The sequence below is a fragment of the Caretta caretta genome, chromosome 7 (genome assembly GCF_965140235.1).
Source record: "Caretta caretta isolate rCarCar2 chromosome 7, rCarCar1.hap1, whole genome shotgun sequence".
NCBI classification, from domain to species: domain Eukaryota; kingdom Metazoa; phylum Chordata; order Testudines; family Cheloniidae; genus Caretta; species Caretta caretta.
The window spans coordinates 82,517,138-82,652,252 of NC_134212.1; the positions used below are offsets into that span (position 1 = coordinate 82,517,138).

The following is a 135,115-nucleotide window of genomic DNA, read 5'->3' on the forward strand; positions in this document are numbered from 1 at the left end:
GACTGAGGCAAAGTATTTGTTTAGATATTGGGCCATGCCTAGATTATCCTTGACCTCCACTCCATCCTCAGTTTTTAGTGGTCCCACTTCCTCTTTCTTTGTTTTCTTCCTATTTATATGACTATAGAACCTTTTACTATTGGTTTTGATTCTCTTTGCAAGGTCCAACTCTACTTGACTTTTAGCCTGTCTCACTTTATCCCTACATGTTCTGACCTCAATAAGGTAGCTTTCCTTGCTAATCCCTCCCTTCTTCCACTCCCTATATGCTTTCTGCTTTTTCTTAATTACCTCTCTAAGATGCTTGCTCATCCACCTTGGTCTACAACTCCTGCCTATGAATTTTTTCCCCTTTCTTGGGATGCAGGTTTCCGATAGCTTCTGCAGCTTTAATTTAAAATAATCCCAGGCCTCCTCTACCTTTAGATCCATAAATTCTTCAGTACAATCCACTTCCCTAACTAATTTCCTTAATTTTTGAAAGTCAGCCCTTTTAAAATAAAAAACCCTAGCTGCAGATTTATTTTTATGAATCCTTCTGTTCAGTTTGAACTGAATTAGCTCATGATCACTTGAGCCAAGATTATCCCCTACAACCATTTCTTCTATGAGGTCCTCATTACTCACCAAGACCAAATCTAAAATGGCATCCCCTCTAGTCAGTTCAGCAACTACTTGCTGAAGGAATCCATCAGCTATCGCATCTAGGAAAATCTGAGCCCTATTATTATTACTAGCACTCGTCCTCCAGTCTATATCTGGAAAGTTAAAGTCTCCCATGATCACACAGTTTCCATTAGTATTTACTTTATTAAAAACATGAAAAAGGGCTCTATCCATATCCAAATTAGATCCTGGTGATCTATAGCACACCCCAATCACTATCCCAGGGGAGGCTCTAATAGTTTTCTTCCCCATTTTAATTTTTGCCCAGACGGACTCAGTCATATCCATTTCATCGCTTCTTATTTCTTTACATTCTATCTCATCATTGATATACAGTGCTACTCCACCACCTTTACCTTTATTTCGGTCTTTCCTAAACAGCACATACCCTTCAATACCTGTAGCCCAGTCATGACTACTATTCCACCAGGTTTCTGTTATACCTATAATATCTGGTTTCACTTCCTGCACCAGTAACTCTAATTCCTCCATTTTGTTACCTAGGCTCCTCGCATTAGTATACAAACATCTTAATTTTTGCTGTTTGGCCTCACTCACATTCTGTACCCAGTAGGCACGGTTATTTTACTACCAGTATAACCTATTAGACTTGTATCTACAATGCCCTTCCTCCTACCTACGGCTGTATCCACTCTTACTTAATTTTCTTTCCACTCAATGCTAAATTCTGGCGTGGAGATTACCTGAACATCTCCCAACCATCTCCCCCAAATTCCTAGTTTAAAGCTCTCTTAATCAGTTGTGCCAGCCTCCATCCTAGAAGTCTATTTCCTTCCCTACTCAGATGAAGTCCATCCCGAGAGAACTGGCCTCTATCCATGAACGCCTCCCAGTGGCCATACATCCCAAAGCCCTCCTTATAGCACCACTGCCTAAGCCATCTGTTGATAGTCATAATCTTGTCACACCTTTGTTGCCCTTCTCTAGGAACAGGCAGAATCCCACTAAAGATCACCTGAGCCTCAATTTCCTTAAGCGTCTTCCCCAGCCTAGCATAGTCTCCCTTAATACTTTCCAGCGAGAATCTAGCCGTATCATTTGTTCCCACATGAAGGATAATTAGGGGATTTTTTTCCCGCTCCCTTTAGAATCCTTTTCAACCTCAGGTCTACATCCCGTATCTTAGCACCTGGAAGACAGCACACCCTCCTATTTTCTGGATCAGCTCTAGTTACAGGCCTATCTATTCTTCTCAGTAAAGAGTCCCCAATCACATAGACCTGCCTTTTCCTAGTGACGGTGCTATTCTCCAGTCGATCCCCTGTTCCCTCTGACTGCAAGTTCTTTCCATTCCCATTCTCCCTTGTAATCCTTTTTAACCCATCCTGTATCCTCCTGGGGCTCATATTTGGTGTAATCTCCATTAACTCTTCCCCTTTTCCTGTAGGACTAGCCACTCTTCTATTCTTCCTTGCCCCTCCACCTTCAGTGACTACCTGTTGAGCCCCTTCTTCATTTTCCAACTCTGCAAACCTATTCTTAAGCTCTATTTCTCCTTCACTAGCCCGTCTTTTTCTCTGCCTAGTTATTTTAGTCACATGCTTCCACTGACCACTTTCCTCACCCAGTCTCCCCTCAGAATTCCCCAGTCCTGCTTCTTCCATCTGTTCGTCTAAATGTAAAATGTAGCCTTATTCATGATTTTATAGGTCTTTATCATTTCTTCCTTAATTGTCTCTTTTCCAGGGTGAACAGTCCTAGTCTTTTTAATCTTTCCTCATATGGAAGCTGTTCCATACCCTTAGTCATTTTTGTTGTCCTCCTTTTCTAATATATCTTTTATTGAGATGGGATGACTAGAACTGCAAGCAATATTCAAGGTGTGGGTATACTATAGATTTATATAGTGGTATTATATTTACTGTCCTAGCATCTATCCCTTTCCTAATGATTCCTAACATTGTTAGCTATTTTTTGACTACCATTGCACATTGAGTGGATGTTTTCAGAGAACAATCCACAGTGACTTCAAGATCTTTCTTAAATGGTAAGAGCTAATTTAGATGCCATCATCTTGTATGTATAGTTGGGACTGTTTTCCAAAATGCATTACTTTTCCTTTATCAATATTTAATTTCCTCTGCCATTTTGTTGTCCAGTGCAACCAGTTTTGTGAAATCCTTTTTTAATTCTTCACAGTCTGCTTTGGACTCAACTATCTTAAGTAATTTTGTAACATCTGCAAACTTTGCCACCTCGCTGTTTACCCCTTTTCCCAGATAATTTATGAATATGTTGAACAGCACTGGTCCCAAAACAAATCTATGGGGACACACCACATTTACCTCTCTCCCTTCTGAAAACTGACCATTTTTTCCTACCCTTTGTTTCCTGTTTTTTTAACCAGTTATTGATCCATGAGTTCCCCTACCATCATGTTCCATGATTCCTTACTTTATTTAAGAGCCTTAGGTGAGGGAGACTTGTCAAAGGCTTTCTGAAAGTCCAAGTACACTATATCTTACTTATAAGCTTATGCTCAAATAAATTGGTTAGTCTCTAAGGGGCCACAAGTACTCCTTTTCTTTTTGCGAATACAGACTAACACGGCTGTTACTCTGAAATATATCTTACTGGATCACCTTGTCCACATGTTTGTTGATCCCCTCAAAGAATACTAATTGATCAGTGAGGCGTGATTTCCCTTTACAGAAGCCATGTTGACTCTTCCCCAACAAATCATGTTCATATATGTACCTGTAATTTTGTTCTTTACTATACAGTAGAACCTCAGAGTTATGAACGTCTTGGGAAAGGAAGTTCGTAACTGAAATGTTTGTAACTCAGAAGAGAATGTTCTTTCAAAAGTTTATAACTGAACATTGACATAATACAGCTTTGAAACTTTATGCAGAAGAAAAATGCTTTTTCCTTTTTTTTAGTAATTAACATTTAACACAATACTGTACTATATTTGCTCCCCCCCCCCCCGTCTCTGCTGCTGCCTGATTGTGTACTTCTGGTTCCAAATGAGGTGTGTGGTTGACTGGTCTGTTTGTAACTCTGAGGTTCTACTGTAGTTGAAATTTGCCTGGAACTGAAGTTAGGCTTACTGGCCTGTAATTGCCAGGATTGCCTCTGAAGCCTTTTAAAAAAAATTGTCATCACAGTAGCTATTCTCCAGTCATCTGGTACAAAAGCTGATTTAAGTGATAGGTTACATACTGCAGTTTCATATAGGAGTTCCTTAGAACTCCTGGATGAATACCATCTGGTCCTGGTGACTTATTACTGTTTAATTTATCCCCAACCTCCTCTACTGACATCACCATCTGGGATGGTTCCTCACATGTCAACTTAATAGGGATACCTAATACCTAATACCTAATAGGGAGGGGTGGTGCTAATGATTTTCCTTCATTATTGGCCTTTGAAGCCACGCTCCCTGCAGAGCTATGCATATGCTAGTTCAAAGTGGATTCTCCAGAGACCAACCGACAAAAAAGCCTTTTGGATAAAAGCCTGGGGTTTAAACTGACTCCTTCCTGATCCATCTAACAGATAGGCCCCTTATCCACAGAAGGCCCCAATCCTTTGAGGAGGAGTGGAAGGACCTGGCCTACTGAGGCCCCACAAGACTGCTTATTCTGAGCTGAAGCTTTGATGAACTTGTTACCACAAAAAAACCAAACAAAAACACCTACGTGGGATGATGAATGGAAGTTCTTTTATTGCTTTTAATACATTTTCTCTGTAAGGCTCTTTACCTTAAGAACAAAGTAGGCATGCTTAGAATTGTGTATCAGTAGCAATCACTCTGTTATTAGTCTCTGAAGAGAAAGCAAGCAGGTCACCCTAGGTAGACTGTCTTTGCTGGGAAGTACACAATGAAGACTGGGAACTGTGCAGCCTGGGAATATTCCAGTCCGAAAGGAGTGAATGCCAGAGAGAATTCCAACCAGAAAGGCAACAGCTGGGGAGCTGGAAGCCTGAGCAAAGGTGTCCTTGCTGGAACACTGGAGAAATACAGGTGCAGGTGCCTTAAACTGTGGCACTGTCAATAAACCTGCAATCCTTGTACCTGTAACATAACCTAAATTTCAAAGGCTTGTGTTGAAATTATTGTGTGCAGTGTATTACTATAATGCTAATTTAACCAGAAATTCCTTTATTAAATCCAAAGGCCAACTGGTATTTATACAATTGCTCTAAACATGCCCCAAAAGCCTAACTAATAAGAAATTTACTACATCCAAACAGTAAGAAAACATTTAGAAGCATTTGATCCAAGATACTTACAAATGGGCTAAACCCAGGAGTGCTTAGACCCATATTAGTCAGCTCTAACTTGGTCAGGCAGGTATTAGCAATATACCCTTTAACAAACATGTCATTGCTAATTACTGACTTCAGCTAAAAACCAATCTAAGACCGTCTTAATCCAGTTAAAATTTACAACCTCCTTTCTCCCCAAGACCTTTCTTTTCCTCTTCCTTGCTGACCAACAGTTTTTCTGTTGCACATGGCTTCACATAGGTTTACTGTTAAGATAACTGGTATGCAGGGTGAGAAGATTCATGCTGGCTCCTTTTAAGACAGATTTTTTTGACTTACTTAAAACCATTTGCAGTCACCCCTTATCGCTTAGAAGCCTTTTTTTTTTTTTTTTAAGAAACTTTTCTTTATCTTATTTTTTTGAATCAGCCATCCTCCCATCTCCATTCCATCTGGACTTAAAACTTGTTATTTTCAAGGCCTTCTTTTTAATTGCTAGTTGGGGCGTTTCTTTACAACACATATTCCTTAACGTAAAATAACTAATTTTTAAAATTTCATATTTATTTTACCGCTTGTATCTGTTAACAGCTGTCTCAATTGCTCTTACATGTCAAAAATCTGAATTAACTATACAAGAAGCCTTGATACTTTCATGTGTTAGTATATTCAGTCTGACCCTTGGAACAGACGTGTGGTGAGCTGTCAGCTGAAGTTGCTTCCATGTAGTAGATGCAAGCTAAAAAAAGGCACCTATAAACATTCAATAAAGTTCAGTTGAAGCCGACCAGATTAGCAGTGCAGCCTAAATCTTATCCTAACCCAATCCTTTGTCCTTGAATATTTTGCTGACCATGCTCCACTCCTACTCTGACTTATGTGAAATATTAAAATATGTATTGTAAATCTCACAGAAACTTCCCAATGCAGTATCTGCATTTATAATTCCCCTCTAATTCATCATCCATGTGCCTGCATTTGATTAATTACTGGGATATAAGGCCTAGTTTTCGTTAGCACTTTTTACTTGATAATCTTAATGTTGTACAATGTTGATTACAGCTGCATATACAAAAAACGCTTTAGTATTTGAGATTTTTAAATTCCTGTAATTTGGGTGTAATCCATTTATTCATAACAAAACCTCTAAAAGATATGAATTTTACTATTGTTGGCCTTCAAACTCAAAGCTTTTCCAAGTGGATCACAGACAATGCATTGTTCCAAATGATTGTTAAGAAAGTTGTGTGAAATCTGACTGAAAGAGAAAACAAGGCTATAAAATTGGCAGCCTTTGGAGAGGAAGGTTTGTCTTTCACCTAGGGAGGAGTTTCAAAAGATTGTCTCAAGTTTTTTTACACAGTGAGTGAGTGGTGTTTAAATGGGGTTATTTTCTACAGGAAAGGTTGGAAGTTATCAGGTTGTTTATTAGTAACAATCCAGGCTGAAATATAGCCAGCAGCTGGCATAACTAAACATTTTTGTGGGCACAAAATGCATTTATTGTGGCTCAGGCTTATGTTTTCCATCAATGAAAAGCCTGAGTTGCTGAGATGCAAGTCGAGGTGAGAAGGAACACCCAGCTCAGGATGGATATAGAGTTGCCAGCTCTGTTTGGCTCTATTCCGGAAGGTTTCATCATATGATGTAATAGCAGTAATGGCTGACCTTCTGTACTCAAACTCATTCACTGCAGAGCCATCCTTTTGCCCTCGGTGGAAATAAGGAGCATCATATGAATCAATTTCACATTTTAAGCATAGTGTATAAAAAAACAATATTACAAAATCTCCAGTTGTAATGTGAATCTTATTTTTAAATAGCAAGATCGGGTTTAGGTTACTTTGCTTGTTAACGCATGCTTAAATGTTTGTGTGTATATGTGCGTTAGTTAATTCCATTATTTAAAAATACAGAAAATAAAATACCAAACCATTAGAAAATGACAGGTACAGCAAAAACTCATTGATTAGACTTATAATCAAGTATTACTGTATTTACATTATAGAAGTTGGGTCTTCTGTAGCAGAGTGCCTTTGCTCAGAGTTTTTCTTCTTAAATCTGTACTTCAGCTGGCTTCTTGCTGCTTTGAGCAACTCTGGGGACTTTTTGACATATTCATAAAAGTCCGCACATGACATACTATAATTCAGTTGCACCTGTAACTCTGCTTTCACAACACTTTCACTCAGTCTGTTTCTTTCTTTGCTCCAAAGCTGAGTCATTAAGCTGAAGACCCTTTCACAGTATGCATTTGAGACTGGAATTGAAAGTGTGAAAGATACAAGTTTAAACATTTGGCTGTTTCCACTTTCTGGAATTTGTTTGAAAACTTCTACCCATCTTTGATCTACTTTTTGCTCCTTTGAAATTATTTCTCTTCTTATTTGCTGTAAAACGCAGTAATCATCAAACAGCTTGTCAAAATCAATCTCAATGCGAAGAACTTCAGCCAACTTCTCAAGATCAGACCATTTTACTTCACTGTCCAGTGAGAGGACTGACATTTGTTTGAAAACAGATGTCTTGAAATCATACCATTTCTCAAGGTATGTAATGCATCTTGAAAATGCCTTATCTGCTTCCTCCTTAAATTTCCTCTTATTAGATGGAGAGACATTGCACAAAATAGCTTGAACTGATCTTCCATAAAAGTTATCCTCTTTCCTTCTCTTTAGTTTAGAGTGAAGACTTTCCATGACACAATCTAATTCTGTACAGCTGGCATTATTGCATTCTAGCTTTTTGAGTGCTTCATAAAATACTCCCATCAAGTTATGCAGAAAGTAAACATAACAAAGAGGGAGAGACTCCTGCTCATTCTCACTGAATGCTTCCCATATAATCTTGACACATTCTTCTTCCCCCTCTGATATGAAATATGCCTTTAATGCAGGCCAGCACTGTAGGACTTGTTCTATCGCAGGCAGAAGGGACAGCCACCTAGTTGGTACATGATGCAGAAGTTCCTTGTACTCAATTTCTACAAATTCAAAAAATGAACTGAGAGATTCTGCCTTTTTAGCAGAGGAAGAGAACTCACTATATACTTTCAGGACAAGACTTTCAACGTCAAAACTCAAAGCTTTCATGCCATTTTTAATACAGTTATGAATTACATGGCATTTGCATCCAACCTCAATAATTCTATCATTCAATTGTTTAAGCTTCTGACAAACTGACCTGTGTTTCTGAAAATTAACAGATGCATTATCAGCCACATAAGATGATACGCAGTTTATACTGAGGCCGTTTTCTTCTATAATATTTGAAATGCGTGCAGCAATGGCCTCACTTGTCTCATCATTATCGTGGTAAAAATCAAGCAAGCCATGTTTAATCCCTTCTGTCTTGGAAAAATAACGAACAGTTATTGGGAAAAACTTCCTACTTCCCTTATTAGAGGCGTCTGATCCAACTGAAAAAAACCCTGCTAATTCAAGATCATTTAGCAAAAGTTCTTGCGATTTTGGTGCCAAAACATTCTCAGTAATGCTAGTTGCTTTTGTCCGTCCACAAGACATTTTTCTTGCAATTTCTGAATCCGGTAGAAACCGTGGAAGCATATTGTTACCGCACTGACTAGCATAACTTAAATGATGAACCACACCATGGTAAATTTCTCCAATTTCTGCTGCCGTCACTAGATTTACTTGAGGTGCGTCCTTTTTTGTAAAAAATGATGCAATCTGAGGAGTTCGTTTCTGATTTTTCACAGCTTCCTTGTGTTTTGTACATTCTGCATGGATGTTAACAGCTCGTCTCCCTTCATATTTAATGGAAAATGTTTGACGACACAAAATGCATTCTGCTGTAAATTCATCGACTTTGCGAAGCCAGTTTTTATAGTCTGGGTCTTTACACCAGTTGTCATTGTAACAACAATAGTATTTTTTCTTCTTTACGATACCTTCAGAGCTGCTGTGTTTCGAGGAGCCCTCACCCTCATCCATTTCTGTTCTCTTTTTCGGAAAGTGCGAGGCAGTTGCAGTGGAGCGTAGACTAAAGTGACCCAGACAACGCAAACGTGCCTGCGTGCGTGCATGTATCAGTTACGCTGCACAGACTGCACGTCATGACAAAACACAATCACACAAGATGAAGAAATGCACGCACAGTGCACCTGTGGGGCAGGCAAATGCACATTCCCATGGCACTTAAAACCCCGGCGGGACCACTGTATCAACTGGATTCACCATTCAATATGCATTTTCGAAGTGCCCTGGGACTTCTGGCCCCGGCTGCTCTCAGCAGTCTCCTGGCGATTTAGATTTAAGTCCTGGAGACTCAAAGGCAATCCTGGAGTCCTGGCAAGCCTGAGCGGATCCCGGGCACGCCGCCCCAGCCCGTCGCTACCAGGCATCTCACGAGCCAGCACGGGGCAGTTCGAGGGGTAGCAGGCCGCCCCTGCCCGCGAGCGCTCCCCCTGCCGCCAGCCTGGCGCCGCTGCTGCTGGGGCTCGCTGTTGACACCCAGGCAAGTCCCCGCCCTGGGCCCTTCTACCCTAATCTCGTCATCGCTAATCGCCGGCGGCAGACCTGCCTGCCTGGCCGTCCCCGTGTTAGAGACCAAGGAGGGTTTCGGGCCGGGTATTGGCGGAAGGGGCGCCGCCGGGTTCAGCATTTCCTCTCCCTCTGGATGCATAGCAAGCCTGGCGGGGCTGTTGCCATCTTTGTTAATATTTTCCCCATTCAGGCACCTTACCGGGCAGCCCTGATCGGGGGCCTGTGTCACTCTGTGATGACGCAGTCGGGCCGCGCCGCCAGTTGCCGGCGGAGCGGAGGGTGTTGCGTCTATGTATCGCTGCGTATGGCTACTGTCCCGGCTGCCGCCCCACCTGGGACTCTCGCCCCGCTATGCCGGCGCCGCCTCTGCCGCCTTCCGGGGCCTGGGGGGCCTGCGGTACCCGAGCCGGGCCGCTGCCGCTTCCTCCTCCTCCTCGTCCGAGGGGAACGGCGGCAGAGCCCTGGACACCTCCTTGTTCGTGCCCCTGCACGTGCAGCCCCTGGGGCCGAGCCCGGAGGGGGACATCGGGGCCGAGCTCACCCAGCCGCTCAACAAGAGTAAGTGGTGCTGGGCCGTCCGGGACGTGGAGGGACCGTGCGTCAGGTAGCAGGTGAACAGCGTTTGGCGTAGTCCCGAATTGTAACTATACCAGGAAGTAGTCAAAACAACGTATCTGAAGGGATCAGTCTTGGCATTGTTACAATTCAGGCCTATGCTAAACTCTCTTTACCTCCTACCTGGTGCAGAAGTCCCTCTGTCATGCTGTAGCAAGTAGCTGTTTGAATATTATCTATTTATGGAGAACTGTAGTCTCTTATTAGAAAAGTAGAGAAATGTGATGTTACAAGAACAGAAATATATAAGAAATCTTCTTTCCTTTACAGTGTCTTCATCATTAGCGTAGGACATATCTACCCTTATATTACTGAATTATTTACCTGTTATCATTTCCTTTTAACAGACCTGGGGCAAGGACCTCTGAATTGTTCAGATATGGTGATTGTTCCTTAAGCATAGTGATAAGACAAATGTAACCAAGAAACTACAAATCTTAATTTGTTAGGATTGGCAACATATTTTGTTGAAGACCTACAAGGTGTGTTATATTTGGAGGAAGAACCTGTGATTTTGTTTTCTTTGCTCCTTATTATGGAAAATGTTGGATTACCATAGTGGGCTCTTCACTGGCTAGGTTGAAATCTTGTGGGCAGTCACTTTTATATGTGGTAGCTTCATAACTTCACTATCACAAATCCTAACCAGACTGCATCTGAAAAAGTTTCCTCAAATTTCACTTTGTGGAGTGCAGGTGGTAATGCTGCCAAATGGCTGAATTTTCTCCAGATCAAAATCAAACATACCTGCTCATGAGCATTTCTAGTAAATGCCCATCTATGTTAGAAACTTATTACACACACCACTGTATCTTGGAGGATCATCTTCAGGCACCAGTGTGATGACTTGGGGAATCTGTCTATGTACAACACATGAATTCTGGACGGTGTTACAAAGCTGTTGTTATGGATTATTGTATTATGGCAAGTGTATCCTCAGTGAATGGTGAATTCACCATTTGCTGAGAGGGACTGTAGCACATTTATCCCAGTCCAGTTACTGTGGTGGTTTATTAGATCATTAAATGGTCGCCTGTTCAGGTAGAACCATCTTGGGACAATGGATATGCAAAGGAGGATGTCTAAGCAAAGTAAGCTAGTCCCTCCATCTTCTCTGCAGGGGGAATGGAAAATCCCCAAGAAGAGAACCAAGGGCCCAGGTGTTGGTATGGGGGTAGATAAACTCAGGAGACTATCGGATAAACAGGAAGCTTTGTCAGGAGAGAGGAAGAGATGGGTAGGCTTTTGTGGCAGGTGGTCTGTTCTGGGTGACCAGCCAAGGTCAGAGATGGTCAGCTCAGATAGAAAGGTTCCAGGAGCCTGAAGAAAAACCATGAGCTGCAAGGGAAAGATCGTGGACAGCTCAGCCCAAGCCAAAGGAATTCTTCAGAGTAGGGAGGAATCTGAAGCATGTGTATAGATCTGTGTATTTCTCATGTTAACTTAGTAAAGAACAGTTGTGTTTAGAATCCTGTACAGAGTCTGTCTGTTTGCTTTCACTGTCATGTACCCTTAAAGAGAGAACTTGTAAACCAGAAGGTTCATTCTCTGGTGAGATTCTGGGGAATGTGATAGAGCTGCTGGGGAGGCGGCACGAATTTTAAGGCCTAGATAATTGGTCTGCAGGGTCCCCTGCCAAGAGTAGTCCATCTCCCTCTGCTCCACAATGTACAAGCTCTATGCCAGCTGCCTGGCGTCGAGGATCATGGAGTGGTCGGTGAGCGGGGGAGCCATCAGCTCCACCCAGAAAGGCTTCATGTCCTGCGAGGGCTGCTATGAACACAACTTTGTTCTCCAAACCATCATTGAAACGGCCAGAAGGGCGCGGAGGCAGTGCACGGTAGCATGGCTCGACCTGGCTAAGGCCTTTGGGTCCATGCCCCACCACCACATCTTTGCCACACTCTAGGAGTTTGGGATGCCAGAGAACTTCCTCCGTGTGATCCGAGAGGTGTACGAGGGATGCAGCACCACCATTTGCTTGGTCGAAGGGGAGACCGCTGAGATCCCGATCCAGAGCGGAGTTAAGCAGGGCTGTCCCCTCAGCCCCATCATCTTTAACCTTGCCATGGAGCCGTTGCTGCAAGCAATCTCCAATGGCGCAGATGGCTTCAACCTCCATGGTGAGAGGATGAGCTTCCTGGCTTACGCGGATGACCTGGTCCTGACCGCGGATGACCCAGAGAACCTCCAACGTATGCTAGATGCCACCAGTCGAGCTGCCGATTGGATGGGGCTTCGCTTCAATGCAAAGAAGCGCGCATCTCTCCACATCAACGGCAGCAAAAGGGACTCGGTGCAGACGACAGGGTTCCAGATCCAGGGCGAGCCCGTCATTCCCCTGGCAGAGGGGCAGGCGTACCGGCACCTCGGCACGCCGACGGGTTTCCGTGTTCGGCAGACACCCGAGGACACCATCCAGGAGATCTTGCAGGATGCTGCCAAGATCGACGCCTCCCTGCTAGCACCGTGGCAGAAGATAAAAGCCCTGAACACCTTCCTGATCCCCCGCATCTCGTTCGCCCGAAGGGGATCCACCGTGGCGAAGGTACCCCTCAACAAGGCAGGCAAGATCGTCTGGCAGCTGGTGAAGAAGTGGCTGTTCCTTCCCCAGAGAGCCAGCAACAATCTGGTCTATATCGCCCACAGGCATGGTGGTGCCAATGTCCCCCGCATGGGTGACCTGTGTGACATCGCGGTGATCACCCACACCTTCCTCCTGCTGACGTGTCCCGATGCCATGGTAAGGAACATCGCAGCAAACGCCCTCCATGATGCAACAAAGAAGCGGATCGGCAGAGCCCCCTCCAACCAAGACACCGCCAGCTTCCTGAGCGGTTCCCTGGATGGTGAATTCGGACGGGACGGGCGCGACATCGCTTCATTATGGTCCTGTGCTCGCAATGCCACGTGTCGCCTGGGGAAGCGCATCAGCTGCTGCTGGGAGTGGTGCGAGGAGTGCCAGGAGCTGGGAGTCAGAGTGCCGCAGATCAGGTCTGAGGACAACACCATCATCACCCCGAGCGCCAGTGGCATGCTGGAGAGGACCCTGAAGGCAGCCATCCACTCGCTGTACATGGAAGCCCTGAAGCGTAAACCGGACCAGGGTGTAAAGCCTTTGAACTGACTAGCAAGTGGGACGCCAGCAACCACTTCCTGGCCGGGGGTGGCTTCACCCGTTTCGCTGACTGGTGGTTCATCCACTGCACCGGCTCAACTGTGTCCCGCTCAACAGAGCCGTCCGCCACGGGAACCGAGACAAGCATTACAGGAAGTGCGGCTACTCCAACGAGACCCTGCCCCACGTCCTGTGCAGCTGCAAGCCCTACTCCAGACCCTGGCAGCTGTGCCCCAACGCCATCCAGAACCGCTTAGTGAAAGCCATCGCACCACGCCTGGGGGAGGTCGCCGTGAACTGCGCCATCCCTGGTACTGACAGCCAGTTGCGACCTGACGTGGTAGTCACCGACAAGGCCCAGAAAAAGATCATCCTCGTCGACATCACGGTCTCCTTCGAGAACAGGACCCCGGCCTTCTGGGAAGCCCGAGCTCATAAGCTGGAAAAATACGCCCCTCTGGCCGACACCCTGAGAGCGAAGGACTACGAGGTGCAGATGAATGCCCTGATCATCGGAGCCCTGGGCGCTTGGGACCCCTGCAATGAGCGTGTGCTGCGGACCTGTGGGATCGGTCGACGCTACGCACGGCTCATGCAGCACCTCATGGTCTCGGACACCATCCGATGGTCCAGGGACATCTACATCGAACATGTCACCGGCCACCGACAGTACCAGGAGGTGTGAGCTGGTACGACATCGTGCATCAACTATGGGAAAGGGACTGAGAGACTTTTTCCATTGGAACATATGAACTGGAACCATAAACTCACTGAACATTAAATCCCACCAAATGAGGGTAGATCCATCCCCATCATCGTATCCACTTATTATACTCCACACCTGAACATAGCCATTATATGGACAACATACCCCCATATCTCAATGTCTGTACTTTGACCGGTTAAACTTTTACCCCCAATCGGGGAGATTGCACATTATGTATCCCTTACGCCACCCGTTCCTAAACCAAATTTCGCACCCCTTGATAATCTGTACCTTATTTCCTGATAACCAGAAACTTTTATGCTTAAACTCTGTACCGTTTTCTTTTTATTTCAACATTATCTTAATAAAATTATTAAATCTGAGACACAGGTCTGGGTCTGTGCATGCCTAGAGGGCCAAAGCTAGGATGATGCCTAAAGTCTTACCAGTCCCAGCAAGCTAAGGGCACATGGGAGTCAACATTTGGTGCCCTTCACAGCAGTCTGATCAGCGTCCAGCAGGGGGAGCTTGACCAGACCTGTCATAACCATAATGTTCTTTAACAGCTGTTTGTCAAAGACTGAGATTTTTTCTTCTTGGTTTCATTTTTAAAGATGAGCAGAAACACTTTCTAGCTGGAACATAAGTGCAGGATTCTGGGTGTGTTTCAGTGGTTAACATCATTAACAACTAAAGCCTTATAGGGAATTGTATTCACTTTAATGCATTCTGTGCTACTGAAGCTGTTGAGTGTTGTAGGAGCATTATGGAATATTGAACTCTGGCATTGGAAGAAAATAAAAGAATCTCTTGCTCTAGTTTATTTTAGAAGTCATGTACAGTAGTTGTAATTCTTGTCATCTTGCATGATCCTTTAGTTTATGTGGAGTTTAAATTAAAACAAAATAGGAAATGCCTTGTGCCCTTTCAAACATTTTGTTTGTTTTCATGTCCCCATATATGTGATCAATATTTCCCTAGAACTTCAAAGCTTTCTTTCGAGATGCTAGGTGTAATCCAGTTTTTCTTTTTAAAGTTTTTTTAAAAATCATTCACTTATTAATTCTGAATTTATTTGTCCTCTTCCACTCAGGAGCAATGTAATTTTGTCAACACGTGCCATAAAAACCTTAGGACTTCCTAAACGAGGCAATTTTGTTGAGCTCTTGGTGCTGTATAAAGCTGAAAATGACACTGGTGCTCTAAAGAGTGCAGGATCTAAATTAAAACAGTTTTAGATAATACATTAGATTATTAGATGCTGTCCTAATCTAATGTTAGTTTGGACAGTAAATGGTCTGTGCAAAACGTATTGGTGGGAAGTGGGAAACCTATCAAAATAATATGAGCATAAGAGCTGCTATACTGGGTCAGACCAAAGGTCCATCTAGCCCAGTATCTTGTCTTCCGACAGTGATGAATGCTAGGTGCTCCAGAGGGAATGAACAGAACAGGGAATCATCAAGTGATCCATCCCTTGTCGCCCATTCCCAGCTTCTGGGAAACGGAGGCTAGGGACACCATCCCTGCCCATCCTGGCTAATAGTCATTGATGGACCTATCATCCATGAATTTATCTAGCTCTTTTTTGAACCCTATTAAAGTCTTGGTCTTCACAACATCCTCTGACAAAGAGTTCCAGACTGACTGTGTGTTGTATGAAAAAATATTTTCTTAATCTTACTTTGTTTGGTATTACTTTATAGCAAGCTAAGTGGTTAGGGGAGACTTTCGAGGAAGAGACTGCATGGGCTTGGCAAATAAATAAATAACAAAACAAAACATGATTATTGCCACACAGAGTGTTAAGTGGAAATCCTGAACTGTCGTGCCTTCCTAAGTCTGAGGTGTGTGAAGACTCCTCCTTGAGTAGCAGCTGGAGCCTGGAATTGGCAGTGATTGAGAATTCAAATACCAGTAAACCAGAGAATTAGTATCTTTGTTACATCTTCTAGCTTCCTTCACATGCTTTTAAAGGGCAAAGAGTGTCTGCATACAGTAGAACTAGACTGAAAGATGATAGCAAGTCGAGCCAGATAACCAGCTAAGTGGGCTGTATCAGTGGTCTTTATTTGATGTGTATTAGAAATGCATTTCAGTATTTTTTGTTCAAAATTATAACTTTGAGAAATGGTTTAGGAAACACACACATAGAATCTGTTTGATCTCTAGTAACCTATGGGCAGAGAACAAGGCCTGTCTTGACAGATTAGTTAAATTCTTCACCTTTCCACAAATAATCGATTACTTTAAAATGGCTAAAAGAACTGATGTTTTCATGCTCTAAGTTTGTGAGGAATGCAATGCAAGAGCCCTCCAAGCAAATGTCTGTCCTCTAGCTTTCTCTGTTCTGCTCCCAGTAGGTTCTGTACTTTGAAGTGCAGCAGTAATAGTAAGGAAAAGATCTAACATTTATCTTTTCAAATATTCATCCTTCTCTTAAAAAAACAAGAAACCCTCAAACCTTTAAAGCTCTCTATGGATATGCTGAACGTGTACTGTGTGATTCCTTTCATTGTTAGCAATTTTGAACAAAGATTCTATAAAATTGCATTCTCAAAGTAAAACTCAGGAAAGAGTTATAAGTGGATTAAAAGATGTAATAACTGATCCTGTAAATAATGAGGCTGACCATTTTCCACAGTATGCGTAATTCTGCAATGAATCACTTGTTAATTTTAATGAGTAACCGTTTGTAGTAGCCAAAAATTCCAGAACACTCAAATGAACATTGGCAGCTTAACAATTAAGGTTATGAAGACTTTGATAATGGATATGCTGCTTAACTTTTTAAACTCTAAATTCCACACATCATGCAGACTCAAAGATGCACACTATTAAATTTTGTGCATAATATAATTCCACAGGACCTGTAGGTGCCATAGGGTTTTTATGCAAGAGTGGGTTAAAATTGGAAAGGCTATAGATTCTGAAGTCTCCTTACATAGATTTGTTTTAAGTTTTTTCAAACAACAAAACTGAAGTTTGAAATATCTTCCTGGTAGTTTAACTAAATACACTTTAAACATAGAATGTCTTGCAATCTGCCTATAACTAACTGGAAATCCTGAGTTTCTTTATCAAGTTCACTAGAGGAGGTGTACTTTTAAAATGTCTGTCCTCTCTGAGTTAGTTTTAGCACGGTTAATTGATATTTTACAGACAAGCCTGTATTAGTAACTTGGTCTTGTAGCCATTTTAAAATTTTGTTAAAGTACAAATAAATTAATGTTATAAGAATACAAATGTAATAGGATTCTACTGGTGGCATCCTGATCAGGAAAAGGATGTTGAATGTACAATGTGCTGGGAAGTCAGAGGCAGCTAAGTATAATAAAACAATAAGAAAGGGTGATTTCAACTACTTGTATATAAACTGGTCAAATGTCAGCGTGGGAAAAGGTTCAGAGAAGCAATTTCCACACATCTTAAAATGGTTGCTTCTTGGAACAATTATTCTTAACTTAGTTCTAAAGAACTTATGAAGTGATTAAAAAAGTAATTATAGCTGAGCAACTAACTCATAAGTGACCATAATGTAATTAGCTCAACATCCTTGGGGAAGAAATCATACGAAAAACTGGCACTGTGACATTAAACTTTAAAAAGGAGGTTTTAAAAATAAGAAGAAGCTAGTCAAAAAGACCCTATGTTAAAGGTGAGTGAATTTAAATCCTTTGGCTCAGCATGCAGTTCATTTAAGCACACTGTAATAGTCACACTTCTACACAAAAAGGAATCAGGAAGGGAAAGGAGAAAAAAGGGTTGTTTAATGGCAAGGTTCAAGAGGCTGTTTGAGTGAAGCAGGTAACCTTCAGAAAATGAAATTTCAATTCTAATAAAGGAAATGGAAAGGACCAAACTGTGTCAAGTAAAATATAACATGAAAAGAAAAGGAGTACTTGTGGCACCTTAGAGACTAACCAATTTATTTGAGCATGAGCTTTCGTGAGCTACAGCTCACTTCATCGGATGCATACTGTGGAAACTGCAGAAGACATTATATACACAGAGACCATGGAACAATACCTCGTCCCACCCCACTCTCCTGCTGGTAATAGCTTATCTAAAGTGATCACTCTCCTTACAATGTGTATGATAATCAAGTTGGGCCATTTCCAGCACAAATCCAGGTATTGTTTCATGGTCTCTGTGTATATAATGTCTTCTGCAGTTTCCACAGTATGCATCCGATGAAGTGAGCTGTAGCTCACGAAAGCTTATGCTCAAATAAATTGGTTAGTCTCTAAAGTGCCACAAGTACTCCTTTTCTTTTTGCGAATACAGACTAACACGGCTGTTACTCTGAAATATAACATGAAAGTTAATTGTTGAAGGGGTTTTGAAGAATAAATAGCCAAAGACATAAAATAAATGACAGGAAATATTTTAAGTATATCAGGAAACCTGAGAGAGAGTCAGTTGGTTCATTGGTCTACCAGGGCATAAAAAAGATACAGACATACCAGAGAAGCTGAGTGATCTTATCTTTATCTGCCTTCAGCACAGGAAGTGATGAAGAGATTCTGCCTTTGGACCTACACTTCTCAGGTAATAAAGTTGAGGTGCTGTTAGAGTTCAAAGTATCAGAATAGGAATTGCTAGAACAAATTTGATTTAAAATTAAGAGCAAGAAATCACTAGGATTTACTTGATGGTATATGTGCAAGGGTTCTGAAGGAGTTTAAGAATAAGGCAGTTGAGCTTCTAGCAAAAATATCCAATCTGTCATTGAAATTGGCTACTCTTCAATAAGACTAGAGTGTGAAATGTTGAACCTGTCTTTGGAAGAAAAAAAATGCTAACACTGATGCTAGGAATTGCAGTCTTGTGAGCTTTACTTCAGATTTAGGATAAAGGTTTAAAAATAGAACTAAAAGCACCTAGATGAATATGACATGTTGGGGACAAACCTGCAAAGCTTCTGTAACTTACTTGGAATGTCAAAAAGCCTGTGACAAAGTACCTCACAAAATGCTCTTAAAGAAGCAAAGTAGTCAAGGAATGAGAGCTAAAGTGCTGTCCTCTGACTAGAGATTGGCTAAGAGAGACAAAGTGAAGAATAGGAGTAAATAGTCAAATTTTCAACTATGCTAGATTGCTCAGAAGGGGAAAGGTCAGAGGTAAATATGGGGATCATCTATATAAAGTGCATATATACAGAGAGAGAGAGACGAGATGAAACCAGAGGATAGATCCCTGTGGGGATTCACCCATGAAAGCTTATGCTCCAAGACGTCTGTTAGTCTATAAGGTGCCACAGGACTCTTTACCGCTTTTAATAGATAGGAAGATGAGGAGCCCCTAAAGGTGATGCTGAAAAAACAATTAGAAAGACAGAATAATAATCAAGAGAACAGAGATTCATGTAGGTGTAGAACGTAAATGGTGAGTGCTCAGTTGTGTGAAAGACAACAGAAAGATCAAGAATAATTAGAGAGATGCTCTTTGACTTAGCTGGGAGGAGGTAATATTGTTTTATTATGTAGCATACTATCTAGAGGTCTCAGTTAGGGATCAGGGCTCTGCTGTCCCTAGGTGGTGTACAGACATTAAGGCTAGATCTGTGCTGTGGACTTTTACTGGCACTGCTGTATTGGTCAGCGATATGAAGAGTTGTGATCCCTGACTGTCAGAGTTGTGCAACAGAAGTCCCTAGTGTAGATGCAGCTATACCAGCAAAAGTGCAGCTTTGTTGGTATATCTTGTTTCATGTGTGGGGGGTGGTTTTACCACACTGGTAGAAACTGCAGCTTTGCTGATGTAGCTGTGCCCACCGTAGGAGCACTTCGCCAGTATAGTAGGTCAGTATTCCTTTAATAGTAAAGTTCTCCTAGTGAAGACATGGCCTTAGGCATGAGATTCTAATTGTGAGAGGAAGTAGAATAGTTTAGGCCAGGTCTACGGCACAAAGTTTTGCTGGCATAGCTGCATTGGCTAGGAGCGAGCATGGGAGAAAAGAAATTACACCGCCTAGCTGACATGGCTATGCCAGTAAAACCTCCAGGGTAGATGTGACTGTGGTGACAGAGTTCTTCTTTGGCTTAGCTAGCAACCTCAGGGAGGTGGTGTTACTGTGCAGGCAGACAAACTTATTTTGCTGGCTTATGCTGCATCTACACTTGGGCTCTGCTGGCATCATTGTATTGGCCAAAGCTCTGTAATGTAGACAAGCCCTTAGAAAGGAAGAGAGTGTGCTTAAAGTCAAGAGGTATGGTGTAGTCCCAATGCCTTACTGCTTAGGATAATAAATAACACTGACCTGTAAGTTTTGTAACTGAGTTTAGATTCATGGACATGTACTCAGTGTCAAACATTAAGTATCTCCTGCTCTCCCCACTCTTCTCAAAGCTAGTTCTGGAAAGTCCAAAGAGGAATTTAGGGGTTTCATTTTTTATTTTTTTTTTTTTTTGAGAGAGAGAGAGAGAGAGCTCTAGCGAATAAAATATTCTCACCATGCATTCATAATTGTTTGAGTGCAGTTCTAGTTCTAGTTCGCTCAGGGCTTGGGGATTGAACAGAAAATGCAATACAGTGGTGCCAAAGTCCCCCCTGCACTGTTCTGCTGGTACTCTGCCTTTGTTAGCTGATGCTGCAGGGTGCAAGTTAAGGCATTCAACTGTTGCAGTCTGTGCTGGCACCATGAGATACAAAATAAATTAAAAAAAAAAAAAAGGCTGGCAAAAACGTGGCGGATGGGAATGTGTACAGATCTAGACCAATTGTACTTCGTGGCCAGGTCAGCTATTTCATAAAATATATTTTTTTTTTTTGTGAGCTCAGAAATGAGGCCCAGTTGACGTGTAGCTTGTAAGGGGAATCTTGAAAGTAAAATTTACCCTGAAGTTGCTCAGAATGCTTAGCTTTTTCTCTTGATTAGTCATGTTAACTTTTACAATAATATTTAGTTCTTCATGTTTTCAGAGCTTTAGGAATATTAGGTATGAGTAGAAGTAATTAAAGGATAGATCATGAATGTCTGGATAATGGACAAAGCATGTCTAGTAGAATGAGTGCAATCTTCTATTCAGTTGCAGATGGAAGTACACTATTTTTGCCACCTGGGCTCTTAATTTTTAATAAGTGCTAAATTCATACCTGACATAAACAGATGCAACTCTGATGTAACCCTGCATCTGCCTTGCAGAGTTAAGGGTTATTACACTGTTCTTAGCTTGCTTTCTGATGTTTCAGTATTCTTAGAACATATATATCTTTTGCACTGTACCATGTGCTACAATAGCCAAGTGTATTGGGTAAGTTGGAGTGACTGCTCCAACTCTAGATATATTAGCTTATATTGTCTGACCATTTTTATTTGGATACTTCTGAAATGGGTGAACTGCCTGTTCAAGAAAGACCTAACGCGTAGCTTTTGTTATTAGATGTTTAAAGGTAGTGACCCTTTATTTTAAAGGTAAATGAGGTTTTAATTTGTAATGGTTTTAAAATTATAGTACTGCCAGGGCTGGTAGAATTAAGATTAAAACCAGATTTCCATTTAAATTTATTTAGGTTTATATCCTATAGCATGGGGTCTAATCTGGTTGGAATTTGGGATTTGTCATTTTATACACCGAAAAGTTTTCTGGCGGGTATCTTGGTTCTAAGTGTTAATCTTCTTAAAACAACTCGTTCTTTCCTTTTCCCCCTAAACACTCAAATTCAAATATTGATCTGTGAATTCTCGATTTTTTTTCTCTTTTTTTAAACTAAGGCTAGGGGGTTGAAGTGATGGGATGCAATGGTTATTATTTATGTTTAGACTTCCGTTACTTGAAGTATTTGCAGTCATGTTTAGCAAACTGTAAAGGGGTGACTGCAGAGAAGGGAGAAATGCAGAACAGTAGAGAAGAAACTGTTGCCTGAGTGAATATGTAGTCAGGTTTTCATAAACCACTCAATTTGCCACATAGGCAATTAACATTTTAGTCTTCCTTTCTGTTAAGTTAAAGGGAAGCTGTCAAGACTGGTGCCTAAAATTAGTCTGATAATTTCTGTTTAGGTTTGTAAGGATCAACATTGTTGCGCATGTGTGCACTATTCTTACATAGTTCATATTCTGACTACACAGTACTGCTTTTTTAAAGGACTTCTTATATGCTATCAATACTCTACTTGCTCAAAATAATCTGATGGGCAGAGTGAAAGGATAACATGATGTACGTGCTACTGAGCAACTGGAGGGGAAATCTGCTAATAGTACCACAACTCCTGTAGGACCCATATTGCCTGGTGGGGAGAATGGTCAGAGCAGTAACACACAGCTCCTTGCAGCATATCTCTTCTGATCTAGGTGCTGTCTTTCCTATAGACGTGTGGGGTTGGAAGCCTTCATCTCCCCTGGTTCCTCTTTGATTCTTGGTGCAGTCATCTTGAGGGGTATTTTCCAGGAAACTTTTTGGTGTGAAATTTGTAGAATTTTCTGTCTTCTGCCCACTACCAGCTGCAGGGGAGGCTCCAGCCTTGTCTTAAATATATTTCATTATTATATATTTAAAAAATTATTTAGCAGTTTAGAAAGTGGCATATTCTCTTTGATTGGGCTAACATAATGTTAGTGTTATTATGTTGTGATCAAAGAAGAAATAAGTGATTTGAACAAGCCTTTGACAGAATCTCCAGATTAATAGGAAACTAAGTGGTCATGGTTGTGTGTGAGTGTGTGTATGTATGGGATGTAAACCATTATGCTTTGGGTCACAGCCTACCATTAACTAACAAGAGTAGTAACTGTGCACTACATGTTTTCTTGCACCTTCCTATAAAGTATCTGAGATAGGCTTCTGTCAGAGACAGGATACTGAACTAAATGGGTCACTGGTCTGATCCAGTATGGAAATTCCTCTGGAATCACTTGAGATGATGGCCATCCCCAGTACAAGGCTCAATGTCAGTTATAATTAAACTTAACGAAAATAAGAGTGTGTTCATGACGACAAGCGCTCGTTTTTTTACAAACATTTAGACGCACATTTTTTTAAGGTATTTAGGTGTTGTGCTCAGTGTGGCAAGGCCTAAATAGACCACTTTCAAAAATGACTTAGGAGCTCAAGTACCACTGACTTTCGGTGAGATCTAGGCTGCCAAGTCAAGTTAGGCAATGCCTAAATACTTTTTAAAATCTGGACCTTAGACTGAGTTGAACAAAATAATTGTAGTCTTTCTTAATTATATTTTGAGCAAAGGTTAATCTGACACGTCAATTAAGTTAAGAAATTCTAAATTTTTATCTTACAGGTGAAGTCCTGAAAATCTTAAATAAGTTTTACAAGCGGAAAGAAATGCAGAGACTGGGAGGAGAAAATGGGCTGGATGGTAAGAAAAATGTAATTTGTGGCACCAACTATATTTTAAAATGAAGTTATGACCTGGATGTTTTTTCTTGTGTTTTTTCCTTTCTAGTAGAATAACTCACACACATCGTACATCAAACAAATATGTCCTCTTGGGTTTTGCCTTATTTTTTAGCTGCTTTTAGCAAAACTGTTACAGGCAAACCCTATTGTCTGAGCAGCTTGCTTTTCTTTTGTAATCTGAATGTTTGTATACAAAAGATCTGAACAAGATATATTGTGAAAAATATATTATTTCTAGTTAAGTAACTTGATTTAAATTGACATTTTGCTTGTTCTATTAGGTATTTCAAAGTGAAACTTTGTATGTAACAGTGAAATTTTTTCCCCTCCTTCCACAGCTCGTCTTTTTCACCAAGCATTTATAAGCTTTAGAAAGTACGTTATGGAGTCCAGTTTCCTGAGTGCTGATGTACACATTATTCTAAATGATATATGTTGTGGTGCAGGCAAGTATATAGAACATCTTTTCAAATAAAACTTAGTTCGTTAATAGTTTTACTTCCTACTCTGGCTTGTATAAGGATAAAGAAAACTGAGTCTGAATCTATGAGGTGCTCAATGCCCTTGAAGCCCACTGAAGAGGGAATGGAAGGAGTGGAGGCGTACTACACTTTGTGGGATCTGGCCCTTTAGCACTTATTGCTCTCCAGACCACCATGAAGCTGCATATCTGAAGTACATCCCTTCCACAAAAGTATCTATTCCTTGCAAGTTACAAATTTTAAAGAAAAAGACTTGATGGCCATGTTTACTTTTTCCATTCCATATATTTTTCTGTTACGGCTTTACAACTTCTATGATCTTTAAGGGGCTGTTGGAGAATATTCTGATGGATTACTGGTTTTAATATTGCTTACTTTCTCTTGATTTTTTGTAGACGCTGGAGAGTATACTTTTGATCCTTTGCTTTGTTTCTTTGGTGTGTTTTGTTGTTGTCGTCAGTACTGACACTGCCATTCATGTTCTGGTAATTCCATTCTGTAACATAATTAATAATGTCTGTGCCTATGAAGAGGAGATGCTAGCTGATGGCTATAGAAGCAGCACAGGAGTGCACACAGCTCTACTTTTAGAATATGTTCTACAAAAACAGTAGTGTTTTATTTTTAAATGGCAGTTCTAAAGTGTTAAATGTGACAAAAATTCTCTATACTTGAAATATAGTTTAACCTACTGTACTTTAAATTATGGACCCAACATATTTGTTAGCATCCTTTTAAAATTTTCATAAGCTTCTAAAATAGTATACAGTGGCACATAAAATATTTGTCAAAGCAAGTTGAGGAATGAGCTTCACCCCCGAACAAACCTATACATGAAAGTTTCAAACTCATCTTAATTTTAATACAAAATACTCAGTGATGGGAGTCATACCATACTAATTGAAGAGCATCAAAAATAAATTAAAATTTTTATTTGGTTTAGCCTAAACAAATCATCCTAAAAATCTGCCTATTTTGGAAATCTTCTGTAACAAGTTCAGTAAGATGCTGTGGAATAGCCAAAGTCACTGTACTGAAGTTAGATTTTGTTTTCTTGTGTGTTTTTTTTTTTTTTTAATACTAGATTGTATTGCATTATAGGCTTAATGAGTCCATATTATTGTTATACTTTTTTCAAAAAACCCATCTCATGAACCCATATTCGTTAGAAGTAGCAAACTTTGTTAAAAGTGTTTGTCTTCCAGGTCACGTTGATGATCTCTTCCCGTTTTTTCTGAGACATGCTAAGCAGATCTTTCCTATGCTGGACTGTATGGATGATCTGCGCAAGATCAGTGACTTAAGATTGCCACCCAACTGGTTAGTGTTTTTAAGTGTCAGACTTTCATATTATTGCTGTTAGTGACAGCAGTTTTCATGCTAAAGACTATACTAATTTCATTGTCTGGAAGATGTTGTTATAGCTAGTTATCAGAATTGATACTGTGCGTACCTGGCTACTAGTATCAATACAAATTGGAAATAATGTATAGCTAAGAGTAACAGGTTTTGATTAGTCCAGTACGGTTTAGTAGTTAACGCTTTGTTATGTAATATCTAAACCTAAGATGGAGCTCAGGCTCATGCCTGTGGTTGTCCAATCTTTGGTGGGTAATGATTTCAGAAAAACGTGCAGAACCTTGAAATCAAGGGTCATAGTGACATAGAATCATAGAAGTACAAGGCCCAAAGGGACCTTGAAAACTCCAGTGCAGCCTCCTGCACTGTGGCAGAATCAAATAAGCCTAGACTGTCCCTGACAGGTATTTGCTGAACCTTTTCTTAGAAACTTCCAATGATAGGGATTCCACAACCTTCCTTGGAAGACTATTCCTGAGTTTAACTATCGTTTATAGTTAGAAAATTTTTACTAATACCTAACCTAAATCTCCTTGCTGCAGCTTAAACACATTACTTCTTGTCCTGTCTTCAGTAGCTGTGGAGAACAATTGATCACCATGCTCTTTATAGCAGCCCTGAACATATTTGAAAACTGTTCCCCCCCGTGCCCGGTTTTTTAAATGTTTCCTCATATATCCAGTTTTCCAAACCTTTTTATTATATTTTTTTTGCTCTCTTCTTGACTCTCCCCAACTTGTCCACATCTTTGCTAAAGTGTGGTGCCCAGAATGGGGCAGCAGCGCCGAGTAGAGTGGAACAGTTACTTCCTGTGTCTTACATACAACACTCCCGTTAATACACCGTGGAATGATATTCGCCTTTTTCGCAGCAGCACTGCGTTTTTTACTTTTAATCAATTTGTGATTTGCTATAACTCCCAGATCCTTTTCAGCCGTATTACCACCTAGCCCAGGGGTTCTCAAACTGGGGGTCAGGACCCCTCAGCGGGTTGCGAGATTATTACTTGGGGGGTGGCGAGCTGTCAACATCCACCCCAAACCCCGCTTTGCCTCCAGCATTTATAATGGTGTTAAATATATAAAAAAATGTTTTTAATTTATAAGGGGGGTTGCACTCAGAGGCTTGCTATGTGAAAGGGGTCACCAGTAAAAAAGTTTGAGAGCCACTGACCTAGCCAGTCATTCCCTATTTTGTAGTTGTGCATTTGATTTTCCTTCCTAAGTGAAGTACTTTGCCCTTGTCTTTATTGAATTTCCTCTTGTTGAATTCAGGCCAGTTCTCTAATTAGTCAAGTTTGTTTTGAATTCTAATCCCATTCTCCAAAGTGCTTGCAACCCCTTCAAGCTTGGTGTCATTTGCGAGTTTTATAAGCACACTCTCTGCTCCATTATCCAGGTGATTAATGAAATGACACATTTGCTGGAGAGTCAGGTATTGGCTATTTTTTCTAAGAATAACCAGTTTTGCAGATGCTTTGGACCTGGGCTTTATGACATAAAAGTTCAACCGTGGCTATCAGATCACTTTTACAATCCTCTTGTGCCAGGAGGCAGACTTATTTGATGTGATGTCTGTTGCTATCGGTGTTCTTTGCCAAAGAATTACAATTAAAATGAGAGGGCTTCAGTTATGAGATTGCTGTTCCATTATCCGACATTCTTTCTTTCTCCTCCCCTGTTAAACAATTTTAGCTTGTTGATAGAAACTACCTCTACACAAAGCTGTCTTTTACTCATATTCTATTCAATAGACAGTAAGTCAAAACTCTAAAAAGTAAATAAAAAGAATGCAGTAGTAAGACAATAATAGTAAGAATATTATTTGTTGACAACGGTATTCACATATTTGACTAAACTTTCTGAAATGGTCAAGAGGTCGACTAATATTTGGGGATTATATTGAAACCTCTTTGTACTTGATTGAGTTTAAGAACTATCTCCTCCCAGTCTTTTGTTTTATTAAATGACAATTTAAAATAAATGGGCAAATAGCACAAATTCACTTGGGATTTCACCCAAATCTGTATCTGGATGATAGATTATAATTATTTTTGTCTTTGTTTTGTGTTTTAGGTATCCAGAAGCCAGGGCTATTCAAAGGAAGATAGTCTTTCATGCTGGCCCTACAAATAGTGGAAAAACTCATCATGCTATCCAAAGATACTTGGCAGCAAAATCAGGAATATACTGTGGTCCATTAAAACTGCTGGCCCATGAGATTTTCCAAAAGAGTAATGATGCTGTCAGTATGTTACTTAAGCAATTTCTCTTCAACTGTACATGCATTCATGTCATAATACAAAATATTTTCTTTTAATAAATGTAAGTTTTTAGGGTAGTCTTTGAAATAATCTCTGCTAAAATGTAGTCTTGAATTATGATACTGTCAGTGTGCATTAATACTAGTGATGCACAGAAAGAGAAGAAATGGTGTCCAAAGAACTTCATGCATGTAGCAGTCTATTGCCCTTCAGTCACTGGTTCACCCCTGTGCTTACATTGGCTTTTGCTAGCTTTCTTGTAGGACTGTCTGGGGAGTGGAGATGACTGCCTCTGTTCCCCTTGACCTTGCATTAAGGCAGCTGTCCGTGGACTGTGACCTTGGGAAAACAAGGGCAGTGTTAGGTTGGGATGATCACCGATTGACATATCAGAAAAAAACACTTAATTCAGGTTACGTAAAATAAAATAATTTTTTTCATTAGCAAATTACAGAAATAGAAACATGAAAGAAAAGTTGATTTTTTATATAAATCACTTTCTTGGGTCACTATGTAAAGAGGTGTTAGATTTAATTGGAGAAGTGTTTTTAAACCATGAAAACCAAAAGTAGTAGCAAGTTCATTTCTTGCCTTCCAGCTGCCACATTATGTCCATCTCCCTGCTAAAAGCCCTCCAGATTGGTGGACCAGTCCCAGGAGCTTGTTGCATGTATTTTCAAGGAAGTACTTGTGTCAAGGGACACCATGTCTATAGAATTTCCTTTCTTTTTGGTGTGGAGTTTTATCCATCTCAGAACATCAATAGGGGAGGGCATTGTTCTCTAGTCAATACATAATATAGAATTATTTATTCCTGTTGTACAACATCTTGCTAAGCTAGTTTCATTTCTATTCAAAGTAGCTACCCTGGCGTATACTAACTTCTCTCTTCCTGTTTTAATGTTTATATTAGTACTAGTGGGCATTGAATAAAATGTTTTACCCACTTGCAGCAAATGCTTTGATTTAAAGGGCATTGCTATGGTGTTGCTTTAGGTGGCTTGAATAAGATTTCATTAGCCCCGCTGATTGCCTTCAAAATCTGTGTAGGTCTTTTTCTCTAGTCTGTTTCCAGCTGCATAGAAGTTGCAGAGAGGCAAATAGAAATGGTATTACAAAGTATTAATTTAAAAGACTAAGTATTAAAATCACCAATATTTATATAGTAATTACATATAAATCTGTAGTAGTGATCTGTCAGTAAAACATGCTGAGTTTTGGTTAATTCTTTAACAGTAGTGATTTTGTAAGTCTCACCATTTTAATTTCTAATATATTTTACATTAATACGAAATTCTAATCCCTAGGACCAAACATCTGCCTTTGAATAAGTAATCTGAAACCATATATTGTGTATGTATGTAGGAATGTGTGCATGTGCACCCCTTGTTAGTGGAGTTTTCATGAAAAATTTCTTTAATCTATTGAGGATTCTTTGTGCTCAGCATATTGTATGTTGTTGCTAATATGATTAAAGCATATACTTCCTGGGGCTGGAGAAATACAAAGTTAAAGCATAATGATACTACATTGCAGGAACTGGGGAATGGGTTCAGGGGAAGAGCTTCTGATTACAGAAATTAGTAGTCTCTAAATGTTGCCTTCCACATATTAGAATGTAATTGAACATAGAACAAAATATTTACTGTACTCCATTGTCTATCTTCTGTAAATTACTTTTGGCAGGGATATCTCAAGGATAAATCTATCCCTACTCTAAAAGAAATCAAACCAGAGATGGTAATCCACTAGATCACAAGGGTGGGTCGGAGGGAGAAAGATAACTTATTTTATTTAGATTTTGTTTTAGAGGAAACTATACCAAAAGGCACTTAATCAAAGTGACCAAAACTTTGGATCACTTTTAAAAACACAGCACCACAGGAACTGCAACAAAATTGAGCAGAAAGACACATTACACCGCTCCCTTGTCCTACCACATCTCATTTAATCAATAGACAATGATCGATACAATTTAAAACCACCCATCAGAGAGAAATTGTATCCTCAACTTCCTCCCCTCCATGTCTAGAAGGTCAACAAAATTGGGCTCTATCTGACCACATATGTAGGAATGTAGTATACTTGGGTTTATTTCTGTGACATACCAGCGAACAATTCAGATATGAACAAAGGTCTGTCACCCCTGCCAGACAACCTTTGTTAACTTATAAAGCCTTGCAAAAGTAGCTCCCACCTGGGCCGCTCGCAGTTGTCCAGCATGCAAACCACACTGCATGTCACCGTGTAAGTGCAACCAGCCAGCCACACTTGGGTTACGCTCTGGCTTTCACCAGCCTTGGTCATACGCATGGTGACCCCAACATGCCTCCAATCCCAGATTTCCCCCCAGAAATGTGTGTCCAGTACTGCTCAGCCCTCTCCTGGACAGTACAAAGTATTTTAAATCTGTTATTCTTTAAAAGGAACAATGTGCCATCTTATTATCTCAAATAGTATTCAGACACTTTAAATTAAACACACTGGATTAGATAACAGTAAAACAAGTTTATTAACTACAAAACGATTTTAAGTGAGTACAAGTAATGAGGCATAAAAGTCAGAAATGGTTACAGGAAAAATATAGGTAAGATATTTACCAAACTTCACTTCAATCTGATATAGTTTAAGTTTCTCACCACGTGGTTTCAGCAGTGTTACTGACCAAACCCTGTAGATCAGGATCCCACCCTAGAGTCCAACGAATGCTTTCTTTATTGTGTGAGGTGCTGTGAATGCAATGGGCAGGGAGAGAGGGGGTGGTGCTTTAGGGCATTTGTCCCTTATTTTTACGGTTTCAGTCCCTCTCTTGAAAAACGTTTCCAGCTGGGCATGAGGAGGCAAAGAATCTATGTGAAAGGATGTTCCCTGTTGGATTTTTCTCACCTGTTTGAGCTTTCTTTGTTTCCCTTCCTGCTTTGACTCTGTTTACTGCTTCAATGTAAATTAAGCAGAGCATGCATTCCTTTGTCTAGGACAGATCTGTGGCCCAGACTGAGGTTTTCAAATGCTACCTTACAAGATATGCCCTTTGCAAAGATTATTACATTAGTTTGTAGGGTGTAAATACAGGGGTATATTCTGTTCCAATTTCCAATTTTTTTTCCCCCTTTGGGAAATATTCTAATTCTGTTTTTAAGAGAGTAATTTAACTTCAACTTTCTTAATTTTTTTAGAGTGTGCCATGTGACTTGGTAACAGGAGAAGAGCGTGTTCTTGTTGATCCAGAAGGCAGACAAGCAACCCATGTTGCTTGCACTATTGAGATGTGCAGTGTTACTACGCCTTGTATGTATACATGGTTATTTTCTTCATATACATGCGGTTTTTTTTATGCAATGATGCTTACACCCCTGTGTTGAAATTATTAATAATATTTGAAATTATTAATATGGAAAACTATGAAACACTAATTTACCATAAATTCCTTTATTAAATCCAAAGGCCAAACTTATACAATTGCTCTAAACATGCTTATTAGTTAGGCTTTTTAGCCAATTTACTACATCCAAAAAGTAACAAAACGTTTATAAGAATTTGATCAAGATACTTACAAACAGGCTGTTAAATCCAGGGGTGCTTAGACCAAAATACATCAGTTCCAGTGTGGTCAGGCAGGTATTAGCAATGAACCCTTTAAGAGTTTACCTTTTATATCCTTTAATAAGTAAGTGATGCCAATTATTGACTTCAGGTAAAAAGCAATTTGAGACAATTCACCCTTATTTCCAGTCTTAATCCAGATAAGATTTACAACCTCCTTACTTCTCAAGGCCTTTCCTCCCCTCCTTGCTGTCCAACAATTTTCCCGTTGCACCTGAGTTCACACAGTCTTTAAACACTGGTTTGTGGGCTGGCGAAGGGTCGTGTTGGCTCATTTAAAGACAGTTTGTCTGTGTTTTATTTAAAACCACCTGCAGTCACCCCTGTTGGTCAGAGGCATTCTTTTTAGAAATGTCCTGTTATCTCATTAGTTATTCTTTAAACAGACATCTTCCCTACTTTATTCCTTCTGGCCTTACCGCTTATTATTTTCAAGGCCTTCCTTCTACTTGCTAGGCAGGGTGTTTCTTTACAGTACACACACATTTTCTTAACCAAACATAAGCTAACTCTAATTCTTTAATTTCATATTTATCTTACACCCTGTAAGAGGTTAAACTTAAGCAATTCATTCTAGTCTTGCAAGTGCTGTATGTATTCTTATTTTTAATTTATCAATTTCTGACCTCTGCTAAGCACTGTCATCTGAGAGTTATTAAATCTGGATACTCTCGGAGCAATCTTGGAATGCAGAAGAGATTGAATTTGAATAATTCTTGTAGTAAATAACTTCAGTTATTTTGTATTGTGCTTCTTGGAAATGTTCCTTCATATGTAGTCGTGCCATCTAGGTGCTGCTCTTCACCTAGTATCTTAATTTTCTTGTTTTTAAGATGAAGTGGCTGTCATTGATGAAATTCAGATGATCAAAGATCCGGCTAGAGGATGGGCCTGGACCAGAGCACTTTTAGGTATACCCATCAATGTTGAAACTGAGCCATTTTACATTTAATAACCAAGTGTGTTAAACTTACCACTAATTATGTTGAATGCATTTGTTATTTGTTTACCTGCTTGATTAGTAGAGAAGCATCATTTTATCATATAACCTACTTATTATACTTTTGTAGGTTGAAACATTGTAATTATAGGTAATCCAGCAGAATTATAATTTAAATTTAGTGTTAAATGTGTGCTAACTTGGCAAATAATACACATTTCTATAATCTTTTTAATTTTAGACTTGGCTGATTATTTCTCCCCCCCTCCCAAAAAAAAAAAAAAGTGGGTTTAATTATAAACCAAATTTCTTGCAGGCAAGTGTTTTCAATTTTATATTTTTTTCAGTTGGAAAGTTTGAATTTTTTTTTGTCTTCAAAAACTGGAAATCTCAGTTTTTGGGGTTTTTCTCTCCCCTTTCTTTCACCACTGAATTTAGCAAAATGATTAAAAAAACAAAACATTCCTCTCCCTTCTCCCCCCTCCCCAATTTAGAGTTAGAGTGTAAAAAGGAAACTGTAACTTTTCCATATTTGAGGAAATTTTGAGAAGTTAGAGTAGAAGAGTTAGTTTCATTTTTCTTTTTACAAGTGAAGCAGTCAAACCTTAGATATGTGTTCCCACGTTGGGCAAATACGAAGATGATGGCAAGGCACCAAGAGGGTGTAAGCAGAATATTAACTTTTAAGATAGTTATCAGATGGATGATTTGACATTATATAATAGTTGGTAAGGTCAAGAATTGCTCCATTGAAACTTAGCAGTGTATATAGTGGTGGTTTAGGCAAAGGCACAAGCAAAAGCTACAGTGACTATAAATATGTAGGAAGGAAAAATGAACAAGGAAAGAAATCCCATCCTTTATTGACATCTTCAGTAGGCAGGATATTTTTTTTTTTTTTTTTGTTGTAACCACCTCTGTCAGCTCTCAGTATTGCTGGTTTGTGTGAACATGTATATTTTAACACTTTATCTCACTGCATTTTTTTTCAGGACTCAGTGCAGAAGAAGTTCACATTTGTGGAGAAGCTGCTGCTATTGACTTGGTGACAGAGCTCATGTATTCTACAGGAGAGGAAGTGGAGGTAGATCTTATACTGTCTCCTTTTTTCTCCCCTGTCCAGTGGCTATAAAGTTGTTTACACTTTACTATCTAAATATTGCAGGTGTCTACTATATCCCTCATTTGAGAAAATACTGATCAAATCTACAGGAGTCAGAGCTTGTGTTTGACATGTTGGCTATGTAAGCCTACTGAATCAAAAGGGGGTTTCTTAAAGATGTTGCAAAATCAACCTTTTTTAGCAAAAATATTATTGCCCTTACCAAGAGAACAATGGATCTTAAAATTTCTACTGACTTATCCAGAGGGAGTGCTAGATCTATGCTGAGGCCTCCTTTACATGTCCATTTTTCCTAGAGGTCATGATGCCCACCTTTTTGCTCAGGTCACTTTATTATTAGTTAGTTCTTAAAAAATCTAAAATCAGTGGAAGAGTTTTTAAAATGCTAAAAGGGTTAACATATGCCAAGGAAAAAAGCTATACAAAGAAAAACAGAACTCAGGTTAGCTACAGACATGTGCTCATCTGCAAGGGACATTTTACAAATGTAGGTCCTGATTCTGAAAGCATTCTGCCTGCAGGACTCCCATATTGGAGAGCACAGTGTTTTCTCCCTAGTATTAATATAGTTTTACTTACATTGTATATGTCTGCAGTGGAATCGAATTTAGAAATAGAAGTGGTTCCTTTTCTGTCTCCTGAAAAGGTCAGTTTGGAAATGCTCGTAAGAATGTTCATTATTGTTTGGAAGGCAGAAGGGGATGACACATTTTCTCCTAGTACTTCTCTCGTTGGGATTGTGAGGCACAGTATAATCTTAAAGCTTTGATTGACTTGTCATATGAAGTTAAATTTTCATAGTAATTATAAATTTTGCAAAGGATTTTTGTGTTTTGCCTTGACAAAACTGCTGTTTAATCCTAGGTCAGAAACTACAAGAGGCTTACCCCTATTACCGTGCTGGATTATGCACTAGAATCTTTAGATAACCTCCGTCCTGGTGACTGCATTGTCTGTTTCAATAAGAACGATATTTATTCTGTGAGTCGGCAGATTGAAGCCCGAGGATTAGAATGTGCTGTCATATATGGCAGTCTCCCACCTGGTAAGATACTAGCTTTATCTCTCTTTTAAAGAGAAGGCTCTGTTTATTGCTGCTACCATATGAAAAGTATTTAATCAAGAGACTTTACATTTTTCAAGTTCTGTATCTAGATATTGAATTAAGACAACACTGAGCAAATTTTCTTTGTCTTGTATTGTAATGTTGGAGTTAAATCTTTATCAGCTGTGTAATCTTACTTTTGTTCCTCCAACAGTAACTTTTATTTTATTTTGATTTATTTAAAATGACACCCATCCATCTTTCTGGGAACACTTGCAAAAATTAACATTCCTGTTTCTTCAACTGTTATGCTTTTGTTCAGTGACATGTAAGAGCACGCAATCTTTTTTGTATAACAACTTTTGGTGGGTAAAGTCTGTTACAGAAAATGTACTTACGATTGATTCTGTTCTAGGGACAAAGCTTACCCAGGCAAAGAAATTCAATGACCCTGATGATCCATGTAAAATTCTAGTTGCTACAGATGCCATTGGAATGGGGCTTAATTTGTAAGTACTCTGAAAAGGCTAAGGCTTATTTTTCAGTGAGACAAGTGTGCTGGTTTTCCTCAGTCTTTCACAGTTTGCTTAACGTGGATAAAAACCCTTTATGTACAGTACCCAGTATGTGTGTGTATATGTGTCCTCACTGGAATTAAGTGGTGGCTGACCTGACTGGGAAGAGCTATACTTTCTAGATACTGAAAATGATCACAACAGTTAAACTGCTCATTTAGACTGCATCCTTTGTGGCACTGAGCATCTTCAATTCAGTGGCATTTGAGAATGCTCAGCTCCACACAGGATTAGGTTCTTGCTCTCTGATGAGAAATCTTAGTGGTCTTAGTCAGGTCCCAGATGTTGCCATATCTTTTTGTGACATGGTCACCATTGGACTCTGCTGAGATTGCAAAGGACTGAATCAGTGGATATCTAATTACTCTGGGTATTCCTTCTTAAACAGGACTGATAAGCCTAAAGAAAGGCCTTCTGTTTCCAATGTCTTCAGTCTGGCAACTTTGAACAGTAAATCCATATTAAAATAACATCTATAGTCTGAAGACCTACCTGCTTTGTGAAGAGAAGGGACCTTGATAGGAAAAAGGAACTCCTTCCTCTGCAGCAGTTAGCTCTATGGAAATAACTTGCATGACTGAAGAGAGAGAATGCAGTGTAGTTGTAGCTGTGTCAGCACCAGGGTATTAGAGACACAAGATGGGTGAAGTGGACCAACTCTTTCACCCCCAGAAGCTGGTCCAATAAAAGATATTACCTCACCTACTTTTTCTCTCTAAGAGAAAGTAGTCCATGATTTTTTGTCTGTCTTTGTTTAAATGTTTCAGGAGTATAAAGAGAATCATTTTTAATTCTCTAATAAAGCCAAGTATCAATGAAAAGGGAGAGAAGGAAATGGATGCAATTACAACGTCTCAGGCTCTACAGATTTCAGGCAGAGCTGGAAGATTTAGCTCTGTGTTCAAGGAAGGGGAAGTCACTGCAATGTATCGTGATGACCTCGTACTGCTGAAAGAAATTTTGAATAGGTCTGTGCCTCCTATAGAGGTAAGAGTTTTAAATGTTCTGATCTCACCAGAGTGTGCTGGAGCTGCCTTGGTATTTTGTGATCCAGTATTCTTCACTGTACACTGTTGAATCTGAGTAAGAAAATTGAATTGTACAGTGCCATCATTCTGAATACGTGGGGCATTTGCAGGTTTCGTAAAACTCGTGAAGTCTCTCACTCACGTACTGCAGCTGCTCTTCTAGACTTTCTCTTCTTGAGCTTTGTTTTCATTTTGGTTCTTAAAAGTTCAGGATGGTTGTTCATTGTGGTGGATTCCATGGGGTACAGTGATTTCTTGACAGGTTTCAGAGTAACAGCCGTGTTAGTCTGTATTCGCAAAAAGAAAAGGAGTACTTGTGGCACCTTAGAGACTAACCAATTTATTTGAGCATAAGCTTTCGTGAGCTACAGCTCACTTCATTGGATGCATACTGTGGAAACTGCAGAAAACGGTGATTTCTTGCATGTTATTCTGCTGGATGTTGCTTTTCAGATACAGTTATTTTCAAAGGTTTTCTTTGTTAAAAAGCAATGTTCATTAGTTCTTCTTTTTCTTTAGACAGCTGGCCTGCATCCTACTGCTGAGCAGATAGAAATGTTTGCATACCATCTCCCTGATGCTACTCTATCAAATCTAATGGTAAGAATGATTAAATCTATAGAAACATGAGCTTTCATTTTTAAAATCACATAAATGTTACCTTATAATTACTACTTTACTGCAATGCAATGTAATTAAAAAGCCAAGATGCTGCTTTGTGGGTTTTTTATTAAGCAATTAGACATTTTGGGTTACCAGTATAGTGACAACTGATGCACTCAGAATGCTCATTGTAACCTTTTGTGTCACTAATGACCTGGAAGTCTCCAGGTAATCTTGTTTTGTTTTTAAGAGCATTTGTTGCTGCAGCCACTGCTGTTCACTTGTTTTGGTATTTTGAAAGTATATTTTTTGGTCTGAAGTTGGAGACATGCACTCAGATATTGAAGCAAAAATAATAGTTTTGGAAACTGCTTCTTGTGAAATTGTTCAAAACTAAGCTAGTCGTCTAGAATTTTGCTTTTTTTATGTCACTTTTTAGATTTTTCTTCTTCTGATCTTGTGTACTGTCTGAGGCAGTGTCTTCATTAAAGTTTGGACATCTGGATTCTGTAGCAGCCACTCAATCCCATCATTACTTGCTTTTTTGGATTTGTTCCATCTTACTAGTGAATTCACTGTAGTGCTTATAGAAGTTTATTTAGGAATAAACTTTTAATCCTGTGTTTTAAAACAACCAAACAAAAAAAGGACCATGGAGATTTAATCTTCTAAATAGATTACCAGAATTTTACAACCGTTCACACAGATTTCCTGAGTGTCTTGAGAGTCCACTAAAGTTATTAACAGCGAATACTAAGTTAGCTAACCAAAATGTACAAAGTTAACCTATTATGAAAAAGAGAGTTTCGTGCTGTCCAAATGGAGGCCTCATGTAAAACTCATGCTGATAGAATAGCAGCAAGTGTTTAAGCTTCTGCTTTCTTAAACCTCAAAGCTAGTATCCAAGTATACAAATAATCTTTTAACTATTTTTTTCCTTTCAAAGTCTATTTAAAATTTTGCTGTATGATACATATCCAGCCAAGCACACAGATCTGTGATTAAATGTATCTTTACTGATAATGTCCATACCGGTAAGAACTAATGCTGTGGACACTTATATTCAAGATTAGACGTTTTGTTTGTTTGTTTCAAGCACAAGTGGGGAGGAATAGCTGTTTGTCTTTATACTCTTCGATCTCAACTACTGCACCATTTTAGTTTATCTGTTTTCTCACTACTTTTTCCTGCAATCTCAAAAATCCTAAAGCCAACTTTATAATAATTTAATGGTTGAATTATCTACTGAAATAAAAAGAAATCTACCTTGTGTTATGCTGGTGACACAAATTTACAACATTTTAATGTAGAAATAACTGACTTCATGAGATCATACTATGTGGCTTATTATGTATGCTCCTATCCCACTATATTATATATTTAAGAAGTTGTTTTACTTTTTTGTCACATACCCTCTGTACTGCTACGGAATCTGCATTACAGATGTAATTTTTAAAGGAAATCATGTAGGGAGAGAACAAACACAACCTATACAAAAATGATTTGTTTTTTAGCATGTCAGTATGAAAGTTGGCAACCATCATTTGTGATAATCTTAAGCTGAACTTCAACTATTAACAGCATTTTAACTTTTTCTGAACAGGATATCTTTGTGAGCCTCTCACAGGTGGATGGGCTCTATTTTGTCTGCAATGTTGATGACTTTAAATTTCTAGCAGATATGATTCAGCACATTCCGCTAAATTTAAGGGTAAGGTATGTGTTCTGCACAGCACCCATCAACAAAAAACAGCCTTTTGTCTGCACCTCTTTGCTAAAGGTAAGTTCTTCAAATGTACAGTATTTATAATTGACTAGATCAGTCTTAAGCAAATATGTGTGCAGTTTCCAAATTGGCAGTTTCCAAGTGCATTTTAAAAAGCTCACGTGGAAGTAGAAATACAAACTAGCTGTTGAATTTGTAAAGAATACAACTTCTATTAACTGTTCAGATAAAGTTTTGCAAATACATTCTTTTCACGTTTGAAACCCAGCTTCCACTTTAGGATGTAAATTAAAAAAAAAAAGTTGTCTAAACTTTCCCTTTATTCACATCCCCAAATCCCATAACTTGCCCCCTGGGAATTTCTTAACTAGCAGAGGTCAGGAATGATGTACATATTCAGAGTTATGTGGCATTAAGCCTTGCACAGCACCTTCTAGCAGTAGCTTGCCTACAACCAGTTGGTGCCATTATTAGTTACTCATTTTTCTCAGCATCCATCTGTGAATAAAATAGAAGTAAACAAAAACATTTTTGCTGCATATCGGTGCAATGAGAAGTCTCTTATTTGTGTGAAAATACAGATCTGTATTTTACAAAATGGCTAGTGATTTTACTTTTCTCAAATTCTGAGTGCCTCATTTAAGCTACTAAAAAGGGCCAGATCTTCAGCTCTCCCCCTCTGAAAATCAGACTCCTGCCCAATGTCTGAAATTGGGCACCTAAAATCACTAATCACTTTTGAAAATTTAGGCCATAACTTTTGTGATTGAATTGTCTGCTAGCAAAACAGCTAAGATTCCCAAGTGTCCATGGTTAATTTCTATTTAAAAAAACAACAAAAATCTTTTTTTTTTTTTTTAATTTAAAGCTGACAATAGTGTCCTTGTTACATCAGGGAATGGGTATCCAACATCACTTCCTCAACCTAGAAAAAATAATCTGAAATAAGAGAAGCATCGTTAGGATTCAACAAAACGAGCTGGCTGCTGATAGATCAAAGACAATGGGCAAAGCCCAGCTGACCATGCTAGGGAGGAGATCATCAAGCCATAAAAGTCTGCTCTCATTTTCTGGATAGCCCCATACTACTTAGTTGTGTGCATGGCCCTTAACAAATTGTTTTAATGAGGCACAGGAGGGGAGAGATGGCTCTTGGGTTGAATAGTTATGTAAAAAATGTGCGGTAGTTGAAGAAAATTCTGAGCTGCATAAAGTAAAACGTTTGAAATATGTGCATACAAACTTTAGATCACTTATTAAAATACAATAGCTGTGAAACCCTCACACTTAGTTGTTCTGATACTTCTGTTCCTTAGTCTCTAATAACAGATGCTTGTTCTTAACTCAATGAATAGACTGAGATCACAAAAGCAGTATTACCTGGCTAGTCAGACTTCATTCGACATGGTACTCTGTCATAGACGGAACGTTAGTTCTTCGAGGAATTGCACCTGTCCATTCCACTTTGGGTGTGTGAACACCCAATGCACTAGTGTCAGAGATTTTTCCCTCAGCGCTACCTGTCAGGGCAGCTTATGTGCCCTTTTCTTCCTCATGCTCCTGTGCGATGATATAAAGGGCAGAGCTGCCCCAGCCCCCGTAAGTTCCTTCTTCTATCTGTGATGGCTGTCGGAGCATGCTGCCTTGTTACTGCAAGTGTTTCCTCTTTCTAAATGTTTTCGATTGTATATAGCTAGTACTTGTTGTTCTTAGTGTAGTATTCTAGTGGTAGTTCTCTTTTTTTCCTTTTACTAGCATGCTTGGTTTATGCTTCAGTTCCCACTGGTTCTGCATACAGATACCTGGTGCTGGGGCAGGTCTTGGTCCCCGGGCTTCAGACCTTGCCATGAATGCAAAAAGCCGAGGCTGGTCAGTGACCTGCACTTCCATGTGCCTAAAGTGCTTCGGAGAAGCTCACGTCAGTGGCAGGTGCCAAATCTTTAGGGACTTTAAGCCCAGAACTAAAACAGACGGGGAGGTCAGACTAAAGCATCTTGTGGAGGCAGCCTTCTCCCCACCCTTGGAAACTTCCCACTTGAAGTGAGATCTGAGCATCTTTACTTTGGTTGGGAGTGCTCCTCCTATCATGACAGAGTGTCGATGCTGATCTACTTCTCTGATACTAAAGAAGAAACACTGCCAAATGTCATTGAGGAGATCCCTGGCACTGATGTTCAGCAGTCAAGCTGTGAAGCAAGATAGAGCATGCTCAGTGCCGAGGTGCTGTCCGGTGCATATGGAGGCTCAGGCATGGTCGTTGACTCGGCACTGGTACCGGTGAAATTGAGATCAACATCTACGGAAGCACCATCCTGTGGTGCCATTCTCTTTGGCTCAGCAGCAGCAAAAGACTCTCCTGATGCCATCAGCACCTGAGGCATATGCTGCGGCATGCAATCTGCTAAGTCCGTCAGTGCTGGCTTTGCTGGAGGTTCAATTGACACTTCCCCCAGTACTGGCAGTCTCCAAGGAGCACTTGCCCGCCTCTAGAGTTTAGCACCTGATACCACAGGCACCTCTTGACGCTCTGGTACCACCTCGTACAGTGCTGTTAAAGGGTAAACAGGCTATGATTTCTCTGGTGCCATCCTTTTCAGTCTCCGGGCACTGCTCCCTGGCACCAAGAGGTACTGCACCTTCCTGCTCGAACTGCACGGGTTCATTCTCTGAATTGGAAGTTGGATCTTGTGTGTCAACTGCATTACATAAGCCATCACTCTTCTCCAAGGGGTTTTCATCTCTGGTGTCCAGCAGATGCTCCACATTGGTTGTTCGGTAGGGAGCCTTGGCAGGGGAAAAATTGGGCTCTGGTGCCATATCAACCGCCATATTGAAACCTGTGGCGGTTTCTGCCTACCTCCAGATCCTCTCCTCGCTCACCCTCCTCTACATCCTCCAGTAAGCATTATGAAGCTTCACATCAAGAACTGCAAGAAGTCTCTCCCAGTAATGAGCTCCCAAACATGAGCAATCTGCCCCAGTTAATCTCCCTTTAGAGAAATTTCAGGAAGTAACACCTCAGCCAGCCTTAGGTTCTTCCTCATCACCACCAGCTGAGGCAGCAGTGGTCAGTGTTTCCTCATATCCTCCTGACAATTACATCAGGACATCCTCGAGAGGATGGCTTCCACCACAGGCATACAGGTGGAAGTAGAGCTCACATAGATTGGCTGGCTGATATTTTGGGATCTGTGGGGTCTTGTCAAGTGGCATTTCTCATAAATGAGACTATTTTGGAGCCCACAAAAATAGCGTGACAAACACTATATTCCCTGTCTCCCACTGCTAAAAGGACTGAATGGAGGTATTGCGTCTCCCTCGCGCCAGGGTCAGTAGGAGTCTACCTCAAAATCAAAGGATGTGAAGAAACTCTTTTTAGGAGAGAAGTTTATTCTACAGCTGGCCTGCAACTCCGGATTTCTAATCAATGAATATTGCTGGGGCATTGGTTTTCTCCCTCTGGGACATATATTTAAAATTTATAGACAAGTTGCCAGAGCTGGCTGGACAAGAGTTTTTTGCAATAGTGGACAAGGTAGCCAGGGCCTTGCTTCAGGTTGCATAGACTGCTCCAGATTCTACTGCTAGAATTCATCTACTGCTAGATCATAATAATGCATTAAATGTTCATGGATCTAGTCATCAGGCCTTCCTCAGGAGGGACCAGCACTCTCTTCGCAGCAAGGAGATGACAAGTTTCACAGTCTTAAAGGCTCTAGGGCTATGCTGAAGCCTTTGGATATTTACACTCCTCTTCCAAAAGAAGCAGCAGTTTCCCCCGCAGCAGTCCTACCGTTATACTTTCTTTATGCCTTGTCAGCACCAGACTAGGAGAAAAGGGAAAAGTTACAGGTGGAGAACACCACCACCTCTTCTTTTCTCATCCACTGCGAGCTTGTCCAGACAACCTGGGAACACCAAACAGTCAGTTTGACAATCTTGGGAAGCACAGCGTACAAGGAGTTTTGCTATATTCTCAAACCCCGTTTATTTTTCCAACAGGCTATCCCACTTCCTAAGTGCTTGGACCTATATCACTACAGACTAGTGGATCTTAAACAAGATAGAATTGGGATCCATCCTTCACTTTATTTCTACCTCGTTCCCCGCCTCATTCCCCATCCCTTTTCAGGGACCTCTCTCAAGAGAAAGTTCTCCTTTGGGAGGTACAGTCTCTCCTCCAGTCAGGAGTCATAGAGGAAGTTCCTCCTTTACACAGAGGAAAGGGATTTTATTCATGCTGCTTTCTGATTCCAAAGGAAAAAGGAGGTCTCAGGTCCATGCTAGACCTGTGAGAGCTGATGAAATACATAAGGAAAATCAATTTTCACATGGTCACTTCGGCTTCCATTATCCCCTGTCTGGATCTTGGCGACTGGTACGCTGCCCTTGACTTAAAGAGTGTATTTCAGTGTGGCAATATATCAAAGCCCCAGGAGATTCCTCAGATTTATGGTCAAGCAATCCCACTATCAGCTTGCAGTCCCTGCCATTTGGTCTGACTTTGGCCCCACCTGTCTTTACAAAGCATGGCATGGCAATGATGGCTGCATTCCACAGGAAATCAGGAGTACAAGTGTTTCCATATCTGGATGACTAGCTGGTGACAGGCTGATCCAAGAGTGAGGTGGTGCTAATAAATGAGGAAAAGTCAGTCCTTTGACCTGTTCAGAGAATAGAATTTATAGGAGCAGTCTTGGATTCTCCAGAAGCCAGGGTGTTCCTCTTGCAAAGCAGATTCCAGACAATGTTTGCATTTTCTTAGATCTGAAAGCCCATTCTGCCATGGCAGCATGGAACTGTCTCACGCTTCTGGGACACATGGCTTCTTGTATTTACGTGGTTTGGCATGCTAGACTTCCTCTCAGGAAGGTGCAGGGCTGACTGAGCTTGGTGTACTTCCCAATTTGTCATCCACTGGACATGTTAGTTCAAGTGTTCAAAGAAGTCTTACTCTTTGGACTGATGGATGGACCAACCAATGTATGTGTGGGAGTTCCTTTTGTTCCCTACAACCTACTTTGACTCTGGTTACAGATGCTTCTGCTTTAGGTTGGGGACTCCACCTGGGAACTCTGCAGACACAAGGTTGATCTGTCCAGGATTTAGCTCTCCATATAAATGTTAAGATAGTTCAGAGCTATTCATCTAGCTTGTCACGCTATTCTCCCCACATTAAGGGAAGGATTTTGCTAGTTCTTGTGGACAACACAGCAGGAATGCTCTACGTGAACAGACACATAAGGACCAACTTGACACTTCTACGCCAAGAGGCAATGCTGTTTTGGGAGTTTTGTATTGCCAGCTTGATCCGCATCAAACTCTCTGACCTTCAAGGTGTCCAGAACAGTCTGGCAGATCAGCTGAGCAGATCTTTCACCAGTCACCAGAGTAGTCTCTTTGTCTGGGGAGTTCTCCACATAGAGTTGTTTGCAATCTGATACAACAGGAAGTGTCATCAGTTTTGTTCAAGAACAGGTCACAGTCCAGGGTTTCTGACAGATTCTTTCCTGTTGCCTTGGAAAGACAACCTCATGTATGCTTACCCTCTGGTTCCACTCTTTCCTAGAGTGGTGTTAAAAAATCAGATAGGATCATGCTCACGTGACCCTTGTTGCACCGGCGCGATCTCCAGCATTGCTTTTCCACTCTACTGTCCCTTTCAACTAGGGCTCCATTGACACAAAAAACAGATCCAGATTTGATTTCCCAGGATCCTGGTCTCCTTCACCCCAAACCCAAGGCTCTTCATCTTACAGTTTGGATGCTCCATGGTTAAACGCCTCAGGAGTTTAACCTTCAGATTGAATTAGTTGAGAGTCACCTGAAGTGGAATGGACAAGTGCAATCACTTTAAGAAAAAACTAACCTGGTGTTCTTTGAAATGTGTTACACATGTTCATTCTATGACCCACCCTCCTGCCCTTTTATCTCAGAGTCTGTCCAGTAAGAAGGAATTGGGAAGGTTTGGGGGGCAGCTCTACCCTTTTGTCATTGCTCAGCACCACAAGGCAGCAGAGGGTGCATGCGGCACCCCAAAGGGTACCACCAAGGGAAAAATCTGTGACAGAGCCTGGTCATCGGCGGGCGGGATCGAACCTGGGACCTCTGGAGCTTAGTGCATGGGCCTCTACCGCACAAGCTAAAAGCAGACTCATTTAACTCTCTCTCTTTAAGCGGTCTCGGTGCCATTAGATGGGACAGAACACCACACCTAGAAGGTGTGGGGGTTACACACACCCACCCACCCCCTAAAGTGCAGTGGACATGTACAACATATCTCAAAGAACTACTACAGAGCAGGTTAATAATTTTTTTTTTATTTGCCAGTATTATGACTTTCCGTTATTACACTATATCCTCTCTACAATATAAAAACACCTATACAGAGGGTATAGTTTAACAAAAAGTTGTTGCACTTGTAACTCATGCTAATAGTCTGTTTCTGAGGCTTTGGGATGGACATTTGAAACGGTTTAATGAATTAATATGTTGTAAAAATACTCAGTTCTTGCTAACAGACTTGTACAAGACCTTGTTGAATCTGTTTATTTTCCAGTTTGCGAGGCAGTTTAGTAGAAATGAGCCTCTGACATTTGACTGGATATGCCGGCACAGTAACTGGCCACTGGTCCCACCCAAGAACATCAAGGATCTTGTACACCTTGAGGCTGTTCATGATGTGTTTGACCTCTATCTGTGGTTAAGGTATTGAAACTTAAGCTTTATTTTGGTTTTCTAGTATATTTGCAGCTCATGGACAAATGGAAGCCATGTTTTTATGTTGGTGCAAATTTAGCACTAGATGGGAGAATGCCACATAGACAGTTAAAAAGATCTCTGTGGAACCTACTGATTGTACAACCTGAGCAGATGCAACAGTTGTACTATCAAGATCTGCTCTGATGATGAGGCAATGTGTAATATGATACACAAAGAAGAGGCATATGGGTGGGAGCGGATAGGTGGTCTCTTATATACCACATAATAGTAAGACAGCAACTTGATCTCTGCTTACTCCATTGACCTACAGCAGTTCTTGTATTGGCAAATTTAAAACATTTTTTTCTTTTAGTTACCGATTTATGGACATGTTCCCAGATGCCAGCCTCGTACGGGACATCCAGAAAGAACTAGACAACATTATACAAATTGGCGTGCGCAACATTACAAGGCTTATCAGAGCTTCAGAAGCTACTTCTGTTTCTGGTGCTATCGCTGTGCCAGATGACTTTCCTCTTCAGAGAACTGAAGTTAATGACAGGATGTTGAACTTGGAAGATCTTCCAGCAGCAAACCAAGATCAATTTTCAAATGCCACAAAGGTCCCAGGACAGAAGAGAATAAGACGATCTAAAGCTTTGGGCTATAAACCTGCTGAAGTACAGTCGAATATGAAAAGTCACGGACAAGGATCTCTTGCTGCCAGACTAGTGCGTGAAGGACTCCTTACCCAAGAAATGCTGAAACAACTAGAAAGGGAGTGGCAGGTTCACCACAATAACAATGGAAATTTCCCAACTGAAAAAAGAGATAATCAGAATGGTTCAAAAGGGACAGGAAAAAAGAAGAAGTGAAATAATGACCTAATTCCATTTAATTTTTGTTCACAGAATAAATACTATTTTACTAACCTCTTCTGGCATCTCTGGATTACACTGGTGCTGTTGCATTTTTTTTTTTCTTGTGGCTAGTTTTATGAAGCAAATATTCAGAGATGGAGTCTTGTAAACTGAAAGGTTATTTTATTAATTCTGCTTTTGTTGACTTGTTATGCACTTTCTCACAACCATGACATTCAGCATAAAAAATACTGTGTTTTCCTACATGAAAGTTTGACCCTAAAACTTCCTTACAAAATGCACACTTAAACTGTTTTTACCATAATGGTCAGGTATATTTCCTTAGTAATGAATTAGCTAATCATTCCACACCTTTGTATTGTACATAGTTCAACAGATAAGTGCTATAAATGGTAATATACAACTTCACAGGAAATGAGATTAGAATCTCATGCCTTTCAACCTTTGCCTTCCCTGAAAATCTGAAGTAATCAGGTGGAAAGCATTTATCTATTAATGTCCTAGATCTGGGAAATTTACAGTATTTCTCTCTTACAGACGAAAAGGTCATAGCCCTTTTAAGTTCTTTCTATCTGATGGCTTTTAGGGGAAAAAATTGAAACATTTAAAAAAATTATTCTTTCCCTGCGGGAAAGCTAGACATGATCTTATTCAGGCAAAGCCAAAAATGTTATCCTGTTAAAATACTACATTGTGAATGGGTAGTTTTGTGGTGCTAGCTGTAAATTCCCTGAATTGCTTTCTTAATGCTGTGTCTTCACTTTGAGTACAATCAAAAGTCTGTATAGTTGCTCTGACTTTTTTACATTCCCTTCAAGAAAGGCAATGTCTATGCTTGGAGCCAGGGCTGTGGTTCCTAACTCATGGAGATATACCGATGCTAGCTCCCATTGAGTTCATGCGCTAAAAATAATAGTGTAGCCATGGTAGCATGGGCTGCTGCGAGTTGCCCTCTCTGCAAACCTGCTGGGGCCCTGTGGGTACCTATTCAGGGGCGATAGTCCCTGCCGCCAATGCTTGTGCTACTGTGTACAGTATTTAAATACTGTAAATACAGCAACTGTTTTGGCACACTATCAGTGAGAGCTAATGTGAGTGTGTCTACATGAGCTAGGAATCCTACCCCCAAGTGTAGAAGTCGCCAAAGTGACTCTGTTCTTCTGTGTGTGATGTATTTTATTTCTTGTTTAATTTCAAGATCATCCTTCATAATTCTTAATTGTTGGGGGAGGAAGTAAAATACATAATTCCAGATCAACTAAAAATGGAGACCGTGCAATGTACAGTGCAGTGCACTTTGACATCCATGATCTCGGTATATCTGATACGCCGTTAAGAGACGTTTACCCAGCTAGCTTAAAATTGGAAAGTTGGCTGTTTAGTTTGACCTTTCTTCAGCTTGTTATCTGGCTAAGCTCTCCACCAACCCTGTTTTGACAGGTTTGTTTGTTTGTTTTAACATGGAGTTAATCACTACGTGATATTTCAAGCAATTTGTAAAGGGAGGGGAATGCTCTAGTCCTATTGCACATGTTCCTTGGCATTCTAGCCCTGATAACTAAATTAGTTTGATCTGGATAATTTTAAGGTGACACTCTTGTTGGTGTATTTGAAGAAAGGCCAGAGATCAAGTGTGCTTAGAGGCTGAAATGACTTTTTTGTCCAAAGAAGTGACCTTCAGCACTGGGGCATGTTGTAATGGCCATGGGAAGGAAGCTACCCTGCTTCTGCTATGTGCTTGTTTTGTGGAGAGGAGTTGTGGCCCTTTGGATGTTAGAGCTCTTCCCATCAGTTTTTGCAAACTTGAAAGGAAGTTTTAACTTTCTTTTGACTGATTTCTGACTTTCTAAAATGGTATGCTGTTGTGGAGTTCTCTGACCACTTGCAAATCTATGCTTTAAGTTTTAGGCTACAGACTTCAGTCCGAATCTTAAACTTCAGTTCAGAACAATGTGTTGTATAATGTCAACGCTCCCCTCCCTGATCTCAGCCATCATGGGTATGGCACACAGAAAACCCACATTCCTTCTATACTCCCTGCTTCCATTATGTTTTGATAACCAGTTTATCCATTAATTGTTCACAAAGCTGCTTTTTAATGTATATTTTTAGCAAGGAAAGGCTTCATTTGGGTACTTAGAGGCGTAAACTGAAATCTTGTGTTTGAGCAACAGCCCCTCTAATGAGAAAAAAGCTAAGTAACTCTACAACATTCTTTTGGTATTTTGCTGAGATTAGCACTTCAGCTTAATTCATTGCTTGTTCCCATAGTGACTCCATAGTAACTGTTGTAAGAGCTCTGAAATTTATTCAGGCATTTCGAGGGCTGATTTTCATAAAAGAAAGTTTTCTTTTCTTCTGAGCTAATGGCACAGTTGCCACTAGATCTAATTAACGTTGCTGTCCAATTGGCCTCACAGGGTGTGATCAAAACTGATGTTGCAAAGCTACGCTAGGAACACATTTTTAACATGGGTCTACTTTGCACAAAACAAAAACACTTCCAAATGGCCTGTGTCTAGAGTTTTTGTGCATGGAGCTGTGCTGTGTGTTCCTACGTTGTTGTGAAAGTTCAACACGCTTTTCAACTGGCCCTTTTTTAAATGAAGAAAGCTTGATTCCCTGATAAAAATGTAAATTGCATTTTACACAGTACTTACCTTCAGTTGGAAGAGCCACTTTCAGCAACTTTTTCTGAAGACACTGTGCCTAAGCCAACTTGACCTTTCCATTCTTACACTGTTTTCAAAGGAGATGGAGGTTGTGTAGAAGTTAGGGTAAGACAGATTTCCCCCCCCCCCCCTTGCTGGACAGGGGCTTCTTTTGTGTTTTCTTTGTTCAGTCTCTCTGAAGGTGTCTTAAGTACAGATTTTATCTTATTATTTTGCAGACTCGTGCTGCTAATGGTTATGTCTAAAGAGAACCTTAGACAAAACTGAGCTTTGTGCAATTTGTCCTCACTCATGCATATATCCAATATGGTAGTGAAGGTGAAATACACCGTTATTTCCCACTCACTGAAATCTAAATGAGAGCTTTAGAGAATTTGACATGAGGTGAAGCCAAGTGATGACTTTTCACTTTCCTGATATCTGTTATCGCTAAACTCCAATGTGCAACTAAGATTGGAATCCTGAAGCTGAGAGTGAAGCATTTGCTTTGGAGAGTGATGCACCAGATAAACTAATAAAACTCATTCTGTCAGAAAATAATGTGCTGGAGGGGTGAATGGGGCATAACGTCAAAATAGTTTGAACAAGTTAAATAAATTAAGCTCTTAGAAACAGCTTCCACTCCTGGTAAAACCAAGTCAGAAGAAACTTAATACTGCACCCAAACTCAAAAAAGTGTTCAGAAAGGTCACTTTTTTCTATCAAAGTTTGCCTGTCCTGTGGCTACTGGATACATTTGTTTTGCCCAGATTTGAGCTCATTCATATGTGGTATTTTGTTGAGATGACACTCAGAAGGGGGAGGCGTTTAATGTTTTTTGGAAAGTTTTTTTTAATTTTTTTTTTTTTTTGGTACCACATCTGAAAAATAGCTGAGCTGTCAATCATTTTAGAAACTTCAAATGAGATTTATCTGAAAATTGTAGGGAGATTTGGGACACAGGAGCAGTTTGGGGAAAAGCATATTTGGGCAAATGAGAAATGGTAGTGATCCATTGGTCTTCAACAGAAGGTCCTGATCCTGCAATTAGATCAATATGATTGGAGGCCTAGACCCATGCAGAGTTGTGATTGTAGAGTTGGGGCTTCAGATTGTAAGTTCTTCAGGGCGGGGTGTCTCTGTTCATGGGCAGTGTCTCGCACCCTGATTGGGGAGACTGGCTGTGACTGCAGTAGAAATAATAAATAATAATTGTAATGGATACTGAATGACTGGGGGAGACCTAGGCTTTCATTTGTACAGAGCTTTCTTTAGTCTTAAATGTAAACTGTATGCTACTGTGAGACTGCATGTCCTCACCCCAGGTACTTGACAGCTACTCTTCCTCTCCAGTAGCCTGAGCTCCTACCTCAACTACCTATTCCTGGCATTTTACCACCTTCTCCCTATACTCTTCCAGAGTGAGACAGCACTGGAATCCACATTCTCCGTGCTACAGCCTACATCCGCATTGCCACCAGGGGAAACTGAGTTAATACCCACCCTTAGTGCTTGTTTAAACTTTCCCCATGCTTCCTTGGGGAAATGACATCCCACTGAAGGGAGAGTCTCATGGAAGGCATTTAAGTGCAGGGATGACACACTGGGATGAACTCACTCTGCACATTTGGGGTAAGAGGAAGTGGCTATCTTCTATCCTAGCACCAGGCTTCTCCTTCCACCAGAAGCCTTGTCCCAAGGGGGTCTGCTCAGAGGCAGCAGGCTGTAGATGCTCGAGTGATAAAATCTCCAGTGATTAAAATCTTCATCAGCTCCCCGCAGCAGGGAGCATGTAGCCTTTAGCACTCTGAGTAAGAGAGCCTGGCAGGCAGCAGACCCATCACCAGCATTCCCTGCCTGTGGGAGGCTGGTGTTAACAACTGTTTCCCTTGATGTAGGGGCAGGTGTTGGAATTTTTTCTCGGCATGCACACCTTTGTTAAAAGCTCCCCATACTGGTTATGAGGATCTTACCTGAATGGTCTTTGACTGTAAGGTAATTGCATGCTGGATTGGAGATGATCATCTGCCTTAGAACACTCCATAATTCCTCAGGATGCAGCTGCGAAGGGAGTATAACAAAGATTGAAAAGTCATGCTGTGATCCTTTACGATCTGAAAGTGGGAGGGAGGGGTTGTACCTGGCTTGCTGGATAAAACACTTCTATATTTAATGTATATTAACAACAGCAAACCATGACCCAGGTAATTGAAGCTGGTATATTCATTTGGGCCTCAGTTGTCATTTGCACTAATGTCACTACACCACTGTGGCCCGAGTAGCCAATTTGTCTTATTTTTAAGGGCTGTTAGTGTGTTGAAAAATCAATTGAATGGAAACAATAATTTTCCTTCTTTCCTCATCCTCCTACTTATCCAAAGCAAGGATGCACTGAAAACCTGTAATTGATTGAATTTGCTAGCAGAATGAAACTGACAAATACTACTTGATTAACAAACTTTGTGTGGTAATTAAAATCTTTGAGACCCTTTTCATGTGACATTTATATTTATTTATATTATATTTATAATGAGAAAGTGAAAATTTAAATCTGTATTAGGCACACAATGAGCTCTGGAACAAAGAGGAATGGAGCTTAAAAGGTGATGCTCTCCGTTTAATTGGCCAGCCAGGAATGTGACTCACATGAGAAAAGTACATAATGAGTAAAGAGACCGGTTGTGTGTGTGTGTCTGTCTGTCTGTCTCTGTCTTTTTAGGTCAGACAGTACTTACTAAAAGATGAATCCGGGAGAAATGAACCATGATCTCAGGCTGGCAAGGTGTTTAAAATTTTTTTTTGAAGTGAAAGGTATAGTTTAGAAATATTCTTATTTACAGCATGCTCATCTTCTTGTTTGTGTTACAGTTGGCTTTTCCGTTTTCATCTTGTTTCTAGTATTTATTGGACAAAAAATATTAAAAGCTAGATACACGGTTAAATTCAGCCCTGACGTCAATAGGTGCCTCAATGAGAGCTGCAACCTTAAATTATAATTGAATTTGTCTCTGAGTAAGACTGAGTCTAATATTAAAATTGTCCAGCTGCCAAATGGGCCAAATTTTTCCCTTGCACATGCAGTTCTGAGGACATAAGTCTTAAATTTTGTCATCACAAGCAGCCAGAGACGACACATAACTGTTGATTGGGGGGGGTGAGGGTACAATTTAAAGGTTCTGGTGGTATGCAGCAGGGTTCAGGTCAGGACATATAAGCCCTGGCAGAAATGGGGGGGCACATGACCTCACATTCCCTCACCTCTCACACATCGCCTCTGCAGGCAGCACAGACAATGGGAGAATAATGTGTGCAAGTTGGGAATTGTGTAAGGAGTAAAACTAGGGGCAAGTATTGCTTGGCCAGGATGAGTGTGAGTGCTTACTGAGACAAGCCCCAGAGAATAATGTGCTGTGCGAATCAGAAACTGGGACACATCCGATTAAGAAACACAGGTTTGTCTCAAAAACTGGAATGCTAGCCAGATGAAAGAAAGATCCTGAATTCCAACAACTCTACATAACTTTCTAAGTGAACTTAAAGTTCATTGAAGCAGCTTGTGTTTGTCACATTCTTGTGTAAGTCTGTCAAATGCTGCACAAGATGGTGCTGGGTTAAGCAAAGAACATTGCATAGTAACTAGATTGTTAAGTGGTAAAAATTCCTGAATGGGCCAATACACATCATTCCCCCCCCCTTCACCTTGGCGGCTAGCCAGATGCTTACTATTAGACAATAAAGTGTGTACCAGGGGAAGGGAGGGACTGGCCGGTGGGGGAGAGAGAGACACACTGAAATTTAATCATTGAACCAACAAACTGAATGGATTTAGTCCTGGACTTGATTTCGCAGACTAATATCTCACTCTGGGGAAATGGCTTTGTTGAAGTATTTTTAACATTTAGCTCATGAATAAGATCTGCCACTTTGGAATTAATTATTCACAGCTGCTCTATCATCACTGAGACACCAATAAGCTTCAAGAAAATGTTTGCTGTGCATTTATTAGCTTTTTATTTCACAAAACTAAAAGAAGATCAAATCAAAAAGGTAAGGTCCAAATTTCTTTGTTGGTAAGATTGATGTGGGTTACAGGAGAGCAGAGAATATTTTACTGTATGAACAAAAAATGAGTGTGGATGCTGTGCAGTATGCTCCTGGCAAAGAGGTGGAGATTAAAGGGTTGGTAAATCTTTGGACTTTAAAACAGTCCTATTTTCATGTAGTCTTCAGATCTGATAAACTTAGACTAGCGCTAGGAAACAAAACTCCCTGTATAGTGAATGTGTGAATAATCTTCAGTAAGGGAAGACTGCAATGTTAGCTCTGAGGCTTCTTTTAAAAAATGTTCAAAAAGAAAGTGCTTTCCGGCATACTGCTGTAATGAAGCATAGTATGAGAAACTTGCACTCTTGTTGGATTGCGTTATCACTTTGATTTAGACAATGAGGTTGAGGTTTTCAAAACTGGGATCCGAGTCAAAGTTCACTGAAACCAATGAAAAGACACCCATTGTCCGCAATCGGCTTTGGATCGGGCCCAGGGGCATTTGGACACACAGCTCCTATTTGCTTTATTGGGAAAGTTTTTATGTCTAGATCTAGCTGGCTTTGAAAATCTCAGCCAAGATATTTGATGATTGATGTTTACAAATCTGAGTTTTAATTAACAAAGTCCTAGACAGACCAGACTTTAAGCTTTTGATGTACAAATAAACTAGCTGATGGTGCCCTGCCTTGGGCACACAGCAGATAGCGAAGTCTAGTCTCTTGGCAAAGTGCTGGCATGTGGGCTCATGGCACTGCAGCATAAAACCCTTACACACTCTGCATGCTCCTTGAGTTAATCTTCTGCATCCCTGACAAATGCCTGACTTCCCACCTCCTGACCTAACACCACCTCACCCTCATGTTGTGGCCACCTGCCTCTGGCCAAGGGGGATCTACACTGGACTCCCTTTGGGCCCTGTTGTTGCCACTCTCTAATCAGCTGGAAGGATGGCTGTTAAGATACATGAGCAAACCAGAAGCAAGAGTAGGCTGTTAAGTAAAGGAGCAAGAGGAAATGAGTCAAGATCCCCATAAGTGAGCCCCACCACTGGACTAGTCCAGCAATAGAACAAGGTTGTTCCCCCCCCCCCATCCCCCCAAGAAAAACAGAATGCCTTATGCTGGAAGGGCTTGCTGGGTGCTCTCTCAATGTCCTTCCTTCCTTTCAGAAAGAGAGAATGAGTGGACAGCGCAATGGGTAACATGCTGCCCATGTCTTAACAAGCAGCCCTAACGCTCCGATTTTCTCCTTGGTCAGTGATAATCCTCAGTTTGTGTTCCAACGTTTTTTCATGATCATAACTAAGGAAGCAAGCAACGGCACTTGGAACAGCATGTTTCCTGGAATTGTGTTTGGTTTTTTTCCTGAAAAATATGCTGAGTCTATTGATGTACAATTTTAATGGAAGAGTCGAGCCATTGTCGGGTTTCTGGGAGGGACATTTAAAAAAAAAAAAAAAAAAGGCAGCCTGCCTCTTGCTGCAATCAAGGCCAACCACTGGGAAGTATTTTTATGGAGCCCAGATATAAGCTGTCTCTGACACAGCTGATTTTCATTAACCAAAGAAGTGGGAAGACTCCAGAGTCCTCCTCAGCTCATCACTGCTACAATGTCACTTTCACAGGCAAGGCAAGACACTGAACACAAGGGCTGTGTTGGTCCAAAGGGATGAGAGGGAGCTGCTTAGATGATAGAATTTTACTTTCTATAGAGATTTTTCTGCTCTTATGAAGGTCCCTATCTTTAGAATCGTAAAATATCAGGGTTGGAAAGGACCTCAGGAGGTCATCTAGTCCAACCCCCTGCTCAAAGCAGGACCAATCCCCAATTTTTGCCCCCAGATCCCAAATAGCCCCCTCAAGGATTGAACTCACAACCCTGGTTTATAAGGCCAATGCTCAAAGCTATCCCTCTCCCTCCTGATTTTTTTATAATCAAACCATTTAATGGTATGACCTTGCTTTGGTTGTAAAGCAGTTTAGAGATCACAGAAGGCTCTGCTTGGTCTTTCTGGAATGTTTTGTTTTGAAGGGCTCCCTTATCTTAAGTGCAGAAGCTCCTAAAGGGTTTATACTTGCCCACAGTCTGCAGCTAAACAAGGTGATTGTCCAAACTGAGCCTGAGAAAATGCAACCAGAATACACATTAAGCCGAACGTGCACGTACACACACCTCTAAATCTGTTTTTTCTAAAGGCAGCAGATGATCAGGAGATAACCTCTGCAAAAGGAGAGATGTAATAACTTTTGGATCACTATTCAGATAGTTCTGTCAGAGACTTATCAGCCTCTCTGGAGAAAAGTGTGTGTGTGTGTGTGAGAGAGAGAGAGAGAGAGAGAGAGAGAGATATAGATGGAAGTGCCTTAAAGGGAAAAGGCCAGTTCTCTATCTTGAAACATATTTCAATATAATGTTTTCAGCAATCTCTAGTTTAGATGATAAATTTCTAAATTTATTCCCAAGGTCCTCGCTGCACCTGATAGATTTGCCTGTTTCTTATCTGGGTTTTCATCTGTGTGCTTTGGATAATTTTGGCTCATTCGTTTTAAATGGGACCATGAATGAGTAATTTAGTTGGTCCATGCAAATATAGATATCTGGTGATAGCACAGGCCAATCTATCCCCACTCCCATTTAAATGAAACTGCCTTTTAGCGGCTCATCATTACTTTACCAACATGAAGCAAGCTGTACAAGCACTCCCCAATCTCCCCTGTTGAACCCCTTTCATGGTCAATGGCCAGGAAACACCTCAGACAGCTAAAGTAGGACTGCAGTTTAAAACAGACAACTCCAAAGATGGAAAAGAAATTAGCCTTTGGTTCCCTGCTCCTCTGAGAAATGGAACACATTTGTTATACCAATAAAATAAAAACCAGCAGGATCTTATTAAAGGGAATAAGGCAAAATGCCACATTTATTGTGAATACAGAAAGAATCATAGTAAGCAGTTAATTATAGCTATAACATTCCATTCAATTTCATATTTACTTACACACACACACAGGTTCTGCAAGATTGTTATCATAGTTACCAGCCTTAGAGTTGCTCGTGCCAAGCCACTGGCCAGGTGGCCTGAACACGAGGAGTGAGCAGGGCCTTGTCAGATGCTCATCTGATGCTCCTGGAAGTTGGTTTGCAGAATCAGATCCCAAAGTTCTCAGTTTCTGGAGTCCATTTTTATAGGAATTTATTCCTATGCCAGTGTATGGGAATTGCTTCATCATGCTGTTGCTGAATCAATCAGCAGATGGCACATTCCTGACGGCTCTGTGCTGCCAGATGTTATCTTGTTCTTTGGTACTCCCATCCTTGAGGCTGTTGGGTGGATTCCAGTCTGCCCTCCGGGGGTCCTCTGGTTGTTTCCACTTGATGCCTTCTTCGGCCGATCGACATCGGATTCTTAGGCTGGCACCTCCCTGATGATTCATTTATTATCCACACCAAGCATCCATCCACATACATCCTCTATCTCTATTTTAATCACAATTGTTAACAAAGCGAGATGAATACAACAAAAGGGCGGGGAGTCTGTGTGCTGTTTCTGTTGTTACAAAGTATCGCTTTGTGTCTCTCTCTGTGTGAGGAGTAGTTGTTACAAAGAATTGCTTTGAGAACAGACTCTGTCTTAGGATATACTAACACAATTAGCAGCTTGCAAGTGTCACACAGAGGGAGAGAAACAGTACCAAAAACCAAGAGACCTCTTAGTTTAAATTCCAGGGTATTACTAATTATGGGGAATCAAACTCATTTGTGATTTTAATACAGAACTTCTTTAATATGAGCCAGCATAACACACTTGGCTCCCATTGGCTCAGTACTCACCATTCCAGGCATCATTCAGCACCTCACAGCACTAGGTCCTATTTAAATCATATGGTTATGGTGTCATAGGCAAGGCTGAGATGGCCTTTGGATACAACCCACCTGTGCTGTAATCAGTGGCTCTGCTCTGTGGTACAAAAATATGTAACTTAGCAAGGTAAGTTGGAAATGAATTTTAGAAGCTGAAGAGGGGTGGGCGAAGGCTTAGCACACTCGTTGGTTGACTGTTCAGAAAAGCCTGGATTTCACTGGTCAAGGAGAGTAAACCTTTACTCTGAAAATGGTTCCTTCCACTGGGAGCCAAGGAATGGTGAAAGTGTCGGAGTGGGAGAGAGCTTGATCCTCTACAGCCTTGCCAAGCCCTTTCTGTGTATAAACAGTCAGACTTCTGCTTGTAATGCTGTGCTATTACTCTGACACCTCTGCACAAGCACAGAAATGTGGTCCCAGCACCAAATTAGTTCACATCAACCCTGGAAGAATTGGAAGAGACTCTGCAAAAGCAGGGAATCTATATAAACAAATGACAGATTCTTCCTTTGCTGTGTTCATTAAACCAGTGAGAGCATCTGGGTAGATCCTCAAGTTTTGGTTTGTGTAACTTATTTTAGTTTCACTTAAGCTGATTCCTAATCTATGTAAATTGGAATGCAGAGGGATGCGCGGCCTCACCTGCAGGCATGGCGGACATGGGAGTGGGGACTGCAATGAGCAACTGAGGGGGATGAGTGGTATGTGGAGCGAAGGAGGGGAACTGGGATAGGAAGCTGAGTGGTGTGGGAACACTAACCAGGGCTAGATGGGCCAGATGTTGAGTGAGGCAGAGGGATGAGGGCAAATGGAGCAGGAGAGGGGCATAAGCATCTGTAACCACTAGAACACAGTCCCTTCTGAATCTGGAATAGTATCAAGGGTTTGTGAGTCAGCATTCTTCTGCAGTCAGCAAATATCTATGAACTCCACTGGCGAAACGTGTGGCTCATTTTCTAGTGACTGGCCCACACAGAGGATGCCAACCTACTACTGCTTTCAGTTACTCTGTTAGGACAGGTGGTGGAGATCTGTGCAGTGGTTCTAATGATTCTAACCCTACTAAAGATCCATGTGGGTGTCAATATAATGCATAGCATAGGCACCAACTTTTCCCAGCGCCAGTGGGTGCTCAACCCCCCCACGCTGACTCTGCCGCTGCCCCACCCCCATTCCAATCCCTTCCCCAAAGTCCCTGCCCCAACTCCGCCCCTTCCCTACTTCTATTGGACTCCTTCCCCAAATCCCCACCCCGGCCCCGCCTCTTCTCTGAGTGCACCGTGTTCCCTCCTTCCCAGCACTTACTGCCACGAAACAGCTGTTTTGCGGCAGCAAACCCTGGGAGCTAGGGGGAGCCATGGCGTGCTCAGGGGAGGAGGCGGAGGTGGAACAGAGGCGGAGGTGAGCTGGGGCAGGGGGCGGGGAGCTGTCAGTGGGTGCAGAGCACCCACCAATTTTTCCCCATGGGTGCTCCAGCCCTGGAGCACCCACGGAGTCGGCACCTATGATGCACAGAGGTTTTAGTTGTGTTCACATACTATTTTTTCCACAGGACCCTGTTCTCATTCAGTGAACAGGATGGATGGGGCTCTGGGAGTGAATTAGCGATGTGTAGTGAATGAGGCTGTTGTCTGTAGGACCCCTGCCTCATTTGTTGCAGAAACTGCAAAAGGTATCTAGTGAAGGAGACAGAACAGTGGAGGGGGAGAGAGGCAAGTGTCATGGTTAAGGCTGTTGAATGCCACCCCAGAAAATAGAATTCTATCCCTGCCTGTGCCACAGAGTTCCTGTGTTATGCTGGGCAAGTTATTTAAACCAAATACACAGATGGCCAATAGCTGTGTATGCATCTCATTTTCTGGGTGCCTGAACTGAGACAATCAGGTCTGGTTTACTGAACTGCTGAGTATTCACAGCTGCGACTGAAGTCAATGGAGCTGTGCTTTGAACATAGATAGTGCTATAAAATTCTAAAAGTCGGGCCATAGGTATCTTATATTGGGGCACTCAAAATTAGTGTACTCTTGACCTTAATATCACCGTGCCTGAGTTTCCCATCTGTAAAATAGGGAATGGTAATGCTTTAACTCACAAGAATAGAGTGAAAATAGATTCATTAGTGTTTGCGAGACAAGGTGGGTGAGGTAATATCTTTTATTGGACAAACTTCTGTTGGTGAGAGAGACCAGCTTTCAGGCCACACAGAGCTGCTGTTTTTGTCTGGGAAAGGTACTCTGAAGGTCAGAGCTAAATGCAAGGTGGAACAGGTTATTTAGCAGAAGTAGTTAGCCACGTTCTACCTTTCAAGGTAGAGTAGCCTCTGAACACCTCTGCAGTCATGGGCAAGAAGAGGGGGTTAGTGGATTATGGATAGTTGTAATAACCCATAAATCCAATGTCTCTGCTCAGTCCATTTTTAGTGTCTAGCAGAGTTATGAATTTAAGCTCCCACGCTCCTCTTTTGAAAGTGAAGTGTTTTCCCAAAGCAATCACTGTGTCTGAATTATCAGTCCTTGTTCTCAAAGGAAACCTGCATGACACTGTAGTGTTTCAAGTGTAGACAAGCTATAAGTGAGTAGTGTCCATTCTTTGCACTGAATGAAGCAGGGGACCATGGGGGGGTGAAAAAAGTATGTGGTCAGGGAATTAAAGATGGTATCATAATGCATGTGTAGAAGAGAGTTGAATTAAAGTGGCACAGAAAATCTTAATTTTAGCATTTCCTAACTTCTGAGTGCTTGGCTTTGCAGCCTGAATGTTGTGTTTAATGTGGTTCTTTCTATGTAATACATAAAGTGTACAAGGAAAGTCAATAGAGGGTTGGGTTGAGATGACGTTTATAGATGCAGCCTTTCAAGTTATCAAAGGATAATCTTCCTTCTCTGAAAACTCAGATATGTATAATGGTACAAATGTAAAATTACCCTTCCTTGTAACATTCACAACTGCAAGTGTGTGTGTACAAACATCAGCTGGATTACCTACGTTTGGCATTCTTTAACTGGAAACATTGCTCTATACAATGTAGAAATATTTTAATGTGGTCAAAACAAATATGATGACTAAACAACACAAAGGCCATCAGTACAGCACACATAAGAAATAATATGTATTATAGTTCAGCAGGCCAGAGATAAATTTAAAATACACACAGTAAAATGTTTCTCCTAATTTTTAAAGTCCTATGTTAATTAAAATTTAAGGCTGATTTTTTCTTTTTTTTAAAGCCACAAACTTTCCCCTTACATACTTGGTAAGGATTTGATCACACCACTCATGCAGCAAATATAGGCAAAAGATATAGGTGTGCTTGGCTGGATGTGAGCAGCTACAGGAGACCAGGTAAGCATTTAAAAAGGGTGGTGAAAGGGAGAGATGGGGAGTTTGCCAAGTTGGGTACAGAGGACTAGCTAATAGCACCAGTAACACCTAATGCTTCTGAAAAATTCACAAATCTATTCAAGTGTAAGTAATTTTTGACTACTGCCTGAGACTCTTGAATTGGTGAATCAATTGGTCCTGGGTGGGGAGACTTAAGTTCTCACAAAGTCCTGGTCTACGCTTAAAATGTAGGTCAGCATAACTATGGTGCTCAGTGAAAAATCCATATACGTGAGCTATGCCACCCTAACTTCTGGTGTAGGGGCAACTAGGTGAACGGGAAGAATGCTTCCATCAATCTAGCTGTTGTTGTTCAGGGAGATAGTATTCCTACAGCAACAGAAAAAAGTCTTCTGTTACTACAGACGGCGTCTACAATACAGAGTTATGCCAACATTGCTACAACGCTGTAACTATGCCACTATAGTCCCTGTAATGTAGACATGGCTAAAGTCTTTATTCCTATTCAGTTGTTTGTTGCCCAAACACATGTATATAAGAGAAAAAAAATTGCACAAAACAGCTGATATCTGGTTAGAGCAGTGTAACTCCAAGACTTGGGATCTTCCATTGAACAGGCCAGACCGTTTCTGATGGACAAATAGTAAAATACTGTCACAAACAATATTAGTTAACACTGGGTTAAACATCTTTACAAATAGATTTTATAGGTTGAAGCATTTCTTATATAGGCCATCCTCCTGCTTACACTGAATTCCATGGAAATGTAGCTATTGGTTTCAGTGGGACAGGACCAGGCTAACCCTATATCATATGACTGTAGCTGATGTCATAGAAAATCTCAGAATCAGAGGATCAGGGTAAATAACCATTTTACATGTATGTAGGGTACTTAACTTCAAAGCGCTTTATAAACATTTAACTATTTCTCCCACCTCTGAAAGTGAGGTACATACAATCATCTCCATTTTACAGACATACACTGAGGCAGAGTAGTGAAGTGAGTTGCCCAAGGTTATTCAGAAGTCAGCTGCAGACTTGGGATTAGAATGTAGGAGTTCCTGGTCCTAAGCTCTGTGTTCAGGACACTGCACCAAACTCTTGTGATTAGTGGTTGTATATAGGAAGCATTTTCTGTGTAACTGAACGCTAATGATAGTGGGAGCGTGGGAGAAATCCTGCTCTAGTGACTTCTAGTAGAGAGAAATCATCCCTTATGTACTTACATTGTAAACTCTTTGGGGCAGGGATTATCTTTTGTGTGTGTGTGTGAGATAAGTAGCACAATAGGGTCCTGATCCTTGGCCAGGGTGCCTAGGTGTTACCTCATCATTATAAATAATATTCTCAATGTCCTGATTCAGGTTGACAGGTTCCTTTACCACATGCGTCTTTCTGATGATGTATTACTTGACGTGATGACGCGCTTCCAAGCAGAGATGGTGAAGGGCCTGGAAAGAGACACACACCCAACAGCTGCCGTAAAAATGCTGCCAACGTTTGTACGGTCGATTCCTGATGGGTCAGGTGAGTGATCCTGGTGCATTATTATTTTTTCTTTGGTTTAAAGAATTGATGGATTACAATGAAATATGTCCAGGCATCTTGGATTTGGAATTTGGAGCTCTGGAACAGTCTCAAGCTATGTGGATAGGTGGGTGCCATCCCAGAGTGTCCCTTTGTGCCCTAGGGTGGCCCTGCAGGTACCATGCCCTCCGTTCCCTCTTGGTTCTTTGCAATGGTTAATAACTCTTGACTTTAAGACCAGAATCTTTACAATAAGATTCCCTTCTGTGGGATCTTTATTTATTCAGTCTTTTATCTGCTACAGCTCCTTCGGCCCCACAGTCCTAGCCCTTAGTCTCACTAGTTTAGGAGTCCCATATCCCTCCTCCCAGGGGCATTTGTGATAGTCCAAAAGAGATTCCACTCCTTGACACTGGAGCCAGTGGCTTTCAGTCCTTCAGGCTCTCTTTAGTCTTTCCTGGGCTCCTTTGGGGGTGCTCCTGCTCTCCAGCGAGCAGCAGTTCTCAGAGCTTGCTTCTTCCTCTGGTGTCTTCTCTCTCCCACCTGCCAGGCCTCTCCCCTTTTTATCCCAGAGGCCTAAATGGGTCCCGTGACCCATTTTCTCTACCTTGGAAGGTGATTTAACTGTCCCGGTTGGGGCTGAGGCCTCTCTCCCCGTGAAGGGTCAACTAGGCTATGACAAGCTGCTCCTTGCTCCAAGCACAACACAACTCAGCTGAGCTGTGCAGGTACATTCTCACGTTCCCTTGGTTTCAAGGGGATGTTCATGCTCAGCTGCAGCACAGCAGGGACTGTAGAAGACTGGGGATTAATATTAACGTGCTAAATGGCCTTCTAGAGTAGTTGTCGTTCATGGAGAAGATAATTGTGGGTCATTAACAAAAATGTCTAAACACACCTAATATTTTTCAGGTACAATGTGCTGTCAGATGACATGAATATGTATAATGCCTTTGTGTGGGTGTGTTTTGCTTTCACCAGGACAACACTCAGCTAGCTATTAAAAACCTTCATCTTACTGAATACAAAAATACTAATCTAGTCTTAGCCACTGGTGCGAAGCTAAACTCAAACCAACACCGGACCGGTGATTAAATAGGATGAGGGGACCCTCTACAGGTCAGTAACATCCATGCAATTCGAAAACAATATGAAGTTTTCATTTTGAGGATGTGTATAACTTTAGGCAACGATGCTTTTCCTCTGGATATACAAGAGGAAAAATATTTAAATTCATGGACGCCAGAATGGTGCAGTATAATCAGATCCTGCAAGTGGCTGCATGCAGAACTCAACAGAGCTTGGAGTGGACACGGGGGATGGAGTGAACCCCATTGCAGGGCTGGAGCCTTCATCTTAAACCCCAGCTATTGTATTGAAGTTCTAATAACTCCCTGTCCCCCCATGGATCCATGATTTCCTGACATGGCTACTTAGCCCTTCCGCAGTTTGGTGCCCGACAGTGACTTCTGTACCTCTGTTTATTTCTAAAAATACATGTTTCCACATTATGAAAATTACAGAACACAGAAAGAGCTTTCCCCAACACAGTCTATATAATCTGTCAGGAAAGTGCTCGTTATATTTGATGGAATTAATCCTCATTTCCAGCAATAGTAATAAATCAACCACGCACTAGCAAACAAATTGACTGAGGAGGTAATCTGTTTCAGTCCCTAATGAGACATGCAGAATGATGATTGAACTGACCAGACAAAGGAGACTGAACCCACCAAAGCAGCTCTGTTAGTTTGCAGAAGCCAGTCATAGCAGATTCCCTTTAGCAGACATTGGCTTTGTGATGCTCACGTGGCAGGAGAGGGCTAGCTGCTGCCTGGTGGAGCAGGAGAACCTCCTTCTGGAAGGCAGGCATAGGTTTGGGTTCACTCAACTTCATGATGATCCACCAAACCCTTAGCTTCTGAATACCCTCCCTCACCCCCTGCCACACACAATAGTTAAAGGGCTGCATCTTCAAATCAGAGTTTATTATGGAAAATTTCAAACTCTACCTACATTTCTGAGAGCTGATTTTCAGTTTCCTGCACAGTTTCAGCTGCCTGCTTCCTATTAATGCTAATAGGATTTGGGTGACTAAAGCCCGACCCAATCAGTTAAATGTCTCCCTCTCAAACATCCTGATGAGACTCCTGCTGGTTTGTGTCATGGTTGGCTGCTATTTGTTTTAGCCAGCATGCATAGTAAAGCTCTTTATTTTCCAGTAAGTACTGTAATGGGCTTAATGAAAGGTGAAGTCTCTCCCCTGAACAAGCATGCTTCTCAGCCTGCCAAGGCCCAAATGCAGCCCTCCAGGTGTGACATAGCCCCTCGTGGCCAGGGGTGCCTCTGTGGTGTCTGCTAATAATGTCTCCCTCAAAGGGCTCCTGACACGGACTCCACACACTTTTTCTGAGGTCAAAATACCCCGCTGGGTTTATTCACAGAAAATAACTCAAAATCCCAAATTCAAATCCCACAAACAGACATTTCTCTTCCTACTCCCAGGCCTCCCTGGCTGGAAAGATTTCACACTCTTCCTTGTCTGCTCAGGGTCTCTCCTGCATTAGCAGGTGACTTCTAGACCTTCCTGGTTGGAGTCTTAGGGTATGTCTAACCTGCGCCTGGCCCAGGTCAGCTGACTTGGGCTCGTGGGGTTGTTTAATTGCGGTGTAGATGTTCAGGCTCGAGCTAGAGCTCTGGGACCCTGTGCTGGGGAGGGGTCCCAGAGCTGTGGTGCCAGTCTATGCCTGAGTGGCTGCCCCGAGAGCCTGAGGCAGCTGACCTGGGCCAGCCACAGGTGTTTAATTGCTGTGTAGACATACCCTTAGTCCAGAATGCCAGGACTCTGCTGGAACCTGCTCGCTCCTAGCAGAGTCTGTTGTCTCTGAGCATGCCCCCCCCCATACAGCTTCCAGCTGCTCTTTATAATGGAATCACCTGAGCCCTCTCATGTGGGGCTCATCCTTAATCAGGATTGGCTTAGCCCCAGGCTCTCCAACCTGAGAGCAAGCCACCCAGTTACAGACCCAAAATGGGGGACACAAATTATTCATGCAAGAAATTTAAAATGATGTGGGGCTGTATTCTTTTCATGTGAGAAACCCTGCTTCCCGTCGCCTCAGTTCCACGGCTCTTTGTTTCTGGTGATAGATAATTTTCAACCATAAAAGTGGATAGAGCAAATTTGAGGGAACAGAGATAACTGTGGGATTAAGATCAGTGCTGCCCCTTGAAATGAGGGACATTTGAGGGGTCTTGTACACTAGTGTATGTACATAACCCTTCGAAGTCACCCTGCTGGAAATTAGAGCTCGCTATGTATCCCAACCACCACAACAGAAAAGTAAATCATGGAGTAAGTCCTGTTATCCCTTGGCTTTTCACAGCTAAAATGACGCTCAGCCCTTCCTGAAATTCCAAAGTGGCTTCAGGGGATATCTGATTTCAACAATTATCTCATTACTGTTTCAAAACTTCACTTGTCTCAAGGCCAACCCTAGGCAGTTTCTCCTGGCAGACAACAGTCTCACTCTCTCTCTGGTGTCAAGGACTTGTTGATATGTCACCTTTTGACGTACCTTACCATCAAATTATGTCTTGTGTAATGCCGTTTTTGCACTCTCCCCGAATTCTCCATTGATTGCTGGAAAAGAGCAGCTTTCTCTGCAGACAAAACTTCTGGAAGATTCTGAGTACTTGGAATTTGTTTAAATTTTCAAGTGTGCTGTTATAATTGACTTTCAGAATAGCTGCACCTTGAGCTTCACTCTTTGAAATAGCTCTCATTTAACAGCACGCCATTCATTTTTGTCATTCAGTTCTTAATTTTCTGACTAGTGTACTGACTAATCCAGTTTATCTCCTTTCCTTCATGCTATCAGCCCATAGAATTACAGAGGTATATTTCTGGCTTGCTTTTCAAGGTCAAAGCCATTAAAATCTCAGTCTGGCATGGAGTTTAGGTCACATATGGCTACACAAACTCCTGTGGGTAACAGAGTAACAGCCGTGTTAGTCTGTATTCGCAAAAAGAAAAGGAGTACTTGTGGCACCTTAGAGACTAACCAATTTATTTGAGCATAAGCTTTTGTGAGCTACAGCTCAATTCATCGGATGCATACTGTGGAAACTGCAGAAGACATTATATACACAGAGACCATGAAACAACACCTCCTCCCACCCCACTCTCCTGCTGGTAATAGCTTATCTAAAGTGATCACTCTCCTTACAATGTGTATGATAATCAAGTTGGGCCATTTCCAGCACAAATCCAGGTTTTCTCACCCTCCGCCCTCCCACACACAAACTCACTCTCCTGCTGGTAATAGCCCATCCAAAGTGACCACTCTCCTTACAATGTAATCAAGGTGGGCCATTTCCAGCATAAATCCAAGTTTAATCAGAATGTCGGGGGGGGGGGGGGGGTTAGGAAAAAACAAGGGGAAATAGGCTACCTTGCATAATAACTTAGCCACTCCCAGTCTCTATTTAAGCCTAAATTAATAGTATCCAATTTGCAAATGAATTCCAATTCAGCAGTTTCTTGCTGGAGTCTGGATTTGAAGTTTTTTTGTTGTAAAATAGCGACTTTCATGTCTGTAATCACGTGACCAGAGAGATTGAAGTGTTCTCCGACTGGTTTATGAATGTTATAATTCTTGACATCTGATTTGTGTCCATTTATTCTTTTACGTAGAGACTGTCCAGTTTGACCAATGTACATAGCAGAGGGGCATTGCTGGCACATGATGGCATATATCACATTGGTGGATGTGCAGGTGAACGAGCCTCTGATAGTGTGGCTGATGTGATTAGGCCCTGTGATGGTGTCCCCTGAATAGATATGTGGGCACAGTTGGCAACGGGCTTTGTTGCAAGGATAGGTTCCTGGGTTAGTGGTTCTGTTGTGTGGTATGTGGTTGTTGGTGAGTATTTGCTTCAGGTTGAGGGGCTGTCTGTAGGCAAGGACTGGCCTGTCTCCCAAGATTTGTGAAAGTGTTGGGTCATCCTTCAGGATAGGTTGTAGATCCTTAATAATGCGTTGGAGGGGTTTTAGTTGGGGGCTGAAGGTGACGGCTAGTGGCGTTCTGTTATTTTCTTTGTTGGGTCTGTCCTGTAGTAGGTGACTTCTGGGAACTCTTCTGGCTCTATAAATCTGTTTCTTCACTTCCGCAGGTGGGTATTGTAGTTGTAAGAATGCTTGATAGAGATCTTGTAGGTGTTTGTCTCTGTCTGAGGGGTTGGCGCAAATGCGGTTGTATCGCAGAGCTTGGCTGTAGACGATGGATCGCGTGGTGTGGTCAGGGTGAAAGCTGGAGGCATGTAGGTAAGAACACTATCCCCGATAATGTCACGGCTAACCTGGTGGCTGAACTTACCCATAACTATTTTACATTTGGGGACAATGTATAAGTTCAGCCACCAGGTTAGCCGTGACATTATCGGGGATAGTGTTCTTACCTACATGCCTCCAGCTTTCACCCTGACCACACCACGCGATCCATCGTCTACAGCCACGCTCTGCGATAAAACCGCATTTGCTCCAACCCCTCAGACAGAGACAAACACCTACAAGATCTCTATCAAGCATTCTTACAACTACAATACCCACCTGCGGAAGTGAAGTAACAGATTGATAGAGCCAGAAGAGTTCCCAGAAGTCACCTACTACAGGACTGGCCCAACAAAGAAAATAACAGAACGCCACTAGCCGTCACCTTCAGCCCCCAACTAAAACCCCTCCAACGCATTATTAAGGATCTACAACCTATCCTGAAGGATGACCCAACACTCTCACAAATCTTGGGAGACAGGCCAGTCCTTGCCTACAGACAGCCCCCCAACCTGAAGCAAATACTCACCAACAACCACATACCACACAACAGAACCACTAACCCAGGAACCTATCCTTGCAACAAAGCCCGTTGCCAACTGTGCCCAAAAATCTATTCAGGGGACACCATCACAGGGCCTAATCACATCAGCCACACTATCAGAGGCTCGTTCACCTGCACATCTACCAATGTGATATATGCCATCATGTGCCAGCAATGCCCCTCTGCTATGTACATTGGTCAAACTGGACAGTCTCTACGTAAAAGAATAAATGGACACAAATCAGATGTCAAGAATTATAACATTCATAAACCAGTCGGAGAACACTTCAATCTCTCTGGTCACGCAATTACAGACATGAAGGTCTCTATCTTACAACAAGAAAACTTCAAATCCAGACTCCAGCGAGAAACTGCTGAATTGGAATTCATTTGCAAATTGGATACTATTAATTGAGGCTTAAATAGAGACTGGGAGTGGCTAAGTTATTATGCAAGGTAGCCTATTTTCCCTTGTTTTTTCCTAACCCCCGCCCCCCCCCCCCGACGTTCTGGTTAAACTTGGATTTATGCTGGAAATGGCCCACCTTGATTATCATACACATTGTAAGGAGCGTGGTCAGTTTGGATGGGCTATTACCAGCAGGAGAGTGGGGTGGGAGGAGGTGTTGTTTCATGGTCTCTGTGTATATAATGTCTTCTGCAGTTTGCACAGTATGCATCCGATGAATTGAGCCGTAGCTCACAAAAGCTTATGCTCAAATAAATTGGTTAGTCTCTAAGGTGCCACAAGTACTCCTTTTCTTCCTGTGGGTAAGGGAATGAGAGAAGGGGGGACAAATAGAGGTTTTTAATTTAAATTAAATGTCTACGCTGTGAATTTTAACCAGCTCTAGCTGTATGATGGTTTCATAAGGCCAAGTTTAACTTCCAAGCTCCTACAAAACAACTTACTTTACAATAAATAAAGTACATTTTAAAGTAAAATAATTTTTTTTAATACTTTTAAAAATTCATTTTTTGTTGAAATTTCATATGTGACGGTTCTGGGGAGAGGAGAATTCTTGGAGAATATTTGTCAGTGGGATAGAGCGCTGCAGGCAGTGCTGTTTGGGGAAGATGACTCTTCCCCCTACAATGGGTATGTCTACGCTGCAGCTGGGAGCAAGCCTCCAGCCCTGGTAGATAGACTTATTCTGGTGGGACTTGAGCTAGTGCACTCAAAACAGCAGCTCGGGCTCTGAAGCCAAGGGGGTCGGGTAAGCTTGAAAGTCTGAGCTGCAGCCTTCACTGCAACGTCCGGACTGTTATTTTTAGTGCTCTAGCTTGAGCCCCCTAGCAGGAGTCTGTCTGCTTGGACTGAGAGGTTTGCTCTCAGCTGCAGAGTAGACATACCCAATATGGCCTATGTAGTTTCAGTCTGTTAGGGGAGGGACTGCACTGGCCCTCCACCTACCTGATCATGTCTTTCTGCTGCTATTCAGAACAATGGAGCTAAGGAAGGGAAAGAAGAATGAACAAAAGCAAGGGCGACAGTAAATATATAATACAGTTAAATGCTGAATGTCAAACTATTACACAAGCAATTTCTCCTCCATCCCCTTTGTGGAATATATCCGCTTGTATCAAATTCAAGGCGAGAACATCATCCTACCCTATACTTGAGACTAGGTCCCTAGTTCAGGAAGGCACTTAACCATATGTCCAAGTTGAAGCATGTGTGTCGTTCTGCTGATTTTTTTCAATAGGACGGCATTTCCAATATGGCCTACAACGATTCACAACACACTCTGCAAGGGTCCTTATTTTCATTGCAGAGTCTAGTGAAGAGCTAAAGAATTCACCACTCTGATCTTTTTAGCTACTGGCAACAATTCTGCTCCAAATGATTAATAGTGTACATTCATTATCCCAAGCATTTACCTTAAATATGCCTTCAGATCACACTTCACATTGCTGTATACTGCTGCAATAGTAAGTAACTTTTATTGTTTTTATTGCAGAAAAGGGGGAATTTCTTGCTCTAGATCTTGGTGGCTCCAAGTTTCGAGTCTTAAAGGTGAAAGTGTCTGAAGATGGGAAGCAGAATGTTCAAATGGAGAGTCAGTTCTACCCAACCCCAAAGGAGATCACACATGGGAATGGAACAGAAGTATGTGGTGCATTTTTCTCTGTGGCATTGCTTTCTGTGTTGAATATAATTGATGCTATTGATCTGTCCTGTTCTTTCTGTTCTATACAGCTATTCGATTATGTCGCTGACTGTCTGGCAGATTTCATGGAGACCAAAAACATAAAACATAAGAAATTCCCTCTTGGGTTTACATTTTCTTTTCCTTGCATACAGACTAAATTAGAAGAGGTAAGATTAAAAAAAAACATTATTGGTAGCTACATTGTAATAGTAGTAGATCTCAGACAGAATTTTTAAAGGATTGTTAACATATAGTAGTGTAGGAAAAAGTAACCTTTGTGTGGTTTTCTGAAGAAGAAAAATATTCATAGTTCAACCAAGTTTCATATCACCCTTCACACTCTGCATCGTGTTATAAACCTACAGGAGGAAGAGGTGGGAATCACTATTATGTGCTGAAGGATTAGTTATTATATTTCAATGCAACTAAAACTCTTCTTTTGTGTGTCAATTGTGTGTCAATTTAAATAACAATCTACTCAGCTGATAGAAAATACTACATGGATTTCAAAAGGCATTGTATTTCTGTGCTATAAAGCAGGCTTATATTTTCATCCCTCTTGTTTGGTATATTTATAGGAGATTTGAAATACCAGGGGCACACAGTTGAAATAATCAGATAGCATATGGGGGGTGGGAGCAGAAGCTGCAATGACTACCTTTATTTGATTGCCTGTTTTTTGCCACCTCTCTTACAATAATAAGTTAGTGTATTAGGCCCTGACACTGCAAAGGCTATGCACATATTTCACTTTAAGTATGTGAGTAGGCCATTGAGGTCTATAGGACTACCCACGCTTAAAGTGAAGCACGTGCATAATTGTTAACAGGATCGGAGTCTTATTTTGACCACTTCTGTAGTATTTTTGGTGATGGCTACAGTTGACAAGGCTGCTTGTATGAAAAGACCTTTACTCCGCGTCCCAGTGGATTGCCAATGGGTGATTCCGCTACTTCTGCTGAAATTCTTACATATGCAGTAGTGGCAGTGAAATTCTCCAAAAGTCAATGATAGAATATACTCTCTTTTCTACTGCCTCTGTATTTATTCATGCTAAACTTTATTTTTGAAGTTGTAACACAGATTGAATATTTTTAAAGGGTGTGCTGCTTTCCTGGACAAAGTACTTTAAGGTACGAGGAGTGCAGGAGACAGATGTGGTCAGCTCTCTGCGCCATGCCCTCAGGAAGCATAAGGCAAGTTTTATAGTGAAGAAGTCTTAATAAATAGAATAAGATAATTTCCTCATATAGAAATAAATAGCCTATATTTGATAATGAAGGCTAGCTTACATATTTTTATAGTCTTAAAGGATAGTTTATTTGTGCTTGACTTTGCTGTATTTGTAATAAAAAGTACTAACTATGGGATGATTGATTACATTTTAAAATTAGTAATGAAACATAGTTAAAACCTAATTTTTAGCATTCTCCTATACGTATTCAGTGGCACTTTAAAAAGCTAGTTTCCTTTACACCTTCTCTATCCCTTGTAACATTTACAAAATATGAAAAAAATTGTGTGCTGACCTCCTTTTAGCATATACTATATTTCCCTGTTTCTAACCTGGCAAAAAAACCCAGCTCTGCTTTTCGTTTGTTCTGTCTGTGTATTAGTGTCACTGACATCAGCAAGGACCTGTGCAGCTCTGACATGAATGTTTGTTACTTAGGGCCGGAGTCTGGTGTACGTACTTAGGTTGAGTAGCTCTTTACTCCCCCAGCTTCCCTTTGGCTTCAGTGGGGCTATGCAAGAAATAAGGTGCTACTTCACATGAGTAAGGATACCTGAATCTGGCTCTTATTTGCATGGTGATCTTTGGTGCCATCACATCAAAACTGGAGCTTTTGTTTTCCTTTAACTTCTTGACTAAGGTCTGGTGGAAATGGGAGAACAACTGAAGATTCTGGCCCTGATTCAGCAAAGCACTTATGCAGGTTCTTAAATCCATCCTTATTAAGCATATGCTTAAATCCTATTGAAGTAAATTAATCTTAGTCACATTGTTAAATTGGGCCCTCTAGAAGTTAGTCAATTTGTGTCTAAACACAGTTACTTAACTATAAGGAGGGGTGTAAATGTTTTTCTATTCACTAGAGGTCTTTATTCTCTTAGGATATTGATGTAGATGTTTTAGCACTGGTAAATGATACTGTGGGAACAATGATGACCTGTGGATATGATGATCAGCGCTGTGAAGTTGGTGTCATAATAGGTAATTTTATTTTCTTAAAGCAGGGTTGAGAAAGCAGGCTTATGATTTTAGCAAATCTGGGGCAGGGAGGCATTTTCAACTTCACAATTCAAAAATAAACATTTTGAAAATAAAAAACATAAAAGATTGGATTTTCAAGCACTAGTGTCTCACTTTTGGATACAAAGTGGAATGTAAACATTTAAGTAACACTACCTGCATATCCAAAAAATTGCAGCTACAAAAAAAAATGGCTTGGTTAAAGCTGGCTTGAAAAAATGTAGTCCCAAATCAATAAAATGAGTGTTGTCATCTTGTATGCAAATTGATATTTTAAAAAGAAGTTACTTGGCTTGTTTTATTTTACCTGGGATCTTTTACAAATGATCACTTCCTGAGTACTTCTACTTACTCTTATTCTTACACAGATGCCTGCCTGCCTGTCTGTCTGTCTTCTAGTGACTTCTTCTGCCTAACCTTGGGACAATTCAATATATCCTAAAATTTTATCTCTGCATGTATATATTTAGTTCTGTTAAGAAAAAATAAAGACACAAAGATATTGGCAAGTCCTGAGACATTCGAGAGCTCTTGGGGTCAGACCCACAGTGAACAGCTCCTTTTGCCAGCTGTTTGGAAAATGTTTCATTACAGTTAGTATTTTCTAGCCTTTTGATGACTGCAACAATCATGCTTAAAAATGATATTGTTTATATTGTCAGGAAGTGAGAGGTCCATAATGGTAAAGGAATTTCCATCCTGTTCATATGCAGATATATCATCAAATAATAAAGGAGGCTGTAATTGTGTTTCTATTCAATTCTTTCAGGAGATTCTGGCCTACATAATAAATGTTTCTGCTAATGATATAGAAGATCCATATCTTTTTGTTCAGAGATGGAAAACCTCTTCTCACCTTTCCCAACAAGAATCATATACTCTTTTCATAACATGTCTGCTTCACATTTTCCCAATTTTATTTTTTTAAAGTATCATATAGGAGTGAATATGAAATAGCACAAATATTTTGAAGGATTCAGCCCTTCTATTCAGTTCATTTCATCCATTCACTATTTCCTTGATATTCAATGGTTATTTAACAGGTTTCAGACACAGAAGGTTTTGTATAGCATAACATGCAACTTAATGAAAGTACATTTTCTGGTAAAGAAAATATTGAATCTAATTCTAAAATGCATTTTCAATTAATTCTTCATGTGGAAATTTGTTTCCGTCTGATGCACTCAGGAACTGGCACAAATGCCTGCTACATGGAAGAAATGAGTAACATTGATCTGGTGGAAGGTGATGAGGGGAGGATGTGCATTAACACTGAGTGGGGAGCATTTGGAGACGATGGGTCACTGGATGATCTCAGGACTGAGTTTGACAGGGAGATTGACTTGGGATCTATCAATCCTGGAAAACAACTGTAAGTATTGTTCCTCCCTCACCGACTAACATGAGGCTTTCTGTGACAGTCTCCACATTTTGAGTCTGTTTACCGAGCATACATTGAGCTATAGAGCCATTGGGAATGGAAGTAGGGTTAGGTGAACTAGTTCAGTCATGATGGAAGCTGGCTCAAGCCTCCATCCATCCATCCCCAAAACATTCCCGGGACCAGTTCAGTTAAGATCCCCTTCCTTTCTGTAACCTACCAGTTGATGGTGGGATCTCTTACATGGCTGTGCCGCACTGCTGCTGTGAGCCGTCACCGGCCGGGGCACCCCAAGCTGCACGGTGTGACTTGGAAGCCACAGACCTCATGCATTGTGGATCATTTTTTGCAACTCTGTTTCCTTTTATTTCAGATGGAAGGGTCCTGTTGGAGACTCTGGGTGAAATTCTGGCCCCACTGAAGTCAATGGGAGTTTTGCCATTGACATGACTTCAGTGGAGTCAGGATTTCACCACCTATCCCCACAAAGGAACCAGTAATGTTACATTATTACTAGTCAGTAATTTTGTTGTCATTTTGTGATGGAGTAAAATGAGGAAGTGAGGCTGATTTTTATAATTTTTCTTCATGAGAGAACCTGGCATGTGTTCTTCTTAAATTACTTGCATGTTAATGAGGAACCACAGGATAGAGGTGGGGATAGCTCCTCAGCAGTGACAGAATTAGGAATATTAGTGTAACCTCTATTAGTCCACTCATTCACTATGAATGCCAAGAGTTCCCATGCAAGGTCAAGTCATTGAAAACTGCTTCTCTGTTATGCACTACCTTCTAAAGTGTTCTCTGTATGTCACCCTGTAGGTGTCCAAAAGAGGAGACCCCAATGCACATAGATGAAACCTGTGTTAAAAGTGTATTTCATCTAAGCTCCTCCTAATGGTTGGGTTGCAAATATATTAATACATTGCTTAAGAAGCGATAACACAGGAATACCTGCTTTGTCCTTGTGTCACTGAAAGAAAATACACACCCAAGTTTAACTGCTACCATTTGAAAGGCTGGTAATCTGATGTTTTCCCCTCACATTATGCTTTTAATTCCAGAAATGTATCATTTTATCAAAGTGCAATTCCTGCAGTATTACTTGTTAGAGCCTTTGGAGTGAAATGCATCATGTTTAATATGGTTTCCATGATGGTTAATAACCAGTTTAAAATACAGAGAGTTGCTGGTATCTACTTTTATGAAGGCTTAATTACATTTTACCTTTTAAACATATAGCAATTCTGGTGATCTGTAGAAAGAATTAGATTCACTTAGGTTCCTTGGTGTTTTTGTCTATAAGAATATAAGAACATAAGAGTGGCCACACTGGATCAGACTAATGGCCCACCTAGCCCAGTATCCTGTCTTCTGAAATGGCCAGTGCCAGATGCATCAGAGGGAAAGAACAGAACAGGGCAATTACTGAGTGATCCATCCCGTGTTGTCCAGTATGAGCTTCTGGCAAGTGGAGATTTGACCATGGGGTTCCATTCCTGACCATCTTGGATAATAGCTGTTGATGGACTTTATTTTTCACTAACATATCTAATTCAGATTTGAATCCAGTTATAGTTTTCTCAATGAATTCCTCAGGTTGACTGTGTGTTGTGTAAAGAAGTACTTCCTTATGTTTGTTTTTAAACCTGCTGCCTATTAATGTCATCAGGTGTCCCTTAGTTCTTGCGTTATGTGAAGGAGTAAATAGCACTTACCTATTCACTTTGTCCACACCATTCATGATTTCATAGACCTCTATCATGGAATCGTAGGACTGGAAGGAACCTTGAGAGGTCATCTAGTCCAGTCCCTGCACTCATGGCAGGACTAAGTATTTTCATATTCTCCCCCTTCTTCTATTTTCTAAGATGAATGGTCCCAGGCATTTAAATCTCTCCTCATATGGAAACTTTTCCATACCCCAAATCATTTTTGTTCTCTTCTCTGTATTATTTACAATTCTAATGTATCTTTTTGAGATGGGGTGACCAGAAAAGCACACAGTATTCAAGGTGTAAGTGTACCGTGGATTTATACAGTGGCATTATTATATTCTCTCTTATCTATCCCTTTTCTAATGGTTCCTAATGTTCTCTTAGCTTTTTTGACTGCCTCTGCACACTGAGCAGATATCTTCAGAGACCTATCCATAATGATGCCTTGTCAAGGTTCCTCCCCCACTCTGAACTCTAGGGTACAGATGTGGGGACCTGCATGAAAAACCTCCTAAGCTTATCTTTACCAGCTTAGGTCAAAACTTCCCCAAGGTACAAAATATTCCACCCGTTGTCCTTGGACTGGCTGCTACCACCACCAGACTAATACTGGTTACTGGGGAAGAGCTGTTTGGACGCGTCCTTCCCCCCAAAATACTTCCCAAAACCTTGCACCCCACTTCCTGGACAAGGTTTGGTAAAAAGCCTCACCAATTTGCCTAGGTGACTACAGACCCAGACCCTTGGATCTTAAGAACAATGAACAATCCTCCCAACACTTGCACCCCCCCTTTCCTGGGAAATGTTGGATAAAAAGCCTCACCAATTTGCATAGGTGACCACAGACCCAAACCCTTGGATCTGAGAACAATGAAAAAACATTCAGTTTCTTACAAGAAGACTTTTAATAAAAATAGAAGTAAATAGAAATAAGGAAATCCCCCCTGTAAAATCAGGATGGTAGATATCTTACAGGGTAATTAGATTCAAAAACATAGAGAACCCCTCTAGGCAAAACCTTAAGTTACAAAAAAGATACACAGACAGAAATAGTTATTCTATTCAGCACAATCCTTTTCTCAGCCATTTAAAGAAATCATAATCTAACACATACCTAGCTAGATTACTTACTAAAAGTTCTAAGACTCCATTCCTGGTCTATCCCCGACAAAGACCAGCATATAGACAAACACACAGACCCTTTGTTTCTCTCCCTCCTCCCAGCTTTTGAAAGTATCTTGTCTCCTCATTGGTCATTTTGGTCAGGTGCCAGCGAGGTTACCTTTAGCTTCTTAACCCTTTACAGGTGAGAGGAGCTTTCCCCTGGCCAGGAGGGATTTCAAAGGGGTTTATACCCTTCCCTTTATATTTATGACACACCTAGATATCTTTCTTGAGTGTAACCATTGCTTCTATTCACTAACAGGTTTGAGAAGATGATTAGTGGATTGTATTTAGGAGAACTTGTAAGACTTGTTCTTCTAAAAATGGCAAAGAAAGGCCTGCTCTTTAATGGCAAGATATCAACAGCTATCCGTACTAAGGGCAAGATTGAGACAAAACATGTCGCTGCTATGGAAAAGTAAGAGCTTTAAAAACACTCCTCAGTAATCACTTTTTAGCCTTTCCATAAGCGCAACTAGTCGTCTTCCATGCCATTATAATATGCAAATATTTGAAATTGATTGTTGAGATTGATCCTGGATTGATGATCGAATTTCTGCTCAAATCAATTCAGTGCTAGAATCAACGGGAGAATCTAGCAGACCAAACTGGTCTTTTAATCAGTAATAAAGTAATACAGAAGCAAACACACACTGAACTATTTAAATGTATTCTATTTATCGTATGTAACAAATGGAGAGACCTGACCATATATGTAGATCCACTGAGCTGTTTTCAGTGTTTCAGAAAAATGGAAGGCTTTACGTATTCATACTTGTTGTTATGTTTGGGTTTATAAGGTTGGATAAAGAGCATTATGGATCTGCAGACAGCCCATGTCATTGATGACTGTCTGTAGTGTTTGAAAACTCTGTTTTTGGTGTTTCGGTTTTAAACATCAGCCATATTCCAACCACAAAATAGACCATGACTTTATGATGATCTTTAAGGGAAAAGCAACAAATGCACATTTATCTTTAAAACAGAGCATTTTGTCTTGAATATTAGCATGCAGTGCTCCAGTTCTTCTAATAGTAATCTAAAACCTGAGAATGCAGACAAGGGTGAAAGTGATACAGAAAAGGAGCAACCTGTTTAATGTTTGTTAAACATAACTTGCCCTCCCCTGTTTATTCAAGGGTCAAGCCAACTCTGATTAAACTTAATGGGAATCTTTTCATTGACTTTCATTAGAGCTACATCAGGCCTTCTGAGACTTTCTAATTTTATTTGGTCGGACAACCTGATTCATGGCAAGAAACCTTAAAAAAAATGAAAAAAGGACAGGAGAAGATATCAACCTGTAATCAGCCAGCTCACTGAAGATTGGAAGCAAATCATCTGCGGACCACTAGTAATATATGAAGCCCATAGAACCCGTGCTCTCAGGAAATTGCCTCATCTCTTGTGACCTAAGTCTGTGTTGTTTTCTGATAATCACATCCGGACACAATTGTTCTAAATATAGGTTAATGTATGTTTCTTTGTTTGGTGTTAGACGTAAAGAAGGTCTCCAAAACACTAAAGAGATACTGATGGAACTGGGCCTGACTCCTTCCGAAGAAGATTGCATTGCTGCTCAGCATGTGTGCACCATCGTTTCGTTCCGCTCCGCAAATCTCTGTGCTGCTGCCTTAGCAGCAATACTGACCCGTCTTAGAGAAAATAAAAAACTTGTACGACTGAGAACTACTGTTGGAATGGATGGAACTCTGTATAAAACACACCCTCAGTAAGTAAGCTGCCTAGCTGCTGTATTATTTTGTCTGTGTTATTTAGCAAAGGTTATGAACATTAGATCGGGGGAGGGGACAGACATTTACTACATGTCTTGTGTACATTCACTTTTCTGAGACGATACTTGAACATGAAATCTATCAGGATGAAAAGTTTTTGTAAAACAAACAAATAAAAACAGCTCCTCTACCAAACAATCAACAAAATACATTTTCTTATGATATATCACACGGAATTTTCAAACTAATTTTCTATCCTAATTCACTTCTTTATTTTGAACCTTTGGTTTCTTAGCTGTAGCACCGTTCCCTCTTAACTAGAGATGTACCTGAGTTGAGAAGTTTGGATCCAGAATCTAATCTAAATCAAGCGTACCCAAATTCTAGTGTGTTCAGAGTCCGCACATTATGGAAAGAAGGGCTTGAATTCAAAGCTTGGCTCTGAATCTACACCTACATTTCCACAAAATGGAGAAGGTGGCAAGTTGTAACTGGTCTGGTTAAGGCCTATCTCTACACCCTCCCCAGTGTGTCATATAGGGGCCTCCCTTCTCCCCAGGATCTTCTTCCCACTTGAACTCGCCAATATAGCAAGACTTGAAGGTGTAATTTTGTTATAGCCTATTTGTATGGATTGGCTCATGGGGGATGTTGCCAATAATTCCTTCTCACCTACAGTAACAACTGAAGGTGCCAATAACCAGAAAACAAGAGTTGCATACCCATTCCCCCTCCTAATTTCTGAAGTTGCATTTAGCTAATTCTGCTTTTGTACTTATGAAGTTTTGTGTGTTTATTCTAGATGTATATTACACACACAATATTTTGCAAGGGTCTAAGGCAATGATTTTTCTTCTAGATATCCTAAACGCCTGCATAAGGTTGTGAGAAGACTGGTCCCAAACTGCGATGTCCGATTTCTTCTCTCTGAAAGTGGCAGTGGGAAGGGAGCAGCCATGGTAACTGCAGTTGCATGCAGACTGGTATCTCAGCGCAAACAAATTGATGAGATTCTAGCATCATTTGAACTTTCTGAGGAGAATCTTATAGAAGTGAAAAATAAAATGAGGGAAGAATTGGAATATGGACTGAAGAAAGAAACACATGCAACTGCCACAGTGAAAATGTTACCAACTTATGTTTGTGGAACGCCGGATGGAACAGGTAAGGGTCTTTGCTAGGCACCCAAAAATCTAAGGTTACATAGTAGAGATGGTTGGACATTTTCCTCTGGAACATTTTTCTGTTGGAAATTGCCAATTTGTCAGAGTTTAAATGTCTCGTGAAATGCTCCTGACCCCATGGCAGTTCAGTCTACCAGGGCTTCCAAGCTCCCGGCTACTTGACAGCCTTGACAAAGTCCCTGGTTCTGTGGCAGGCTGCCTTGCAGGCAGGTTTCCAGGCTCTCCTAGCTCTTTGGTGCCTGGTAGCCTGTAGAATCCTGGCTCCCAGGCTCCTTGAACTGGGCAGGCTGCTGGGGCTCCCGGAAGCTCAGGAAGCCTTGGAAATGTTTTTAAAAGGTTGAAACAAAAAAAAAATTTTTTTTTTCTAAACAAATTTTTGGAATTTCCATTCTACAGAAATTTTGATATTTTATTTCCCATTCCCTTTTGGAACACCATTTTTAAACTTGGGAATTTTCTGCAGAATGGGAATTTGAGTTCCCGGTCAGCTCTTACCCAGTATTTATGGTGTGCTGTAATGGCTCCCTTAGCTTGCATGTTCTGAGTAGACAGATGTACTATGTCTAACTGTTGAGAAGCACTGAAAAAAATATTTGTTTCTCTGATACAGAAAAAGGAAAATTCCTGGCACTTGATCTTGGGGGAACAAATTTCAGAGTTCTGCTTGTGAAAATTAGAAGTGGGAGAAGAAAATCTGTGAGAATGTACAATAAAATCTTTGCCATTCCTTTGGAAATTATGCAAGGAACCGGGGAAGAGGTAACGTCCAAACCGGTTATTATTTTTGCCATGTTATTGTCCATTAAATGTGTGCTGGTTTTTACACACTGCTTCTGTTCTTCCAGCTCTTTGATCACATTGTCCAGTGCATAGCAGATTTTTTGGAGTACATGGGGATTAAAGGTGCACGTCTCCCTTTGGGCTTCACGTTCTCTTTCCCCTGCAGGCAAGCTAGCATTGATAAGGTAAGGACTGCAACACAAAACCGTGTCGAACAGCTACAGTAGGTCTAATTCCTATTAGAAAATTTCTGGATCATTTTGATGGATTTTTTTAACTAGTCTCCGTTCAGACATTTAACGCAGAAACCCTTCTTTTAAATCCAGCATTTAAAAATGTATATTTTTTACAAGCAAGGATTTACAAGGTTTTAAATAAGATTCAGGGCAGATCCTTAGACTTATTAATTGCCTCACATAAAATAGAGATGAAAAAAACACCATAAACACACATAAATATTCTAAGTATATACACTGTCAGATTTTGCCACCCTTACTCATACTGAATATCAGCTTATTCAGCCAGTTGGCTACTTACAGAGCAAGAAGAACAAGCCATGATAACTACTAAATGATCTTGTATGTTTTTAATGGGTCAGAAATCTCTTGCTGTCCTTTGGATCGATAATACCAATGGAGATTAGTCTCCTAATTATAATTTTTCAGCTACAGATTTAGAGTGTTTTCAGAAGTGTGCAACTGAGTGCAAATATCCTTTTTTCTGTCTACTTTCACACTTTCTTTATTCCTTTTTGTGATGCACCAGTGGGCAGTGTTGAACTTAGTCATTCACAGCAAAGGGTTGAATTTTGATTGATCATCAAAGCAGCTTTTCATGATACTTCCTCCCCCTTTGTGCTCTGATCTGACACTTAGACTCTGCAAAAATTTGAAAGGAGATTCAATGCTTGGTTTATTTTAAACCTGTTGTACCAAAAGAAAAAGAAAAGGCAACAACAACAAAAACCCCAACCACACACATCGGAACTTCAGCCTAAGGACTTGGTTATAATTGAGAACTATTTATCACTCTGCCTTTCAAATATGAAGCAAATTAGTGAGTGAAGAAAATGAATGCAGCCAAAATGACAGATTATTTATGAGCTATAAATCTGAGTCAGGGCTTGCACACTCTGGGCCAGTTTGTATTGTCTCTTCCTATGACAAGAATTTTCTATCTTAAATTCATCTTGTTTTTTTAAAACTTGGTGTAATTAACAGCTATGATTTCAACATCATTCAAAAACTGTCATTGATTCGTATTGAGCAGTCTGTATAATACTGGTTGCACAATGGAAAGCTAGCTATTTTTAGCATAACTTCAAAACTTCATCAGTGGGATCAGATTATTTATCTTCGAGTTAAAACAAATCACTTGGTAACCTAGATAAGAATCCGCAGTATTACTCATCAAATGAGCTGAAATTTTGCAAAGGAAATTTCTTAAAACTCATTAAGTTGACTGCTTAATTATTTACAATAAATATAATTCTTCTCATAGTTCACTCACAAATGATGGAACAGGTGATTACCTGCAAGGAAGTAGGTGGGAAGGGAATGCGTCTCAAAGAAGTAGAAAGAAAGAATATTTCAGCTTTTGCTGCTACTTGGTTGATTGCTCCAATGGCTCTTGTGTCTGATAAGATGAGGGATAGCAGACAGGGTATTTAGACCAGCATGAAGAGTAACATAACTGTTAGGTGATGGTGAAACTTCTGGACCCTCATGATGATGATCCTGTTATTGGGGAAACCACAACACACACTGCGGGAATCTTGAGGAACCACTAGTGGCCAAATAATAATGGCATATCTGAGGCTATCTTCTTCCAGTCTAACTGTGTCTCCGTTGTTTCGGTAACAAGCTACACCTTGGTAATGTCTAGTATTTAGGAACATAACTTGACAAATTGAACCACTGTTTGTGGTTCAGAATCTGAATAAACCATGGAGTAAAGCTGTCAACAGCAAACCAAATGGACAGTGGTGGATTTAGAGTTAGTGGGGCCCTGTGCACAGCTTCATTTTTGGGGCCCTCCGCCTCGGGACCCAGCCAAGAAAAAGAACATTCTTCTCCCCCCGCATTTTTCATTTTTTCGTGCCCCTGGAGGGAGGGAGGCAGCGTGGGCAGGGAGCCATCTTAGCCCTGCTGCACTGCGGGCACATCTGTGCGCCTCTTGTGGGGAGGAGGGAAGCTGGTCTCCGTGCACTGCCTGTGGCAAGGGCAGCGCACAGAGCTGTCTCCCCCCCGCCAGGGGCACACAGAGATGCGCCAGCAGCTGGCCACTTCCTGGAGCGGCGTGCGGCCACCAGCCATGGAAGGCAAGCAGTCTGCCTGCCTGAGCCCTGCTGCACTGCTGGCCAGGACTTGGGGGCAGGTTGTCAAATGAGATTTGTCCTGCATATTGGGGGCCCCCCGTCATTGGGGGCCCCATGCCACTGCACTGTTTGTTTCATGGTAAATCCACCTCTGCAAGTGGAGTCATTTCCACACAGCAGTTGAGTCTCAAGCACAGTGGAAGTTTGGTTTTACACGGGCCAAAAACATATTATACATAAAAAACTACATTAAAAGAACATTACTAAGTTTGCAAAAGTCAAGCACTCAAATGTTAGGAAATGCCAGAATGTAGATTACCTGTGCAACCTTAATTCAGTCCCCTTGTGCAAATGATACAGTTGTTAACTACATGCTTACATACTATTTTGTCCACAGGACGCTGCCCCATTCAGTGCACAGGGTTCACATCCAACTCCATTTGTCATTTTTGTTGCTGTTCTGTTACAGGGAGCGCTTGTGGAGTGGACAAAAGGTTTCAAGGCAACAGACTGTGAAGGAGAGGATGTTGTTGATATGCTAAGAGAGGCCATAAAACGCAGAAATGTAAGAAATTCTGTTGCTATCTATTTGGTTTGTTAAAGCAGCTGTACCTCTTTCTAAATATGATTTCCATTGCAGGAGTTTGACCTGGATATTGTAGCAGTGGTAAATGACACTGTTGGAACAATGATGACATGTGGCTATGAGGATCCATATTGTGAAATTGGCCTTATTGCAGGTAAAATACTAATCAAATTACTTCTTTAAAATGAAAGCAAAATATTTAAATGATCAGTTGATTTGTGATAGAAAAAAATCTTACCACTGAGACCTATAAAATAAATGGTTCACTTCATAAGAACTATTAATGTCTGGAGAATCTGTGCCAGCTTGATAGCTCGGTGGTAATGATCTGCACCAGTATGTAGGAGAATGGGAATAACTAATTTTCAGTCACTGGATTGACAGCATGTTATGTTTCACAATATTCAAACAGATAAATTGGATATAAACATTAAATGTTTTCTGCTGGAAAGCTTTAAAATAAGACTACTTTATTTCTTAGAATTCGGAACACAAAAAACCCCAAACTAAGGAAAACAAAATAGGTTGATCGCTAAAACAGAGCAGCATAGCTCACCCTACCTCACTCTAGCTTTCTGGAAACTGACTCTGCGAGGTGTAGATTGATCACATACTTTCCTCCGAAGCCTCTAGCCTGCAAGCTGGACCAGGATTTAAAGTGACAGCTTGTAATTTTTATTGTTTCCAATACACCATCCTGGGGCTGTGAATATAGCTGGGGGAAAGGCTGTGACATGTTCTGGATGAAGTTTCATCTCTTCCTCTAGTGCTACAATTTAAGGCTGTGTCTACACTGCCACTTTCAGCGCTAAAACTTTCATCACTCAGGGGTGTGTTTTTTCACACCCCTGAATGACTAAAGTTTTAGCGCTGAAAGTGGCTGTGTAGACAGTGCTTTATCGCCGGGAGCCGTGCTCCTGGTGATAAAGCTACTACCCCTCGTTTTGGGTGTGGTTTTTTGTTTTTCTTTTTTTAATTGCCAAGAGAGCTCTCCCCCGGCGATAAAGCGTGACTACACTGCCCATATCTGCCGCCGCTGCGGTATAACATGGGCAGTGTAGACATACCCTTAGTGGCCAGCCTGTAAGCCTTATGTGTGGTGAGGACAGGGGAGAGTGTTTAAAGCAGAATATAATGGGGGAATCCTTGGAGACTGTGGCTAATATTGTAGGAAGATGATCAGTGCTTCATTTGTAACGAAAGAGGTGCCATGGCTCAAGCAATGAGGTGCCAGGGCTCAAGCAATTGATTTGCTTTCATAACTGACGTGGCAAACCCAGAGATGCCAGGGCTCAGCCCTGGAAAGCCCTGGCACATATTAAGCACTGAAAATGATGCTCTCCTGCTCTGCTATTTTAGATTCAGATGTTCTGTTCTTTTTGAGAATCTGTTCACATGCAGAGATGAGCTGTGAATCTGATGTATCCTCTGAACAAAAGGACTCAGGGCTCATTGTAGTTAGGCAGATGAAGATGCCTGGCCAGCGTGTAGCAACACTAAACAAGCAAATATGATATGTAGATGCATGAACATGGGATAAAACTAAGTATGGTTGAGCCAAATAACTTTTACAGTAGCATGAGTTGTTTGGCCTGCAAATGTGATGCAAATATCAATTGGGTAGTATTCAGTCACCTGACTCTGTGCTTTCCTACCCCATCTCCTTTTCTCCAGTGAGATTCCCATGAGGGCATTGCAGTAATAGGAAATCTCCAGTGCTCTTAATTTCTATGGCATATTTTGCGGAAAACCTACCTCAGTTCTGAATGTTTGTATTTCAATTATGTAGAAGATACGATCAGAAAGGCCACTTGTTGACTCTGATTTCTATTAAGATCTTGGGATATCTTTGTAATATGGATCTGGTTCAGGAGAAGTGACATTTAAATATTTCACAGTGTAGACACCATGATTTCCTTCTGCGCATTTCAGCTACTCTTTAACTAGATGTGACTGAAGCCCTGTTGCTTTCTCCCAGGTACAGGTAGCAACGTGTGCTACGTGGAAGAGATGAAGAATATTGAAATTGTGGAAGGGACTGAAGGGAAAATGTGCATTAACACAGAATGGGGAGGATTTGGTGACAATGGGTGCATTGATAGTATCAGAACAAAATATGATAAAGAAGTGGATGAGGGTTCATTAAATCCTGGGAAACAGAGGTAAAGCTGATTTTATTGTTTTTAAATGATGACTAGGTTACTGCAGTTTCCCTGAACTGCCTTTTTTTTCCTTTTCTTTTTTAAACAAGTAGTTTACAAGGAGATTTTGGTACCGTAATTCATTTGCCAAACTATAGATCATGCAGATTGCCTGTGTTCTTTAGATCTAGACAAAATTGCTTCTCTGTCCCCACATCAACGTTGCCAAAACAGGTGATTTGCAAAACCAGAACACCTTTTAAGACACATATGTAAAACATAAGCATGACTGTGTCATCCTTTCACTTTTAGTGTTCCACTTGGCTTGACGCTAGGATAAAATACTCAACTGTGAACACTTTCCAGATAAGATTAATTGCAAAAGTTTTGTATTAAAAACAAACTTCAAAATAAAACCTGCAAAAAACGAGTTTGAGGTTGGTTTTACAAGGGGAGAACTTATCTGGATCTAAGTGCCAATTTATATCAGCCACCAAAGTTAAAGGTGGGGGAAGCTGGGTAAAATGTTAGAGTTAATCTAAAACTGGAACTTCAATCAATGCATTATATTTAATATTTTGTGTTTTCTTTCTAATTTCTTTATCTTCTTTAGAACATGAAATATTGTAACTAGTGTTTGCATTTGAAGTAATTGTAACAGATAATGTGTTGGTTTTTTTTACAGCCAAGCAGCAGTGAGTTTAGGTAGTGGAATACCCGAGTTTTTAATATTTTTAGGGTTGGTTATAGTGTGTTCTACAAATGGTATTAAACAGAATTAATTTGCCATCTTTTATTTATTTGTAATTATTTATATGTTTTGTAAAATAGGTATGAAAAAATGACCAGTGGAATGTATTTGGGTGAAATAGTGAGGCAAATTTTGATTGACTTAACCAAACATGGACTTCTGTTCAGAAGTCAGATTTCGGAATCGCTCAGGACAAGAGGCATATTTGAAACAAAATTCCTGTCTCATATTGAAAGGTAAAGTAATTCATTAGAGTGAGGTGGTTTCTGTCTTGTTTCATTGCCAATTACTTCTGTGCAAATAGGAGCTATTGAGGTCAGGAAGTGACAAAATACTGGCCCAAATCTTGAAGTTTTTCCCTGGGCACTGCTCCCATTGAACTAAATGGAATTTGTCTGAGGGCTGGTCTACCCTGGGAACTTACACTGGCATAGCAATATGGCTCATGTGGGGTACGTATTATATCCATTTTAAAGATAACCTCTCTGTGCCTCAGATAATCTAAGTGACCAGCCAGGCTTACATCGAGACTCATCGTTTTGCAAGAGTCCTAGCCCCTGATCCCTTCTATAACCAATAGTCAATGTTCCAGGGCAGTATTCAATAGTGAAGGGCAAATATAGTGCCTATGTATAAAAAAGGGAAATAAGGACAACCCAGGGAATTATGGACCAGTGAGCTTAACTTCACTACCCGGAAAGATAATGGAGCAAATAAACACCTGGATGATGATAAGGTGATAAGTAACAGTCTGCAGGGATTTGTCAAGAACAAATCATGTCAAACCAACCTAATAGTTTTTTTTTTTTGACAGAGTAACAAGTGTTGTGGATGGGGGGGAAGCAGCAGATGTGGTATATCTTGACTTTAGTAAGGCTTTTGATACTGTCTCATATTTTCCTAGTTTGTTTGTTTATCAGAAGGTCATGCAACCTACATGGAGCTACTATAAGGTGGGTGAACAACTGGTTGGAAAACCATTCCCAGAGAGTAGTTATCAGTGGTTCACAATCAAGCTAGAAAGGCATGTTGAGTGGGGTCCCACAGGGATCAGTTCTGGGTCTGGTTCTGTTCAATATCTTCATCAGTGATTTAGATAATGGCATAGGGAGTACACTTACAAAGTTTGTGGATGATGCCAAGCTCGGAGGGGTTGCAAGTGCTTTGGAGGATAGGATTAAAATTCAAAATGATCTGGAGAAATGGTCTGAAGTCAGTAGGATGAAATTCAATGAGGACAAATGCAAAGTACTCCATTTAGGAAGGAACAATCAGTTGCACGCATACAAAATGGCAAATGACTTCACAGAAAGCAGTACTGCAGAGAGGGGTCTGGGGGGTCATAGTAGACCACAAGCTAAATATGAATCAACAGTGTAAAACTGTTGCTTCCTGACCCCCAAAAAGCAGCAAATATCATTCTGGGATGTATTAGCAGGAGTGCTGTAAGCAAGATATGAGAAGCAATTCTTCCACTGTCCTCCTAGGCTGCAGTATTGTGTCCAGTTTTGGGTGCCACATTTCAGGAAAGATGTGGACAAATTGTAGAAAGTCCAGAGGACAGCAACAAATATGACTAAAGGTCTAGAAAACGTGACCTACGAGGGAAGATTGAAAAATTGGGTTTGTTTAGTCTGGAAAGGAGAAGACTAAAAGGGGATATAACAGTTTTCAAGTACATAAAAGGTTGTTACAAGGAGGAGGTGGTACATTGTTCTTAACCTCTGAGGACAGGACAAGATGCAATGGGCTTAAATTGCAGCAAGGGAGGTTTAGGTTGGACAATAGGAATAGGAAAAATTTCCTGTCAGGGTGGTTAAGCACTGGAATAAATTGCCTAGGGAGGCTATAGAATCTTCATCACTGGAGACTTTTAAGAGCAGGTTAGACAAACACCTGTTTGGGATGGTCTAAATAATACTTAGTCCTGCCATGAGTGCAAGGGACTGAACTAGATGATCTCTCCAGGTCCCTTCCAGTCTTATGATTCTGTGATTCCCTCACAGAAACATGGAGTATTCCCCTTCCTGGAAGCCTGTTAAAAATAGGAGCGCAGTGTGGGGGGGGCGGGGAGTCACATAATTAATCTGTAATTGTTAGGAGTGATTATCCCTGTTCTTACTCAACCATGTCATCTTAAAAATCCTACCACCATGCACAGCCTTTATCTCATTCACAGAGTTTTCTGAGGCACTCAAGTGTTACTACCTTTACAAAAAGCATATTAATAATGGATTATAAAAAAGAACTGTACTCTGAATGTACATGTGTATGAATGTGTGTGGGTGCTTGTCCATGATCTTCAGAGTAAAATCACTTTTTGATCCTGAAGGAAAAGATGCTAAAAAAAAAAATTGGGTGGCTGATTTGTGACCCATTGGTGGGAGATTTTCAAAGGCAGGAATGGCAGTGAGGTGCCTAATTCCTACTGATTTTCAGTGAGAGGTGCCCAACAGATATTTGTGCCATTGAAAAACTACCTCATTCCTCTTACGTGGTTTTCATAGCAATTACAGAAGAGCTCAAGATGCAAGATTTGGATTTGAATTCCAATCAGATCCTCCCTCCCAGTTGAGGGTGTTTGGGCTTTTCTCCAGAGCTAATCTCTAACAATTCGGTTTCATTTGTAAGATTAAAAATCCAAAAGTACACACAGTATCTTCTGACCAAAAGTTGCTGTTGTGTTTGTATGAACACAGTGACCGGCTAGCCCTTCTTCAGGTTAGAAGAATTCTGCAGCAGCTTGGATTGGACAGCACTTGTGATGACAGCATTATCGTAAAGGAGGTGTGTGGTGCTGTTTCAAAGAGAGCAGCCCAACTATGTGGAGCAGGACTGGCTGCTATAGTAGAGAAGAAGAGAGAAAACAGAAATCTAGAGCACTTGAAAATCACTGTTGGAGTGGATGGAACTTTATACAAACTACACCCGCAGTGAGTACTTTGTTCCTACTTTGCTTTAATGTTGACTTAAGAGTCCCTTAAGAAAACAAACAAAACTGTATTCAACAGTCTGTTTAGATTATAGAAACTGAAAGGTTATCCTCAAGAAATGAATGCGTATTCCTGCAGTTGACTTATTAATTCAGACTAAGGGTTGAAAATTGCCAACAGAGAGGCTCAAAGCAGTGCCTTCTTGTACTGTATTAGTTCAAAGCAGCCTGATTTGAAGAAAGGGAAACTTGCTGCTGAGGTTGTAATGATTGATTTTGAGTTTAACAGAAGAGCTAGTTTCCAGTCTTTTAGCTTCCACAGCAAGCAAGAAATGAAGGTTTCTCTTTTTAGTTAAATACATTTAGAAACTACCTAAACTCTTTTATACAGTATAAATGCCTAGATACAATGGGCGCTGACCTGGTTGGCCCCGAGGAGAGAATACAATATTAATGTTAAATAATAATACAATATAAAGGCATATTCATCAGCTGATTAATTTATAGTAAGTCAACTCTATTCTTGTGCCAAGCCAACAGCTACATCTGTCAAAGACTGTATACCTCTCTGGTTCATTTAGCACATATATTATCCTTAACATTTCCTTTTTTTATGGCCTTTTGGATGCTTAAAATGTATTAAAATTCCAGTTATGAGGAGAACCTCCCCCCAAAATCTCAGTCAAAAGGAAATCTTCATGCTGGAAACCTGCAATGGATGAAGTTTCTAATAGTTCTAAATTAACTTTTGGCATTTTGGACCTTTATGCTTTTTGGTGATGGCGTAGGCCTAATTTTTTCCAAAAAAGTGGCCTTGCTGAAATGGAAGATTACGCTAGTTGCTGAGGTTACATCCATGTTCCGTGAATGAGGTCTAACCATGGTAGAGGAAGGTGTAGAATTTGCTGCCAAACTAGCCGCATCAGAAGACCGACCTTGCAGAAGGGAGACTGCCTATCATCTTCAATAGTTTCTAAAATGTGAGGCTTTTCTGCTAACTTCACTTCATGATGGTAGGAAAGATAAGAAAACTGAAAATGAAAACTGTGACCAAGATGAGGAAGTGCCACTTTTTTTATTTGCTGTTAAAATGTTTCCAGATTACATTAACTTTTTCACACTATTTATAGAGAGGAATTTATAGCTGCCATCTCCCAACTGACCAACTTAGGCTGTGGAAATGTTTCCATAGATTTAACTACTTTCTTTTGGCATCTCTTCTTCCCTTCTTTTCTCTTCTGAGTCACCTGCAGTACAAATTCCTGCATTAGCTCCTGATGGGACTTCATCATCAGAACCCTTTGGCACCTAAAAAGTCCCACTTCTTTAAAACAAACAAACAAAAAAACCCTAACCCCTTTTCTGTGAACTGGTCTAAGAACATCTAAACCTCCATGTTCACCATTGCACCACTTGGAACAGGCAAAGTGAAATTCCCATAAAGTACAATGAATGAAATGGCAAAGAGCTGGCTAGACTAGTAGCTCCACAGAAGGCGTCAATGCTTCTTTATATGAAAGGAATCTGGAACCCTGTATTGCCTGTTGCTGCATGCTAGAGCAAGAACCATCATTAAGTGACATATGGTCCCCTCTGAGGAAATGAGTCCTTTTCTCTCACCATCTCACAGGATGGAAGAACTTGTTTCTGTTTCCTGTTGTAGGAGGCAGAACATACTGAAGGGACGGGGGAGAACCAGTGGAAGATGTTGACTGGTGTGCTGTCTTGTTTGTTTGGTCCCTTGCTTCCTATAGGTGAAACAAACTGTTTTAGTTTGGGTTAGTGAAGAAAGGATCGAACAACATGGATACACTCAGGATCCCTTATACCTGGGGGTACATTATGGTGGTTGTGTATGATAATCATTAGCATAAAATCAGCAAACTAAAAAATTTCAGAATACACAAAATTAAATAAGTGGTGATTTAAATAATTTATAAACAAGTAGAAATGATGACTCCATTTACACATTGTAAAATATTTTTGTTTTACTTTTAGTTTTTCTAGGATTTTACGGGAAACAGTGAAAGAAATGGCACCTCAGTGTGATGTGACTTTCATGCTGTCTGAAGATGGAAGTGGAAAGGGAGCTGCCCTAATTACTGCTGTGGCAAAAAGATTGCATAATGTTGGAGAAAATTAAAAACACAGACACAAATTTAAATACAACTGTACAAGTGCATTAGAGATTTGCTCAATGACTACACAAAATAACTTGGGTGGAGACCAACAAGAAATACCCACTAGCAGCTAGACTAGAACCACTGCCAATGCAGAACAAGTCAAATCTTTGACCCACCATAACTTAGGTGCGGGTTGGGGCATCCTTTTGCTAGTTAGCACTATGTTCTGGGATACTACAATAGACTCATTGCTGCAACGTGACCGAATGCCATACATAGTGTGAAAAAGCAGGTCACATAAATGTAATTTTTTTTTCAAAAATCAGCTTTTGAAGTGCTTAATTGATCTCCTGCCCCACTAATGTTATCTTGTGAGTTTGTCACACAGTTTTTCATGGTTTGAGGGGTTTTTAGCCTTAGTTTGGTCTGCCTCAGTGGGTATCGAGATCCTGGTACTATACATCTCTAGTAGGTATACTTGTTCATTTTTGTTGTTTTTTAAAATAGATATACAAATTGGAATAAATTAACTTTGTCCAGTAAAACATTATGTTCAATGAAACATATGTTACTACTAGGGCTGCCAAGTGATTAAAAAAATTAATCCTCGACTAATTGCATGATTGAAAAAATTAATTGCAAGATTAAAAAATAATCACACTGTTAAACAATAATAGAATAGCATTCATTTAAATATTTTGGATTGTTTTCTACATTTTAAAATATATTGATTTCAATTACAATGCAGAATACGAAGTGTACAGTGCTCACTTTATATTTATTTTTGATTACAAAAGTGTCATGCGAACACCAGTTCTCACTTTCAGGTGACATTGTAAATAAGAAGCGGGCAACATTATCTCCCATAAATGTAAACAAACTTGTTTTTCTTAGCGATTGGCAGAACAAGAAGTAGGACTGAGGGGACTTGTAGGTTCTAAAGTTTTACATTATTTTGTTTTTGAATGCAGTTATGTAACCAAAAAAAAAAAAATCTCCATTCGTAAGTTGCACTTTCACGATAAAGAGATCGTACTACAATATTTGTCTGAGGTGAATTAAAAAATACTATTTCTTTTATCATTTTTTACAGTGCAAATATTTGTAATATAATATAAAGTGAGTGCTGTAAACTTTGTATTTGAAATCAATATATTTGAAAAGGTAGGAAAAACATCAAATATTTAATACATTTCAATTTGGGCCTTTTTCTTATATAGAATTGGTATTCTATTGTTTAACCGTGTGATTAAAATTGCGATTAATCGCTATTAATTTTTTAATCACAATTGTTTGAGTTAATTGCATGAGTTAACTGCAAGTAATTGATAGCCCTAATTACTACATTTTTTACTTTTTGTTCCAGACCAGTTGTAATACAGTGCACCCCCACATCCAGTGGACATGGTTAGAAAGTGGCTGTACTGTACAAAAATCAGCTGCAGCCCATAGGAGAGTGTAATCGCAGCTGTTTCTTGGTCTCAGGCTCTTTCATGGCCTGGAGCCCTCATTTACAGCCTTCCATTTACATTTACATTACATTTACAGCATTCCAACCAGGAATCCGATCTAATCACAAAATGCTGTCTTGCTGGATTGGCTGATTCTGCCTGCTGGGCTTCTCTTCGGAACAGGGCTGACTGCTCCCTGTAACGTGGCCAGATAGCAAGTTTGAAAAATTGGGACGGGCTGGGGGATAATAGCCACTTATATAAGACAAAGGCCCAAATATTGGGACTGTCAGTATAAAATCGGGACATCTGGTCACCCTAGTACCCTGCCCCACAGTCTTTAAAGGGACAGACCACCCTGTTACACCTCTTTTAATCTCCGTTTCCCAGGAATTTTTCTAGAATGAGGCTGCATTAATGTATCAGGTTCTTTTATTCTTTGTTTTCTTTCTGGTCTTTCCTCCCCATTCAAATTTTAAAAATCAGATTGTTTCCATTTTGTGGAAATGTTTCTCTTTTCATCTTTCTTAGTCCCCTGGCTGCTGATCTGCATGTCTCCAGCCACGCTAAATTAACTCTTGTGGGAACAGCATGTTTTGTTGCTCACTCCAAAAGTGACTCTTCAGTGCCAGGGGGTGAGCAGCAGAGACACAGGCTTATGTGAACTTTTTAAACCTATCAGTAGTACTTGAGCTCAGCAGCCGGGCAGTTAATAAAGATGGTTTATTAATGGACAAAGGCCAACAAGCAGGTGATGAAACAGGAGTGCCTGTTTCTTTTGGCTGTTTTATATTTATCAGTGGTACATGGACAGTAAAATATGCTGAGATTTATAGACATCTTAAAAAGAGTCAATACCTTTGGGTGTGACTTAAAAAAATCACACTCTTATTTCATGGATTGCCCAATGAAATGAAATAATATGTAGCACACAATCAAAATGGCAAAACAGGAAACCTCTGGTTTCCAATCTCAGCTGCTTCCATACCCTCTTAACCCTCTGTTCATATCTATTCCTGTGTACTTGTGCTGGGAGCACAGCCGGACACAACACTTGTGCTGACAGCAGGATGCCTGAGGCAGACATACTCTAGGAGCTTGGATGTGTCCATAACTATTATGCACTGTTAAATAGTTGGCTTCATGTTAACAATAATATAAAAGCTGAAATAAGACTGAAAATTTAAGCCTAGCAACAATGAATTAAATTTGTTAAGATACATTCACTTTATATTTTTTAAAAGCTGGTCAATAGCATCTTTCACTGTGACATATTGAAATTACCGAATGCATGAAAGAAATAAAACAAACTAATGAAACTGAAAATGATTTTCACTTGCTAAAGCGCTAATATATCATTTTTGTTTCTGGGCTAGCTGGAGAGGGTAAATGCATATTTAATATTATAGAACAGACTACTCATGCAATCATTACAAACAGCATCACATAAATGTAAAATTATTAAACTATTTGTAAGACATCATGAAAACATTAATTTTTATTATACCTTTCTTCAGATTTAACAATACCACTTGATCAGATTTTCCCATGAAATACTGTCTCTTCACAGAAAATTACTTCTAGTAAGTAAAATAAGCAGGCACTATTTGGAGCCAACTTTTCCAAAGCAATGAGCAGCGTAGCTCATGTGGTGATGAACATCTTAGAAAAACATTAGAGAGGGTGACTGGGTTTCTTCTTTCAGAGCTATAGGTACTAAATCAAACATACTGTACAGTATTCCCTACTGAACAAAGGTGGGCATTTGGAGACTAGTGACCTGCATCAAATCTTTTTTATATACGTTCAAATGTTGCTACAGGAATAATTACATGATCTCTGCATAGCCAATTTTAACTTCAATAGCAATCCCACAACATCAGCTGACTCAAAAGTAGCCTGGCTATATATGACAGAGGATGAATATTTGAGTTGTATTAGTTTTGTAGAGGAATACTTGCAATTGTCAGGCTGTAATGTTAGCATGAATATTTAAAAACAAGTTGGTAATAACTGGGGCAAATAAAAATGGTCAATGCTGCCACATCCTGAGTCCCCATTCAACCCAGGACCAGAGGAATTAAAATGACTGCTCCCTTTAGGGCAAGAATTGCAGTGTTCACCTGACAATGCTGGGACCTGATAACTCTTTCAGTGGGTCCTGATAATCTCCCCTGCAAACGGGCTTAAACTCGTATTTATGTCCCAGAGTGAAGAATGCTCTTGTGAGAAGTGCAGTGTGTTCTGGTCTATCGGTACAGGGGAAACCCCAAAGTGCAGAGGAATCTGAATGGAGCTGTGGGACTCAGTGGAAAAGCTCCTGGCTCCCACTGGAGGGAGATGGCTCTTGACCGGCTCCCACTGTCACTGTGAAGAGGTGGGATTCATTATAGTCCATTCAGAGAGGGGAGAGAGCATGGTCTAGTAGTATATGATACATTCCTAGGTTTAAAGAATCACTTTTATAGAGCCCCTTTTTTATTTATACAACTGTTGATTTGATTTCTATTAAAATATATAGGATTTTCCTGTAAAATGATATGTAATATTCATTAGTGTTTTTTTTTAAATAAACAGTCCCTTTAATCCATTAAAGATGATGATAGAGAGTTGTGTACTGGCAACGGCATGTTACTTTGTTGGGAAGTAGGAGCCTAAGGGTTGATCTACACACAGTTTGAGTCCCAGTTTAACAAAATCAGTATAGTGAAACTGGTGCAAAACCTTTGTATGGACACTCTTTTTTTAGATTAGAAAAGTCCTATTTCACTCTGTTTTGTATATAAATGAGCCCTTAGAAAACTGGAGCTGAGTTGCGTATACCTCAGCTGCAGTGTGGTTTTCCTGTGATATGCTAGGCCAACAATATAAAATTTTTGTGGCTTCATTTTACTGTTAGTGTAGGTGTTGTGGAATCCAATCATGTGATCACAAAATGCTGTTCACACAGTAAATGGAAATCATTGTCTAAAGATTTCTCAAAATGCCAAGGACATTGTTCTAGTCCACATCTAGTCTAACCTTCATTTAAGCAGCAGGAACACCGGGAATCCAAACACTGCCCACACAGATATGATAAAACGTCAGCAGAACAATGATATGTCATAGCAACAGGGGAGGCTTCTGATTTCTGAAAGTGGGTAGGGAAATAACGAACAAGGTTCTGACATGCAGTTTCTCTCTGTCTCTCTAAAGAGATGAGGATTGGCAGCTATTGGGCTATGGAAAGGTGAGGCTTGGTACCCCGTGGTGATTTCCTAAAGAGCCTGTTAGCTACAGCTTTTAGGATCTATACACTTCATTACTTTCAGCTTACTCTAAAATAAGATTCTCCTATAACCAACTAACAATATGGTACATTGTTTCTGATAATGCCAACATAAAACGTGAAAGGAATGTTGCAAACTTGCAGTCTCATGGGTGCATATTTTAAGAAGCTGAACTAAAATCCTTTACACATCACACACAGCAATACCTTCTTTTGCTTTAGCTGAGATTGAAAATAAGAAAACTTCAGATAACTGTTACCCAGCACACAGTACATTGAAAAAGTATGCACATTAATTATGTATATAATTAGCATATAAACTCTTGCAACAGATTTACAATAAAAGTGAGTTACTTCAAGTTGTGTCCGTGTTTTGTGCTTCCTTCATTCTGTTTTTCCCCTTCAATATCTTTGCTTCAGGTTCTTTAGTGTGTCTTCCCTCTGATTAATGTAGTTTGCATACTTTTTGAAATTGCCACTTTTCTTTTTCTTGGCAACAGGAGAGCTGACAATTGTAGGCTTAATGCAGAAATTACTGGGTGAGGTTCTGTGGCTTGTGAAAGAGGTCAGACAAGATGATCATAATGACTTCTTCTGACCTCCAAACCTATGACTCTGTGAAAGAATGGTCTCAAAGATACCTTCCTCTCCCATTTCCCCCCTCCTCCTCCTTGCTATTTATCCTGCCTTAGGTGAACGGATGTACGCTGGCTACCAGAAGGTTGTTACAACATTTGCTTCTGATTTAGAATCCAGAGTAAGTGGGTTTAATAGATCACTACTGAGATGTTCCCCTTGGTAACTCTGACAAACCAGTGTTCAGAAGTAAATATAGGGTCACTTGTAAATCCTTCAGAAATCCCTGATTATAGCAAATCCCTGAATATCTTGTCTTGGGAGCTCAGTTTTATATAGCATTAAAGGACAGTGTAAAGAAGTGAGGAAGTGATTCTATGACGTATAGGGCCAAAATGTAGGGGTCCTCAAAATTTAATACAAGAACAAATGTTTTCATAGAATCATAGATCATCAGGGTTGGAAGGGACCTCAGGAGGTCATCGAGTCCAACCCCCTGTTCAAAGCAGGACCAATCCCCAACTAAATCATCCCAGCCAGGTCTTTGTCAAGCCTGACCTTAAAAACTTCTAAGGAAGGAGATTCCACCACCTCTGTAGGTAATGCATTCCAGTGTTTCACCACCCTCCTAGTGAAAAAGTTTTTCCTAATATCCAACCTAAATCTCCCCCAATGCAACTTGAGACCATTACTCTTTGTTCTGTCATCTGCTACCACTGAGAACAGTCTAGAGCCATCCTCTTTGGAACCCCCTTTCAGGTAGTTGAAAGCAGCTATCACATCCCCCCTCATTCTTCTCTTCCGTAGACTAAACAATCCCAGTTCCCTCAGCCTCTCCTCATAACTCATGTGTTCCAGTCCCCTAATCATTTTGGTTGCCCTCCGCTGGACTCTTTCCAATTTTTCCACATCCTTCTTGTAGTGTGGGGCCCAAAACTGGACACAGTACTCCAGATGAGACCTCACCAATGTCGAATAGAGGGGAACGATCACGTCCCTCGATATGCTGGCAATGCCCCTACTTATACATCCCAAAATGCCATTGGCCTTCTTGGCAACAAGGGCACACTGTTGACTCATATCCAGCTTCTCATCCACTGTCACCCCTAGGTCCTTTTCCGCAGAACTGCTGCCGAGCCATTCGGTCCCTAGTCTGTAGCAGTGCATGGGATTCTTCTGTCCTAAGTGCAGGACTCTGCATTTGTCCTTGTTGAACCTCATCAGATTTCTTTTGGCCCAATCCTCCAATTTGTCTAGGTCCCTCTGTATCCTATCCCTACCCTCCAGCGTATCTACCTCTCCTCCCAGTTTAGTGTCATCTGCAAATTTTCTGAAGGTGCAATCCACACCATCCTCCAGATCACTTATGAAGATATTGAACAAAACCGGTGTGAGGACCGACCCTTGGGGCACTCCACTTGATACCGGCTGCCAACTAGACATGAAGCCATTGATCACTACCCCTTGAGCCCGACAATCTAGCCAGCTTTCTATCCACCTTATAGTCCATTCATCCAGCCCATATTTCTTTAACTTGCTGGCAAGAATACTGTGGGAGACAGTGTCAAAAGATTTGCTAAAGTCAAGGAATAACATGTCCACTGCTTTCCCTTCATCCACAGAACCAGTTATCTCATCATAGAAGGCAATTAGATTAGTAAGGCAAGACTTGCCCTTGGTGAATCCATGCTGACGGTTCCTGATCACTTTCCTCTCCTCTAAGTGCTTCAGAATTGATTCCTTGAGGACCTGCTCCATGATTTTTCCAGGGACTGAGGTGAGGCTGACTGGCCTGTAGTTCCCAGGATCCTCCTCCTTCTCTTTTTTAACATTGGGCACTACATTAGCCTTTTTCCAGTCGTCCGGGACTTCCCCCGATCGCCATGAGTTTTCAAAGATAATGGCCAATGGCTCTGCAATCACATCCGCCAACTCCTTTAGCACTCTCGGATGCAACGCATCCGGCCCCATGGACTTGTGCTTCTCCAGCTTTTCTAAATAGTCCCAAACACTTCTTTCTCCACAGAGGGCTGGTCACCTCCTCCCCATACTGTGCTGCCCCGTGCAGTAGTCTGGGAGCTGACCTTGTTCGTGAAGACAGAGGCAAAAAAAGCATTGAGTACATTTAGCTTTTTCCACATCCTCTGTCCCTAGGTTGCCTCCCTCATTCAGTAAGGGGCCCACATTTTCCTTGACTTTCTTCGTGTTGCTAACATACCTGAAGAAACCCTTCTTGTTACTCTTAACATCTCTTGCTAGCTGCAACTCCAGGTGTGATTTGGCCTTCCTGATTTCATTCCTGCATGCCCAATCAATATTTTTATACTCATCCCTGGTCATTTGTCCAATCTTCCACTTCTCGTAAGCTTCTTTTTTGTATTTAAGATCAGCAAGGATTTAACTGTTAAGCCAAGCTGGTTGCCTGCCATATTTACTATTCTTTCTACACATCGGGATGGTTTGGATCAGGATCTGGTTTGTTTTCATGATGTTTCTTTAGATTTCAGTGAAAATACATGTTCCTGGGGGATTTAAACATTCCCCTGTGGCGTTAGGAACCCAAACACAATGGCAGTGTGTGAGAGAGAAAGTTCTCACTTCCTGTTCCTGCCAAGATGTCTCCTCCAGTGAGTTCTCTGCTTGTGATGGTGGAAGAGTCTGTCTATTTGGAAACTGATGCAGAAGTTACTGTGTACAGATTGGTGGATCTTGTGGTGCTTCCTCATTTCCTGAGCTCGGGGTAGTCAAAGGATTCCAAGCAGCACTGCAATGACTGATGAAAGCCCCACTTTGAATGGCAGAGCCTCTCTACTTGTAGGGGGAAGGACCTTGTCCTTTACTGATACAGGATTGGGAAGGGTGAGGAAATGGGAACCTTCGAGAACCTGGACAATACAGATGGGGATATGAGCACTGGTAATGTGGGGGAGAATACTGGAAATGGGGAGGCAGAAAAAGAGAAACTAGGGAAGGGACATCCACAGACAACTGGTTATGCAGGAATCCCAGTCACCAAGGAGAGATTGGCAGGCTATGGGTATAGCAGATGCTCTTGCTGGGGAGCAGGTTTCGATGTGCTCAACTTCAGGAATGGAAAAATTTCTTGAAGTCAGACAAGAAAAAGAGAATCCAAGGAGACTGCTGGGGTTACAGTAACTGAGGGTGGCCTACCAACTGTCCAAACCATGTAGCATTTTCATAGTTCAAACGGATAGCAGGTTCTCTGTATTGGACATTGTTCAGATGAAGGGGAGCAGAAAGAGAAGCCTTTGCTTGTAATGTGCCCACATTCATTGTGGGAAAGGAACCAGGAGTTATTGAGCTTAAGCAACTTCTGAAAGAACTATCAGAGTTGGGATCATCAGGATCTGGTGACTCAGGAGGCCCCCCAATTGACAACCATGAACTAGCTAACAAGGAAAAAGGGCTAAAGGAAAGAATTGAGAGAGAGAGGGGTAAGTCAGGGGGTTTAGTAGCAGTGACAAGATAGTCCACTAAGTGGGGATTGTAAGTATCTGTGACAATTTGGACCTGAGCTTTTGTATAAATGAGACTGAAAATTGCAACTTGGAATGTGCACTCGTCCTAAGAGTGTGCTGGAAACAAATGATCCTTCAGTTTTTGGAGGGGCAGGATTAGGATCTTGTGGGATGCCAGAAACAAGACTCGGTTCCAGGCACGACATTGTGGAAGCTCAGAGCAATTAGAGGAGGGGCCCACTTTTTTGGTCCACAGGGCCTGATACCTATGGTGGAGCAGAGGTACTGCTTTATATGTATGCAATATTGGTGCAGAGGGTGGTAGAATTACAGCTGGGGGGGGGGGGGTGTTTGTTGATTTCTGTTGTTTGGATGTGAGGTATCATTGTTTCACCATCTCTGACCCACAAGGTCGGAAGCAGGGGAAAGGTCTTCTTATAGAGGTTCCTGCTATTTTTAATGATGTCTCGATAGTTGTTTTTTATGGGGATTTTAATTGTTTAACTGCAGTGACTGACAGAGCCAAGCAACCTAGCAGGTTACAAGCTGATGAAACTTACAAACAGTCTGTGGTGGTGCTGGGTTAAAAATGTTTTTGGGCAACCTCATTTTAAGAAGGGGGCATTTAAATTTTTTAGAGGACAATTTGGATAGGTGATTGGACCGGGTGTATGTGAAAGCAACTGAACAATGTGCAGTGCACCCTGTAAAGTTATTTGACCTCTGCTTTGTCTGAGCTGAACTCAGGGAGGATAGAGCAACGATCTACGGTCATGGTTATTGGAAACTAAATACTTGTTTAGTTAATAATGCAGTGACAGAAAGTTGGGAAGAGTTCAATAGTTTTACCCATCACACAGATGGAAGGTCCACCAAGCGTGCAGCCACTCAGCCTTCAGACTCCCCAGCTGATACTTCTCTTGGGGGAACACAGGCGTCTCTCTTTTCCTACTGACCGAGGTATTTTCCGGCTGTACAGTTCCCTGCCTACAAAGTGAATTCCCTAGCAATCAGACTGCCTAAGCAGGCCTGCTTTGCTTTTCTCCTCAGAGGCTATAAACAATCTGATTGCCCAAAGTTATAAGGCATCACACAGCCTTTTCTAAGTAAGCACATTTATTCTTAAGGGGAAAGCATTATGGAGAAAACATATTAGAATAATACAAGAACATACACACATGCCAATAAGTTCACCAGAGATCACCCCAACTCCAACAAGGGCTCTGGCAGAAGTCAGTCCTTCAAACCTAAACAAGGATGTTTTCTGTGGTTACAAATTCATAACCACCTTGGCTATGAATCTGTGAGTGTCTCTTTTATACAGTTTGGACCTCTGATCTTGTCCTCATAACAAACAAAGAAAGCAAACAAAGGTCCCCTTCTCAGGGCAAAGCTTCAAAAGGCTGAGGTCTTGCATAACTGGAGCGGCTATACAGGCCCATATACCTTCCCTCTAGAGATTTCCTGGGAAACCCACCCAACTTTAAAAGCTCATCCTTGTCTGGCACATTGTTTCAAATAGTCCTTTGAACTCGTAACACTTCCCAGGGTTTACATTAGTCATGTCTTCTCCCTGGAGATGTTACATACAATTACTCAATAATACATAAACATTAGCATTTTTAATTTAATGAACTCCTAAAATACTTAAAGTTAATTCAATAAAGCTTAACTTAATTCAATAAGGTTTGTCCAGGATATTGCAGAAAATTGCCATACCTGTCACAGATGTTTAAGAAGGAAGTGATTTAGCTCTGAAGGAGAGCTGGAATCAGCTAACTTTGCAAAGGACTTCAGGGCAAAGGGCAGCCTCCTCTGATATACTTGCAAAATGCAAGAGGAAAATACTGTAGTGGGATATGGTGGGATTACAGGAACCTGGCAATGAGCAGGTCCACTGATGCGTGTTAAGGATAGTTCACAAACGTTACAGGGAGGTTTTTCAGAGACAATGTTTTGGCATTGGATCAGGTCAAAGCTTTTGATATAGTGAACCTATCGTGCTTATGTTTGGTCCTGTCTCAATATGGTATTCCCCCACAGTTTATTAACTGGCTGCAGCTCTTGTACGTTCATGTATTATGCATCCCTTCAGTAAATGGGTGGAGGGGAGAGGCTATACAGATCCATTCTGGTGTAAGCCAAGGTTGTCCCCTGAAACCATTTTGTATTGTTTTTCTTTGAACCCTTTACTGTGGGCAGTGTATGTTAACAGGGGATTTCAGGGCTTAAATGTGAGGATTAAGGGGGAGAGGAATTTCACGCTGTCAATGAAAATTTTTGCCCATGAGAATATTGTCACAGTGCTAGTGGGCAGTATAGAAGACAGAGACATATTTTTTGACACTTTACATCATTATTCAGCTACAGCTGGAGCAGTGATTAACATGAAGAAGATCATGTCTTTGTGGACTAGGGTGCTCTCTTTTACTCTTCCAGGTGTGGAAATTGTGACATGCCCTCCTTTATTATAGATTATAGATATTTTCTGACTCACCTTTGGCAGTGATTCAGTAGCCAAGCTGATGGGAGAAGCAGTTTTCATCTGCCATGTTAAGGTGATGAGGTGAAGGGACGGACCCTGACCTTGTCAGAGATGGTGATGTTAATTAAAACATTCCTGTTGCTCTTTTACATTGGGGTGGCATATGTGTATCCTTCCCCTGGAAAACTGTTGGTCAAATTAACTGGGTTATTTTTTTTTTCAGATGCTCTGAGGCAATAAATATAACTTAGTGAAGTATCCTCTACCTGCCAGTTAAAGATGGGGTTTGAGTATGGTATGCCCTAAAGCTTTCTCGATTGTGTTTTTGTTTTTTTAATTTTCATACAGTTCGTGCAGCTAAGGGTAGGGGATGGCCACTCATTTTCCAGAATTGCTGGGAAATGTCATGGGGAAAGAAATCGGGAAAAGGAGACGCAGTCCCTGAAAGGTGTGTGTGTGTTTGTTTTTTTTTTCCCCAGCAACAGCCCAGCAGCCTCCCTCTTACATATAACCTGCTTTAAAGAGCATTTCCCCTTGGAAGTATCTGAATTAGCCTATTAAATGCGTGGCCTTCCTTCACCTCCCTCTCCTCTCGATCCACTTCCTTTCCTCCCTGTCTCTATCCCCCTCCTCTGAATTTTGCTTCCATTAGTTATCTTATTTTAATAATTTTTTAAGCTAGTTGGGTTTTTATAAACAAGTGTTGGTTTATTTGTAAATTGTGCAATACAAATAATTGATTTGTATATCAACCATCCATATTCTGTATAATTAAATGTTTCAAGTATAGCTAAGGCTCAGGGAACAAATGGTTTAATATATTATGAGAAATTTAAGCATAGTTTGTTTTCTCTGTATATATATATTCTTTAAAGTTAATTGGGAACTGGGGGTTTCTTCAGGGCATTCACCTTGTCCTGAAGGAGCTGGACTCAGGCGTTTCCAAGAGACAGCCAAGGTACTTAGTTTCTTGAATGCCAGATTTGTATTTTGCGGAGTTTGCCGAGAGTCTAGCTTCCCCTATCAACTGGAGTACAGACAACATGTGGCCCAAGTGCAACCGCCAGCCTGTGCTGAAAATAACCACATCATTGAGGGATCATAGATGCCACTGCAAGCTGGCAATGATGGCAAAGCATGTGGTCCAGGAGGCGCTGGAAGCGGGCTATGGCTCTGTGCAAGCCAAAAGGCATGGTGGTGAACTGAAAGAGCCCAAGGGGAGTGGCAAATGCTGTTTTTCCCTCAAGTCTCGCATAAGGGGTATTTGCCAGTGCCCTTTTGTCAAGTCTAGGGCTGTGATATACTTGGCCTTTTCTAGATGATCCAGAAACTAATCTAGCCACAGCAAGGGGGAAGTGTCAAACTGGGATACAATATATAACCTCCAGAAATCCATGCAGAACTGGATAGTGTTGAGTTCCAGCATTGCCTGTACCTCCCGCTTCACCGAGCTACTCAAGGATTTGATAGGTCTTGTGGAAGGGAAGAGACCAGCAAGTTCAGACCTCCAGGGGATGCCTAGAGATGCTCCCATGATCAGATCAGATGGAGGCAGAACCAGAGAGAGATGGTCATCTGGCACCTGCAAGGGAGGCCAATCAGAGTCCAGCTGGCCAGATAAAAAGGGCTGGCTGCTTCTACTAGGGGCCAGTTGTGGGTGAAGCCAGGACACAGAAGAAAGGCTCTTGCCCTAAGCTATGTAACCTGACCTGATCCAGGGCCTAATCTTGATAATGCTGGCCAGCGGTCTCTATGAAGGACTAGGGTACACATTATGGACTCTATCACCCAGATGGCTATTTTGAGTTGCGGTTCAGTTTGTTTTCTGTGAACCCCAGAAGGGGTCTGGGCTGAGAGCTGACCTGGCTGGAGGGCTGGGCAGTGCTGACTGTTGCGGAACCAGGACAAAGGGGCACTAGAAGAAGAGACCCTGCAATGCCGCATTCTCACAGAAGAAGGTGCTCCGGTGGTGAGTGCACCCTATACCACAGGTATGGTCCAGTCCTTGGTGCCATGGTGATCAGTTTCTTAGATGTACCTCAGATAAATGGAGGGAAGTGCAATGGACTGTCGTGAATGTAATGTAAAATGTAAACAAGTGCCATAAGTTGTGAAAAGCATATTCAGTTTAAAAAAATCAATAGTCCAAGTTTTAGTTATTGACATGGGTAGGGAACTCTTTCCATTTAGATGTGGCTTTAATCTTGAGTATGTGCCTTTAAGATCACACCTCACATTTTCAGTTTGTGATTCATGCTGTGTGGCACCCAACCCCACTTATGCATGCCAAAGCCGTGGCAGAACAATGAGAGAGCCTGGCACATGCTGTCTGTAGCTCACTGAGCCACTTATGTGTCATGAACCGTCACATACCTTTAATAAAACAACTGCAGAAGAATAAGGTACTCCAGCAAAGGTATGGATTTTCTACAACTACAGTAGAAAATAGGATACATCCTAAAGGACAAAATGGGTTTTGAAGCAAAGATGTAGAATGGCCATCATTTTGAATTAATGGAATGAATCCTGCGGCCACTTATGATACTTTAAAAACTTAATTTTTGCTTTAAATGTGTTATTGTCTTGCTGTTTATAAATCCTACAGTAATTGCTCAAATAGACTTTTTAAACAGAAATTAGGGTTTTTAAAACTTCTAAAATGGCCCAAAGGGTGGTTGTGAGTAGTGTCAATATGTGAGAGAGAAATACTACAAGATTGTGAGTCCTCTGTATATTATTTGTGAATGTGTTCTTCTAGATTCCCTCCTTTTCTCTCCATTTTATTTCTCACCTCCACCTTAGCCTGTGATTGGGCTACACTGTCTCAGGAAATATACAGATACTGAAACATGCAACAAATAGATTATGGAGCAGGTAGGAGCACAGTTATGAAGTAAAAATATTAGAGGAACTTATAGTTTACTTTAGAAAAGATCTAGCAGTCAGATACCCCAGTGATGAACATGGTGTAAATGCCTAGGTCGGAAGACTTCTGACTAGATTTCCTATACAAATAATACATGGAGACCTGGAATTCTGGGGATGTTTTCCCGCTTTTTTTTTTTTTTTTTTGCGCATCTTAATGGAATGGCAAACAAAAGGAGACAAGAACTTAAAAAAAACACTGACTACTGTATTTGCAATCTTGTTCTTTCATGCCTGGTTACGAATATAAAAAGAATAGAAACTTCATATTTTTGAAAGGAGAGGATTAAAAAAATCCAAACCTTAAATTAGAAACTGACTGGATGAGGATTTAAATAAGAAATAAAAGCTTTTTTTCTTTTTTGCAGGGGAGGATGGATGCTATTGGGAAAAGGAGTAGAAAATGAGTGGGGAGAATTGTAACACTAGGGCCTGATTTCACTCTCAGTTATACCACCGTACATCAGGTATAACAACGGAAATCAATGGAGGTACACTGGTGCAAAGGGGTGGAGAACTGGGCCCCTTGAATAAAAGGAATCGAGAAAGAGGCAAAATAAGAGGAAGATAAATTAAAAACATTGAAACGCTGCGATCAAGGATGCAACTGACTTAATTGTTCATTGGAAGGGCTGAGGAGATGGGAAGTTGCTACTCCACTCTGTCCCTGTACTCTGTCCTTTCCCTTGTGTAAGTTCTCTTATCATTGGTTAGCTCCTGATGGGTGGTTCTCTTGGTAAAAAGATGAAAAGTGGTGTTCTCCTTGAGGGCCAGATTCTCCACAGCCCCTTGCAGCTTGTGTAGTCATTGACACCTGTGCAAACGGAGTATAAAAGGCTACTACTGGTGTAAGTGAATGGAGAATTCTGATCTGTTAACATTTTACATGTAATCTGCCTAGGTGTAAAGGACACAGAAAATGCAAGGTAGTGGGTAAGTAGGACCACAAAGTCTCCCCACTTTGGATGTGCATTGTGTAAGCTCTCTGCCCACCAATGTCTGTATTGTCTCTGCTCTAAGCTTGCCTCCAGACATGAGGTGCAGTGATGCTACTCTCAAGTGTATAAAAATCACGATACAGGTCCCCAAAATCATGAGATTTCAAAAAGTAATAAAGATTGGGTTCTATTTACCTTCTGGCTTTGGAGCCTTTAGGGCTCATGTTTTCAAGCTTTTTCTCTGTAATTAGAGGGCTAAAGCTTAGGTTTTTTTAAATGTAAGATGACATTTTCAAGTAATCAAACATCTCCTGGGGGTGGGGCTTTAAGAAAAATCTCGAACATTGAGCAACACAGCAGCACTGTGTCTAGCGGCTCAGCTGTGGGCCTACAACTGGTGTTTACAAGGCAGTCAAGGAGAAGGACATCAGCTCTTCACATCTGCTGCAAGAGAGAAATAGGCGGGCTAACCAGCCCTCAGGACCACAGCAAAGGAGACAGCCTGGAGAAGTAAAGGAAATGGGACCAGAGGGAGTGTCTGTTTTCCTGGGCAAATAAGTCTCATCTCTGCCCATTCACAGCCTAGCCTGTCAAGCTTGCTTTCAACTCAGGTTTCGCACAAGTGCTCACTAGGCAGGGATGAAGTCTCCTCCTCCTCCCTGCTTAATGGAAGCCTGCTGGACCCAAAGACTTCGTGTCCTCTGTGGTTGAGTGTAAATCAGTAGAGCGCTGGCAGCAGCATCTGGACCATGAATTACCTGTCAGGTATCACTCAGCTAGTGTGACTGTTGCCCACTCACACTGCCTTTGCTCTGCCTTTCATCCCAGCCCACGTGACTCACCAGCAGAGCTGTGAGGAGTAAGGAAGGTTTCCTCTCCAGCTCCTATGCTCAGCAGCTAGAGGCTCAGCTCAGGGCTGTTGAAAAGTCAGTCAAAGCTTGCCACCTCCTCCCCCTCTTCTCCTCACTGTCCCCATGTGGATTCTGAGAGTACAACAGGGGGAAGGGGCATGAAGTGAAGAGGAGGAGGTGGCGGTTCACACTGGTTTGGTTCAGGCTTTCTTGCTCACTTGTTTCCTGGCCTTGAAGGGGCATCTTCTGCCACCATATATTCCACCTCCTAGGAGCCGGTCATCATGGTAGGAAGGAGGAGATGGACAATGTGGGGGAGAAAGAACCAGAAAGTGAGAGAGTAGTGGTGATGGTAGGGAGGAGGTGAGAGAGAGAGAGAGAGGCAGGAGAGAATACACTGAAGATAAAATAAGGGAGGCTGGAAGTGTGGCTAATGCAAAGCTCTGGTAGTCAGGAATTCAGGAGTCTATTTCCAGCTCTGTGTGTGGTATCTTAGATAGGTCACAGCCACCTCACCCTGGTTGTGGTCATATAAAATACAGTAAGGATGAAAATTATGGTGCTTGGAACTTAAGTGGTTAATTGGAGCAGATAAATCACATGACTGACAATTTGATCAAGGGAGGGAGCTTGCTGGGGAAAATATGAGAAGAGCTCACAGAGAAAGCTTTCTCTGATTTATGATTAAAAAGATAAACAAGGAAGGTGCTGTCCCTATAAGTGTCTCATCAAAACTTCAGTGAGAAAGGTTAAGGACAGTGGTGTTAGAACAGTAGCTGATTGTGGAAAATGAATGGGATAAATAGTGGCATGAGAAACAAATTGTTTAAATGCTTGAAGGGCACATGTGCTGTAGGCAGTAATGCTGCAGGAAATTAACTTAAACAAAAAAGAGCTTAGGAAGCTAAAAATCAAATGGGGGAGAGAAGTGATTTTATGATGTAGCCAAGTTAGTCACAGGCCTGATAAGGTTTCCTGAGTTGTACTGTAATCACACACTGAGGAATACAGTAATGCAGTTTGGTTTTAGCTACTCAACTTTTAAATGAAGCATCTGTGTTTAGTGCAGGCATGATTCTGTTTGTGCTGACTGAATTTTAAAGATGCTTTGTTATATATTCAGAAACTGTGGTCTAGAAACTTTTCTGTTGCTTTCAAGTTTGTGTTTTCAGTGCACGGGAGCAGCATTGTAGCTCTAAAGCCCAGTCTGTTAGTCTGAAATTTAAATAATTGCATGGTCATTAAATTTTAGACAAAAAGGAATTGACTCTAAAACCAGCTGATATGTTACCATGATTAGAGCAATAGCAATGCCTTCATTCATCACAACGAAGTTACATTGTTGGAGAACATAATTCACATTTTTTTTTATTGAAAGATTAAAAAGAATTTGTTGACAGCTTTCAAACAAAGAACTTTTAATTCAACAAACTACAGCAGGAATAATCAGTAAGTAGCATTTTTACCCAACAGGTGTTTAGCTCTTTAACTATGGCTTGCTGCCAATAGAGAAATATGAAAGATTTAATAGCTCAATATGCTGCCCAGTCAAGTGTGTCCCATGCTGACAAACATCAGACAGCTGACAGGGAGAAACTTTGAGTGTAAAGAAATGGGAAATATTTAATGTTAGCATTCTTTTAGAAGAAGTCCTGGCTTTCAGCATTCAGTTTGACATTCTTGTCATAAATATGTCAAGGTATGTTTCTGAGGATGTCTTTGCTAAAGAGCTTTCAGGACACCTGTCAATTTAAGTGTGTACTAAAATATCTGGGTTCCTTTTTTATTTTGTTCATGGGATAATTTTATAGTATGGAACTAAATGGTATTGGTAGTTAAAGGTGGTATTTACGGATGGTCTGAAGTGTGTGTGTGTTCATTCATTCAGATATTCTGGATACAAGCAGGGCATCCCAAAAACTGAACTCCTGTCTTCCTTCAGTCGAATGATAAACTTAAGTATAGAGAAGTCTGACTAATTAAATGAGTCTAGTATTCTGCTTCTGCCAGTGGCCTATGCTTGTCTCATTCTCTGTGTGTATCTGTTACAAATCTCAGTTTTATCCCCCCAGTTAAAATCAGGGAAGTGTGAAGTTGGTGTTTCCAGCCCCAAGCAGAAATTTGTTTTGAAACATAACTGCAGGGTTTATTACACACATCAGATCAAAGATTCATTGAGCCAGGGATCCATTTTCAGAAGGTGAAAATCCCACATAATGTACTTGGATTTTTGGTGCTGGCTATCCTTACATGAAAGAGCATTTGTAAAACTGTTACATTACATTGCTATACATGGGGAAAGGAGATCTTTTCTGACTTCTGGCGTGATCAGCCAATAATCTGAAACCTGCAATTTGATTACCTTTATCTTAGTATGAATATATCATTCTTTATATATTTATTTTAAAAACAGCAATGGAAAGAGATTGATATTGATGCTGGGTGATATAACAACTTTAGGGGTCTTCTGGCTTTAAAAAGTCAGGTCTTTTGGGGAACAATGGTTCTTCCCCAGTACTGTTAAAAGAAGGTTACATCTTATACTGTAGACTGGATCTAAGTATGTTTGATGGTGTTCCCAAACTGTGCTGCAGCTCTGCTCTGTCCCTGGCTGAGGCATAGTTAAGGACTGTGGTTAAACCATTAGCTACCATACCTGGCACATGTCAAAGCAGAACTGCTTTAACCATGTTGGGGGAGAAAGATGCTTTAAGTGGGTACCCAACTCAGTAGGTGTTATAACATAGGACCAACAGGAGAGTTTTTACTTATTTCAGTCTTAGCTATGTTACTGTTGCACATGTTACTCTTTCTACAGAGCAAGATTGTCTCCAATTAATAGGAGCACCTCAGCCATTAACTTTACTGAGGTGTTTTATTCCAGAGTGTAGATACTGACATTATTATTAAACAGGGTAGCATTAAAAAAAACGAACAAACCCCAAACAACAAAAAAAACCCAAGTCACTTCTGAAAAGAATATTCTCTTATACATCTCACCTTTCACTTTTCTGGCATAGGCTTTTCATTCTCTCTCCAAAGTCAGACTGCTTAGGAGATTGGGAAATAAAAAGAAGGAACAATCAAGAGAAAACAGACTCCCTTCCCCTGTTGTAACTGCATTGTGGCCCTTTGTTCCCAGGATGCAGAAGTGCTGGCAGGGACAAACAAACCAGTTTAGATTAAATAAGAACCCTTTCACCCACCGAGATTCTGGGATTCAAAAAAAATTTCCTCTCCCATTCTACTTCATTTTTGTACGCCAAGGATCTGGCTGGGACTGAAAATATGAAAACACTAAGCACAAGGCTCTTCCTGCTTCCTGGGCTGGAAATACCAGAAGCCTCGTAGGAGGGAGAGAAGGGGGATGGGGGGAAGCCTATTGTTGTGTGATTTACATCTAAAATCTGCAAACCCACCGGGTTCTGATAGCACCCAAACTTCTGAGGACTTTATTGAAGCTGGACTTTGAATCTTTTGACCTTCACCTGTTATCAATAGGACAAAAGCCACTTTAAATGCAGCTTGAATGTCCTGCCAGTGAATTCAGTCAAGTGACAAAACTAGTGCTTTGCTACTGGAAACTCTGCATATACCTTTTCAATGCCGAACTACTGTCTGGATAGTAAATAACTTGGTAATGAGTGCAATGTAAAAACCTTGATTGAGTGACTAAGTACAGATATAAGCTTAGATCTCTTGATTTGCTGTTTGATGTTGCATTATGTGAATTATGCATATTTAGGCATAAATGTTAATAAGACATACCATGTTGAATTGAGGCATAAACCTCCTGTCAAATATAAAGTGAAGGGTAACCACCTTTATGTATGCAGTAACACCAAATCCCTCCTGGCCAGAGGTACAGAATCACTTACCTGTAAAGGGTTAATCAGTTCCATTAACTGAGTTGGCACCTGACCAGAAGGATGAATGGGGAAAGAAGATACTTTCAAGTCGGGGGTGGGGGGGAAGAAAGGCTTTTTCCCTTTGGAAAAAGGTTTGGGCTTTTTGTTTAGTTCCCTCTTGGGACAAAGAGAGGGACCAAGCAGCTAACCCAGCTCTACTGAAATGATACATCTAAAGTTACAGAAATTGTAAGTAATAGCAAGGAAATGCATTAGATTATCTTTTGTTTTAGCTTGTGAATTTTCCTTATGCTAAGAGGGAGGTTTACTCATGTTTTTGTAACTTTGAAGTTGAGCCTAGAGGAGAATCCTCTGTTTTTAAATATTATCCTGTAAGATTACCTTCCATCCTGATTTTACAGAGGTGCTTCTTTTACTTTTTTTCCTTTTATTATAAAGTTCTTCTTTTAAGAACCTGATTGATTTCAGTGTCCTAAACATAAAGGGTCTGGGGTCTGTACTTTTATTAAAGGCAATTGGTTGGTATATTATTCTCAAGCCTCCCCAGGAAAAGGGGCAAAGGGGTTTGGGGGGATATTTTGGAGAAATAGGAACTCCAAGTGGTCCTTTTCCTGAATCTTTATCTAAATCGCTTGGTGGTGGCAGCAATACCGTCCAAGATCAAGGGAAGGATTTGTGCCTTGGGGAAGTTTTTAACTTAAGCTGGTAGAAATAAGCTTAGGAGGTCTTTCATGTGGGTCCCCACATCTGTACCCCAGAGTTCAGAATGGGGAGGGAACTGACATCTCCATTTTCTTGAATCTTTAACTCTCACATACATCACAGATGACTGCCCTCTGACGAGATTTGATGGTGGTCTGAGGGCTCTGCATTTCACTGACCAGGCTGCTCCAAATTGGCTTGGCAAGCTCCACATCCAATAAAAATACTACTGTGCCTATTTATTAAAAAAAACGTAGTATGGGAAATCACCGGCTGATCTGAGAACTGAGTAATGGGCCATTTATATGAGGGGAATTAGCTACAACATCGCTCTGGGACTTTTCCCTGCAAAGTCTTTTTAAAAATTTTTTGAGACTGACACAAAACAAAATTCATTGAGTCTGAGATGGTAATTTTTAAAAGTTACATATCCAGAAAGGAATAGTGGATTGGGCAAAGTTTCTGTATGACTCTGCAGATTCAAGTGTTGTGAAGAGGTCTTGAATTGTCAAGGGCTGACTTTATTGTGAAATGCTGAATTCATTCAGAAACTGTACGCAAAAGATTAAAAACTTCATTATATCCTTACAACTTTTGGTGTTCACCAGCTCTTGCCTCTCTCACCTACTGGCAGGTATGTGGTTGGGAGTAGAAGGGGTGTGAGGGGAAGGAGTTCTGTTATACTGATTCTCCACTGGTGTAGGTCCTTTAGGAAACCCATAGGAACCTCACATCAGTAGTGTACGTTAGAGCAGTTCCTTCGCTGCTCTAAGGAGTCCAGGAGAGCTGGCTGTATTTCAAAGAATCCCTGTTGAGGTTACAGGGACAAACCATCCCGATGAGTCAAAAGAATAGTAAATATGGCAGGCGACCAGCTTGGCTTAATGGTGAAATCCTAGCGGATCTTAAACATAAAAAAGAGGCTTACAAGAAGTGGAAGATTGGACATATGACCAGGGAAGAGTATAAAAATATTGCTCGGGCATGTAGGAATGATATCAGGAGGGCCAAATCGCACCTGGAGCTGCAGCTAGCCAGAGATGTCAAGAGTAACAAGAAGGGTTTCTTCAGGTATGTTGGCAACAAGAAGAAAGCCAAGGAAAGTGTGGGCCCCTTACTGAATGAGGGAGGCAACCTAGTGACAGAGGATGTGGAAAAAGCTAATGTACTCAATGCTTTTTTTGCCTCTGTTTTCACTAACAAGGTCAGCTCCCAGACTGCTGCGCTGGGCATCGCAAAATGGGGAAGAGATGGCCAGCCCTCTGTGGAGATAGAGGTGGTTAGGGACTATTTAGAAAAGCTGGACGTGCACAAGTCCATGGGGCTGGACGAGTTGCATCCGAGAGTGCTGAAGGAATTGGCGGCTGTGATTGCAGAGCCATTGGCCATTATCTTTGAAAACTCGTGGCGAACGGGGGAAGTCCCGGATGACTGGAAAAAGGCTAATGTAGTGCCAATCTTTAAAAAAGGGAAGAAGGAGGATCCTGGGAACTACAGGCCAGTCAGCCTCACCTCAGTCCCTGGAAAAATCATGGAGCAGGTCCTCAAAGAATCAATCCTGAAGCACTTGCATGAGAGGAAAGTGATCAGGAACAGCCAGCATGGATTCACCAAGGGAAGGTCATGCCTGACTAATCTAATCACCTTTTATGATGAGATTACTGGTTCTGTGGATGAAGGGAAAGCAGTGGATGTATTGTTTCTTGACTTTAGCAAAGCTTTTGACACGGTCTCCCACAGTATTCTTGTAAGCAAGTTAAGGAAGTATGGGCTGGAAGAATGCACTATAAGGTGGGTAGAAAGCTGGCTAGATTGTCAGGCTCAACGGGTAGTTATCAATGGCTCCATGTCTAGTTGGCAGCCGGTATCAAGTGGAGTGCCCCAAGGGTCGGTCCTCACACCGGTTTTGTTCAATATCTTCATAAATGATCTGGAGGATGGTGTGGATTGCACTCTCAGCAAATTTGCGGATGATACTAAACTGGGAGGAGTGGTAGATACGCTGGAGGGGAGGGATAGGATACAGAAGGACCTAGACAAATTGGAGGATTGGGCCAAAAGAAATCTGATGAGGTTCAATAAGGATAAGTGCAGGGTCCTGCACTTAGGACGGAAGAACCCAATGCACAGCTACAGACTAGGGACCGAATGGCTAGGCAGCAGTTCTGCGGAAAAGGACCTAGGGGTGACAGTGGACGAGAAGCTGGATATGAGTCAGCAGTGTGCCCTTGTTGCCAAGAAGGCCAATGTCATTTTGGGATGTATAAGTAGGGGCATAGCGAGCAGATCGAGGGACGTGATCGTTCCCCTCTATTCGACATTGGTGAGGCCTCATCTGGAGTACTGTGTCCAGTTTTGGGCCCCACACTTCAAGAAGGATGTGGATAAATTGGAGAGAGTCCAGCAAAGGGCAACAAAAATGATTAGGGGTCTGGAACACATGAGTTATGAGGAGAGGCTGAGGGAGCTGGGATTGTTTAGCCTGCAGAAGAGAAGAATGAGGGGGGATTTGATAGCTGCTTTCAACTACCTGAAAGGGGGTTCCAAAGAGGATGGCTCTAGACTGTTCTCAATGGTAGCAGATGACAGAACGAGGAGTAATGGTCTCAAGCTGCAGTGGGGGAGGTTTAGATTGGATATTAGGAAAAACTTTTTCACTAAGAGGGTGGTGAAACACTGGAATGCGTTACCTAGGGAGGTGGTAGAATCTCCTTCCTTAGAGGTTTTTAAGGTCAGGCTTGACAAAGCCCTGGCTGGGATGATTTAACTGGGATTTGGTCCTGCTTCGAGCAGGGGGTTGGACTAGATGACCTTCTGGGGTCCCTTCCAACCCTTATATTCTATGATTCTAATTAATGCCAAGGCTGGGCTGGTGCTGAATCAGGGAACCATAACTGGATTGCTGATGGCCTTAATTTCCCCTCAACAGAGCAGAACTTGGACACAGAGAAACAAGCCTAAATCATTATGTATACATGCAAAGAGAGAGGTAAGGTTGGTTGTTCAATCTTAGGCCTCATTCCTGCTTGTGAAACGTAAGCATGTGAGTTTTCTACACTGGGGAAAGGATTTTTTCCCCTCACTCTCAGTGAAACTTGGGGGGAGGAGGGGAGTCTTCTCTAGGAAGCAAGCAAGGATGGAAAATATAATCCCCAAAAGTGAATTTTTTGGGAGAGTTAAGCATATGAAATAGGAAATAAAAGAAAGTGCTCTGCAACTTATTATAGCAGGTACTGAGAATGCCTGTTTTAATGAAACTTTAATAGCAACTCCATTAAAAGTTAACTGATTTTCTACCAACTCCTTAAATTTCCACCTATTACATGGTAGCTGGCCCTCTGAAAGGCTCAGGCACTCAGCCTACCTGTGACAGGCTCTGCTGAGGAGAATGAGTCAGCCCACATCCACCTGTGAATACCTAGCTAAGTTAATTTGCTAAGAAACATCTGGACCTAATAAATCTGGGCCTAATAATAGAGAGCTCAGTCAGAAGCCCCCAAAACACAGAGGAAATTCCTGAGGAGAGGGACTTCTCAGGGGAGTTAAGGAACTGTTAAGGCTGATTCCCCAGTCTGGCACTTTAAATGCAGAAGGTGGGGGCCCACAAGGACTCTAAAAATTAATACTTGCCACTCCAGGCTTGTATTAAACCCCCAAGGTTACAGTTTAAAAAAAAAATGCAAAAACACACACACACCTTTGATTGGTAAATGCTGCTACTGCCCAAGTGCAAAATCCCTCTGAGAATCCAGGAAGGCGTGCTTGGGAATTCCTTCCTGTGGGGTATCCTGAAGCCCTTTCACCCCCTACCCCCTCTGGGGAAGAGCTGAGAAAGAAAAACAGAGGAAATCAGCTGTTGCCACCAGTTAATTAAACAACATGTGCACAAACCTCTTACAACACAAAAATCCAATCCTGTTCTTAGAAAAGGTAAGTTTTATTAAAAACAGAAAGAAAATACATCTGGAAACTCAGGCTATTGCTAGCTTTAAGAAAAACACTTACAAGGATTAAGCATCAAGACTAACATTCTTGAGGTCCAGTTTAAAGGTTACAAGCAAAACAGAAGTATTTGGGGTTAGCACAGAGGAGTGCACAAGAAATAAAAGGGATAAACCTAATCGCTTCTAGACATTTCCTGATCTACTTACATATCTGGGGGTTTAAATGAGTAGCTTCTAGGTATAATTCTGATTATTTTTTCATACCTGGCCCCAAGCTTCTAACAGCATAGTTCTACCCTGTCCCCTTGCTCTGGGAGAACAGACAGACAAAAGGGGAGTCTTGTTTCAATTTTAAAAAGTTCTAACCTTCCCATTGGCTCTCCTGGCCAGGTGCCCACTCACTTCTTTTAATCCTTTACAGGTAAGGCAAGTAAAGAACAGCTACTAAAAGGGATTTTATAGCTAACTGGCTGGGTGGGTCCATAAAAGGAAGCTTACCCCTCCCCCCCTTCATTTATCACAGGAACTCACCAGGAAAGGCAATTTAGGAGAAATACTCTTAGACGAAAGAGGTTTTGCAAGGGACGAGCTATGAGTGCCAAGCTCCCAGGGAGACCTGGTCCGAGTGAAAGGATGTTACCAAACAGGGACAGGTGGTTCAGACCACAGAGGAACCACATGTTGCTCTGGAGAAGAGCTGAAGTGGTTTGGACTCAGCACCCTTACAGAGGTCAAAGAGGGAATGATTCCACAGGTGGTGGCAAGAGGCCTGATTGGGGGTATGGGGGCAGGTCATGAGGGCCTTTGTGGTAAGGAGCCTGGATGGAGGAGATGGATGGACTCAAGGGGGGCAGATGGAACAACATTCATTCAGCCCCCCAGCTAGGGAGCTGGGGAAAGGTTTGTTTGTGTACCATATTTTGGCCTTTGGTTAAATAAATTAGATCTCTGAAGGGGCCCTGTTTCTTATGTAAGCCTCATTGAAAGCCCATTAGGGAAAACTGAGGCATGGATGCAACCACAGTTCTGCACCAGGGGGTTCTGCATGCTGCATTGTTGTTAAGCAACACTGTGCCAGTACATGGTGCCTTGGATTCTGTGAAGGGGCTCGGGGGAAGCTGGGTAGGGCTGAAGTAAAAGAAAAGAGCCTGAGAAGAAAGCCACTTTAGGGCAATGACAGCTATCGCTTGTCTGTGTGACTCTGTATATATTCCTGTTAGAGTTTGGAATCCAGCCTCTCCGTATCAGATTATATTTCTTCTGCTAGCTACATACCTAATGTACAATCAGTTCCTGCCGCTAGATGCCTTCATGACTAAAGATAAAAGGCAGTATTGACCTTGCAGCCTGAGAAAGGAAGAGATGAAGTACGTACTGTGCATGCCCTATGTCAGTCCTTTGTTATAAATAAGGCTATGATTATGTCATGGAATCCGTGACTTCCATTCACCTCTGTATCATTTTCTGCCCTAGGGCTGGAACTTCCAGCCAGTCCCACCTCTGCAGCTCTCAGCTGCCCAGCCGTGGCAGTGGGGCTGCCCAGGCAGGGCGGCTGGCCGGCGGGGGGGGAAAGACCCCTGTCAGCTGCCCACTTGTGGCAGCTGGTGGGGAGACCCCCACACCTCCCAGCTGCCCCAGAGATGAGAGGAGCCTGCAGCAGCCCAGCCCCCGGACCTCCCATGCACCACAGCAGGGGGGACCTGGGAGCCCCAGCAGCAGTGGGTGTTGAACTCACCTACCCCTTTTGTTAGGGATATTTTTACTGAAAGGCAGGGACAGGTCCCAGGCTTCCATGAATTTTTGTTTATTGCCTGTAACCTGTCTATGACTTTTACGAAAAATATGCATAAAAAACGTAGCTTTATTTATAATTTACACAAGATGCCTATTCAAGGCTCTAGGTGCCCTAACACATCATTAATAATACAGTAAAATCCCAGCAGCATTAAAATAATAATTTCAATAGTAACTTGGCCAGCCAGCTGCCCACAGAAACTCTTTCCCGCCCCGTTATAGTAAGTTTTGTTTTATCACTTTCATATTCTGCTTTCCTAATATCACATTGGCTCATGTATTTTTCCCTTGCTTCACAGTTCTCTGCTCTCCCTCTGTTTGTTTTCTTATTCTTCAGCCTTTCTGACTAGTAATCACTGGTTCCTATAGGCATATTTCAATTTTTTAAATGTAAGTGAAAAATAAAGTTGCCTTGTTACCTGTTGGTGCTTGTTCTCCTCATTGTACCTCTCAACTGTACCTTAGATTGACACAGGTCACTTATTGAGTCCCAAATCTCTGTCCTAACTAAATGTGGTGTTAACTCACTGAGTAAACTGACATGAGAAATATTGAAACCTCATGATGCCTCATGGTTATAGAAAACTTTATGGGTGAAATCTTGGCCCCATCAAAGTTAATGTCAGAACTCGCATTGATTTCACTACTGCCAGATTTTTTTGATACTGTATTTGGCACGGTCATTCCTAGTCAAACCAGTTTTGTAAGCTGGCTGGAGACAGAGGCAAAATCATAAAAGCTAACAGTTCTGGCATTGTCCCTTAATGATTCTTGGTTAGTTAATAGGTGGCTGTCAGGAGCCATCTCCTCCTTTCAGATCACCACCAAGTCAGTTAAACCAAAGGGGACATACAGAAAATATTTCCCTGCCCAGGCCAAATTCCAAGCTCTCTTTCTGCTTTCTCTCTCTGCTTCTCTGTTCTTTCTGCCTCTCTTTCAGATACACAAACCTTCACTAAACAGCAAACAGGTGAAATTCTGCCTCAAACATGTGCCTTGTATTTGCCTGTGTTCTGGGGGGAGGCTGCTATTGTTTCAGCTATCTGGTTCCATAAAGGATCTTACCTGTTGCCTACATTTATGCCAAGTAAAGGGTGGCTGTTACACCTACTGGTTTCAGTAAGGTTTAACCCATAACAATAATATTAGAGAAATTAGTTCAATAAGTGTCCTATCCAGTGAGGAATCTCTTACCCACAGGGCTTGTCTACTGTGACAAAGCTCTGTCCTTGCCTCCGTGGGTCCCGCATTTCCTGGCAGATTTCATTAGCCTCAGAGGCTCACTGTGACCCTCCACCTAACCCTTCTTTCTCTAGAGACAAGGATCACAGTCTACTGAACCATTTTCATCATGAGCCAGCAAGGGAGGGGAGGAGAAGCTATCCTTCCTTGCGCAGTCTCTGTTGTCTCCCAGTCTCAGTGATTAATCAGGGGGCAAAGGGGGGGGAGCCTAGGCCCACCCTCTACTCCAGGCTCCAGCCCAGGGACCCTAATAGTATCAGCTATGGTAGCTGATCTTTTAGAAACAGGACATGTACAATTCCCTGGGCTACTTCCCCCACAGAAGCCCTCACATCCTCAAGCTCCATTTCACCCTTAGCTCAGGGCCTCCTTCCTTGTGCCTGATATGGTGTGTACTACTCAGCCTCTCCAACAGCACAACTTCCTCCCATAGCTCCTGACATGCACACCCACCTGACTAACTGGGAGGCTTTTAACCAGTTTCAGCCAGCCCCTGATTGGCTTCAGGTATCCCAATCAACTTAGCATTCTCCCTGCCTTCTGAAAAGTTCTTAATTGGCCCCAGGTGTCTTAATTGACCTGGAGCAGCTACCATTTCACTTATCCTGGTACCAGGGATTTGTTTAGCCTGGAGCTAATATATCTATCTACCACTACTTTTCTATAGCCAACTGGCCTTGCCCCGTCACACTACACGTGGTAATTTACTGAATCAGCTATTCTAGAATAGCTGTTTTGGGTAAACTTCCTCAAAAGAAGGCAAAAGCCAAAATACATAAATTGATTGATTTGACTTGTTGTTTAGATCCTTGAATGCATCATTGTAACCAGTTAATATCTGGATCATAAGGCCTCTAGCTGTGTTTTTAGTAGTATTACTGTTTGTAATGTGTGTATTTAATAGGAAAGGAATATATGTGCATTTTGGGATAAGAGGAAGTGTTGAAAACCTATATTGCTACCTACTTTCTTTTGCACAGCCACTTGGGATTGTAATGTGACATCACAAGACATGCTCCAGCTATGGCCACAGAGGAAGAACTTAAAGCCTTAGATGAGTCTTACTATTGCTGTTCCTCAGAAGTGACTAATAAGCTAAAAAGATACAAGGTAAAGTATATTGTATGGGTTAGAGGTTTCAGTTTCATTGAGTAAAGAGGAAGCAAGATGATGATTACAGTAGCATAGAAGAGGAAAAACTTCCTTGACTTGGGATATTTTCATCTCTATAGAATTTTGTCTTAAACCATAAAACAGAAAAATAATTGCATTTTAGAATTTTAAGTCTTACTAATAAAGAAAATCAAATGCCAACTCTTTCTGGTAGTAACATCACACTTATTTTTGACAATTTCAAATACCCATTTGTGCCAAATTAAGTAGAATTTGTCCTATCCCAGTGTGACATACCAGGGTACAATCCAGACTAATGAGCCACTGTGTCACCCCAGCCCTGCAACCTTAGGTGCCTTACAAAGCCTTGCTGAAGTAGCTCCACCTGGGCTGCTCTCAAAGAGCCTCCAGCGTGCAGGCCACATCCTCAGTGTCTGTGAGGTGCAGTGTATCTGCAGCCACCCAGCCACTGGGTTACACTCTGGCTCTCACCAGCCTTGGTTATACTTCAGGGTGACCCCAACGCTTCCCCAGTCCCAGATTTCCCCCCAGAAATGTATGTCCTGTACTACCCAGCCCTCTCCTGGACAGAACAAAGTCTTTTAAGTCCATTATTCCTTAAAGGGAATAATGTGCCATTTTATTATCTAAAATAGTTATTCAGACACGTCAATTTAAACACACTGGATTAGATAAAACAGTAAAACAAGTTTATTAACTACAAAGAGATAGGGTTTAGGTGAGTACAAGTAATGAGGCTTAAAAGTCAGAAATGGTTACAAGAAAAATGAAGTTAAGATGTTTACTAATACCTAAATTAACAAACTATATCAAGATTCAAGCAAAGTTTCTCACCACATGCCTTCAGCAAACATACTGGCCAAACCTTGTAGGCCAGGATCCCACCTCAGAGACCAACAAATGCTTCCTTCGTTGTATCAGGTGCAATGAATGAGATGGCCATGGAGAGGCGGGAGGGAGCCTTGGGGTGTTTGCCCCTCCTTTTATAGTTTCAGTCCCTCTCTTGAAAAACATTTCCAGCTGGGCACTAGGAGACAAAGAATCTATGTGGAAGCATGTTTCCTGCTGGCTTTTTCTCACCTGCTTGAGATTTTTTTGTTTTTCTTCCTGCTTGATGACTTTGTTTACTGCTTAAATGCAAATTAAGCAGAGCACACATTTGTTTGTTTAGGACAGACCTGTTTGCCAACCTCAGTTTGTGGAGGACTGTGGGGTATGGAGTATGGGTTAATAACATCATACAGGGAAATCTTATAACTTTACACACAGTATTGCCACACATTTTATCAGGACAATACTGACCAGCAAATTATAAGTTTTCGAATGATACCTTACAAGACATGCCTTGTACAAAAATTATTACAATAGTTTATAGGGTATGAACGGGGGTGGGAGTGGTATGCTGTCACAGTCAGCTTTTAAACATAATTTCTAAAGTGCCTGCCTCTAGATAGAGGGAGAGAGCTCTGCTTCACCATTGTGTTGACCAAGAAAAAGCGCTTCAGATCATGAGCCTAAAGCAGTCGCAAGACCTAGGTTGTCTCCTGCAATTATTTCCTGATCCCTCAATTCCCATTTAAGCCAATGGGAGCTGAAGGTGTAGGATTGATCCTCTATTGCGTGAGTAAGAGTGGTATGCTGTGTGCGCGCATGTGCGCTCCATAACTGAAGACAGCAATTGCAACTCTGAATGTGCAGCCTCTCAGAGGAGTGCAGGAATCTGGCCCTCAGAGGTCCAGAGAGGCCTGGGCCACTTCCAGCTTTTGAGGCCCCTAGCCATACTAAAAATAAAAAAATGACGACACATGAAAACAAAATAAGGCACCAAAAAAAGAATGAGACATAATTTGAATTTTTTTTATTTAACAAATGCTTTTCTGGTCCGATAGGGATGAGCATAAAAACAAGTTGCAAAACTTATCAAATGCCAAAAAATTAACAAGTGTCTAATTTTGAGGCCTTTGAGCTTGAGGCCCAGGCCAAATGGCCCTCCTGGCCCCACCTCTGAATGGCTCTGGCAGGAATAACAGGGTGGGCCTGGGTGTGCATAGTCATTAAAATTAAGTATGCCAATTTCATTTTCCAAGTATAGGCTCTGAGTCAGCAAAGCACTTAGGTATGTGCTTGTCATTTAGAATGTTCTTAAGTATTGTTAAAGTGCTTAAAGTTAAGCACATGCTTAAGTGCTTTGCTGAACTGCACCCTTAGCCACTTAATTGTCTGTCCAAAGTTAAGAACTTGCCCATCAGAATCAGTGGGTCATGATGTATTTTAAAGTACTCGGTACTGCTTTGTTCTGTGTTTTCTTAAAAATCAAATTACCAGCCAAGAAATTTGATTGTGAAAACATGTTGAAAATGTTTCCTTTGTATAAAATGTTTACGAAGTTAAAAGATGACAACTGGGTAAAAGAACTAGCACTGACAATTTCAACAAAACAAAAACAGAACAAATGAAATATTTATTCATTTCCATGTAAAGTGTCATGTATGATACTGTGGATCAGACTCCACTTCATCCACCTGAATCACTAATCAAAAAGATACTCAGATAATTATCTGGAGAGTTCCAAAATCATATTAAATTTATTTAATAGTACTGCAAAAGTATATTAGAGTGCAGCCAGTTTGCCTGTATATTAAAGTTAAAGATCTCAAATATTTTCATCATATCAGGTGCTGTGCTGTGTTTTAGGAAAATATGTATTCCAATATCCATAAAATACCTGTTTATTCTTTGCCTCAGGAGGCAGGGAGAGGGCTGGACAAGGGATGCATTTGGCCTCAGACAGAACTACTCTAAGAGCACAGATGCATGTATGCACTTTCTGCTCTGTTTTACCAGTGCTGATGTTGACCCTGGAACAGGGTACGGCTTCATGGTCCACTATCCATGTGACTGGTCCTGGGCTGCCATTGCACGAGTTGCACGTCACCAGAACCAGCATTGCCTTACCCATATGTTATGTGCAGGATGAAGACGTGTAAGATGCATAAAAATGTTGCAGTTTTGTCACATATGTTGTAAAGCAGAGGAACTAAAGTGTGTTTACTCTCTCCCCCCCAACCAATTGGGTTTGAGGACAAAGGGACAGGTTTTTTTGAACTCTTACCAAGCATGGGTATTTTAGAGGTATAGGTTTGACAAATTATAATTAAAATGTGTAAGGAGATGAAGTGAATTTGGGAGAATTTAAAAAAATGTTTAAAGTAGTTTACATTCCTGTTTTTTGAAAATCTGAATATGTAATTGCCTCCTCAGTTAGGTGCATTACTGTCTGTGAAAAAGTTTTTCCTATTGTGCTGCCTCTCTCAAGAATGAAGATTTGAGTCAAATAATTTAAACTTTCTTCCTGCATTATGAGATTTCATGGCAATTTTCATGTTGCATTTATGCCCATACAGCCCACAGTTTTTTTTTCTTTATGGGTAGTAAGAGATCTTTGCTTAAATCTGTTTTCTGTTTCTCTGAAATCAACAAATGTTTATAAAAGGTAAAATGTTTTGTTGAATTTTGGTCAGGAAAGATGAGCTATTAATACTGGGTTTCTGTTGCTATGGTGATCTGTCAATGTAAAAAAATTGTCAATATGCTTCTCTGTGAGCAAAATGTATGTGGCTTGCAGTAATTACTAATTACCAGAGCACCAAAGAAGGCAGTTACTTGATACAATAGTTTTTATCTAAAGGGACAAATGTTCTATTAATGCAGCACAACCATCTGGACTAGAAAGCTTAGGATAGTTATAGCTTTTCTTTGGGGTGACTTAAAATGACTTTGCAGTTCTGTTGACAGCAGAGAGGGTTGCAATGAATACTCATGATGAATGGCTTACATGAGCGGAGTAAGAAACCAATTCTGGGTTAAATTATTCATAGTGCATTTTTAATGTATAAATGAAGGAATCAGCTAATGAACTTGGATGACAAAATACGAAGTAGTGTAACATTCTTGTATATGAGTTGTCCTGAAAATCCATCAGGTCAGAAAATGTTTGTTACACCCTGAGACCCCAATATTCACCATTGTCATCTAATTAGGATATATCTTATACAAAGTATGCCTTGTGAGGTGTCACTCTAAAAGTCTTGATCTGCTAGACAGTAATATCTTGTTGGATTGTATGTCCTTTGTTGTGAGTGAAGTTATGAAGTTTGGCTATGTATGTGTTGCTGAAACACTTCCTGAGGTTGAAAATACCCTCAAGCAGCCTTTCAGATACGACAGTAAAAAGGCCAAACAATGTTAATAGCTTATTGAGGAAATGCACACAAGCACAAGGATTACCCCAGGAACTGTGTACAATAGAAACCTCTCAGAGATAGCACTTCACAATGGGAACTGTTTGATCCAGATCACATAAAAGAACTTTCCAGCAAGTGGGGAGAAGATATAAAAGGGGGGAAATGATATTATGGGGGGACCTCACTCTGTCTTCAACAACACACCTGGAAACACCTGAGGAACCGTGGGAAATGACGGTCCCAGGCTAGAAGGATTTTTAGCCTATGTATGAAAACCTGGGAAAGCCAAGGCAACTTGTACCTTAAGAATCTGCCAGCCTGTTTATCACACAGGGTGAGAATTTGTAAATTTATATCTTACCTATCTAGCGTGTTAAACTCAGTTTGCAGTTTTTGTTTATTTACTAAGGTAATCTGCTTTGATCTGTTTGCTGTTCCTTATAATCACTTAAAATTTACCTTTTGTAGTTAATAAACTTATTTCTTGTTTATAACATAACCCAGTTTGCGCAATTCATATCGGGGGCAGGGGAGGGGCAGCAAGAAGCTGTACATCTCTCTCTCCACTTGAGGGACAGGGTGCATTTTTATGAGCTTGCACTGTGCATATCTTTCTATACAGTGCAAGACAGTATTATTTAGGGTTTATCCCCCAAAAGGGGTGTGCACGTGAGTGCTGGGTGAGTCCTCTCACACAGAGCTGACTTCAGTCTGTGTCTGCAGATGGGTGTGGCTCTACCTGTATGTGTGTGCGTCGCAAGAGGCCAGAAAGCCTAATTCAGCAAAACAGGGAGAGGAAGTCCAGGCTGGTGGAGCAGGAGAGGCTCAGTGACATCCCAGTACATAAGGTGGCACCCCTGACAAGGGGGTCCAACCCGTCACAGTGTTGACAAACACATTTTAACTCGGATGATATTAAATGTGACTAGTACCTCATGTAGACAAGGACAGTTTGTGTTTTAAAAGTGTTGGTTGTTTTTTCCTCCCTGAGATTGACCAAAAAGGAGGCAAAACAACCTTATCTCAGATCTTCCTGTTCTGATACCAGAAGAAATGGAGGCTACTGGAATAAGTGATATGCAGCAGCATCTTCAGGTGAGCTGCTAGGCAAATAGCTTGATATAGGCCTATCTACACAGGTATATGCTTATGTAAAGATTCTTCTTTGATTGCTGGTCCCTATGTGTATTCCACACAGGGGTGTGCATGCAAGACATAAGAGACAGCATGGGCTCATACCACTCTAGTTCATTCTTGCTGCTGCATGACTTGAGTCAGAATCCTTGTGTTCACAGATTTCTCCAGCTTTTTTCTCTCGATAGAACCTGTAAATAGATATGTAAATAGTTTTTATATTAGTATAGCTTTTATATTGGTATAGTTAGTATAACTTGTTCTCCCCAGTACTGGGGACTCCCTTCCCATTGTCTGGGACTACACTCAGAGTTCTGGGGTTCAAGAATTGCGTCTCCTGTCCTTGATCCTTCTCTGAAACCCTCCAAGTCTGGAGGGTAAATTGTGAAAGAAGAAAGATCTCTTGGTGACCCCAGCTCCAAAACACAAGGACGGTCATCCACTGGTTCAGTCTAGGGCAGTAGTTTTCAACCTTTGGTCCGCAGATCCCTGGGGGTCTGCAGACTATTTCTAAGATTTCCGGAAGGGTCTACACCTCCATTTGCAATTTTTTAGTGATCTGCAAATGAAAAAGGTTGGTCTAGGAGTGTGGTTCTGGACTTGGTACCAGCTGTTGTTGGTACCAGCTCACTTGTCCAAGGACTGCAGAACCATCACTTCTGACCATTGGAACTCCCAGACACTGGAATGTCTGGAGACATATAAAACACTGGAGGATATCTTTCTCCATTATCCACAGTATCTCATCCTCTCCAGCCTGGCCCTCCTGAGGGATGTTACTTTGCTGGAGGATGATATTATTTCAGTGTTTCAGGAACTGTCTCATCTCCAACCATGAGGCAGGAGTGCCCTGGTACCAACGGCCCCACCATTGAAAGGGGAGCAGTTACAGATTTGGACTTGTCAGATGTTCCGGCTGCTCCTCCATCCCTTTGGAGAGAGCCGTGCCCTGACAGGCAGTCATAGAATCATAGAATATCAGGGTTGGAAGGGACCTCAGGAGGTCATCTAGTCCAACCCCCTGCTCAAAGCAGGACCAATCCCCAACTAAATCATCCCAGCCAGGGCTTTGTCAAGCCTGACCTTAAAAGCTTCTAAGGAAGGAGATTCCACCACCTCCCTAGGTAACGCATTCTGTGTTTCACTACCCTCCTAGTGAAAAAGTTTTTCCTAATATCCAACCTAAACCTCCCCCAATGCAACTTGAGACTATTACTCCTTGTTCTGTCATCTGCTACCACTGAGAACAGTCTAGAGCCATCCTCTTTGGAACCCCCTTTCAGGTAGTTGCAAGCAGCTATCAATTCCCCCCCTCATTCTTCTCTTCCGCAGGCTAAACAATCCCAGTTCCCTCAGCCTCTCCTCATAACTCATGTGTTCCAGTCTCCTAATCATTTTTGTTGCCCTCCGCTGGATGTTTTCCAATTTTTTCACATCCTTCTTGTAATGTGGGGCCCAAAACTGGACACAGTTCTCCAGATGAGGCCTCACCAATGTTGAATAGAGGGGAAACAATCACATCCCTCGATCTGCTGGCAATGCCCCTACTTATACATCCCAAAATGCTACTGGCCTTCTTGGCAACAAGGGCACACTGTTGACTTATATCCAGCTTCTCATCCACTGTAACCCCTAGGTCCTTTTCTGCAGAACTGCTGCCTAGCCATTCGGTCCCTAGTCTGTAGCGGTGCATGGGATTCTTCCGTCCTAAGTGCAGGACTTTGCACTTGTCCTTGTTGAACCTCATCAGATTTCTTTTGGCCTGTCAAGGTTCCTCCCCCACTCTGAACTCTAGGGTACAGATGTGGGGACCTGCATGAAAAACCTCCTAAGCTTATCTTTACCAGCTTAGGTCAAAACTTCCCCAAGGTACAAAATATTACACCCGTTATCCTTGGAATGGCCGCTACCACCACCAAACTAATACTGGTTACTGGGGAAGAGCTGTTTGGACGCGTCTTTCCCCCCAAAATACTTCCCAAAACCTTGCACCCCACTTCCTGGACAAGGTTTGGTAAAAAGCCTCACCAATTTGCCTAGGTGACTACAGACCCAGACCCTTGGATCTTAAGAACAATGAACAATCCTCCCAACACTTGCACCCCCCCTTTCCTGGGAAATGTTGGATAAAAAGCCTCACCAATTTGCATAGGTGACCACAGACCCAAACCCTTGGATCTGAGAACAATGAAAAAGCATTCAGTTTTTACAAGAAGACTTTTAATAAAAAATAGAAGTAAATAGAAATAAAGAAATCCCCCCTGTAAAATCAGGATGGTAGATATCTTACAGGGTAATTAGATTCAAAACATAGAGAACCCCTCTAGGCAAAACCTTAAGTTACAAAAAAAGTACACAGACAGAAATAGTTATTCTATTCAGCACAATTCTTTTCTCAGCCATTTAAAGAAATCATAATCTAACACATACCTAGCTAGATTACTTACTAAAAGTTCTAAGACTCCATTCCTGTTCTGTCCCTGGCAAGAGCAGCATACAGAGACACAAAACCTTTGTTCCTCTCCCTCCTCCCAGCTTTTGAAAGTATCTTGTCTCCTCATTGGTCATTTTGGTCAGGTGCCAGCGAGGTTACCTTTAGCTTCTTAACCCTTTACAGGTGAGAGGAGCTTTCCCCTGGCCAGGAGGGATTTCAAAGGGGTTTACCCTTCCCTTTATATTTATGACACGCCCCCCAAATCTCAGCTAGGGTGAAACACTGGCTGGGATTTCTTCCTGGAGCTCTAGGAAAAACAGAGTTAATAAGACACATGCATCTCTAAATATACTACCAAGTACATAAAGACTAACAATATTTTCCACATCTCAAGGACGATTTTAACCAGTTGATTCTGGGAAACTTTCCCGGGAGAGTGCATCAGCCACTTTGTTAGAAGCTCCTGAGATGTGTTGGATGTCGAAATCAAAATCTTGGAGAGCTAAACTCCACCGAAGAAGTTTTTTGTTAGTTTCTTTGACGGTGTGAAGCCACTTCAGTGCAGCATGGTCGGTTTGCAGGTGGAAACGCCGTCCCCAAACATATGGGCGTAGCTTTTCCAGAGCGTAGACAATGGCGTAACATTCTTTTTCAGTGACTGACCAGTTGCTTTCCCTCTCAGACAGTTTTTTGCTGAGAAACACTACAGGGTGGAATTCTTGATCAGGTCCTTTCTGCATTAAAACTGCTCCCACACCATGCTCGGACGCATCTGTGGTTACTAGGAATGGTTTGTCAAAGTCTGGGGCCCTTAGTACAGGGTCAGACGTGAGTGTCGCTTTAAGCTTGTTAAAGGCCTTCTGACACTTTCCGGTCCACTGAACAGCATTTGGCTGTTTCTTTTTGGTTAGGTCTGTCAGTGGGGCAGCGATTTGGCTGTAGTGCGGTACAAAGCGTCTGTAATAACCGGCCAAGCCTAAGAAGGATTGAACCTGTTTCTTTGACTTTGGGACAGGCCACTTTTGGATAGCATCCACTTTGGCCTGTAGGGGGCTGATAGTTCCTTGACCCACCTGGTGTCCAAGGTAAGTCACTCTGTTTAGGCCTATTTGACACTTCTTAGCCTTAACAGTTAGTCCTGCCTCCCTTATGCGCTCAAGGACTTTTTGTAGATGTTCCAGGTGGTCTGCCCAGGAATCCGAAAATATGGCCACGTCGTCAAGGTAGGCGACTGCATATTCTCCTAATCCCGCTAGGAGACCATCTACAAGTCTTTGGAAAGTGGCGGGTGCATTTCGCAGCCCGAAAGGGAGTACATTAAATTCATACAGCCCGAGATGTGTGATGAAGGCTGACCTTTCCTTGGCAGATTCATCTAGCGGTACCTGCCAGTACCCGTTGGTTAAGTCCAAGGTAGAGATGAACTGGGCCCGTCCCAGTTTCTCTAATAGTTCATCTGTGCGTGGCATTGGATAGTTGTCTGGGCGAGTTACAGCATTTAGCTTACGGTAGTCCACGCAAAAACGTATTTCCCCATCTGGTTTGGGAACTAGAACCACTGGAGATGCCCATGCACTTTCAGAGGGGCGGATTACACCCATCTGTAACATATCCTGGATCTCCCGTTCTATAGCAGTTTTAGCTTGAGGAGACACCCGGTAAGGTTGAACCCTAATTGGGTGAGCATTACCTGTGTCAATGGAGTGGTATGCCCGTTCAGTCAGTCCTGGGGTGGCTGAGAACGTTGGCGCGTAGCTAGTGCACAGCTCCTGGATCTGCTGTCGCTGCATACGCCCAAGGGTCATGGAGAGGTTCACCTCTTCCACACCACCAGCACATTTCCCTTCGTAGTAAACACCTTCAGGCCACTCAGCGTCGTCTCCTCCCTGGGCTGTAAACTGACAAACCTTTAACTCTCTGGAATAAAAGGGCTTTAGAGAATTAATATGGTACACCTTAGGCTTTCGGTTGGAGGTGGGGAATGCTATGAGATAATTAACAGCTCCCAGGCGCTCTTGGACCATGAATGGCCCTTCCCACGATGCTTCCATTTTATGGGCCTGGAGCGCCTTTAAGACCATGACCTGGTCTCCTACTTTGAAGGAACGCTCTCTGGCATGTTTATCATACCAGGCTTTTTGCTCTTTTTGAGCATCCTGTAAGTTTTCTCTAGCAAGGGCTAAAGAGGTTCGGAGGGTGTTTTGTAGGTTGGTTACGAAGTCCAGAATGTTAGTTCCTGGAGAAGGTGTAAATCCCTCCCATTGCTGCTTCACCAACTGCAATGGCCCCTTAACCTCACGGCCATATACAAGTTCAAATGGGGAAAACCCTAAACTGGGATGTGGTACAGCTCTGTAGGCAAAGAGCAACTGCTGCAACACTAGGTCCCAATCATTGGAGTGCTCATTTACAAATTTACGTATCATGGCCCCCAAAGTTCCATTAAACTTCTCCACCATGCCATTTGTTTGATGGTGGTAAGGAGTGGCAACCAAGTGATTTACCCCATGAGCTTCCCAAAGGTTTTTCATAGTTCCTGCCAGGAAATTAGTCCCTGCATCTGTGAGGATGTCGGAGGGCCAACCTACCCTGGCAAAAATGTCTGCTAGTGCCTGACACACACTTTTAGCCCTGGTGTTGCTTAGAGCTACTGCTTCCGGCCATCGGGTGGCAAAATCCATGAAAGTCAGTATGTACTGCTTTCCTCTGGGTGTCTTTTTCGGAAAAGGACCCAGAATATCCACAGCTACTCGCTGAAATGGAACTTCAATGATGGGGAGGGGTTGTAGAGGGGCTTTGACCTGGTCTTGGGGTTTTCCCACTCTTTGGCACACCTCACAAGACTGGACATAGGTAGAAACATCCTTGCCCATTCCCTCCCAGTGGAATGACCCCCCCAAACGGTCTTTGGTCCTGTTCACCCCAGCATGGCCACTAGGGTGATCATGGGCTAAGCTCAAGAGCTTGGCCCGGTATTTAGTTGGAACTACCAACTGTCTCTGAGGATGCCAGTCTTCCTGGTGTCCACCAGAAAGAGTTTCCTTGTATAAAAGTCCTCTTTCTATAACAAACCTGGATCGATTAGAAGAGCTGAGAGGCGGTGGGTTGCTCCGTGCCGCCGTCCAAGCTCTCTGGAGGCTTTCATCTGCTTCCTGTTCGGTCTGGAACTGTTCCCTTGATGCTGGAGACATCAGTTCCTCATGGGATTGTGGACCTAGGCTTGGTCCCTCTGGAAGCGATATAGGGGATGGAGCTGTTTCTGTTGACTGTGAACCGCTCTCCGCTGGTGCACTATGTTGGGATTCAGGCTCCGGCTGAGCCTCTTGGGTCGGGTTATCGGCTGCTGCCAGTTCAGGTTCGGTGGGGCCCTCTGTTGTTGAGGTTGCAAGTACTGGATTCAGTGCTGACACGGGGTCTGGTGTTGGTTGTTCGGCTGGTTCCGGTTCTGGGACTGGTTCCGTCTGGGTCTCTGGGACTGGATCCACTACTGCTGTTGCAGACATTGGCCTGGGGTCCAGGTCCATCACCTCTGACTGGGTCCTGATAGAAGTTTCCGGAACAGAGCTAGGCCTCACGGCTTGTTTAGCCTGGCTGCGGGTGACCATTCCCACCCTCTTGGCCTGCTTCACATGATTGGCCAAGTCTTCCCCCAACAGCATGGGGATGGGATAATCATCATAGACTGCAAAAGTCCACATTCCTGACCAGCCCTTGTACTGGACAGGCAACTTGGCTGTAGGCAAATTGAAAGAGTTGGACTTGAAGGGTTGAATCGTCACTTGGATCTCTGGGTTGATTAAATTGGGGTCCACTAAGGAAGCATGGATAGCTGACACTTGTGCTCCGGTGTCCCTCCACGCGGTGACCTTCTTCCCGCCCACACTCACAGTTTCCCTCCGCTCCAAGGGTATCTGGGAGGTATCTGGGCCTGTGGACCTCTGGTGTGATTCCGGTGCAATGAACTGTAATCTGTTGGGGTTCTTGGGGCAGTTGGCCTTTACATGCCCCAGCTCGTTACACTTAAAACATCGTCCAGCTGACGGGTCACTGGGGCGAGGAGGGTTGCTGGAGAACGGGGTGGTGGGACGATAAGGGGTCTGGAGGGTTCTTTGGGAGGTAGGTGGGGCTTTGGGCGGCCCCCGGTAATAGGGTGTGGTCTGGGGTGGTCCCTTCTGGTCTCCACTCCAACTGCGACCAGTTTTCTTCTTCTCTGCCACCTCCACCCATCTGGCTCCAATCTCTCCTGCCTCGATTACAGTTTTGGGCTTCCCGTCTAGGTTGTATCTTTCTATTTCCTCAGGAACACCCTCTAAGAATTGTTCCATTTGCATTAGGAAGGGCAAATTTACTGGAGATTCAACACTTGCTCCTGATATCCAGGCATCCCAATGTTTCACAATGTGGTAGGCATGTCGGGTAAATGACATGTCTGGTTTCCACCTTAGGGCTCTGAACCTCCGACGAGACTGCTCGGGTGTTATCCCCATTCTGACTCTCGCCTTGGATTTAAACAGTTCATACTTGTTCATGTGTTCTTTAGGCATTTCAGCTGCCACCTCAGCTAAGGGTCCACTGAGCTGCGGCCTCAGCTCTACCATGTATTGGTCAGTAGAGATGTTGTACCCAAGGCAGGCCCTTTCAAAGTTTTCTAAGAAGGCCTCAGTATCATCACCTGCCTTGTAGGTGGGGAACTTTCTGGGATGGGAAGTGGTACCTGGAGAAGGATTGCTAGGGTTTGTTGGTATATTCTGCTGGGCCTTTATCCTCTCCACCTCCTCCACATGCTTCCTCTCTTTTTCCTTCTCCTCCTCCACATGCTTCCTCTCTTTTTCCTTCTCCTCCTCCACATGCTTCCTCTCTTTTTCCTTCTCCTCCTCCACATGCTTCCTTGCCTCCATTTCCCTCTTGTGGGCAGCCTCCTGTACCTCCTTCTCCAGCCGCATGAGTTCTATCTGTCTTTCATGTTCCCTTTGTCTTTCCTCAGCCTGAAATTTGGCTAATTCCAGCTGTAGTTGAGCTGAGGATTTGGTCATTCTAACCTCTCTGTTTTTAACTAACTTTACACCTGAGGTTTAGAAATAAACAAACAAAACTTGGCTGTAAAATTTTGCTGTGCTGCAATAGAATACCTATTCTCTGATAGTGATTGTCAGCCTACAGAAAAAGACAATTCCCTTGTCTCTGCTCTGGGCCCAAATTAAAGCAAAAAACCTCCAACTGCTTGGAAACCTGCTTACCCAGCCCAAAGAAAAAGCAAATGGGTAGAACACACACCCCCTATTTACTTTTAGGAAGAAAAGAAAAAAAAAACCTCTGGGATGGAAGACTGTGAATTTCCCTGCAGGAGTTAAGTACCCTGCCTCCAGGCAAAGAAAACCTGCAATTCACAAGATAATCCCCTTTTATCTCTGCTTGGCCACAAAGCAGAGAGAAACCAAGCTGCTTTCAGTTTCAAAGCTGCTTTCTGGACTTTCTTTCCAAAGAAAAAAAAATTTCCTTTTTAAAATCTGTATTTCTAGTTCAAAAAATCTCAACTGGATCTCAAATGATTTCAGGTTAATCCCACCACTGTGCCACCATGTCAAGGTTCCTCCCCCACTCTGAACTCTAGGGTACAGATGTGGGGACCTGCATGAAAAACCTCCTAAGCTTATCTTTACCAGCTTAGGTCAAAACTTCCCCAAGGTACAAAATATTACACCCGTTATCCTTGGAATGGCCGCTACCACCACCAAACTAATACTGGTTACTGGGGAAGAGCTGTTTGGACGCGTCTTTCCCCCCAAAATACTTCCCAAAACCTTGCACCCCACTTCCTGGACAAGGTTTGGTAAAAAGCCTCACCAATTTGCCTAGGTGACTACAGACCCAGACCCTTGGATCTTAAGAACAATGAACAATCCTCCCAACACTTGCACCCCCCCTTTCCTGGGAAATGTTGGATAAAAAGCCTCACCAATTTGCATAGGTGACCACAGACCCAAACCCTTGGATCTGAGAACAATGAAAAAGCATTCAGTTTTTACAAGAAGACTTTTAATAAAAAATAGAAGTAAATAGAAATAAAGAAATCCCCCCTGTAAAATCAGGATGGTAGATATCTTACAGGGTAATTAGATTCAAAACATAGAGAACCCCTCTAGGCAAAACCTTAAGTTACAAAAAAAGTACACAGACAGAAATAGTTATTCTATTCAGCACAATTCTTTTCTCAGCCATTTAAAGAAATCATAATCTAACACATACCTAGCTAGATTACTTACTAAAAGTTCTAAGACTCCATTCCTGTTCTGTCCCTGGCAAGAGCAGCATACAGAGACACAAAACCTTTGTTCCTCTCCCTCCTCCCAGCTTTTGAAAGTATCTTGTCTCCTCATTGGTCATTTTGGTCAGGTGCCAGCGAGGTTACCTTTAGCTTCTTAACCCTTTACAGGTGAGAGGAGCTTTCCCCTGGCCAGGAGGGATTTCAAAGGGGTTTACCCTTCCCTTTATATTTATGACATGGCCCAATCCTCTAATTTGTCTAGGTCCCTCTGTATCCTATCCCTACCCTCCAGCGTATCTACCACTCCTCCCAGTTTAGTGTCATCTGCAAACTTGCTGAGGGTGCAATCCACACCATCCTCCAGATCATTAATGAAGATATTGAACAAAACCAGTGCGAGGACCGACCCTTGGGACACTCCATTTGATACCGGCTGCCAACTAGACATGGAGCCATTGATCGTTACCCATTGAGGCCGACAATCTAGCCAGCTTTCTATCCACCTTAAAGTCCATTCATCCAGCCCATACTTCTTTAACTTGCTGGCAAGAATACTGTGGGAGACCATGTCAAAAGCTCTGCTAAAGTCAAGGAACAACATGTCCACCGCTTTCCCGTCATCCACAGAGCCAGTTATCTCATCATAGAAGGCAATTAGATTAGTCAGGCATGACTTGCCCTTGGTGAATCCATGCTCACTGTTTCTGATCACTTTCCTCTCCTCTAAACGCTTCAGAATTGATTCCTTGAGAACCTGCTCCATGATTTTTCCAGGGACTGAGGTGAGGCTGACTGGCCTGTAGTTCCCTGGATCCTCCTCCTTCCCTTTTTTAAAGATGGGCACTACATTAGCCTTTTTCCAGTCATCCGGGACCTCCCCCGATCGCCATGAGTTTTCAAAGGCTCTGCAATCACATCCACCAACTCCTTTAGCACTCTCGTATGCAGCGCATTCGGTCCCATGGACTTGTGCTCGTCCAGCTTTTCTAAATAGTCCCGACCACTTCTTTCTCCATAGAGGGCTGGTCACTTCCTCCCCTTGCTGTGCTGCCCAGTGCAGTAGTCTGGGAGCTGACCTTGTTCGTGAAGACAGAGGCAAAAAAAGCATTGAGTACATTAGCTTTTTCCACATCCTCTGTCACTAGGTTGCCTCCCTCATTCAGTAAGGGGCTCACACTTTCCTTGACTTTCTTCTTGTTGCTAACATACCTGAAGAAACCCTTCTTGTTACTCTTAACATCTCTTGCTAGCTGCAACTCCAGGTGTGATTTGGCCTTCCTGATTTCACTCCTGCATACCCAAGCAATATTTTTATACTCTTCCCTGGTCATTTGTCCAATCTTCCACTTCTTGTAAGCTTCTTTTTTGTGTTTAAGATCAGCAAGGATTTAACTGTTAAGCCAAGCTGGTTGCCTGCCATATTTACTATTCTTTCTACACATCGAGATGGTTTGTCACTGTAACCTCAATAAGGATTCTTTAAAATACAGCCAGCTCTCCTGGACTCCTTTCCCCCTCATGTTATTCTCCCGGGAATCCTGCCCATCAGTTCCCTGAGGTTGTCAAAATCTGCTTTTCTGAAGTCCAGGGTCCATATTCTGCTACTCTCCTTTCTTTCTTGTGTCAGGATCCTGAACTCGACCATCTCATGGTCACTGCCTCCCAGGTTCCCATCCACTTTTGCTACCCCTACTAATTCTTCCCGGTTTGTGAGCAGCAGGTCAAGAAGAGCTCTGCCCCTCGGAGAGTGTATCCAGGAGATCTGGATACTATCCCTCCAGACATGACTTCCCCAGGGAACACTTGTACCTGATACCATAGGCCCCCCCCCCCCACAAAAAGTTGACCACCCCCCCACTTTCTGGCCCTATCGGGGCCCAGGGATCCCTATGGCAGGTGCCCATGACCCGTCCAGGAATTTTACCACACTTCTCCTTTTCTGCACCCACTGGAGCTGTTGGAGGATGAGGATATTGACCTGGATCCTCAGGTACTGTTGGGACTCTCATCGTCATCTCTGGATGAAGCAGTCACTCCTTCCTCTCCATCTCAACGGGACAACCAGGAGCTACTGCGGAGGATTGCCAATGACTTCCAGTTACGGCTGGAGGACGTCCAGGATGCTCAACTCCAGCTCCTGGATATTTTGCAACCTGCAGGCCAAAGTAAGGTAGCACTTCCAGTTTACGAGGCCATCACGGAGCTAGCTAGATTGGTCCAGCATACTGCAGCATCCTGCACCCCCACCCATAGAAGAGCTCAGAGGCGCTATTTTAACAACTATTCCAGGCTGACAGACTTTGAAGACAAGCTTCCCCCGAGGC

The 135,115-nt window shown here is 41.6% G+C and overlaps 2 protein-coding genes across 3 annotated transcripts; both read left to right on the forward strand.

Annotated features, from left to right (window-relative positions):
* The first annotated feature begins 9,644 nt into the window (after positions 1-9,644).
* On the forward strand, positions 9,645-50,677 carry SUPV3L1 (Suv3 like RNA helicase). Its single transcript, XM_048857403.2, has 15 exons — positions 9,645-9,965; positions 23,087-23,164; positions 23,544-23,651; positions 24,893-25,007; positions 27,122-27,290; positions 30,486-30,597; positions 31,746-31,823; positions 32,845-32,936; positions 33,840-34,020; positions 34,436-34,529; positions 35,363-35,582; positions 36,143-36,223; positions 37,830-38,006; positions 44,512-44,660; positions 45,028-50,677. The coding sequence occupies exons 1-15, from the start codon at positions 9,698-9,700 to the stop codon at positions 45,527-45,529; spliced, it is 2,424 nt and encodes an 807-aa protein (XP_048713360.2). The 5' UTR covers positions 9,645-9,697; the 3' UTR covers positions 45,530-50,677.
* A 1,268-nt stretch (positions 50,678-51,945) lies between these two features.
* LOC125639753 (hexokinase HKDC1) lies at positions 51,946-95,134 on the forward strand. Of its 2 annotated transcripts, none has more exons than XM_048857400.2 (18): positions 51,946-52,233; positions 60,798-60,960; positions 68,798-68,946; positions 69,037-69,156; positions 70,090-70,185; positions 71,105-71,204; positions 72,432-72,615; positions 75,769-75,924; positions 77,005-77,238; positions 78,102-78,406; positions 79,037-79,185; positions 79,272-79,391; positions 81,993-82,088; positions 82,164-82,263; positions 84,088-84,271; positions 85,082-85,237; positions 87,701-87,934; positions 89,932-95,134. In XM_048857400.2, exons 1-18 carry the CDS (start codon positions 52,171-52,173, stop codon positions 90,074-90,076), a joined length of 2,754 nt encoding a protein of 917 aa, XP_048713357.2. In that variant the 5' UTR covers positions 51,946-52,170; the 3' UTR covers positions 90,077-95,134. The 2 variants fall into 2 exon arrangements, with proteins under 2 accessions (XP_048713357.2, XP_048713359.2); XM_048857402.2 differs by lacking the exon at positions 51,946-52,233 and adding an exon at positions 59,341-59,433.
* Positions 95,135-135,115: the final 39,981 nt, after the last annotated feature.

Bases quoted from the DNA above. Each gene is read 5' to 3' on its own strand.
- LOC125639753 (XM_048857400.2), top strand. From the start codon at position 52,171: ATGTTTGCTGTGCATTTATTAGCTTTTTATTTCACAAAACTAAAAGAA. The intron at 52,234-60,797 runs GTAAGGTCCAAA...GTCCTGATTCAG, and splicing joins AAGAAGATCAAATCAAAAAG to GTTGACAGGTTCCTTTACCA. The intron at 60,961-68,797 runs GTGAGTGATCCT...TTTTTATTGCAG, and splicing joins GTCGATTCCTGATGGGTCAG to AAAAGGGGGAATTTCTTGCT.
- SUPV3L1 (XM_048857403.2), top strand. From the start codon at position 9,698: ATGTATCGCTGCGTATGGCTACTGTCCCGGCTGCCGCCCCACCTGGGA. The intron at 25,008-27,121 runs GTTAGTGTTTTT...TTTGTGTTTTAG, and splicing joins TTAAGATTGCCACCCAACTG to GTATCCAGAAGCCAGGGCTA. The intron at 32,937-33,839 runs GTAGATCTTATA...GTTTAATCCTAG, and splicing joins CTACAGGAGAGGAAGTGGAG to GTCAGAAACTACAAGAGGCT.